The sequence below is a fragment of the Myxocyprinus asiaticus genome, chromosome 9 (genome assembly GCF_019703515.2).
Source record: "Myxocyprinus asiaticus isolate MX2 ecotype Aquarium Trade chromosome 9, UBuf_Myxa_2, whole genome shotgun sequence".
Classification (NCBI taxonomy): Eukaryota; Metazoa; Chordata; class Actinopteri; order Cypriniformes; family Catostomidae; genus Myxocyprinus; species Myxocyprinus asiaticus.
The window spans coordinates 38,971,417-39,091,091 of record NC_059352.1 but is presented as its reverse complement, the minus strand read 5'-3'; the positions used below and the strand labels follow the sequence as shown (position 1 = coordinate 39,091,091).

The following is a 119,675-nucleotide window of genomic DNA, read 5'->3' as shown; positions in this document are numbered from 1 at the left end:
CTGGCATTCCAATGCTACTGTGATGCACTAAGTCAAAAGTATCACCATTATGTGCTCATTTCTACATGTTAAACTACTGGATGAATTCCCAGTGTATTAGAAAAGCACTAACTCAAAACACATGTTAAAAAATGACAGTATTTTTGGTCATCAAATGGGATATTATATTTTGTATTTAACTTCTCTGTCACTGAAAAGCAAGTTCAAAATTGTATGTTTGTTGCCATACAGCACCACACAGCTTCATCAGAGCCCCATTTGCAAAACCCAGTCTGTATCTTTCACTCCATATATATTTAATTCTATACCTTTCATTGTGTCAAGAATAAAAGTGGCATTCTTATTGGTTTTTGAAAAGTGTACATATGTATGTGCTCAAGTGCCTGGAGGTAAGAGGGAAACCCCACTATTGCAACTCAATGCTGCAATAGGTCGCGATGAAAACAAGCACACCAGCAACAGAGGGGCATGTGAAAATAAAGCATAACAACGGAGAACAGAAATTAACAGAAGAAGTCCTCAGATGCCATGTTCGTTATTTACAGCTGCGTCGTGGGGAAATAACATTGCTGTGGAGCTGCTTACTGACCGATCCGCTTGTATGCTGTAGTAAAGAGTACGCCACTTGCATATAAACTTAAATGTCTATTTCGTGTCTTAAGCAGTTTTTTTCACAATTAATGGCTTTCTGTCCATGTAAATGAGCTGTTATAATTTGATATCCATTCGATATCTGCAGAAGTTATTACTCCACCCCCTGAGTACCGTTATTAATGGACAGCTCCACATTGTTGAACCAACATGGTTTGAATGATGAATGTGCGACATAGTTACTAGGGTTTCGGGAAACAGTTGTGACTAGCTAGTTAGTTTCTCTAACGATGCATCGTACTATGACGGTTAAGCAGTGAGTTACGTTGTTGTATGTGAAACGCACCCCAGATTGTTTCTGGGTTTAGAATATAATTCATATAGTGGATCAGGGTTTTATTCTATCATTGAAACAACTGATATGCCAACTTAATTGGTCTAATAAAGGCTTGTTTCTGACCTTTCTGAACTTCACCACAATTATAAATTCCATTGCCATTGTGAGTATGATATTAATTAATTACTTTGAGGCAATCAATTTATTCAAATTCTCTGAGTGTATTGAACTAGTTAAGGTTGCTCAATATTCAGCAGAAAGCTTCAAAGTAAAACCATATTAAATAGTACATCAACTGGCACACAGCAAAGGAGGCTCTTCATAGTTAATCTTTGGCCAACAGACATCAGGTATCAGGGCATAAATGTTGGTTCATGTTCTAATCAGAGTCAAAGAAGGTCAAATTATGACCTCTGAATTATAAAACATTATAGCAACTGCAAACTCCCTGGATAATACCCAACAACTTATAATGTTGTTGTCACTAAAAACTGGTGACAGGTGGACAATGTTTTTTGTCTGCTAAAATCAGTCTATGCTTTCTGAATGTCCGAAGTGCCTCCCCAAGTGGCCGAAGCTGGAACTACAGTCGTGCACATGCACCACAGTACAGAGACCCAATTTGTGTTCTTTTATTTAAAGGTACACTCAGTTTTAATAAATTAATTAATTGAAAATTTGAGGCATATATAATCATGATGACTCACTTGAGATGAAGACTCCAATCGTTTCAGTAACCTTATAAAAGCTGTTCTATTTTACATGGAGAGGGTCCACTCATGGAGGCTGCCATGTTAGGATCACATGACCAGCTGAATACTGCCTGACTGTGAATAGTGATTTTTTACAAGGGCATTTTTAACTGAAAACATTGCATTTTAATGATGCTGCCTTCATGCCCCTAGGTGTCAGTGTAAATCCAATACAACATGAAAAAAACTTATTTGAATGGATGTTAAGTGAAAGGCACAGCACATATGATTTTTAGAAACATGTGAGTAGTAATTGCATTAATACACTCCTAACAAAAACCTTATACCTACCTAACAATACAGACACCAAATACTGCATTATTTACCTTACTTTTGTGCAGTCATTTTCAAGGCATGCATATTTGCTACTAGTGCCGCTTGTCTGGAATTCAGCTCATTGGGTCAGATTTAAGGTTTAAAAACATACCAGTTACCTGTATATTCTTCTTGCAAAAACACAGCAGCATGACAAAGAGATAGCAGTATACCAGCTCAGGTCAGGATGGTTTTGAGTCTCTTTCCCTCTCTCTATGAAAACACTGACATAACATACAGATACAAACACACTAACTTTATAATGAATTTATATTGCACATTATTCTCTATAATATATCAAGCTGCTCTCCTGTATATAGCTGGGTTATCATATACCATCCCTGGTAACCAATATTTATCAGTTTATTTAATTTTCTGTGTCATCAGCAGTAGCGATAATACGTTTACCATGGTACCTTTCTCATTATTAACTGATCGAGTAATTCCATTTTCTAATATCTGGCTGAGGTCTTTAGCGCAAGTGGGCTTATGTCTATTTTCTGTACTGTGGCTAAAATGGTATGGGCTAATCTTGGATATGAGATTATTCTACTCTCCCTATGCATGCAGTTAGCTCCTCAGAGACACCCAGCTACATACAGAAGATATAATACATCTAGTATTTATGAAAATAACATATGGGTCAAGGCATGTATTCCATTTTTTAAATCTACATTGCAGTTAAATTATATGTAGAATAATGGGATCTATTCAAACTATTCTGATAATCTTGCTTTTTTTAATTTAATATAAATTAAATTGTTTTTTTAAAAGCTGAGCAAAGCCATGTAAAGAGGAGTTAAGATGTGTTGCTTTCTTTCCTGTGTATGACTTAATTTTATTAAAAATAAAATAATACAAATATAAAAAATATTTATAAGCTAATGTTATGATAGAAGTGTCTGTGCTAAACAGACATTTAGCGACAGTGTATTTCTATTTTTTTCTGCAACTGTAATTATCATCCTTTGACACAACATTCATGAAACTTTGAACAAAAACAACTCGCCTACACAATGGTTAGATAATGTGAAAGAGGGGGAGTCACCAATTTAGCTTTGATGATTTCACATAAACTTAATAGTAATAAAAAGAATAACTGACTTAAAGGGATAGTTCACCCAAAAATGAAAATTCTATCACCATTTACTCACCCTCACGCCATCACAGATGTTTATGACTTCTGCTTCTTCTGCTGAACACAAATGAAGATTTTTAGAAGAATATCTCAGCTCTGTAGGTCCATAAAATGCAAGTGAACAGTGGCCAGATTTTTGAAGGTCCAAAAAGCACATAAAGGCAGCATAAAAGTAATCCACACTACTCCAGTGGTAAAATCCATATCTTCAGACGTGATATGGTAGGTGTGGGTGAGAAACAGGTCAATATTTAAGTCTTTTTTTTACTATAAATCCTCCTTCCGGCCTAGTAGTTGGTGATATGCACAAAGAATGTGAATCGACAAAAACAAAAGAAGAATATTAAAGTGAAAGTGGAGATTTATTGTAAAAAAGGACATTAAAAGTGATATTTTTCTTGCCCACACCTATCATATCAATTCTTAAGATATGGATTTAACCTCTGGAGTCATATGGTTTACTTTTATGCTGCCTTTATGGGCATTTTGGACCTTCAAAGTTCTGGCCACCATTCACTTCCATTGTATGGACATACAGAGCTGAGATATTCTTCTAAAAATCTTTGTCAGAAGAAAGAAAGTCATACACAACTGGGATGGTATGAAGGTGAGTATATGAGAGAATTTTCATTTCTGAGTGAACTATACCTTTAAATAAATGTATTTAATTAAAGATAATTTACTTTTGAGCATTTTAGTAAGTTTGTTTATATTAATCATACAGTATCAGTAGTGATTTGCAATGACTCTAAAGCAAGTAAGCCACTGTTCTCTTTTTAAAGGACTTTGCACCAAATCCTGTGCATTTTGTCCCTTTCCCCTAGACAAGTGATAATATCCATGTGCATAACGTTTCTGATGCACTCGCAGTGAAGAAACTCAATGGGGATTAAAGCTTGTTCCACCCACCTGTCGCAATTATGAATAAAGTCTCAGAGCTGAGAGATATGATTATATAAGCCCTGAACACAAGCTCACTCAGCATCTTCAGGCTTCAGCTCATATGTAAGGGGCAAGTCAGGGCAGGGCAGTGTGTTACATGTGTGTTGTTTTCACTGGGGTAGAGCTTAAGGAGGTTTTGTAAGGTTATAAAACAGTCACTGAGCCATAGTGCAACTGAGAAATGTGTGTAATGAACAAATAAGACATCCATATCTATTCTAAATTATCTGGCGGAAGACTGACTGAATGGAAACACCAGTTTTCTCCAGATAAAACACCATTCCTCCATTCCTCATTGTTAACTGGGTTTTGATAGGAAAGTGCATGACAGACTGACACAATCAGAACAAGGAATGATTCATGTGGGGTCATCATTGCCTCTGCCTTCTAGAACACCATTGCCGGAGTGTTGCCATGGTAGCCAGCAGTGGCACTAACAGAACAGTGGGAAAGAGTGAGAGCTATTGGCAGCAGGGAATGAGCGGGAAGAAGAGGAATGTCTGGTACTGTTCACAACACAGGAACAGAAGAGAACATGAAATATTTTGAACACTGGGCATGAATGAGGACAATATAATGGATGCAGGACAGAGAGAAAACAGATTCTGAAGGGTAGTGGGTGGTAGGCATGATAGGTTGGTGGTAAGAGAGTGATTTGAGTTGTTTACGCTTGATTACATTTACTGATGAAGAGACTTGTGTAATGGCTGGTATAATTAGCACTGCAACATGTGCAGTGTTGGTTTTGTAAATACAGATGCTGCATTCAGCTGTTTGACCCAGGTAAATAAGTGTCAGGGAATGCAGGAAAGACCCAAACGCAGAGGTAAAAAACAGAGAATTTTTTAAAACAAACACAAACAACCCCGTAGGGGAAAAAAGGTAATCCAGGCTGGGGTGATGTAATAGGGGAATCAGTACTGACCGGACCAAACAGTGCTGATAAACAGGACCGAAATGAACGAGACAAACAATCAAGACCAACTGGAACACACAAGACTGGAAACAAGATGAACTGACACTGACAGCAAACACGAGGAGACTAAAATAGGGAGAGAAATCAAACAGGTTAAGGAGACAGGGCAGGTGTGACTAATAAAGGGCAAACAAGGAGGCTGGGTATGATGTAAGACAGAGAGACATGCAGCGATACAGAAACAAAACAAAGCCACGTGCTCTCACAAGACAACAAAACACCTGAATGGCATGAGCGCACATTGGCAAGACAATAAGGCAATATACGCCCATGCCAACCAACAAACAAGACGAGAGAATGTGTTGCAATGCCATTCAAAGCGATGCCACGCATTCTCACACTAAACAAAACCTGAGCGTACATCGCGAGGCAAATGGCATGCGATGTATGCAACAGGCAACAAAAACAAGACAGGACACCTGTGCAAGAGTTCAGCCGCACACAATCCCAAAATCTCAGACTGAAGTGACTGAATCTCAGCACAACGTGAAGACAGCTCACGACTTGGACACGGGAGGCCTCAGGGCATAGGCAGTGTCTGGTGGCCTGGGAGGAGGCCTCAGGGCAGAGGAGGGGTCTGGTGACCTGGGAGGTGGCCTCAGAGCAGAGGGGACAGAGTACTGGGCAGTGGCCGCTGGACAGGGGTCAGAAGATTTGGCGGCGGCCGCTAGACAGGGGTCAGTGAACTGGACAGTGGCCACTGGACTTGGGGCAGTGAACTGGAATGGCAGCCACTGGACAGGGTTCAGGAGGGAGTAGCTCAGGTGGCAGAGCCATGGAAGGCTTGGGTACTGGCCGGGACTAGGGGAATAACCTCCTTGGTCGTAAGCACTGGCAGGGACAGGGGAACGTCTCAGTGGCTGTGAGCACAGGCAGTGAAAGGGGAATGACCTCCGTGGTCATGGGCACTGGCAGTGACGGGGGAATGGCCTTTGTGGCTGTGAGCACTGGCAGCGACTGGGGAATGGCCTCCATGGCCAGGAGCACTGGCAGCAGCAGGGGAAGGGCCTCTGTGGCCGTGGGCACTGAGAGCAGCAGGGGAATGGCCTCCGTGGCCGTGGCACTGACAGCAGCTGAGGAGTGGGTGCCCTCCTCCTACTCTTCTGGGCAGAGGGAAGTACTGCTGCATAGACAGCCTCCGCCTCCTGGCGGTCAGCAGCAGTGGCCACGGCCGAGGTGTCCACTTCTGTGTGGAGGGTGCCCTCGTCCTGGGATGAGGAATGGAAGTCCTCCGAGGTGCAGGCTATAACAATATCCAACAACCTCCATCCTCATCCCGATCTGGGACCCAAGATCTAAAAGGTTCATTCAGACCTGCCCAAAAGAGATCTATTAGGTCTGATCGTATCCCAGACCCGAGGACAATGACAAAACTCAAGGGCATACCCCCACATGGACTTGTCCACCTGCCGTACCCTGCGCAGTCTCCTTACGCGCTCTGTGTGCTGGTGGGCAGGAGAATCAATTTGGGAAAAAAAAACTCTGCTGGGTCCATTTTGGCCAGTTCGTTCTGTCAGGAAATGTAGGCAGGACCAAAACACAGAGGTAAAAAAACAGGGAATTTATTAAAACAAAAACAAACACAAACTACCCCGTAGGGAAAAAAGGTAATCCAGGCTGGGGCAGACATAATAGGAGAACCAGGACCGACTGGACCAAACAGGAACAGGGCTGATAAATAGGACCGACATGAATGAGACCAACAAACAAGACCGACTGGAACACACAAGACTGGAAACAAGACGAACTAGCACTGGACAGTGAACACGAGGAGACTAAAATAGGGAGAGAAATCAAACGGGTTAACAAGAAGGACAGGTGTGACAAATAATCTAATAATGGGCAAACAAGGAGGTGGGGTATGACGTAACACAGAGATACACGCAGCAATACAGAAACAAAACAAACCACATGCTCTCACAAGAAAACGCCCGAATGGCATGAGCACACATCGACAAAACAATAAGGCAATATATGCCCATGCCAACCAACAAACAAGACGAGAGAATGCGTAGCAACGCAAGGTAACCACCACGCGGCGACATAAACAAGACAGGACACCTGTGTGAGAGTTTGGCCACACACAAAACCAAAATCTCAGACAAAAGTGACCGAACCTCGGCACAACGTGAAGACAGCTCGTGACCCGTGCGCACAGCGCAATGCGAGCGCGACGCGAGTGCGACGCGAGGCGCACTCGTGTTCACAAGAGACAGACATGAACTATTGACGCAAGTGCATGCTGCCAAGATGACAAAAGCGCAATGATCCCACATCAATAACAGACAGACATGGAGCACGAGTGTCCGGATCCCGTCACAGACCGAAACCGAACAAGACAGGAAGTCAGGATCCAGACACAATACTCCAGACATGAAACAAGACAGACCGAAGAGCACATGGCAGGGAATACAACCGAAACTATGCGCTCACACAAAGACAGACAATGAAACACAAGACAGACATGGGACGATGATGCCACGGTCCTGTCAGACAAAACCCAGACTGACAGAGTGACAGAACAAGTATAGGCCATGCACCAGTGCAGTGTTTCTAAAAAAATTCTGTGGCACACCACTATCCACATAGGCTAACCATTGTCAATATTTTTCCTTTTCAAGAACTAGTCCATATTTTCTGTCCGTCTTAGTAGCATGTTTACTTGTAATGTTTGAAATTTGGCTAAAACAAGTCACATAGGTAGACTACGCTGTGTGAGGTCACAGGTGGCAAGACCGCTAAGTGGGTAATGAAAAAACATTTTTTTCTAATTTGTAGATTTGTTCTTGCAATGCCACAACAAATTACAGGGATGCATACTCATGAAGTGCAAAAAAAAGTAAGACATTCACTGGTCCACGAAAAAATTTTCTGGGGATATTTTTTTTAAAGAATAAGCTAAAAGCATCAATTCCAGCTATTTTAGTGTTTCAAGTTTATTCAAGTTTAAAATTGTGCAGAATTAGCTGCAAAATAAAGAGTATTTGGTGAGGCTTGCTTCTGTTTCACAAATTTGTTAAATTTTGTTAACTGATTAGTTCAGTGACCCCTTCTGGAAATGTCACTAGGTGGCGAGAAATGAGCGTCTTATGTGCTATGAGTGAGTCAGTGAATCATTTTGAGTCGTTCATGACCGAAATCTACCAAGAGACTTTATAGTGTTTAAGCATTAAAAGAACAAAGCAGATATATAGTCTTCCTTCAGCCTGCGCATTATTTTTCATCCAAAAAGACAACAATAATAGTCTAATAATAGTGAGTTTCAATAACGTCCTTACCTTCTCCTTTATTAAAACTTGCATGGCTACAAATTAGTGATGGGTCGTTCATGAACGATCGTTCATTTTGAACGAGTAATCTCAGAGAGTGATTCGTTCATTTTGTGTTGGCCGCGCATGTGCATTGCGCAACCTCCGTTGTCTACTGAAAATTTAACATTTTAATTTAATTCTGCTCAAATGAACTAAATGAACTAAATGACTTGAATAAAGATTCGTTCATTTTACTGAACGAGACTCAAAGATTCAAGTCAGTAAAATGACCCGATCTTCCCATCACTACTACAAATCTACTGACTTCACTATAAGAATTATAAACACAAAGCAGATCTGCGGTATCATTTTCCTACAGTAGACTATTTAAACTGCTGAGCATGGCTTTATTCAGAAAATGAGTTGAGTCGAGGAGTCAACGCTCCGTTCAACGGCAGCGTCAAGCGCCGCATTGCCCTCCATATGACAAGAGTTGCAGAAAGCGTCACATAGGGGCGATTTTACGAGTTTGCCAAGTAAAAAAGCGGGAGGTGTGCACAATAAACATTGAAAACGTGTATTTGGAAGAGAGAGAAAAAAGCTTGCAGTTGCTTTGATAGCAGCAAGTAATAAAAGGACTCGTTTATGTTTAGGTCTAAGCGTTTTCTTGGTGAATTTAAATTAGTTCAATAACTGGGGTCTCTGATATTCGTAAACGATAAGGTAATATTGAATTAAAAGAAATTACGAGACATTCAATGTCTCTTCACAAATTTGGACAGTTTTTAAATAATTCTTGTTGCTTAGTACTCTCAAAGACATTATTGGTGAAGCAAAAACGTGTGTGTGAAAAACACTTTGGTATAAAGTGGCGTCACATCATAGACTTCAATGTATTCTGCAGCGCTGACGTGAGTCATGTGAAAAACCCTTAACGAGTATAAATATCATTCACTTTTGCACATTAATCATTGCTCTCCACAATCACAAAAATGACCGATTATGGTTTCAAAAGGGCAAATTTCTCCGAAAGGTGAGGAGTTTGGATCCCCGAAATTATTATTATTTTATTTTATTTTATTTTTATTTTTTTTCATGCATTTATTTATTTTGTGGAATTTGATAATTTTCCACGGCACACCTGACAATCTTTCGCGGCACACTAGTGGTTGGGAAACACTGCACCAGAGGTAATTTAGGTCACCATATTGAATGCCTGGTATATTTACTGGAAGCACTTTTAAGGGGCAATGAGAAGTCATTGATGATATGCACCCCCATGAATCTACACCTCTTACGTGCAGAGGTAGAGAATGCCTGGGTCTTTCTGAAGTCAACAACATTCTCTTTTTTTTTTATTTTATTTTTATTTTTTATTTTTTTGACATTGAGAGCGAGATTGTTGTCATAGGTGATGAGCCCCACAATAATGGTATCTTTAAAGAAATCTATGATGGCATTGCTTTGATAAGTGTTACACAGCCCTTTGTCAGTGATAAAGGGGACATCTTAAGATTTGTGACCGTGTACAGAACGACAGAACTTTTCTATGCAAAGAGCCAAGGCGCCATCGTGTGGCAACATGCGAGATGAAATTTTCTTATTTTCTTATTTCTTAAATGCAAATTTAAATACAATTTTAATCATATGGATTATGAAATTTGATTAAGTCTGCTTAGATAGCTTTAAACATATATGCTATACTGTGTGGTAAAAAAAAAAAAAAAAAAAAAAAAGGTCAGTGGTGGTTCTCAAAGCGTGGGGCTGCCCCGTTCTTAAATCTCGCTCACTTTCACAAATTAAAAAAATAGTGACAATACATGCAAGAACCAATGTGCGCAAATTGTTTTCCGTCGCGTTTTTCTCTTTAAAGTGATAGTTCACCCAAAAATGAAAATTCTCTAATCATTTACTCACCCTCATGCCATCCCAGATGTGTTTGACTTTCATTTCTTCTGCTGAACAGAAACAAAGATTTTTAGATGAATATTTCAGCTCTGTATGTCCATACAATGCAAGTGGAATGGTAGCCAGAACTTTGAAGGTCCAAACAAGCACATAAAGGCAGCATAAAAGTAATCCACTACTCCAGTGGTTAAATACACATCTTCAGAAGCGATATTTAAGTCCTTTTTTTACTATAAATCTCCTCCCTGCACAGTAAGTGGCGATATGCACGCAAATTGCCAAAAACAAAGGAAGAAGAATTTGAAAGTGAAAGACTGGAGATTTAAAGTGGAGATTTATAGTAACAAAAAAAAAAAAAAAAAAAAAAAACATGTATTTTTTATTTTTATCTGTTTCACACAACTAAAGATGAAACTCTGAAGGTCCAAAAACCATATGAAGGCTTTAGTTGTTAAATCCATTGTATACAAAATATTTTTTGTATACTATGGATACATATCCATGATACAAAAAAAAAAAAAAAAAAAAAAAAAACAGATTTATTATTATTATTATTATTATTATTATTATTATTATTATTATTATTATGTAGATTTTCATTATTCAGCAAAAAAGTGAAAACTGAAAGAACGCATTTCATTGTATTTCATATACACTTTTTCGCGACATGATGAAAAAAATGCAGTTAATATTTTTAAGCATTTATTTTTTACTAAATAATAATAATAATAATAATAATAATTACTTGAAACATTATTTTTTTCCCCAATCAATATTTTATTTGTTTTTCTTGTTTCAAAGGGGGGCGTGAACAAACTTTTGAGATCCACTGGTCTTAGTTATAAGTGCCACCAGCAGAGAGCGCTCAATGATCATCTTAAATAGGCTACTGCAACCTCATGATGTTTTAATGCTAATCAAAATACATTAGTTCGAGCTTTGTATCGGTTAGGACCTTGTGAGCTTAACACTGTTGTTTTGATGCCAATGTAATAGTCAAGTGTGTAGACTACATCAGCGATTTTACGGACCGTTTTATGATTTCATCATCAAAAACATATTTATCAGTAGCCTATCAAATGTGTATTAATTGTGAGGTGTCCATTTTCAAGAGTATTTACGTTAGTTCTCTGTATTGTTTAATCACAGCACAGTTAGTAAACTGCAAGATGATGTAATGAATGAAACAACAAAGAATATTTTAACAGCTGATGTTACATGAGAGAGGCAGACAGTCTCACGGAATGTGCGCACACGCACCCGTTTGAATAGCTCACATGATTATATATATATATTTAGTTTATCCTGCAATAACGGAGTTGAGACGCCTTCACGGATGATTATTAGTGATCTGCGTTACTTCAATATGACTCCTCACTGGATCTCTTTTGTTTTTGAACGCATCTGTGTATGTGATGTTGAACACTCAAGGTGTTAATTAGTTGATGACAACTGATCATAGTCTATATCTATTTTATATATTGCAATGAATGTGGGAGAAAGTGGCTCTTTGAATTTTTTTTTACAACTGATCATAGCCTATATCTATTTTATATATTTTATATATTGCAATGAATGTGGGAGAAAGTGGCTCTTTGAAAAAATGTTTACTATAAAAATATATAGGCTAAAACATAAATAAACATATATGTATTATATATAACAATTACTAGCTACAGGGATCCAGCTTTGTGGCCCCTGAGCTTTCCAAAGTTGAATAGCCCTGGATTACATTTTCATATTCATCAGTTGGTCCTTTCTGTGGTGTACATAAAATTGTGTGCGTATGTTAACTTAATTTGATACAAAAATAAATAAATAATCAAATGGAGAATTCTGGAAAGTTTAGGAACAGGTGAAAAGCTTATATTATGTTAGTATTAGCTTGATCTCCACGTATTTATGATTTTTTGTTTGTTTTTTGTTTTACTCTTGCTCAAGGCGATGTAAAGATGTCAGTACCATGAACAGCTCTCGATGAATTTCAACATTACTCTTTACTCAAAATCTCTAAAACTGTGATAGCCTATAAGTGAAATTACTATCTGACTAAGTGAAGAGATGTGAATTTTCTTTCTGTTTCTGACAAAATAACCAAAATGCTGTGTCAAAATGATTAAAGCACTTTTTGAGCAGCAAAACACCAGATATGGAAAACATTGCAACAGCAAACACTAACAGCCATCGTCTCATGCTTTTGTTTATTAAAATAAAATACAATCCGACAAGAACAATATTTATTCTATGCCTGACATCAAGACAATAAAAAACCTAAAAATCTAATCTAAAGATGTCTACTCTCAAAATCTCTGATTACAAAATGGTAAGTCTTTATAAGTAGTACAAAGGCTCAGATAGCCTTATGAGCTGTCGTCAATGTCAGTCACGAGTTGTTATAAAATGATAACACTCCAGTCTTTCCTGTGGACCGGCTTTGTAAATCAAAGGAATGGTGACAAGCACACTCTTTTTTCTAGAGTTTGAAAAAGTATTTATTGCCTGCTTTATCTCATGTTATATCATACTGTCACTTGATACACAGTAGCCAATAGGAGAAGAGTGGGGGCGGGCTTAGTGCTGAATTCGGCGGATTGATTGGATCTGATTGCTGTGGGCCTGGGTGCCGAACTCATTATAGTTCCTGTATTCTCCCTGACGTCTGTCTCTCTCAAAGATATACTGGTATCCACGGTAACCTGGAAACTGGTAGCCAACCCAGCTGCCGTAGGTGCAAGGATGAAAAGAAGAAGCCCATATTATTGTTGAGATAAAACTGTGTGCAGAGAGCAGTAATACACATGTAAGTAACTTATATAGAGGCAAAAGAAGGATGACTTACGCTCCAGAGTTGACTTTGATAGAAGGAACCTCCTTACTGCACCAGCCCATGGCTTGAAGAGAGGGGTAGTCATCGCACATCTCAAACTTGCGTCCCATCATGTCCTGACACTCATACAGGGTAATTTTACTGTCACTGTGGTTCTAGTGATGAAAGAGTACACAAAATCCAAGGTTACTTGTCATTGCCCAGATATTCTGTAAATAGACCTCTCTTGAGAAACTGTTTCAAAAAGAAAAAAAAAGAATCATGATAATAGAGATATACTGTATATTTCAAATTCACAATTCTGAAAGTTTCTAAAGTACTATTCAGCATCAGTATCACTTTTTCATACCTAGTCACTGCACACATTCTAACTGTGTTTGTTCTTTGAATGAAACTCAACTAAATGAGCCATTAAACTCACAGCGCATTTGATGGGTCTGAAGGAAAGCAGGTGCTCAGTGCGGTAACTGCTGTTTCCGCTCCAGGCCTGGTAGCAAGGGTAATCTCCCTTCTCCAGGATGAACTGCTGGCCCTGATACTCTGGGTACTCATAACCAACCCAGCTGCAGAGAAAATGCAAGGTGCAATGATGATATTATCTCCCAAACAAAGATGGTCATAAATATTCTCAAAATCAAGGTCCTACTACCTAGTTGTTAACCGGTAGAGCGCAACAGTTCCCGCCCACGTTTTCAAAGGTCTTGGTTCCGGAAATATTTTCACATTTATTTTTTCCATAGAGATTTCATAAAATAAAGTTGCCATGAACCAAATTACTTTGATTTGAAACAAAAATGTATTAGAAAATCAAACAAAAACACAAAGGTACAAGACTGGGTACTTACAGTAACATCTTAAATTAGGGCATTAAGCATTGAAAATGATGTAATGGAAATAAAAATGTAAATATATACAACTATAGATTTAAAGGGAAAGTTCACCCAAAAAATACAATTATCTCATCATTTACTCACTCTCATGCAAGACCAGATGTGTATGACTTTCTTTCTTCTCTAGAACACAAATGAAGATTTTTAGAAGAATATCTCAGCTCTGTGGGTCCATACAATGCAAGTAAATGGTAGCTAGAACTTTGAATATCTAAAAATCACATACGTCAGCATAAAAGTAATCCATAAGACTCCAGTGGTTAAATCCATATCTTCTGGAGTGATATGATAGGTGTGGGTGAGAAACAGATCAATATTTAAGTCATTTTTTTACTATAATCTCCACTTTCACTTTTAAATTCTTCTTCTTTTTTTTATTTCTTTTTTTTGTACTTTTTTTTTTGCAATTAACATTCTTTGTGCATATCACCACCTACTGGTAGGGGCTGGTCAAAGGTGGAGATTTAAAGGAAAAAAAGAACTTAAATATTCTTCTCTTTCTCACCCACACCTATCATATCGCTTCAGAAGACTTTGATTTAACCACTGGAGTTACTTTTATTATGCAATTATGTGATTTTTGAAGATTCAAAGTCCTGGCCACTATTCACTTGCATTGTATGGATTGTATGAGTAAATGATGAGATAATTGTTTTTTTTTTTATGGGGGGGGTAGCAAGACTCATTCACAGTGTGTTATGGGAGTGGGCGGTCGCTGCTAAGATCATTTGCCATGATTATCTTATTGGTGAATCTTTCTCTTCAGGATCATGGTTAGTGTAGTTCTGAAATAAGCTGAAATAACACAGTCTGATGGCTTCAACAGCAGTATATACCATTGATAAACAACATCGGAACTCATGTAGGTTTATAAGTTATTGTTAAAAATCAATTCATCGTGGAAAAAAATTAATGGGATTTTTACTTCCGGAACCCAACTGTGATGCTTTATAGTCGATCACTTTGAGGTACATATTTATAAAAAAAATTAAGTTATAAAAAACAACAACCTATACATAGTCACACACTTGCGTGCTTACACACATACACATGTAAGACACTGATAAAAGTAAAAAAATATAAGCTAGGAAAAAAATGAGTTCACGCACACAGACACTTACGGTCCGTTGTCCACCTTGATAGAGCGGATCTTTTGGAAATCCCTGTCCAGGATGTTCGGGCACTCCAGCATGAACTCACAGCGCTTGCCCTGGAAGTTCTCCTCTTCCCACACTGTGATTCTCCACTGCCCCTGCTGTTCCATCTGCTCTCGCTGATTCATGATGCCCGCCTGTCTGCTCTCTCCAGCTACAGGGCAACATTAAGGAAAAAGGTCAACAATACAGCACCACCTGCACTCACTTAAAGGACCTCAAGTTCTGTCATCAGCAACATTTGGCCTAACCTATGACTTCGAGCAATTACTGTTAGCACCCAGTAAGCACCATGTTTAAAGACTTTAAACATTTGCTTTCTTGTGTAATAAGTCACTTAGAATTAATGTATTTTGTTCTATTAGACCCCTTCTCTCCACAGCTACTGGAGAAAAGATACCTCACACACTGAGGCCCATTGACACTACACTAAAAGAGCCAGAGAATATCAATAGTTTGCAATCATGGATAATAGGAGCCCCATGAATCCAGTGGTGGCTGAAATGACTGCATGCACTCAATTCCAATATTGTCTTGCAAAGTCATTTAGTAAACACACTCTCCATGGTACTGTGCCAGTAATAGGTGACTTTTCAGTCCATGGAAAGTTTCACAAGGCCTCTATCTCCCGTTATTCATCATGTTCCGTGATCTGTCTCTGGCATTTTCTTAGTGTCCAGTCAACGCGATGGAGCATCAGTTTTTCCATTCTCATGGTTAAAATCCACTTTTGTCTTTCATGTTTGATGTTGAGTTTGGCAACATGACTGCAACCCATACTCACATGCTGAGGTGGGAGAGATTTGGCGTAATCAACGTTGGGGGTCAGTCCACTGTGGGGTGTTTATATAGCTGCTGTTGATGCAGCTATACTGCAGAATGTGCAGAGGGACTGCCAGCTCAGCAGCATGTGTCAAAAGAGAGCTTAAGTCCTGCTATTGACTAAAGGGAGCTTCAGCTCTCTGACTCATCGAAAAACAATGCCCATACCTTCCAACACACTCTGAATGCCCTCACTATGTCCCCTGAGCGCAGATTCATGGTCCCCTCCAGAAATAGCAAAACAGTTAGTGATAAGGTTTCCAAAAATCCTTGTAAATCGTAGATTTTCCCATATGAAATGTAGTTTACCAATTATTGCCAATTTCAGCTTAAAAGTATTTACCACAAATGTCAGCATATCATTGTACCACATCAATTCTAACATCCTGTTTTAATACTATTGTTTATTACAATGGAACATCCATCCAGAATTAGCCTCCATGTTGTGTTATCCTCTCAGAGCTTCAGGAACATGATGCACTATTGAGAGTCTAAACAACATTTAATTAGACTATTACCTAGAAAAGTTCCTACGTTTTTTTTCTTCAAACACATTCCAGTGTACTGAAACATTGTTAAATAAGTTTGCCAAGTATTTGAAAAAAGAACATTACGCTTCAACTTACCAATCACAAATGACTTCTGAGAGAATATATATTGTTTACAAGCTAGTTTAAATCTGGAAATAAACAAATGTTTCGAAGAAATGTTTTATATTCTGTAATATTTCTAGGTTACTATCACATAAGCAAATATTCATTACCTCCCTTGCAGAGGTCAGCATTTCTTGCTCACATTCAAGCACACAGGACCTTATTTGGAACATTCTCAAATCATGTTGGAATAACATGAATCAGTAGGTTTTGCACAGTGCTTGCGTGCAGAAGAGGGACTTACCAAATACTACAAAATTCTGAAATGTAAATGTTTCAATTAATCTTTACCAAAATTGTTATGCTGATAATTAAATTTGTAATGAAAAAAAAAACATCACCCAGTTAGATAAATTTTTGCATGAAGAAACATTTTCACAAGTGGACTTTTGAACCCCAGTGTATATACACACACAACACTATATACACTATTTTTATTATAATTATCATTATTAGCATTACTGGCTGTAACATTCTGGCAGGCTGAAGACAGGAACAGACAGAGATGAAGTAGCTGAAGTGTGAACTCAAGTGCAGTTTTATTTACAGTGCTAGTATCCTAACGTGAATCCAAAACAAAACAAACATAAATGATTTGACATGGAAACAGAGTTAAACAAAAATACTCGACAAGGGACTATAGCAAACAAGAGGGCTTAAATACACTGACAAGGGAAACACATGACAAAGACAACCCATGACAAGACTAAACTAATAACAAGACTACTAAAACATGAAAAGACTAGACTGATAACAAAGATAATAAACCAATGAGAACAATACACATGAACATGAGGGAAACAGGATATCGCATGACTAGACAAGGAAAACAGAACTTCAAACTAAGAGTCTTAAATTCACCTAGCGACCTCTAGTGACCGCTAGGGCATGTGTCCCAAGTGTAACAGAGCCACAGGAGGTGGAGCCACAGGGGACGGAGCTGCAGGAGATGGAGCCCCAGGGGGCTCAGGAGATGGAGCTACTGGAGGCAAGGGCTCAGAGGTTATAGCATCATGGGACTCAAAGGGTTCAGAGTGGCTGTGGACTCAGAGCAAGGCACTTGGGGACTCCGAGGGGTGGAGCCGTGGAAGGTTCGACGATAGCCTCAGGGAACTGGACTGACTTAAGGAACTGGACAGTCTCGAGGGACTGGACAGGCTCGTCGACAGCCACCGTGTTCAGGAGCACTGGCAGCGACAGGGTAATGGCCTCCGTGGCCGCTGGCAGCGACAGGGGAGAAGGAGCCCTCCTCCTCCTCATCCTCCTCCTCCTGACAGCCAGGGGCACTACTGTGGGAATGGCCTCAGTGGCCAAGGACGCTGGCACTGGGGTGGGCAAGTCTTCAGGTGCTGGCTCGTTGACCTTGGTGGCCGTGACGGGGAACTCGGGCTTGGCGGCTGTGATGGGGATCTCGGGCTTGGTGGCCGTGATGGGGAGCTCGTGCTTGGCGGCCGTAACAGGGAGCTCATGCTTGGCGGTCGTGACTGGGAACTCGGGCTTGGTGGTTACTGTTGGAGGAATGCTGATTTCCGCATTAGCCACTCCCACAGTGAAGGTTGAACCACTCAGGAGCAGGGCAAAATCAACATATGTTTGCAAAGTCCAATCTATTCCCCCTGGTGGCATCAAGAAATAGATAGGCTCATTTAGTCCTGCATGGAAAAACAGCTTCAGGGAGGCCTTTTCTAAACTCACCTGGTGGCAGAGTCCACAGAATTCCTCCACAAATTCCTCTATGGGACGATCCCTTTTCTGTAGGTGATAAAGTGCCCCACTGGGTTCATCTGTGGTCGAGTATTCTGTAACATTCTGGCATGCTGAAGACTGGAACAGACAGAGACGAAGTAGCTGAAGTATGAACCCAAGTGCAGTTTTATTTACAATACTAGTATCCAAATGTTAATCCAAAACAAAACAAATGATTTGACTAGACTAGACTAGACATGGAAACATTCAATAATACTCAACAAGGGACTATACCAAACAAGAGGGCTTAAATACACTAACAAGGGAAACACATGACAAAGACAACCAATGACAAGACTAAACTAATAACAAGACTACTAAAATATGAACCAATGAGGGGAGTCACGTGATGCCATGCAAGAAGCGGACGTGTGAACTGCGAGTTCTGCGCACTTTGCTAGTTTATAATTATTTTTGTCATAAACCGGTGAGATTCGATACACCCTGCTACATATCTGTTCTTTGAAGTCAACATGGCAAATAATTCAAAATCTTCAGGCTCTGGAGATATTAAAAGACACTTACGTGCTCAGGCTGACACCTCAGATAGGCCCGCAGACCAGGGACTCTTTTTGGATGGTGCGGCGGGAGACATTCAACAGCAACTGGCGAGCATGTCTGTGATGCTGATGAAAGTTGTTCTGACTTAGAGGATCTTGCTGTAATACGTCAATCGATTACTGCGATGGAAACGAAATTCTCTGAGTTGGTTACAAGAATCAGGGACATCGAGAGACGGATAGATTATCTGAAGTCATCGGAGAGGGAATTAGCTGCTAATCCGCTAGCAACCAAAGTAGATTTGGAACACATTTGGGAATAACTGAAGGATTTGGAGAATCGTAATCGGCGAAACAACGTCTGAATTGTTGGAATTCCTGAGCATGAAGAAGGCAGAGATATGGTGAAATTCCTAGACGAGCTTGAAATCGAGCGAGCTCACAGAGTCCTGGTTCGCAGATCGGCTGAGGGAGGCAGGCCCCGATCAATTATGGCCAAATTTCTGAGATCATCCGATAAAGATCTCGTGTTGTGCGAGGCGAGGAGCAAAGGAAAGTTTTCTTGGAAGAATCATAGCATTTTCTTGTTCCAAGACCATGCGAATTCAGCAAGAGAGAAATGTGATCGATTCAAGGAATGCAAAAAACTCTTACATCAACGGAAGATCGCTGTTGCTCTGATGTTTCCGGCCAAACTGAGAATAGATACTAAGGATGGCCATAGAGAATTTGCATGCCCACTGCAAGCACTGTCCTTCATAAAGTCAATGGAGTGAGCCATCTGATGTTTCTCATGTGGCTCCCGAGTGAGCTCGTCTCACTGAGCATACATTCTATTGACTGAGGAAGCTGGGTGCCATTTTGATTCTTTTTGTGTTGGTTCTGCCTAGCGGCTGGAGTTTGTTTTGAGGAATAACACTCCTTCAAGAAACTTTTGCATCGACGGAGGAACGCATTTGCACTGATGTTTCTGGTCAAACTGAGAATAGATACTAAGGATGGCCGCAAAAAATTTACATGCCCACAATAAGCAATGTTTTTCATAAATTCAATGGACTGAGGAAGTCATGGTGTGTTTCTAGTGTGGCCCCCAAGTAGCTTGTCTCGCTGAACATACACTTGACCATCTGAGGAAACTGGGCATCTGTTTTGTTTCTTTTTGTGCTGGTTCCGCCTAGTGGCTGGAGTTTGTTTTATGGAGTAACACTCCTTTGGGACAGTTGTGGATGAGTCTACCTGTTCTTTGTGCTTGTGCCTCCTGTTGGCTGGAGTTTGTTTTGTGGAGTATTTTTTGTATGACATTGGAAGGATTAGGTCATCTGCTGCACTCATGTACAGCCGGCTCACTGAGCATTTGTTTGACTGCCTGAAGAAACTGAACGGAATTTGTTTTGTGTGCTGGTTCCACTAGCAGCTGGAGCTTGTTTTGTGGAGAAACACACCTTCGAGATAGTTTTGTGAATTAATCTACACATTCTTTGTGTTTATTCTGCCTATTGGCTGGAGTTTGTTTTATAGATTATTTTCTGTTATGTAATTCTGTCTCGCAGAATTTGTATAGAATCACCAGACTTGTTCTGGGGGAAGTTCAGGGTTTGATTGTTGCACTAATGTTGGAATGTGGTTTTATAATTTTATGTTTGACACACAATCTATTTTTTCTAATATGTCAAAATGTCAAATGTTAAAATGAGTATATTGTCTCTCTCCACATGGAATGTGAATGGGCTGGGGCACCCTATAAAAAGAAGGAAGGTTATTTCTTTTCTTAAACGTAAGAATTGTAATATAGCGTTTCTTCAAGAAACGCATCTTCCCCCGCAGGAAGCTGAAATATTTGGGAATATATGGGGTGGACATGTTTTCTTTAGTGCTGGCTCAAGTAAGAGCAGGGGAGTCATTAAATTGTAAGTAAACATCTACAATTCAAATGTCTCGAACATATTAAAGATAAATTAGGAAGAATCATTATTGTTTTAGCAGAAATTCAGGGGCAAAGGTTGATTTTGGCTAATATTTACGCACCTAACGTTGATGATCAGGGCTTTTTTATAGATCTTGAAGGGATGCTGCAAGCCGTTGGCACACCTCATGATATAGGAGACTTTAATCTTTTGATGGACTCAGTCCTTGATCATAGTGAAGCAAAAGTGTGTAAGCCCCCTAGAGCGACATTGACGCTTCACAGTATGTGTAAAAATCTTGATCTTACAGATATTTGGAGACTTTTAAACCTATCTGGGAAGGACTATACATTTTTTTCATCAGTCTATAAGATTTATTCTAGAATAGTTTTTTTATATATCATTTTATATAAGTCCCTCATTTCATCTGTTTTTTTATTGCTCAACTGGAAACATCTTAGTCTCAGATCATGCCCTGGTGAGTTTAGAGGTGTTGCCACATACGGAGAAAAAGAAATCATATAGTTGGTGCTTTAATATATCCTTTTTGCAAAATCCTGATTTCCAACAAATGTTAAAGGCTTAAATCAAGGGCGTGGCTTGGGAGGCACTTAAGGCGGTTCTTAGGTGTCGGATCATAAAGTATGCCTCATTCTTCAAAAAATCCAAAGCACAAGAACTCGTGGAGTTGGAAGGGAATATTAAAAATGCCGAAGCAGAGCTGAAGCGCCAAATGTCATCTGATGGCCTCAGAGAATTTTGTTTATTTTGTCGCAGAAGGTGGAGCTTTGACTGTTCAGGGCAAGACAGTCATACTTTGAGTCGGGGACAAGCAGGGAAACATTTGGCTAGATATATAATGCAGAGAGAATTTGCTGGTGGTGAAATATTTATGTCAGCCATAGATATTAATAATGCTTTTAAAGAATTCTATCTTGATCTCTATAGTTCCACATCTTCGTCTACTGATGAAGATATTAGAAACTTTGTGGAACCATTAGAACTTCCTAAACTGATGGTTGAGCAAAACAATTCTCTTGATTCTGAGATAACCTTGGAGGAGCTTGGTGAGGTAATCAAGGCCTTGCCTACAGGCAAGATGGCTTTGCCGCTGAGTTTTTTAGATCTTATGGTACAGAACTGGCTCCACTTTTGTTAGATGTTTATACGGAATCATTAAAGAATGGAAAGCTTCCGTTAACCATGACACAAGCCCGGATCAGTCTGATTTTTAAAAAGGACAAAGATCCAAGTGAGCGTAAGAGTTACCATCCAATTTCCCTGATCCAGCTTGACACTGAAATTTTGTCAAAAATATTAGCTAACCGATTAAGTAAAGTTATGACATCTCTTATACATATAGATCAAGGGCCGCAGCTCTTCTGATAATATCAGGCATCTAATTAATATCATGTGATCAGTGGCGAATGAGCAGACTCCGGTCGCTGCCATCTCACTTGATGCTGAAAAGGCGTTTGATATGGTAGAATGGGATTATCTTTTTAAGATTTTGTAAATATATGGGTTCGGGAAGACTTTTATTGGATGGATTAAGTTACTTTATGGACACCCGGTAGTGGTGGTACAAACAAGTGTATTCATTTCAGATTATTTTACTCTGAACAGGGGCACACGGCAGGGTTGCCCTCTTTCCCCATTATTGATCTGTCTTGCCCTGAAACCATTAGCAGCCGTGATAAGAAGGGAAAATGATTTTCCATGGGTGATGGTGGGAGGAATGGCACATCATAAGCTTTTGCTTTATGCAAATGATATTTTATTATTTGTCTCCGACCCCACTAGATCTAAGCCTTGCCTCCACAGAATTATTAATTCCTTTTCTAAATTCTCAGGATACAGAGTCAGTTGGTCTAAATCCGAAGCATTGTACAGCGTACTGCCCAGTAACAGCTTTTCAGCTGGGCGCTTTCCAGTGGCCCAAACAGGGCATTAAATATTTGGGCACTTTATTCCCAGCAAATTTGTGTGATTTAGTTAAGAGTTAATTTTGTCCCCTTAATAAAAAGGTTTTTGAGCAATGTGGGCAGGTGGGCTTCATTAAATGTATCTATGATTGGGAAGGTTAATGTTATTAAAATGAATTTTATTCCAAAATTCAACTACCTGCTACAATCTCTCCATGTAGATGTCCCCCTGTCTTATTTCAAGCAATTTGATAGTATAGCGAAGTCCTTCATTTGGAATGGTAAGCATCCTAGATTACATTTCAATAAGTTACATAGGCCTGTTGAAAAAGATGGGCTAGGCCTACCCAAGATTTTGTTTTATTATTATGCATTCGGTCTCAGACATTTGGGCTCATTGGTCACTTCCACCTGAGAGAGTCCCTCCCTGGTTTGGTATTGAACAGGAAGTTCTTGCCCCTATTTTGCCGTTGCAAAACCTTTCTATTAAACTAACCGAAGTTAAGTCAAACCCTGTTATCTCGCATTTGCACGTGTTATGGACAAAAGTGTCCAGAGTGTTTAATTCTGACATTTATTGAAATGTTGCCTCGAGCAAATGGCTAAACCCAAAATTACGTATTAATAAATCCCTTTTCTGCTGGTGAGAGTGGATTGTGAGGGAGGTTAATACACTCGGTGACCTACATGAGAGTGGAGTGTTGAGATCGTTTGAAAATATGGTCCAACTTTTCAGGATTCCCAGATCTCGGTTCTTAAGGTATTTACAGCTGCACCACCTGCTCTGTACTATTTTTGGGAGTAGCATACACCCCCCTAAAGGGGCAGATACTCTAGAAGTGGTGATTACTGCTTTTGGAAAAGGTCATGAGGCATCAGTGTATTACTCCCTGTTAATTCAGTGTCTGGGGGACAGAGCTTCAACTTCTCTCAAGAGGTTATGGGAGAGAGATTTAATCTTGCTATTGGAGGAGTGAGTGTGGGCTTGGATTCTAAAAAACATCAAGTCTACATCTAGAGATTCAAGGGCACGTCTGATGCAATTTAAGATTTTGCATCGATTATATTGGACACCCTCCAGATTGTATAGACTTGGCCATAAAGACACCTGCTGGTGATGCAATTCAGAAGACGGGGGCACAACCCATGTTTTTTGGGGATGTGTTAAGATACAAGAATTTTGGTTGAGGGTTCAGAGATTTATGTGTGACATATTGAACACACAATTTTCATTTTGCCTCAGACTCTGCATCTTAGGTGATGGGGCGGTCATTAATTTTGGGGATAGCCACTTAAAAATTTGGGTCCTAGCCAGAGTTATGGTTGGCAGAAGAATTATTCTTAGGTGGTGGAAGACAGCTGGGGCACCCTTGTTTCGGGAGTGGTGCGGAGAGATGGGCGGGGTGGCAGCATTTGAAGAGGCGATTTTTAGAAGGTTGGGTAAATGGGATTTGTTTAATAGGAAGTGGGGTGGATATTTGGCTTTTTTGGAGGGTTCTCGGGGAGGGGCAGTGGAGAGGGGTTTTTCATTTTTTAGCTTGATGTGTATGTGTTTTTTTTTTTTTTTTTTTTTTTTTTGTCCCAAGTGTAACACTGGCACTGTTATAGGCCTAATTATTTTTCTTTCCTGTATTGTCACTGTTTTATGTGTGGGTGTTGATGCTTTGATGACATTGTATGTAAAATAATTATGCTAATAAATTACTTTAAAATGTAATTGAAGTTGATATATTCAACCTAAAGTAAGTAAATAACACAACAAAAATTTAATAATGTATGTATTGTCATCGATTTCTCTTATGTGTTGATGAACCGATTGCATTACTGTGCAGCATAATGGCATTAGTTTTCGTCTATTTTTTATACACCTAGCTATTTTCATACATTATTATTTTTACATGTAGTGTTTTGTTTTTATAGGCATTTTGTAATGCATGTTTATAATGATATGTAATTTATATATCTATGGACTTTGATTCATTAAAACAAAGAGAAATGTATTTAATAATTGGAAAATGGCGAAACATCAGAACTTCAATTATAATATGTTGTGATTAAGCGTGTATTTTTTTAAAAAAATAAATAAGAGGTTTTTCAATGCTCTAATGGGTGTCAGTCTCCTTTAAAGCTGTGAGACAGAAGAGTGAAGGCTGCAGGCTGATCACATCTCTCTCTGCATCACTACAGCCTTCATTTCACAGTAAAATTAGTCCATTTACATCACAGGCCGGCCTACTATCTCGCACACACAGATAACCATTCAAAGTAGTTCAGTGAGTCAGTCATGCACTTGTGAACCAGGTTAAGACAAGAGAGTTACTGCTCAGGTACAATATTTGGTAGGATTTTTCAACCCTGAAAAACTCATTCACTCCACCCACTCCTGGAGAGAATCCAGGGCTGACACAACCTGAATATACTATATGGAGCACAGTGTTCCAACAAGACCATCACCTGCTTCTCACTTCCCTGGTCATTCAGGCATTACACAGAACAAACAGGTACTGTTTACACATCTGCCCCCACTTCTGCTGCCTGTGTGCTACACCCTATACCTGTGTGTGTGATGAATGTTTATTAGTGTGTGTGTCATTCCATGTGTGCAAATGACGGGGTCAGTTAGTATGCAAGCGTGTGTGTGTGTGTCAAACACAAATCCATCTGTTCCATGGTAACACTCTCCATCCCCTTTTCTTTCTGTGTCTCTGTGAGATGGCATTAGCATCCCCATGTTGTCAGGTAGGCTCTGAAAAACAAGAGCTTTCTGAATGACGCATATCTCCAGGGCTGTTAACCAGTCACCTGTCCTTGGATCTATATTCGTCTCTGTGTCCAAGGGTGGTGAAGTCTACACACATCTTGAACATAATATCTACCATACAGACACACAGCACAACAGTTACACCAATTTCACTGCCAAATTTCTAATTTGCATTTATTTTAAAGATTCCATCTCTTATGTAAATGCAAAGGACAAAGAGGTTGCAGTGTAGACATTTTTATTGGAAAAATGGAACAGAGAAAAACCTAGGCTATACAAGAAAATCACAAAAAAACAAACTAGCTATTTTCATAGGGTTTATCAAGATAAAAACACATTTCTTGGTGATTGTCTTTTATGCATTAGTAGATGCTTTCTTTTAAAGTTTTAATAGTATTTTTATTCAGTGTTTTACTCAGTGTCTTTGGGATTTTCTCATTGACAGTGACAAAACTGGTGCCTTTTCTGGTTGTAGTGCAAAGCTGAGGGCCAAAACCACCTGCCACATATTCACTGCCACCATGGAAACTAATCCTACACTGTATGTATCAGCTCAAACTCAGACATCTGCATCACCAACAAATATGTTGTGACTCCTCTGGAACTCTCTGTGTGTGTTGTTTGCATTTTGTGTGGGTTTTTATTTTTTATTTTTATTATTTTTATTCAGAAAAGCACAGTCCCTGGGACATTAAATTGCCTGAATTAAATATATATATATATATATATATATATATATATATATATATATATATATATATATATATATATTTATTATTATTATTATTATTATTATTATTATTATACAAAAATAACCCATTAATATATTTTTAGTATGACTTAAGTGTTTAAATGCTGTATAAGGGGCCACTGTAAATATAAAAGGACTTTTCGAGTCCAAAATATTATTTAAAATTATGAACATTTTTACTTTGACACTTTTTAATTTGTGTGTGCATTGATGTGTTGTGTAGGTGTGTATTGTTTGTCACTTTGAGTCAATAAATAGTCAAAAAAAAAAAAAAAGGGTCCTCTTAATTGCTTAGGGCATATTGAATGTTGACTTCAATATCGCTAAGGGACTAATTGGTGATGTTGAAGATACATCTATGACCAATCACAGGCTGTGAGACAGCCTCAAGGCACTTGCATATTTCATTAGTAATATTGTAAAGATCTTTGGCTAAAACACATGGCCTCTGGAGCCTCTTTAGTAGCAATAACCTTCACCATCATCAGAGCAGAACATACAATTCTGATCTAATAACAGCCATCTGATTTAACATCTGCTGCAAACGATTACATTTCCCTTTCAGTTAAACTGCTTCTGTAATATTTGTGATAGTCTCGGTATAGTCTGTCAGCTTTGTAATGCTAGGCCTACAATCAACGCTTATGAAAAAAAAAAAAGGTATTCGTTGCGGTCAGTCGCCCAGGTTTAAAGCATTTATATGGTGTTTCACACCATAACAGTTAATAGGCTACATCTGTATGATAAGAGAATGTTTAGATTTATTACATAAACCTGACACATGCAAATACATCAGGGGGTTGTGCTACAAAGGTGTGCTGCTGACCTGAGAAACGTTACAGATGTTGAATGACTTTTTGTGTTTGTGTTCCAGCAAAATGGAGAAAAGAGTGCCATCTCCAGAAGAGATGGCATTTTATTTGAATGAATTTCACTTGAGAGAGATATGGAGTTTAGGGTGACTCGCTGTGGATTGGTGTGAAACAGCCAGGAGCAGATGGTCATGCTGATGGAGAGGGAAGGGAGAGCCAGGCTCATCTAGTTAATGTTTTACCTGTTACCTATTAGAGATTACCCATTACCCCCTCTGCATCAAACACTCCATTGACTCCTAAATTCCCATAGCAACCATATGCCTATGCAGTTGCTGTGCTAGCTTAAATGTGATAACTCAAACAATGAGAAGAATAATTTTATTTTGTTTTGATATTACATTCAATGAAATCATTATTGTAAATTATTGCAACAGACAACAAGAAGTGTTGAAGTGATTCAAAACCAGCTCAGAAGAGAGGAAGTGGATCACCTTTTATCTGATAAACATTGTGTGGGACAACAGGTGACATTGTAAATCATCATGATTATTTCAGAAGGCTGATCAGTTGCTAACAGCTACTCATTGGTCTGCAAATGTATGAGCTCCATGTGGTTTGGGCTCTTATTTCTCATTCAAAACCCCAAATTAGCAGTTCTCACAGTGTTTATCACAATGATCAACACACATTTTTAATGATTTCTTTCAAAAGCAATATATACTACATGCTTTCTCTTCCAAGTGTTATAAAGTATGGGTTGGCACTTTTATTTTCCATTCAAAAACAATTCCAGCTGTGCTCAGGATACTTCAAATTCCAAAAATGTTCCAGAACTTCGGCGCTGAAGAAGTTCTGCACTTGCTTAACGCGAGCCGAACGAACAAAACTGAATCCACATGTATTGTGCGTGTGGCTCAACGTTGAGCAAGTGCAGTTTTATCCATCCAAGTTCTGCAGGGTGCATGGTGGTAAACTCCAAAAATGCTGTAGTAAAACTTAAATCCGATAGCCTTTCATTCCCCTCATTTTTCAGATGTGTTCCCTGTCCCTTCACACCCAAGCCTGCGAGTAAGAAAGGTTTAAAATACATTTTTATAATTTATATACTTTATTCTGCACAATGTCAATAGTACTCGTTAAACAAAAGTAAAATTACATTTCCCCCTTAATGCATTGCTGTATAGTCTGAGAAAACCCCTTAAGACTCTTTGGTTAGTTTATTTTACCTGTCTGGCTCACCGTTGCAGTCTCAAAGCCACGATGGAGGGGGCCCCAGTAAACATGCGCCTTTCCGTACCTGGGGGTCCTGTGAATCAGTCCGGCGGGAGTCGGGCTTTTATAGTCGACAAAAAGCATGCCCCCTCTCCTTTTCTTGCTGCTGTAAAGGTGCTGGTCTCTCTCCACGCACCTATCGTCTAATATTGACCGGGGCGTGGTATGATGATTTGTCATGATGTTGTTTGGGCCTCCAAGGCTTTAGATGGACATTTATATTTACTTCTGAGATCTTATAAATAGTTATTTTAAAAGGATCATCCACGGCCGTAAGTGGTAAACGTTTTGGAATCTACCAGGCATTATAAACGAGATTACAAGGAAGGGGTTTTTGCTGTTTCACGCAGGGCGGGTTTAATTTGCACAAAATTTACATGTCTCTTGCAAATATCTTTTCTTTCCTGAATCAGATCAGGCGCCGAAAAGAAAAGATGGTCGGCGACTTTATCTTAACTTCGTGTTGCTATCTGTAGATAAAAAGCTATATGTAATCAGTGATCTATTTCAGTTCTGGTGTAGGTTAATACACCAATAGCCTATAGTTACAGTCTATTACATATATAAGCTAAATCACAAAAAATAAAATAAAAATCAGTTTTCCTCATGTTAAATATTGTAATGTAGTCTCAATAAGATATACATGCATGTGATATTTAAATCTTAAAACGCAAAATGTGTTTTTGGATCAATTTCTGATCGGTGTTGTGGCAGGACTATGGCGCCATCATGTGGAGAATTATGGAAATGACTTGGATTTGTGTGTCATTGACAATACAAAATTACTTAAAGGAATAGTTCACCCCAAAATTAAAACACTCTCATCATTTACTCACCCTCATGCCATCCCAGATGTGTATGACTTTGTTTCTTCTGCTGAACACAAACAAATATTTTCAAAAAATGTAGCTCCAAATCCAAATGAATAGTGGCCAGAACGAAAAGCATATAAAGGCAGCATAAACTTAATCCACATGACTCCAGTGGTTAAATCCATACCTTCAGAGGCAATATGATATATATCAATATAGAAATATATCAATATTGTGTTAGTTTTTTTTCTAAAAAATCTCCACTTTCACATTCTTATTCTTTTGTTTTGGGTGATTCACACACTTTGTGCATATCGCCACCTACTGGGTAGGGAGGAGAATTTATAGTAAGAAAAGACTTAAATATTTAGCTTTTTGTCACCCACACCTATCATATCGCTTCTGAAGATATGGATTTTTATGCTGCCTTTATATGCTTTTTGGAGCTTTACAATTTTGGTACCCATTCACTTGCATTGTGAGGACCTACAGAGCTGAAATATTCTTCTAAAAATCTTTGTTTTTGTTCAGCAGAAGAAAGAAAGTCATACACATCTGGGATGGCATGAGAGTGAGTAAATTATTAAAGAATATTTACATTTTTGGGTGAACTATCCCTTTAACACACATAAACCATAGACAGATCTGAAAGAATGTTGGTTAAATTTTTTTTTTTTTCTACAAAAACAGTGACTCTAAAAATGTCAATATCTTTTACATACTCTAAAATTTGAAAATGCTAATATTATTATATCACATAAAAGGTATTAACAAGTATTAAGTATATTAAGTATTAACAAGTATTTTTACAAAGATCGTGAATTTTTTGAGTCATGACTATAAAGTTTGGTTACTTAATTTGACCTGAACAAAATGTGCCTTTTCATGAAAATGTCAAAATATCTGATATTTTGTTAAAAACTTCACACACAGTTATGTGGGTCCAAAGGGGTCTTCTCTGTTTTATGGGGTTTTTGTCACATGACAACAGAATGACTACCTGCATGTTGGTTCGCATATCTATGGGTTACACCAGCTGACTTTGATTTGGTAGGCAAAGGTTTTTATAAATATAACAATATTTACAAACAAAACTGTTTCACTGCTTTTTTTTTTTTTTTTTTTTTTTTAAGAAAAAAGAAAGATTATTCCAAACTACAAATGCCAAAAAAAAAAAAAAAAAAGTAAGAATTGCATCTTTTAATTACACTTTTTTTTTTTTGTCTAAATATTTGATTTAGACATTTTTACTTTATGCCCCAGAAAAAGAAAAAAAAAAATATTAAAATGACTTTGTGTCATTTAGTCCTTAAACAAATCACTGCCCCAATGAGAGTCCTGTAAATCACTTTAAATTTTGCATTGCTAGCTAAATTGTTTAATTAATTTAGACAAACTAACTTTCTTTAGTGTTGGCTTTTTGTATATTTGCATGATTTACAGTAGAGTCTGCCAAGTTGACACCTCAAATACAGGCTGTATTGGGTTTTATTTACTGCAAAACCATTCAAAATTTGTCACAATATTTTTCGATGTTTTGTTTATATCAAATGTTTTCTTGCAAAAAAATATATGTGGGAGGTCATGCATGCAAAGCCATCTGTCAACGTTTGTTCCCCTTCCCTCTGCATCTCTCAAAACTTTTTAAGTGCAATTAACTTTTCATCCACTAGGGAGCAATGGTACCATTGTACATATATTATTATTATTATTATTATTATTATTATTATTATTTATATTTATATTTATATTAATGTATTTCAAAAATACAAATCAATTCAACATGTTTTCAGACATTTGACAAACAGTACAAATACAAATTAAAACACAACAGAAAATAAAAACTAAACTAAAAGGAGTCACAAACATATATTAAATTCATTTAACAAAGACAGTTTTTCAGGCTTTTTTTATTTTTATTTTTTATTTTTTATTTTTTTATTTTTTTATTTTATAGATTCAAAATAATTTTCAAGGGCGGTTTGGTTTTAAATCACTCCACTTACTCTGATGAATATAATTTTTTCCAAATAACAAAAACAAATAAATAACATACACTTCTCATTTTAAAATGTAGGCCTAATTCAGGTTGCTCACGTCACTTCACTATTTCCACAATTTCACTAACTTTTTTTAACGACTGTCAGTGGTCTCACATATAATGGTATTACATGTAACTTATCTAGAAAATTCTTAATAAAACAACCTAAGCAGTCTACTTAGATTTTTGGGGCACTATTATGTCGTCGCTGTTGTTTTGCACTCGAATTTCTTCTCGTGGATCAACGCAGTCCACTTCACAGAAGCGAACAGTTGTTTGTTAAATGAGGTCAACAATTGGAAAGCTATATTTTTTTTTACAGAAACGGATTATGCAAATATTAAATGGATTGGTTTTTTTTTAATCTGCTTGGCCCGATATTGCCAAAATCATTTAGATTTAGTGACTCCTATTAATCGAAATGAGTCCCACGGATTTGCATTTCTGCCTAGTGTCCATCCAAATACACGATTCTCCACTAGTAGCAGTCGCGTGCCCTACATCTCTCCATGACCCCGCCTGCTCGGTCCAATACGGTCCGCCCCAGACCCAGTGAGTAGCTAACAACCGTATTTATATGAGTGTTTCGGGATCCTTATAGTTAGCGACTTGCATCCTAACTGCAATCACTGTCAAACAACACGGCATATGTCATTTTTGTGCTTTAAAAGTGGCGCGTCAGGACTTGTTCAATAGCGCAATGCAATAAGCGTCGCGTGGACTAATTGGCAGCACCAACTATCAACGAAAAGCCGGCCCGGGAGTCGTGAGATTCTTGAGCTTGTTGTCAGGACAAGCAAGTGCTTTATTCTGAATAGAGCTCATGTAAGTGGGCTGGATCGGAGCGATAGGACTGGAATGTGACTGTTTAGCCAGAGATAAAACAACCGGATGAGCGAAGCCGAAGCGCAGGACTGGGATCTGGGAGAAGCAGGATGATGAACCGCGATCAGGGTGAGCACATATGGCCACGTCTGAACTCTTTGTTCGTTATAATGATGCCATCCTGAGGGGCTGGTTTAACTATACTGGCACTGCCGTGTATGCAAAATACACGAGCATACTATGTGTACCAGTAGCATACGGGGGAATTTTTGTCTGTTTGTGTTATGAATGCGAACATATACATCTCGATATCGTGGCCTATTTTGCACACGATGGCTCTCGTCTGCACCCAAATGATGAGATTTGATTGTGCATTTACAAGATTATATGCGATGGCACTCGTATGTTTCTCTGTAACTGGTCTGTCTAAGGTATTTATGTTCATTGTTTCATTCACAAGCGACAACCCACGAGATATAGCTCTGGAAAAAATTAAGAGACCACTGCAAAATTATCAGTTTCTCTGGATTTACTATTTATAGGTATGTGTTTGAGTAAAATGAACATTTTATTTTTATTCTATAAAGTACTGACAACATTTTTCCCACATTCCAAATAAAAATAGTGTCACAAAGATGAATTTGCCCGATTCCAGCCTTGCTGAAGCACCACCAGATCATCACCGATCCTCCACTTGGTCGTCTAATGGTTAGACAGAGGAGCGGTGATGATCTGGGGGTGCTTCAGCAAGGCTGAAGTTGGGCAAATTCGTCTTTGTGAAGGACGCATGAATCAAGCCACGTATAAGGTTATCCTGGAAGAAAACTTGCTTCCTTCTGCTCTGACAATGTTCCCCAACTCTGAGGATTGGTTTTTCCAGCAGGACAATGCTCCATTCCGCACAGCCAGGTCAATCAAGGTGTGGATAGAGGACCACTGGATCAAGACCCTGTCATGGCCAGCCCAATCTCCAGACCTGAACCCCATTGAAAACCTCTGGAATGTGATCAAGAGGAAGATGGATGGCCACAAGGCATCAAAGCCGAGCTTCTTGAATTTTTGCGCCAGGAGTGGCATCAAGTCACCCAGCAGCAATGTGAAAGACTGGTAGAGGCCAAGACGCATGAAAGCTGTGTTTGAAAATCAGGGTTATTCCACTAAATATTGGTTTCTGAACTCTTTGTAAGTTAAAACATTAGTATTGTGTTGTTTAAAAATGAATATGAACTTGTTTTCTTTGCATTATTCGAGGTCTGAAAACACTGCATCTTTTTTGTTATTTTGATCAATTGTCATTTTCTGCAAATAAATGCTTTAAATGACAATATTTTTATTTGGAATTTGGGAGAAATATTGTCAGTACTTTATAGAATAAAACAAAAATATTAATTTTACTCAAACACATACCTATAAATAGTAAATCCAGAGAAACTGATAATTTTGCTGCGGTCTCTTAATTTTTTCCAGAGCTGTATGTATGCGTGTATGTTTAAAACTGTTGCTGGTGAAAGTGATCATGACCATTCTGTTTACATGCAACAGTAGGACTTGGACGTGCCAGGCTAGACATGACTTGCAACATATACACAAACCGACACATAAAAACAAACTTGTTTGCTAATGCTCATGTACATGCTTTGTGTGTTGGTATGTATTGTATGCGAGTGTTATAGTTGTATTATAAGATAGAATTCATGTGGTTATATTAGCATATGACAGTAACAAGTTCTTTATACCATCCATATATATTTTTGCTCCAAAGAATGTGTAGTGTACTTTGTATGGGAATGGGAGATGTATGTCATGTTCTCAAAGACCCACAGTCTGATTCAGATATAAATCAGGGCTTCAGTTGACCATAACCTTCTTTTGCTAACAAAAGATGAATCAGACATCATTATCAGTGTCCTGATACATCACACTCTAAGTTTGTCTGCATTAACTTACCACTATGTCCTCTCCAGAGTCTCTTTGTTTGGTGTTATCCCATTATTGTGCACACTCACTGTGTGCATATGCAATGAAAACGTGCCAAAACATATGTCAGGAAGTCTTCCAATGACAATAATACACACCAGATTTTTTATTTATTTATTTTTTTACCTTTTGTTTCATCACACTCAATGTGGTGATGATAATGTGATCCTATACACTTAAAAAAATTATTTTGCTGTTTGTTCAATTTATTCAATTAAAGATCCCATTTCTAGAGCACTTTGTCACAACTTGATTTCTCTGTGTTCTATCCATTTAAATTTGTAAAATAGAAGTTTACTTAATCCATTTGTGTTGGGACTACATTAATTCATTTTGTGGTGTTAATTTAGCATTGATGAAACTGGGCATGGGATTTCCATTTCCCAGCATGTTTGCATGGGACTCAGGAAGAGTAAATGTTAAAATTAAGTGTTTTTGTGCAAGATGAATATAAAGGTGGAAACTTGTTAGTGTTTAATGTTTTTTTTTTTTTTTTTTTATGTTAAGATTTATAAGAGTTTCTGTTATGTTGGAGTTTTGGGGTTACCATTATGGTGAAGTTTGGATGGTTGAGCTAACAATGAGGACAGGTAGATGTCACACATCAAATTGATTGCTCGCATTGTTGTGCAATTGCTGTGCTTCCAACCAGTGTGTATTTAGCCTGCTAACATTCACTTTCACTAGTTAGTGCATAAAGAAATAAGAGATTATTTGAGTTACATTTATGCATCTATTGTTGTTGGGTTTACCCAATTCAACTAGTTTTTTTCTACACAAAGCATTTTAAGAACTAATTTCAAACACGTGGAACCAGTGTTAACGATTGAATCAAGTTCAGCCAGAGAGTGTTGCTAAACTCTGTACTCTTTGCATTGGCATGGCTTGGTGTTTAATAATTTACTCACCCTCAGGCCATCCAAGATGTATCTAAGTTTCTTTCTTCATCAAAACAGAATTTAAGACTTAGGATTTCTTTTCAGGCCTCCTCCTCTAAACAATGCAAGTGAATGTCCTCCATTTTTTGACAGTCCAAAATGCATATTTAGGGTGAATCAAAATAATTTTTGACAAATAAAGTTCTTCTGAACGCAAACGATTGATTATTTTTAGAAACAAAACAATACTTATATACTTTTTAACTACAAATGTTCACTTCCATACATCTCTGTGACATGCGCTCATGAGAGGGATGACATAAGCTCATTGGTAAGGTCACGCATCACGTGGAGGAGGAGTCAGGAAGCGCGTCATTGTTTACAAGAGAAACTTGTGCCGTTCACAAACCAAAACAATTTCAAAACAATATAAAATAAATAAAAAAACATTTCCAAATAATAATAAACGATGTAAACAAAACCGTCTTAAATTCTGTTTTGATGAAGAAAGAAACTCAGATACATCTTGGATGGCCTGAGGGTGAGTAAATTATCAGCAAATTTTAATTTTTGGGTGAACTATTCCTTTTAAAGGAGCTGGTGACCAGCAGTGCGCTACTCGTGACTCGTGTCCTGCATGGATGGTCCCCAAGAACACTTGGTATTGGCACACATCACCCATCAATTGTAATGGTACACTAGAACAGCAATGGCAATGCACAAATGATGCCCCAAGGGCATTCCCCATCATTTGTCCTGGATGTCAGCACACACATCGAATCAGAGTTAAATCATCATGGCTGGAAACCTATTCCTGTTGAGACTGCATAGCATTTAGCAGAGCAATTATGAGCTCATGGATTTCTGGAATCAGACCAGTAAGAGCTGTGAGCTCTTGGATTTGAGCATTTAATGACTGAATAGGAGCCTATGATTGGGCCCCTGTCTGGTACAGTATATTACTGATTATGCTATGGCTTGCTGTCAGGTGTTAACATACAGTTGAAGTCAGAAGTTTACATACACCTTATATGCCAAGTACATTTAAACCCAGTTTTTTTTCACAATTCCTGATATTTAATCGTAGAAAACATTCCCTGTCTTAGGTCAGTTAGGATCACTATTAGAAGAATGTGAAATGTCAGAATAATAGTAGAGAGAATTATTTCTTTCAGCTTTTCTTTCTTTCATGACATTCCCAGTGGGTCAAAAGTTTACATACACTTTGTTAGTATTTGGTAGCATTGCCTTTAAATTGTTTAACTTTTGTCAAACATTTTGGGTAGCCTTTCACAAGCTTCTCACAATAAGTTGCTGGAATTTTGGCCCATTCCTCCAGACAGAACTGGTATAACTGTGTCAGGTTAGTAGGCCTCCTTGCTTGCACACTTTTTTCAGTTCTGCCCATAAATCAGATTGAGGTCAAGGCTTTGTGATAGCCACTCCAATACCTTGACTTTGTTGTCCTTAAGCCATTTTGCCACAACTTTGGAGGTATGCTTGGGGTAATTGTACATTTGGAAGACCCATTTGCGACGAAGCTTTAACTTCCTGGCTGATGTCTTGAGAAGTTGCTTCAATATATCCACATAAGTTTCCTTTCTCATGATGTCATCTATTTTGTGAAGTGCACCAGTCCCTCCTGCAGCAAAGCACCCCCACAACATGATGCTGCCACCCCATGCTTCACGGTTGGAATGGTGTTCTTCGGCTTGCAAGCCTCACCCTTTTTCCTTCAAACATAACGATGGTCATTATGGTCAAACAGTTCAATTTTTGTTTCATTAGACCAGAGGACATTTCTCCAAAAAGTAAGATCTTTGTCCCCATGTTCACTTGCAAACTGTAGTCTGGCTTTTTTATGGCGGTTTTGGAGCAGTGGCTTCTTCCTTGCTGAGCAGCCTTTCAGGTTATGTTGATATAGGACTCGTTTTACTGTGGATATAGATACTTGTCTACCTGTTTCCTCCAGCATCTTCATAAGGTCCTTTGCTGTTGTTCTGGGATTGATCTGCACTTTTCGCATCAAACTAAGTTAATCTCTGGGAGACAGAATGCATCTCCTTCCTGAGGGGTGTAATGGCTGCGTGGTCCCATGGTGTTTATACTTGCGTACTATTGTTTTTACAGATGAACATGGTACCTTTAGGCATTTGGAAATTGCTCACAAGGATAAGCTAGACTTGTGGAGGTCCACAAATTTTTTTTCTGAGGTCTTAGCTGATTTCTTTTGATTTTCCCATGACGTCAAGCAAAGAGGCACTGAGTTTGCAGGTAGGCCTTAAAATATATCCACAGGTACAGCTCCAATTCAGTACACCTCCTATTAGAAGCTAACTGGCTAATTGTCTACAGGCTTGACATAATTTTCTGGAATTTTGCAAACTGCTTAAAGGCACATTTAAGTTAGTGTAGTTAAACATTTGACCCACTGGAACTGTGATATAGTCAATTAAGTGAAATAATCTGTCTGTAAAAATTGTTTTGGAAAAATTACTTATGTCATGCACAAAGTAGATGTCCTAAATGACTTGCCAAAACTATAGTTTGCTAATATTAAATCTGTGGAGTGGTTAAAAATGAGTTTTAATGACTTCAACTTAAGTGTATGTAAACTTCTGACTTCAACTGTAAATAATGTTGATAAATGGTTAATTCTTATTGCTTCAGCTTGTCAGTATGGCCACTGAATTAGGGGTCACACTCAAGTGAGGTAGTATCAATACATGTACCATTTCAGCCTGTGCAACGGTGTTTTCATCTTGAAAACCAACTGTTATTATTTAAAATCAGATGCATTTGATGAACCATGTTGTCTTTATACAGTTCCAGTGGTTTGTACCTTCATAATTTTAATGCATGTTGTTGGCCTAAACTACAGATACGGATGTTGTGTTTACACTGGCTCAACATCCATGAACACAGAAAAAAGCTATTTATTTCCCCAAGATGCATTTTATGATGACAGTCCATTAGGTCTAATTCTCTTCTCCTCACTTGTGTGCATGGAATCCTTTTGTTTCATCTCCAAATTGCCGCAAGGCAGAATTACTAGATTTCCTTTGATGTACCAACTCTGACAAATACTATGCCTCGTAGACTTATGAAGAAAACAACTGATTTCAGGATAAATATGAGTTACGTAGTAAGTCAGATCGCAATCTCAGTTCAGCAGAAAAACTGACAAACAACTTATTTGTACTATATGCTTTGGACCTGCTCAGACATGAACACAGACTTTCATATACGTTCACGCACTCAAACTGCAGAATGGCTTTGTTTTGAGAAGTCACAAACAATGTTGAATTCAACAACTCTTCAAGTTATGTAACAGTTGTATTGATTGCAGAACTGATATAATGTAGGAATTTTTGCATGTGTTTGTGTAATATGTGATGGTAAGTGGTGTGTGTGTATAGTGCAGTAACAGGTAGTTAGGTGGAGGCACAAAGCATTGGGCACAATAGAAGAAGAAAGATCAGGAAAGGTGTTGAGTCTCTGAAATGGAAAAGACAAAGGCATACAATAAGGGTGGAGGGGGATGATGTCATAATACTGCTAATCCACTCAACACAAGCCACATGCACTGCAGAATCTCATTAAATACAAACATGCACACAAACACTTGTTGAACTGGTATCGGACTTGTAGTGTCACTGTTTCTAACATTTGTACAAAAACAATTACCTTTATTGAATGAGGCATCTCTGGAACTAATGTCCATAGTATGTTCATTCTAAACATTTACTCAGGAAATATTAGTCAGAGTAGACACCATATTTCATTTGAAGAGAATACAAGGCTTTAGGGATTTACTGAACATTATGTATCTTGGTGTAGATCGTTCATTCAACAGATAAAACATTCAAAATTCACCTTAACATAATATTTCCAGTGGACAAAAACTATGTAAAATATCAGCTGTGCAAATTGTATTCTTATGCGTATATCCTCGCTATTTTTTCATTGTTTTCTATGTGAACATGCACTTGACAGACGTCTTTGACTGTTGTGCTATGTCTCGCTGTTTTTTCATCGTCTCGCATGAGTGCCATGTTTTTACATGCCGATTTAAAAATAAAGGCAACTTTTAAAAGTGCTTCTCGAGGTCGCGTGGCACCATGCGGGGGTCGGACGTATGAACTGCGAGCTCTGCGTATTTTACTAGTTTTTAATTATTTTTGTGTCTTAAGCCGGTGAGGTGCGATACACCCTGTTACATAATTGTTCTATGAAGTCAACATGTCAAAGAATTCAAAATCCTTGGGCTATGGAGATATTAAAAGACACTTACGTGCTCAAGCTGATACCCCAGACAGGGCCACAGGGACTCAGTTTGGACGGTGCGGTGGGAGAGATTCAACGGCAACTGTCCAGTATGTCTGTAATGCTGGCGAAGGTCGTGGCTGACTTGGAGGATCTTGCTGTAATACGTTGATAGATTACGGCGATGGAGATGAAATTCACTGAGTTGGTTACAAGAATCGGGGACTTTGAGAAATGGATCGATTATCTGGAGTCATCAGAGAGGGAATTAGCTGCTAACCCACTAGTGACCAAAGTAGATTTGGAACATGTTTGGGAAAAGCTGGAAGACCTTGAAAATGGTAATCGGCAAAACAACGTCCGAATTGTTGGAATTCCTGAGCATGAGGAAGGCCTTGATATGGTGAAATTCCTAGACGAGCTCTTCCCGAGTCTGCTCGACATAATAGGCCATAAGCTGGAAATCAAGCGAGCTCACAGGGTCCCGACTCGGAGATCCGCTGAGAAAGACAGACCCCAAATTTCTGAGATCTTCCGATAAAGATCTTGTGTTACACAAGGTGAGGAGTAAAGGAAAGCTTTCTTGGAAGAACCACAACATTTTATTTTTCCTGGACTTTGCGAATTCGACGAGAGAAATGTGATTGATTCAAGGAATGCAAGAAGCTCTTACATCAACGGAAGGTCGCTTTTGCACTGATGTTCCCAGCCAAATTGTGAATAGATACTAAGGACGACCACAAAATATTTACCTGCCCACAGCAAACATTTCCTTCATAGAGACAGTGGGGTGAGTAAGCCATTTGGTGATTTTCATGTTGCTCCCAAGTGAGCTTGACTCGCTGAACATACACTTGACTGTCTGAGGAAGCTGGGCACCTTTTTGTTTCTTTTTGTGTTGGTTCCGCCTAGCGGCTGGAGTTTGTTTTGTGGAATAACACTCCTTCAAGAAACTTTTGCATCAATGGAATTCAAGAAACTCTTACATCAATGGAAGGTTGCTTTTGCAATGATGTTCCCGGCCAAATTGCGAATAGATACTAAGGATGGCCGCAAAATATTTACATGCCCACAACAAGTTTCTTTTTTTGCTGGTTCCGGGTAGTGACTGGAGTTTGTTTTGTGGAATAACACTCCTTCGGGACAGCTGTGGATGAATCTGCATGTTCCTTGTGTTTATGCCTCCTATTGGCTGGAGTTTGTTTTGTAGAATATTTTTTTGCAGGACATTGGAAGGATTAGGTCATCTGTTGCACTCATGAACAGTCGGCTCACTGAACACTCATTTGAATGTCCAAGGAAACTGAACGGATTTTGTGTGTGTGTGTGTGTGTGTGTGTGTGCGTGCTGGTTCCGCTAGCGGCTGGAGTTTGTTTTGTGGAGGAACACACCTTCGAGACAGTTTTGTAAATGAACCTACACGTTCTTTGTGTTTATTCTGCCTATTGGCTGGAGTTTGTTTTATAGATTATTTTCTGTTATATAATTTTGTCTCACAAAATTTGTATAGAAACACCAGACTCGAGCAATCTGATGGCAAAGTTGTCCCAGGGGCTCTCGTAGGCGTACATGGACTGTTTGAGTTTAGAGGGATGGACGCCGGTTGGCGCAGTCATGCGCGGGGTTAATGCACACGTTTTTCTTTTTTCTGTTTGGGGTTTGACTGTTGCACTAATGCTGGAATGTGGTCTTTATAATTTTATGTTTGACACACAATCTGTTTTTTCTAATATGTCAAAATGTCAAATGTTAATATGAGTGTATTGTCTCTCTCCACATGGAATGTGAATGGGTTGGGGGACCCCATAAAAAGAAGGAAGGTTATTTATTTTCTTAAATAATGTTTCTTCAAGAAACATAACTTTCCCCGCAGGAAGCTAAAAAATTTGGGAAGATAGGGGGTGGACATGTTTTCTTTAGTGCTGGCTCAAGTAAGAGCATGGGAGTCATTACATTGATAAGTAAAAATCTACAATTCAAATGTCTCAAACAGATTAAAGACAAATTAGGAAGAGTCATTATTGTTTTAGCAGAAATTCAGGGGCAAAGGTAAATATTAGAATTTAGCTAATATTTACGCACCTAACGCTGACGATCAGGGCTTTTTTATAGATCTTGAAGGGATGCTGCAAGCCGCTGGCACCCCTCATGATATAAAATTGGGAGGACACTTTAATCTATTGATGGATTCAGTCCTTGATCATAGTGCAGCAAAAGTGTGTAATCTCCCTAGAGCAACATTGATGCTTCACAGGATGTGTAAAAATCTTGGTCTTAAAGATATTTGGTGACTTTTAAACCCATCTGGGAGGGACTATAAATTTTTTTCATCAGTCCATAAGATTTATTCTAGAATAGATTTTTTTAAATATATATATATATATCTTAAGTCCCTCATTTCATCTGTTGTTGATTGTTCAATTGGAAACATCTTAGTCTCAGATCACACCCTGATGAATTTGGAGGTGTTGCCACATATGGAGAAAAAGAAATCATATTGCTGGCACTTTAATGTATCCCTTTACAAAATCCTGATTTCCAACAAATGTTAAAGGCTGAAATCAATGTTTATATGGAGGCCAACTGGTCCTCAGTATCCTCTATGGGTGTGGCTTGGGAGGCACTTAAGGCGGTTCTTAGGGGTCGGATCATACAGTATGCCTCATTCATCAAAAAATCCAAAGCATGAGAACTCGTGGAGTTGAAAGGGATTATTAAAAGTGCTGAGGCACAGCTTAAGCGTCGAATGTTGTCTGATGGCCTCAGAGAATTTACCTGATTGAAATACAGATATAATACTATTTTGTCACGGAAGGTGGAATGTTGGTTATTCAGGACAAGACATATTTTGAGTCTGGGGACAAGGCAGGGAAGCTTTTGGCTAGATATATAAAGCAGAGAGAGTCTTTCTACCATTCCCTCAGTGAAATCTGCTGGTTGTGGAATTTTTACCTCGGCCATTGATATTAATAATGCTTTTAAATCTTGATCTCTATAGTTGTAGTATTAGTATAGTAGTATGTCTTCGTCTACTGATGAAGCTATTAGAAATGTTGTGGAACCATTAGAACTCCCTAAACTGACGACTGAGCAAAAAAATTATCTTGAATCTGAGATAACCTTGGAGGAGCTTCGTGAGGAAATTAAGACCTTGCCTACAGGCAAAGCTCCTGGGCCAGACGTATTTGCCACTGAATTTTTTAGATCTTATGCTACAGAATTGGCTCCACTTTTATTAGAAGTTTATACGTAATCATTAAAAAATGGAAAGCTTCCGCCAACCATGACACAAGCCTGGATCAGTCTGATTCTTAAAAAGAACAAAGATCCAAGCGAATGTAAGAGTTACCATCCAATTTCCCTGATCTAGCTAGACATTAAAATATTGTCAAAAATGTGGGCTAACCGATGAAGTTATGACATCTCTTATATACAGTGGTGTGAAAAAGTGTTTGCCCCCTTCCTGATTTCTTATTTTTTTGCATGTTTGTCACACTTAAATGTTTCAGATCATCAAACAAGTTTAAATATTAGTCAAAGATAACACAAGTAAACACAAAATGCAGTTTTTAAATGAAGGTTGTTATTATTAAGGGAAAACAAAATCCAAACCTACATGGCCCTGTGTGAAAAAGTGTTTGCCCCACCTGTTAAAACATAACTTAACTGTGGTTTATCACACCTGAGTTCAATTTTCTCTAGCCACACCCAGGCCTGATTACTGCCACACCTGTTCTCAATCAAGAAATCACTTAAATAGGACCTGCCTGACAAAGTGAAGTAGACCAAAAGATCTTCAAAAGCTAGACATCATGCCGAGATCCAAAGAAATTCAGGAACAAATGAGAAAGAAAGTAATTGAGATCTATCAGTCTGGAAAAGGTTATAAAGCCATTTCTAAAGCTTTGGGACTCCATAGAACCACAGTGAGAGCCATTATCCACAAATGGCGAAAACATGGAACAGTGGTGAACCTTCCCAGGAGTGGCCGGCCGACCAAAATTACCCCAAGAGCGCAGCGACGACTCATCGAAGAGGTCACAAAAGACCCCACAACAACATCCAAAGAACTGCAGGCCTCATTTGCCTCAGTTAAGGTCAGTGTTCATGACTCCACCATAAGAAAGAGACTGGGCAAAAAAGCCTGCATGGCAGAGTTCCAAGACGAAAACCACTGCTGAGTAAAAAGAACATTACGGCTCGTCTCATTTTTGCCAGAAAACATCTTGATGATCCCCAAGACTTTTGGGAAAATACTCTGTGGACTGACGAGACAAAAGTTGAACTTTTTGGAAGGTGTGTGTCCCATTACATCTGGCGTAAAAGTAACACCGCATTTCAGAAAAAGAACATCATACCAACAGTAAAATATGGTGGCGGTAGTGTGATGGTCTGGGGCTGTTTTGCTGCTTCAGGACCTGGAAGACTTGCTGTGATAAATGGAATCATGAATTCTGCTGTCTACCAAAAAATCCTAAAGGAGAATGTCTGGCCATCTGTTCGTGACCTCAAGCTGAAGCAAACTTGGGTTCTGCAGCAGGACGATGATCCAAAACACACCAGCAAGTCCACCTCTGAATGGCTGAAGAAAAACAAAATGAAGACTTTGGAGTGGCCTAGTCAAAGTCCTGACCTGAATCCTACTGAGATGCTGTGGCATGACCTTAAAAAGGCAGTTCATGCTCGAAAACCCTCCAATGTGGCTGAATTACAACAATTCTGCAAAGATGAGTGGGCCAAAATTCCTCCACAGCGCTGTAAAAGACTCATTGCAAGTTATCGCAAACGCTTGATTGCAGTTGTTGCTGCTAAGGGTGGCCCAACCAGTTATTAGGTTTAGGGGGCAATCACTTTTTCACACAGGGCCATGTAGGTTTGGATTTTGTTTTCCCTTAATAATAACAACTTTCATTTAAAAACTGCATTTTGTGTTTACTTGTGTTATCTTTGACTAATATTTAAACTTGTTTGATGATCTGAAACATTTAAGTGTGACAAACATGCAAAAAAATAAGAAATCAGGAAGGGGGCAAACACTTTTTCACACCACTGTATATAGATCAGGTGGGGTTTATTTGGGGCCGTAGCTCTTCTGATAACATTAGGCATTTCATCATCATCATGAGGTCAGTGGCGAATGATCAGACTCCGATCGCTGCCATCTCACTTGACTCCGAAAAGGCGTTTGATATGGTAGAATGGGATTATCTTTTTAACATTTTGGAAATGTATGGGTTTGGGAGTATGTTTATTGGATGGATTAAGTTACTTTGTAGACACCCGGTAGCGGCGGTACAAACAAATGGATTAATTTCTGATTATTTTACTCTGGACAGGGGCACCCTACAGGGTTGCCCTCTTTCCCCATTATTGTTCTGTTTTGCCCTGGAACTATTAGCAGCTATTAGGAACTATTAGCTTCCTATAAGATAGGAAGATGATTTTCCAGGAGTGGTGGTGGGAGGTATGGCACATAAGCTTTTTTGTAACATGGTTCAAATGGGCAAGGAGGAGGCGGGAATCGGCTGAACAGTGAAAATAATATTTAATAAAACAAAGACACCAAACACAAATGCACAAACGGCAGCTGCGTGAGGCTCTCTCTCTCTCGAACTGCTGCATCCGGATCGGCCTTATCCCTCTCCTCGGCTGATTAACCCGATTGGGAGCTGGCCGTGCTGACTCATGGCCTGGCCCCGCCCTCTTCGTCACACTCCTCCCTCCTTTGACACAGGCCAGGGAACCCCCGGCATGACGTTTTTGAGAGTAGTATACACCCCCCTAAAGTGGCAGATACTCTGGAAGTGGTGATTACTGCCTTTTGGAAAAGGTCATGAGGCATCCAGTGTATTATTCCCTGTTAATTCAGAATCTGGGGGATGGAGCTTCAACTTCACTCGAGATTATGGGAGAAAGATTTAAACTTGGTATTTGAGGAGGGAGTGTGGGCTAGGATTCTACAAAACATCAAGTCTACATTTAGAGATGCAAGGGTGCATCTGTTACAATTTAAGATTTTGCATCGTTTCTATTGGACCTCCTCTAGATTGTATAGACTTGGTCTCAAAGACATACCTACCTGCTGGCGAGTACTCATGTTTTTTGGTGGTGTGTTAAGATTCAAGATTTTTGGTTGATGGTTCAGAATTTTATCTGTGATGTGTTGGGTGCTCGGAGTTGGGCAGAGTGGCGGCTTTTGAGAGGATGATTTATAGAAGACTGGGCAGCATGGGTTTATTTAATAAAAAAATGGGGTAGATATTTAGATTTTTTTTTTTTTTTTTTTTTGGAGGGCTCTCGGGGGGAGACAGTGGATGGAGACAGGCAATGTTAAATGTCTATATGCATTCTTATTGTTTTTTTTTTGTTTTTTTGCTTGTTTGGGTGTTTTTTGTTTCTAAATATTTTCTGCTGACTTATTGTTTATTTATGTGTCATTATTAATTTACTACCAGACCACTAAGGTGTGTGTTTTTGTCGGGTGGGGGGTGGGATTGTTCAGAGGGAAGGGTTTAAGTTAATTTAAATTGGTTCCTTATTTCCTGTCATGTTTCTTTAATCTATCATTGGAATCAATAAAAATAGTTAATAACAAAAAAAGTGCTTCTCGAGACATCGCATTCTTTTATATTAATTGCGCTGCGTCATGTTTTTTTTTTTTTTTTACTGTTATACTAGTAGCCTCCCCATCTAAGGCCTGTCATCACTGATCAAGTCTGTTTACTTTAAAAATCTTCCCAAGCTGGTTGTGATATTCAGTGGTCTGAGAAATGCCAAAACTCTTTTGTGTTCAACAGTAGTAGTAAGCTACAAAAGCTTTTGTTTAGCTCTTGATCTGAGCCAAGCATTGTAGTGAAATCTGGTGTGGTAATCTGAGGAAAGCCTCTTTGTTTTTTGTTTTTTTGTTTAGTTTTTTTTCCTTGTTTCTGGTAGATTTCTTCAGCGTCCCATCTGTAACCTCACCCGTACCGTTGGCCTGGAATGATCTGAATTCTTTTAGGATTGTCTCTGGACAATTTCAGGGGCAGATATAAAATTAAACCTCATAGTTTTCTGTTTCTTTTAAAAAATTAAGTACCTACTATGGATGGATGATATGACCAAAATCTTATATCACGATATGATTAATTTTATATCACAATAACGATATATATCACAATATAGTTAAAAGAATTCTTCTGAAAAATCAATAAAATTGTATTCGATATTAAGCCGTAATGAGATATTATGTGTAATTTTAAGTATTCCAGTCAGTGAATTAAATACTTTATAAATGAAAACTACTTAATCTTATATAATTTTCTCTTTATTTGCAAGTTGACAAACATAAAGTAAAAAAAAAAAATCTGATGTGCACTAATCCTCTTTCTTTTTCTTTTTATTATTATACTTATTATTATTAACTTCCCTCAAGAATCTTAACATCTTCTCAAAGCAATGCAACATATAAAATAAAAATTTATCCATAAATAAAAACTTAATTAGGCTCTAAGTGTTTTTAGTAATCTATATAAAGAAAATATAAAATATCTGAAGGAAAATATGGTATGGATGGTTTGTTTCCTGATTTCAAACATAATTCAAACTGAATTTTAAAAAGGGTTTTAATGTGTATTGTAAAACCCATATGACATTGTGAGAAACCAGAATGAGTAGTGGGTGTGATCTGCACTTTTTCTGTCACTGGAGCACAAATGACAGGACTGGGATGCCTTCAATACTCGCGTGCACTTGCGTGTTTCAGATTGCGCGTCCATGCAACACTCGCACAAAACACAGCTGCGCGTGTTTGGATGGGAGGCATGTTTGGAGCATGGGATGAATCTTACTGAATTTGCCTTGGTGGTCGCTCAAGCAAAACTTCGGGTCTCAGAGGCGGTTTCAGTGACATTTTCTTGCGTACTAGACATGCTTTTCATCTAATATCACGTGCAGCTGTCAGTGAAAAACCATGTGTTTCATAATTTCTCTCAGTCTCACATGAAGCCCTGACCACTGATAGACCACTGATACAATATTACATATTGTATGTCGACATATACAATGTACAAACCTTGCAAATTGCTGTTTTCTGCTTGGTATCGCGTTTTCTAGAGCCAAACCAATTCCACACAATGGAAGACTCACTGTTCCCTTCATAATCTTCTCATCTTCTCATTCAGATGAATTTGAGGAATGAGCAGTCGCTCTGCCTTCCTCCATTTATCTGACAGACTGTGTAATGCGTACGCATTATGTGCTGTACACATTTCTCTTGTGGCAATTTTGTGTTACCACAATAGAGAAGATGATTTTCCAGGAGTGGTGGTGGGAGGTATGGCGCATAAACTTTTTGTAACACATTCAAATGGGCAAGGAGGAGATGGGAACCGGCTGAACAGTCAAAGTAATATTTAATAAAACAAATAGACACATGTATAGCGGTTGGCAAATTTCTACCGGTATATCGCCCACCCCTAATACCTACCAAACTGAATATGCCTGAAGCTGAACATGTCAAACTGTTTATGGGTGACCACACATCAGCTGTAAAAACACAGATATGTTCATTGTGCCATTGCTTATTACTATTATCATCATACCTGGCAATCCCTATTAATAGTAAAAAAAAAATGTTTTGCATGCAAGTCTTTGTTGTTTTATATTGACCTGATCTCACTAGCTATGTTTCCATCCAAGTTGCGAATTTTATATATGCATAAAAAACATTATCGCTAAGAAAATGTGCAAATAAAGCCGCAAGAATGAAATCATCACTTCCGGAGACATTGTAGCCACTGTGCGTGTTTTATTAATAAAATATTGGCGGTTTAGAGCACGCAGACAAAACATTGTAAAGAACTTGTCTCATGTTTGGGAGCACAGTGTGTCACACACTTCTGGGGGCACTGTATATGTGCATTCATCCATTCCTATAACTGTACGGATCTATAAGATATTTTTCAAAAGTGTTAATAAACCTGCTCTTCCGTACAGTTCAAGTTTGTTTTCAACTTATTTGCTCTGCAAACTCTTTTTTTGGACTTTCTAGACACTGTAATATCAGGATGACCAGAGCAATATTTTAGATGTGATGATTAATGGCCCGCTGGTTATTCCAGTTTTGAATGAATTATTCAGTCACATTACCTTTTTGATGCGTATCCTTTATTTCTATAAATTCAATAGGAGTTTATTACATGTGTTTCCATCATTGTTTATTTGCATTTCTTCTTATCAAGCAAGTGTATACATTTTATATGCACATTTTGGAGATTTTATTTGCATTTTGTGTTTCCGTCTGCAGTTTTTATGTGATATCCCAAAATGTGCATAAAAAAACTTCAATGGAAACATTGCTACTGTGGTTGGACTCACATGACCACCATTCTGTGCACAATTACAGTGCTGACACAAAATGAGCCTGAATCCAACCAAATTTCAATAGAAACAGATGTTTTTTTTTTTGTTTTGTTTTTTTTTACTTTACTGATGGCAGTTTGGTGGCATGATTGGAGTCATAGGTCTCCAGCCTCTAGGTAGACTAGTTTCTTTCTGCAAGTCGTCTGCAGAGTCGAAACAGAATCATCAGTAGCACTTATAATAAGGTTACATTTTTTTAACATACAATGAACAATATATTTTTTACAGTATTCATCTTTGTTAATGCTAGTTAATAAAAATAAAATTATTCATTGTTAGTTCATGTTAGTTCATAGTGCATTAACTAATGTTAACATATACTACTTTCGATTTAAATAAAAGTTTGGTATATGTTGAAATTAAAGTGCACTCAGTATTTTTTCATCATTAAAAAAGATTTACTACCTAAGAAATAAATTGTTATTTTGAAACAGATGTATAAAAATCATGAGCACTCACATGAGATGAAGACTCCAGTCATATCAGCCTTATAAAAGCAGTTTTAATCTACATGGAGAAAGTCACCTCATGGGGGCAGCCATGTTATTATCACATGACTGGCCAAATACTGCTCTCTTAATCTCAGTAACTGCCCTATTATTTGGCACTTTCACACATGGATTAACGTAATCATGGATGACAGTGTATAGTGAATTTCTACAATGGCATCAGTAACTGTTGCGTTTTAATGATGCATCATCCATGCCACTAGGTGGCAATGTAAGTCCAAGACAAACACCAAAATTACTGAGTGCATCTTTAACATTAACCAAGATTAATTAATGCAGTAAAAGTATTGTTCATTGTTAGTTCATGTTAACTAATGTTAACAAATGTAACCTTATTTTAATGTGTTATCGAATCGTCATTGCACACTTTACGTTTTTTCTTTTCTTTCAGATTTCATGTAGCAGAAATGCTTATTTGTTATGTGAAGTCACAATGGCTTGTTAAAAAAATTTATTCTCGGGGAAAACTGTTTCTGTGAGAGATTCTGGCAACTTTTTCCAGCTTTTGCTTTAATGTTATTTTTGTTGTTTTATGCAGTGTGTTTCCTGTACACTGATTCCTGCCTTGTCTCCTTGGGAGGCCCAGAGTTAGAATAGAAGAGATTTTTATTTATTTTTATTTTTTTTATTTAGAGGGAATAAGATTTTGTGGTCCAGATTTAGCATTTTAGTCAATTTTGTTTAACTTGAAGTATTATGAAAAGTGTAAACTTGCTCCATTTCTAATTCTCTGCACTTCCAGCCTGTAGGTTCTTTTCACCCTATGTCAGCAGTTACTGCACAGGATGCATGAACAGAATGAGAGGAGCATGACTGACCCATTACGAAGAAGTTATGCAAGAAAAGGTCCCATCTCTGTCCCACACGCACACTCATTCTGTTCACCCTCCCTCATATCAATCCTTCTCAATCCCATACACCCACTCTCAGTATACCTTAGTCCTCCCCTCTCTCTTGTTTTGCTCATTGCATTTCATCACTCTCATTTTTTTTTTCTCTCTGTAAGTATTCCTCCCTCTCTATTCTCTGCCCAGCGTTCTTCCGCTGGCTGTGTTTCAGGTTCACCCACGCACACGTTCACACTCGCACTGATCTTTTCCGGAGTGGAATTCTATAACACCATACTGGGTGTTCGGCATAGTCCAAACCGCAATGGGATGAGGGAAAAACAACCCAGGCATGATTTAGCCAAGATTGCAGGCTATTTTGGCCTGTGCACCTTCCGATTCATAAAAATCTGCTTGTGGAGAATTATCATTATGATAATATTTGCATGATCAGTGCAAAAGAGAATGTACAGTATGTGTGTTTTGAATGGATTGAGACAGAGAGAATGTGTGTTTGTTTGTGTGGAGAGAGATAAAGTGTGGTGTGGTGTATTTTTGGGCATTTGTTTTATGATGTGATAGAAGTTTGCACATGCTTTCCAACATCTCACGACACACTAAAACAGCACATACTGGGACAAAACAGGGAGAGAGCATTAGTCAGGGAAGTATAAATTTCATGGACAGAACTGGAAAAATATTTGGCAACGAAGAGAAACAACTCTGTGAGTTGGATAAGACAAATGGAAAACATTGAGACAGAGGCTGAAATCTGGACCAGCGACAGAAACAGAATTATGCACACTGATCTTGTTGAGCAGTGAAGCATCAGGCTGGAAACTTGAGATCAGATGATGTACATGTTGATTTGCACAATGCAGAAAACATGAAATGGAATCACGGAATCCAGTCATAAAAATGGAATTAACCATTAAATACGGAATGTCACGGAATTTGACATATTTAGGATCAGTTCAATGCATTAATGCTCAATTAATCAAATTAAAATCGTGATATGTCCTAGTATGGTGATTAAACCATAAAAAGGCTGAGATGTAATTAAATAAATGTACAGTCTGAATGTGCTGCACTCTTCACAGGGAATGTGTGAAGCCGGCTGCCTGTACACTGATAACAACTTGTCATATGCACTCTGTTTATAATAGATTAAGCTTGGAAGTGCACAGCACATGCAGACTATATATTTCTATAATTAAATTGCACCCTTTTGCGGATTAATAAGTGCATTTAAGCCATATAGTGAACTGCTTATCTGGAGGTGTGAAGCTGTCATCACAAATATACAAATGTAAATGAATTATTTTGGTTCTCCGCCAAAATAAAAGCTCAATTTAACTAGACGCGTGAAATTGAAGACATTGTGACCGAGGCCCTTTCCCAAATTTGATGTGGACTTACGGTCTCATGGCCTACATTTGCGCTGCCTCACGAAGTCCATGAGACCGTAAGGTGTCCCATTTGGCATTTTAGCACTCAGAATCACTCCTTCTATGCAGCCTTGGTACGCCCTTCGGCTGAGCCTGCATCGGTGCAAACTCCCAGCAGTCTACTACCCAACAGTCCCTGATACTGATCCTCATGAACAGTCATAGCGCACTGGAGTTTCCGTGCTGGAGAAGAAATCATGACAAACGAGGTAAAAGTCCAGACTCGGCGCAGGGTCGCAAGGGCTTAGGGTGCTATTTGGCACAGGACAAGAAATGTACTACTAGTGTGAAGTAAAATGTCATATTCAATGTAGTAATTAATATGAATAATTAAATAATTACATTATATTTAAGCAATATCTCACAAGTAAGAATGCTGTTGTACTGAATAAAAGTTTTCATCAATGCTTTCATTAAGACTGTGATGCTCTCCTCTGCAGCATTGTATTTGACAAAAAAACAAAAAAAACAAATTTAATATTGCATTTTGGGCTTAGCTGTGACGATCTGTATAGAAGCACTTCATTTGATAGAGATAATGTAATGGTATGTTAAATTATTTTGTTTTTATTTGATTAAAATTCTATGAATTCATTAAAACATTTAATTTAACTTTAAATCAAGGAATTCATCAAATTAAAATGGAAAACACAGAATTTGGGGGAAAAAATAACAGAATTTTGAAAAAAATAAAACAAATTTTATAGGGCCCTAATGTTGTTCAACCCATCAGCCAAAGGATTCAGGAACTGACTGCTTTCCAAACACGACTGCTTAAATCACACACACATACACACAATATAATCTCTAGCCAACGCACTCTGGCGGTAATGTAGGTGGTTTACTTCATTGATGTTATGAAGTGTTGGGTGTGGGTGACTAAGGGAGTCGTGAGAGATCATAGCCCACAGACAGGGCCCTGCTGCTGGGTAAGATGGGACAGATTGTAGGGGGTGTAGCAGGTGGTGCTGGATTTGTTTCTGCAATCAAATACCATTCACATAGTCCCACTCATTCAGTACATCATCAAACACGTACAAACAAATGACTGTTCCTCCAGTTATTCATCCATGAATGTCTGGAATTTGGTGGAAATCAGTTCTTTTGATTTTAAAGTAGCCATATTCTACATTTTTGTAGCATTTTATTTTTCCCACTTATAAGAGTCCATTTATAATGTTAGTCAAGGTTTCTTGTACCAAAACATAAGTAGTCATAATTTAGTTTTACAAGATGATTTTCCACCCTCTATCTCAGTCTTAGTATTAAAGTTGAAGTCGACCAATAGTGTATTTTGCTGATTAATCGGCCGATAGTTTAAGAAAAGAAATAGTCTATTCTTAATATGACAGGTACAAACATAGAGGCTGCAAGAGTCCAAAATGAATAAAATCCCAGATGCAGTAGGATTTGGTGCAAAACACTGGACTTTTAACTATAAACATGTCCAAAACACACCGTAGACTTTTATTTTGAAATGACAGGGACTTACAATGGCTGTTACAATGTTCTATATTTAAGTATTTACCAAATTAAGACTTTTATAGCATATATATATTCACCAGATGAGGCTTAATGAGAAATAAGGTTTATTGTTATTCACAAGATATGGAGTTGAAGACACAATGTAGTGCTGATGGGGCCTTATTTCTTTGCTTGCCCTCGCTTCAATTTTGAGCACTTGATTAATTAAAATAACAAAATATGCATTTAAGTAAGGATAAAAATATGGATGAATATTGTCAATGATGAAAGATTTAGATAAAGCAAATCCTTATTTTTATTTCACCTTTATAGGCTGATGTTATACTGTAGAACTAAGCCATTCTAACTGTGGAAACCTCCAGTGCCGGCCACTGAGGAACACGGAAGTAAAAAAACTCTCGGCATAGATTTTTGCAGATAACCGTTGGTGCCAAAAAGCAACTATCGGCACTGATTCATCTGTAAAACTGAGACATGATAAAAAAAATCCTGACATGATGTGTCTCCTTTAAAGGCAAAGTTCACCCAAACATTTTTAATTCTGTCATAATTTACTCACTCTCATGTCGTTCCAAACCCATCTAACTTATATGACATTCTTTTGCAGAACACAAAAAGAAATGTTTTAATGAATACATAGATCCATCTTTTAAGTACAATGACTCACTTTTAAAATTTAAAAAAGGACCCAAAAGTATTGTAAAAATTATTAATGTGATTCGTATGTAATATTTGACGTTTTCTAAAGGTAAACAAGGGTTTTGTTGAGAAACCACCTGAAATTTAAGTCATTTTTCAGTGAAAGTCTTGATGTCTTGACATTCGTGAGTGCATGAGAGAAGCTCGTTCTCAGTGGCACACATTCTCATGCTTCTATTGTTTTTGCCTCAAAACAACACAAGTTCTTGGATGAACATGCAAGCCACTGTGAACAAGCTTCTAATATAGTGCTCAAGAACACGCAAACATATCTTTGTTGGTTTAAATGGCTAGATCAGCTTACAATGGGAGTCGAACCAGAGATTTTCTTATTTAATGAGATGGCAACCTCTAGCTCTGTATCACTGAGATGATGGTCTTAACTAAGATTATATGCGCATTGAAGGCCAATCATATAACTGCCCAGATGTCATTGAAATGCTTTCAGAGATTTACAACAGCCAGTCACTTTTCGTGGAAACCATAAAAAGTTGTCTCTTTTAAAAAGCTCTTTTTTCCCCTCCTGTATTCTCCAAATATAGCTTATTGCAAAATGAATATGTCATGGCAAACATGTTTTAGATCAGTGAACAGACAATTAGTTTACTAAATTTACAACACTGTGTCCAACTAATCGTGTCGACAATCCATAGGTTTTTTTAAGTAGAGCATTTGTTTGTTTGTTTTCTCCTTCGGACTGTGAAGATAACTGTCTTGACCAATGAGCTTTTTGTCATTTCTCCAGAGTCGCTGCTGCTGCTGCACAATCCAGTGCGTTGGTGGTGCTAATCAACTGGCAGACACTGGCATTGGACGTGCAGATGCTGCTGATTAGTTTATCAGGAATATCAAAACTAAATACTTGCAGTTCATGAACCCTTTGTACTACTAACATAAACCCAGTGTGTTTTTGAAAATCTGTTTATAATACAGTAGGTATGTGCATGTATTACAAAGTTGCATTAACATGAAGACACCAGAGTGTATTCTTGTGCTCTTTTACTCGTCTTGCACACAAAAACACTGAATTCAATGCAAATTAAATATGCTGTAAATAAATAATATAGAAGCTGTACAGTAAACATTCTTTTTGTGTAATGTGTTAAAACCTCAAATTTTATAATATACCTGGTGTTTGTCTTAATGTTCATTATTTACTTTGTATATCACTGTGCCTTTTATAATTAGAAATAGAAAAAAATAGCATTAAAAATACCAGTTAGGTTCAGCAACTCCTTTGCAGCTCATAGTAAAGTATTGCATAAAAAGACTCTTTATGTGTATTTATATCACTAGATAATCACAAAAAAAGAGAGAAGTTGAGTTCGGGAGTTCGTTTGGATACTTGTAGCAAAATGCATGTGCAAATACAAAGACACAGGATGTATGCTTATGCAACAGAGCTCTTTACACATTTCACTTGTACAGAAAACATAGATTCTATATTCCCCAAATTTTCGCAAAACATGGAAATAGCACAATGAAACAGTTGTGCCAAATTTAATGCCTTAACAGCATTAAATATTTTAATCTCATGCATTGACACTTGAATGCTGAAAGGTCCATGCCGTAAACCAGAATAAATATTTTTGTAGTTCAGAGCCTCCTACTGTACATGGTTGATTTTCATTTTATTGGTTTCGTTCTTTGTGTGAATAGATCCTACAATGGCAGTTTGTCTGGCAGATTCATCATGGATTTGGTGTGAACAGGCCTTAAGGCATCTCCTCCATTCAAACAGAACAGACTCTGGTCTCCCTGCAGGGCGTTGTGCTTTTTTGGGCTAACCTTGTAGGCTGCCCCTGAGGTGCCCTGTCTGAACAGTAAAGCCTGGACTGTGTTTCAGTCAGAATCAGAATGATTATAGTGATGCGAGGAAGAGTGAAAGATGGGGGAATTAATTTGTGAAGCTATGGAAAGAGATGACGAGAACGAATAAGATCTTGATGTACTTGGTGAGATGAGCCACACACATGCAGCACAGCCTTTTTAAACAGCATATGAAAAAGTTTTGTGCTCTTCCACTGGTTATTTATTCAGAATATACACTTTTTTTGTAATTTAAAGATGGTAAGACACCAGTAGTGTCACCAAATGGAATTGGGAAAATATTGACTTTTCAGACAGGTTTCCAAACACAACCTTATGCAACATTGGTTGGATAAACAGATAGCACCGCCCTAAACTAACACTATTGGTTGAGCTAATGTTTCTTTGTCTGTTTGGTTGGGATGCTCAAAGCAAGCCCTTTAGCACTGACTATGACTTATGGGCCGTTCAAACCTATCGCATTCTTGTGGTAAAAACAGACGCAGTGCAACAAATAAAACAGAATGTAGGTTTTAAAGGCTGAATTTCCTTTTCAATTGACACAGCGTCTGAAAAATTCATCACTCCTGCACAAGATGCTGAAAAAAAGCAAGACACGGCGCAACAGTCAAAGACATCTGTAGCGGAGTCACGTGATGCAAGTGGAGAGGTTAGACATGCGTTTGTGTGCTCCTCTGGCAAATTATAACACTTGCCTGTAATCCTACATCAACCTTTGCTAACCTTAAAACTTTTGGCCAAGAAACACTCCTTAAAGTTATGATTTATGGCCGATTATAATTTGCATTGAAAAGGACAGAAAACCCGATCAACCCTTCCCAAAGCTAGCATGGTGAGCTCATCAGCTAACCTGGCTGATAACCCTGACAGTGAAATGACTTTGCAACACTTTGGAATGAGATTAAAGCCAGTAAAAATGAGATTAGCAAGCAAATTGACAAGATGACCAACGGCATTCAGTCTAAATTATTTCGTATCTCTAACACTCTCTGAGCAAATGGTGGAGGTCAAGACGTGGGTTAGCGCCACCGAGGATGATCTGAGGGAAGCCCGCTCGGTAATCACCAGTATGGAAAAAGAAGTATCCTACCTCAAAGATAAAGTACAAGATCTGGAGAACAGAGGCAGGAGATCGAACATGCGTATCGTTAACCTTCCAGAGAAATCCGAAGACAGTGACATGGATGTCTTCCTGGAGCGAGCCATCCCTGAAATCCTCAGCCCGGAGCATTTCCCATCTCCTCCAATTATTGAAAGAGCACACAGAACTGGCAGCGTCTCTCATGATTGACCAGGCCCCTGGATAGTTGTGGCGAAACTCCTTAACTTCATAGAGAAAGAAGATCCTACGGCTGGCAAGAGAATGCAAAGAGGTATACTTTGATAACTGGCGCATCCACGTCTTTCCAGACTTCAGTGCAGAGCTGCAGAAATCCTGCACCGCTTACAACAATGTGAAACAGATGCTGCAGGATTAAGATATCGAGTACTCCTCCGTATACCCCTCCAAACTTTGGATCATCCAGATCAAAAATGTTTTCCACCCCATCCAAATTCAAAAGCTTTATTGAAGACTATAACACGGAGAGAGACGCACCAGTCCCCTGAATTGATGCAGGATACCAAGCTTTCTTACCAGCTATGTCTCAACCTTTACTTTCAGGAATAATGACATGTTTGATCCTTGGATATTTTAGACTTAAAAAACACAAGCCACGAATTTGCCGAATTACAGCCTGTTACTGTTCAATTGCTGTTATCTTAAGTTTGGAATTGATTAGGGGCTTTTGCCTCCCCCTATTTGTTATTTTTATTTTTATGTTGATCTTGCACTGACATCTTAAAAATTGCAATGATTACCAACTCATTGTTAGTTTGTGAAACATGTTTAGGGCGGGTGTCCAACTGGCTAGTTAAAAGTTTAGAAGTCTGCTTACTAGCGGAGTGCTGGTTTTTGAGTTGCTTTCCTATTTATTTATTTTTTTTATATTTTTTATTTATTTTCTTAGTTATTATTATCATTATTTTTTCTTTATTTTTATGTGTCATACATATGATGCATTACCTTCAACTATCTCCCCAGCCAAGCATCTAGGTATCCCAATGCTCTGCTGGTATCCTCTCTATTAGTGAAACTTTTGGGGAAAGAATAACATGATAAACTGTGTTTCATGGAATGGTCGAGGGATAAATAGCCCAATTAAAAAAAAAAAAAAAAAGGTACTCTCACATTTAAAAAGGTTGAATACAGACATAGCATTTATTCAGGAGTCTCATCTTACAGACCAGGAACATAAAAAAACTCAAAAGGGAATGAGTAGGTCATGTCTTCAACTCATCATTCTCTTCTAATGCCAAGGGTGTAGCATTATTGATCCACAAAAAAACACAATTTAATCTAATCAAACTAAACTCTGATAAAACTGGTAGATATGTACTTGTGGAATGTGAATTGAATGGAGAGCATGTTATTCTGCTAAATAATTATGGACCAAATTATGAAGACCCTGTGTTTTTTTTTTTTTTTTTTTTTTTTTAGTGAGTTAATATTGTTACTAGCTAAAATCGATGGCAAAAGTCAGGGCCTGATGGACCTGGGGCTCTGTAACATATGGTGGACCCTTCACCCTATGGAAAAAGATTATTCCTTTTATTCAAATGTACATAAAACTTATTCAACAATAGACCTCTCCTTATCACAATCCCAATTTACACGGTACTCCCCACACTAGGAATTGGCATTTTAAAACACATATGCTCAAAGACCCTGATTTTATTAAATCGATGAACACACATAAAAGGGTTTATCTAGATGCTAATGCTGGTTCAGCCTCGCATTCAAACATTTGGGAGGCATTAAAGGTGTTTATGAGAGGTCATATTTTATCATACGGGGGCTTATAAACAGAAGCAGAAGAGAGCCACTTTGACAGAATTAGAAAAGGAAATAAGAGCACTTGAAATAGAACATGTTGCGAATAATAGGGATGAATGTTTAAAGCCAACTGACTAAAAAAATAATTTTATATAATAATTTTTGCACCCAAAAAGCTGAACCTATTATGGCAAAAACAAAATACCACCATTACGAATTTGGAGACAAAACCAGCAGGTTACTGTCATGGCAAATTAAGAAAGAAGAATCTGATCAATATATTCACTCCATTCTAACAAATAATGACAGATCTTATTTATTTAGAATTTATTATGAATCTCTATTTAAAACCAACCATTATCAAGAAAACACAGGAGCCGTAGCCTTTTTAAGCAAGTTGCATCTTCCTAAAATTGATCAAGAAGATGGCAAAATATTGAACCCTGACCTAACCAAGAATGAGGTTCTTCAAGCCATTAGCGCATTACAAAACAGTAAAGCCCCAGGTCAGGGCGGCTTTCCTATCGATTATTATAAAGCCTTCTCTAATATACTGTTACCCCCACTCACAAACATGATCAAGCAATCCCTAGAGAAAAGTTCACTCCCGCAAACCCTTAAATTAGCCACTATAATACTCCTACCTAAGCCAGGGAAAGACAGATAAGAATGTGGATCTTACAGGCCTTTAAGTCTTCTCAATGCAGATTATAAAGTCCTGTCGAAACTACTTTCCTTAAGACTAGAAACAATTATACAGTATCAAAAGCAGTACATCCAGACCAGACAGGGTTTGTTAGAACTAGACAAGGATCTGATAACATTAGAAGACCCATGTTTAAAAACAGAATACACCAATGTTTATCATATCAATGGATGGCAAAATGTGTTTGACAGAATTGAGCCTAGTTTTCTCTTTGCAACCCTAGAAGAAATTAACTTTGGTTAAAAATTCATTGGCTATTTGAAAACTTTTGAATTCTCCCCAAGCACAAATACTCACCAAAGGAGTTATGTCAGGTTCTTTCTTGCTGTCTAGAGGCTGCCGACAAGGCTGCCCGATATCTCCACTTTTATTTGTCCTTGCCATCGAGCCCCTCGCTATTGCAATAAGAACCCGCCCTTCAATTACTGGTATTAAATTTGATACTATAGAACATAAACTATTCCTCTATGCTTATGAGTTGTTAAATTACTTAACAAAACCCACAACTTTCTATTTCACCACTATTTTGTGTCTTCAAGGAATACAGTGAAATCTCAGGATATAAACTAAATTATGAAAAGAGCGAAGATCTCCCCCTTAATATCCGTGATGATTTAAAAAGCATGTCTAAGCCTTTAAAACTGTGCCCCAGTGGATTAAAGTATCTTGGTCTACACATTGCTCTGGCATACAAATACATGTTTCAAAATAATTACTTCACATTGCTTGACAAACTAAAAGCAGATTTTCATAATTGGAGAGATCTACCACTGTCACTAATTGGAAGAGGTAGTCATAAAAATGACTACATAAAAAAATAAAAAATAAAAAAACACATTTTACCTAAATCTCATCCCCTAGAGATATTACCTCTGCAATTTTTATAGTATGTACCTTAAAACAGAAATGGGAAAAATATCTTGACTGTATATTTGATCTTGTTGAGTGGAATAATCTAATGGAGACAATGCAAACGGTTTTAATATCCAGTAATTATAGGCAAATTATGTTTAATGTCTTGCATAGAACTTATTACACCCCTCAAAAAACACACATGCTGAATACTGATATTTGCTCGGAATGTCAAAGGTGCAAGACATCTGATGGAGATCTGCTTCATATGTTATGGTCCTGCCCCAGATTGAATGATATAATTGAACTATATAATTAATGTCTCATCGAAGGTCACAGATATATACATAAGTACTGATCCCTGAATCTAGATATTGGGCTACATCAACCTACTTGATACTTCATACTACAAAAAGTATTTCATCCTGCTTGCTGGAACTGCTGGGAAAGAATGCATATTAGTCAACTGGAAATCCATGCATGCACCATCTAAAAACACAGATCAACTAAATTACCTCACATAGTACCCCTGAGAAAATCCTTTACAGCGTTGGGAAATCCCCAAAGATTTTTGAGAAAATCTGGGGCTCTTTCCTTAACAGTATACCATCACTCTCTGCAATTTGAAGATAACGCTGTTTATCTTTTAAATTACTGCATTTTGATGACTTGCACAGTAGGGTATTGAAAGTGTGTATATGTTATATGGCGCATCGTTTTTTTTTTTTTTTTTTTTTTTTTTTTTTTTTTTTGGTTTCTTGTTATATTGTTAAAAAAAGAAAAGAGGACATTATTGTAATGTCATGTACATTATTATGTTTACAATGTCCTTAGGATAAATAAAGCATTTAAAAAAACAGATGTCTATAGCGCATGCTTGCATAGAAAAAGATGGATGTGTTCAGAGTGAATGGCCCCTTAGATGGAGGTCTTTGGCGATTGTGTCTTGACTGTGCCTATAATTTTAATTGTTTTTATATTTCAGTGAAAAATTTGAATTTTGTTTCTCAGCCCTGTTGACAACCCCAAAGCAATGTTTTGACAGCACCATAGAGCCACATTGTTAAGGCCGAAAAAAATTTCTACACAAGTACATGAACACAGGCACTTCTAGCTACACAAGCTCGACTTTGTGTGTAGTTGCATACCAAAATGTGTTAGACGGTCAGACCACAATTCAAAACGCAACGCAAGGATGTGTTGCATTCTCAATGTTGCAACAAGGGGTGCTATAGCAAGATCAGTGTGAACTGTCTGCCTCTACAGTGAGTTTTCTCTTTTAAAGCTACACTATGTAACTTTTGGCCCTCTATCTGTTGAAGCATAAAACTCCAGGTTACTTGTGGAGGAACATTGTTTTGGAAATGACGTGAGTTGGGCTTCGCCTCCGCTCTTCTGCACGGATTAATGTGATGGTTTGAATTGTAACCATGGTTACAGGTGATCATCTTATCAGAGCGAATGTCACTAATGACAACAAAACTCGCCCATCCCCTCAAAAAATACATAAATAACGAAAGGAAGAGAAAGATGGATATCCGAAAATGTCTTATGAGCAGGTAAGTAGCATATCTTCCACTGTTGTTTTGACTTAATGAAAACTGTTATTTTGACTTAGTGAAAACAGTTGTTTTAAAATAAATAGCATTACAAATGTTAGGCAATGATGGCATTAGACATAACAATTGCTGTCATGGGAGTGGACTTACACAGGACACCTTCATGTGCCTGTTTGGATTTAAATGTTTTTCTACATAAACGTGCAATAGACGAACGGCTTTGAGAGTTATCGTACATCTCACGCCACTTTTAAAAGACGCGATGTTAAGTTATAACTCTAAAAAGGATCCCCCATTTTGTCTTGCTATTGTGCTATTTTGAAGGCATCCTGGTCCATTTTTGCACCCATCTGTGCTATTTTTAATTGTTGGTCTTTTGTAACATGCACTTGATGGCATCTTTGATCGTTTTGATGTGTTTCCGGCAATGTGCACTGCATTTTAAAAGCAGCACTGACTGGGAGAAACACACGGAGTCCTGTGTGTAAACCAGAAAAATGTGAGATGCGAAGACCAGCATCTCTGCTGTGGCCTGTTGAAGCCAGTTGTAGCACCCAATATCACCGTGCATTGAATTACATTTGTGTATTCAGAAGATTTCAGTGTAAATTGTTTGTGAATCAGTCACAATATGATTCAAGCTTTGCAAAGGAACTGTTATTGAAAGATAGGGCAGTTAAAATTGAACTATTGGACGAAAAACTGTAACCAAATTGAATGAATATGAATATTTCAAATGTCATAACTGTTTGATAAGATTATGCTGTGTTTGAGTTAACAGTTTAATATTTTCAGATGAAATGTGTTGGGTGAATGTTATGTGTTATCCCTAAAATGCAGTTTTAATGTTGTATGGAGTTGGTTCATTTTCTTCGGATTGCATTTCAAATATGCCTGTATTGGAAGGGCTGCATGATGTTAGCCAATCATAACAGTGGGTGTTTACATTTGAAGCCTTCAAGAGCCAGGCAGCTTAAAACTGACAGTTTCAGACAGAGGGCCAGAGACAGGGTGAAGAATTATTATATATGAATAAATTATGACTGTTTGGTGCAAAAAAAACTTGACTAAATTTCTAAGTGGACCACAGGGAAGATAATAAAATTCAAAAAAAAACAAAAACAAAAAACAAAAAAAAGAGTATGCCATGACCCCTTTAAGATCTCGGAGTTGTCGCCACCTCTGAAAAGCCAATACGATGTTGTTTTGTGTTTTATTATGGGCTCTGTTGCGTTTCCTTTTTGCTTGCAGACTCTTTTCTGTTCTCGGTTTCATTATTTTGAAAATGGGTGATTTCCCAGAAGGTTGTCTTTTTTTTTTTTTTTTTTTTTAATGATCCATGGTATATGTCGCTCATTTGTTGTGGCTACAAGCTTTCAGCTTCAAACTATTACCACACCTACTGTATCACCACACATATAGCCCTTTCCACCGACATGGCTTGGGTGCGGGTCCCTGGGCTGGTGCGAATTCTCAAACTGTTCCACGCATTTCCACCACAGAAAAGCCCGTTCTAGGGCCGAAAACCTGGTTCTGCACCGGCCCCAAAAGCTTGCTGGTCTCTACGCAGGAACCGATTACATCAGGGGACAGAGGGCGGGATACTGTTTCGTCACCATGGTAAAGTTTTCCCAAACAACAACAGTAGCTACCGTCTGCAGCAAGGAGTATATCTTCGCTCTATAACAACAATAAAAACCCACAAAATGATCAGACATCAAAACTAGAGAGATCACAAAGGAAAGAAATTCTCTACAAGAATGAAGATACAGCACGAAATGATTGTACGCCACCTTCAATCGGACAATTGACCAAATCATAAACTAATTGAAAAATACTTAAGGAAGTACAGGGACCATAAGAAGGATATAAGCAAAAGCGACAGTGGACACGCAACGATGTTTTGGACTCTGACACCAACCAGCCTGCTAACTAACCGGGGCATTGAATTCAGCCAGTAACGCTCGTGATAAACAGCGAATCAACGTGTCCTCTGCAGCTGATCTCAGTAAGTTGTTATATTTGCCAGCTTTACTAGCTTTTCTTACACTGTTGTCATCTTATTTTGTGCATTGTTTTGTTCTGTAAGGGAATTTTTGACCAGCTACTCACTAAGTTTGGAAGATCGCGGCTGTCTGTTAAGTAAAACGGTAGGATTCTCAATCAATAATATTATGTGCTATGGCAAAAATCCAAATACAACCATCTGCTACTCCAATGTTAATTATGATTCCACTGTATCAGTTTACAGAACTTAGCAAGTTAAGCCATAGTTCATGCAATATAATGTAATTATAATGTAAGACCTGTCGTCTTTAGTGTAGATATCTCTGACAATCTTGTTGAGCAATGTAATAACGATGGATTGCATTAATCCGTATGTTTAAATATGTCCTCAAAAACAAGATTAAAAGCTGTACTGTGATGCACCATGTTTGTTTATGTTTGAGGTAGTCACGTGAAACTAACATGTAGACTGTAACCCATTACATCACCATTAGGCACGTGACGTCAGTGGAAAAGCACGGGCAGTAACCGATAGGCTCCAGGTTGCCCTGTCCGTGAACCAGCGGAGCACAGGGTCGGTAAGAGAACAATTACAATTTCGGTGGAAAATGGTTAATATAGGCATATATGCGGTGTAGTAATCAGATCTTCTTTTCTTTACGGACATGGCGTAAACACGCATGGACGAATGACGGAAGTATGCAATTTCCCACCAAATCTGTCCCGACAGCTCTAAAATATAAATTATTATAGGCTTAACGTAGTGAATCAGGGTAAGGAAAAAAATATGATTTGGAAGATGGATTGTTGGTGTACTTGCTCATTAATGAAATTTTGTTCATTTCTAATAAAAAATCTTACAAATTGTAGCTTTATGCCAACTACTGTCATGGCAGAGCAACAGTTTGAAGAGAATAGTGCTGAGCAAGGAAGGTCAAAGACAATATATGTATAGCAACTTACCTGAATAATATTTAATGGCACAGATGTTACATTAAAGGTAACTATCGCACCCTTGAGCACTGAGGTTTGTTCCAGCCATGGTAACGCAAGAACACACCTTCATATGCATATTTAGTTGGACTGCGCATTTGCAATGCAGTGGCCAAGAGCTCACATCTGTGTTCACTTACTTGTATGTTTTGGCTTTTACACTTTTAGGGATACTCAAACTACAAATGGCTTACTTACATTTGTCTAGAATATTAAGTTGGAAAAGGAGTGTTTTAACAAAAAATACCCATTTCACCTTGAAATGAACATGAATGTAAATATAATATAATATTTCAAAGTTACCATTAAAACATGTACAAAATAAAAAGCCAAAGGGGAGAGCAAAAGAGCAAGAGATGAAAGATGACACTTATACAACATAGTAGTACATAGATTTATTGATTCTGAGGGGTGGGGATTTTTGAAAAAGTTGATACAAAGCAAAATCTGATGGCAACTTATTTAATCTCATTGAGTGCTGAGCTTTCACCCATATTAATGTATGTTTCTCCATATGTTAGTGAAGGGTTGTGTGTGTGTTTTAAGGTGAATTGGATAGGTGTTTGTACAACATGTGACCTTGTGCATGTTCACATCTGTTTCTTATGTGCATGGGCAGGGATGGGAGGGTTAATGTTGGACCAGCAGCCGATGAATCATATATTGTTTGTCAGTAATCTGATTATGTTGTTGCTTTAGAGGACAAATAAACACAACAGTGTACGATGAGGTGGCAGTTCGCAGTGCATTTAGGTGAGAAACAGAGGTACAGGAGTATATCTATGCTGTGAAGCATTTTAAATTGACAAATCTATTAAAATTCCTCCAGAGACTGAAGATGTAAAGTTAAGCTTCTTCAAATAGAAAGAAGTGCATATTAAGGTAAAAGGCTGCCCAGATGGAGATAATGAATGAGAGAGAGAGAGATTTACAAAAGAACAGGAAGGGAGGAAGAACATAATACAGTGGGAGAAACAATGGAATAAATTGAAGCCAGACAACCCTAACAGCTGTGTCAGATTAGGTTTCTGTGTTTAGAAGCGTCCACCTCATGGTCAAGAACAGGCGAGGCATGACACTCCAGAGGTCAGGACATATTAACATGACCGGTAGAGAGAGGGTGTGGTTTATTTAAATGTGGTCAACCTCTGTAAAATGACAATTCCTAATAAGATGACAAATCACAGTGGTTTAAATCGCATACCACTGTCAACCACAGTTCAACGGAAGAATGGCGATGATGCTTCAGTGTTTTTTGTTTACCCCTATATAATTGCATTGTTTTTAATAATTTGTTTCTTATATTTTTAAGTGTGTGTGTGTAATTTGTCAGCAATGTTTATTTTCTGAGTGAGTTGTTGTTAGGGATGGGACAATAAATGTATATCGAATTTAGAAATATTGTAAACTAAACCACATCGACGAAAAACTCTATAATTTGAATTTGCAACATTAGGCTCGTTTAAGATGAAGATCAGGTTCTACACAGAACCGATCACTGGTGATCACAGGCCTGTGCAAGCTGCTTAGAAATCTGTCCGACTTGCTGTGATGTCATGGCTACGTATGTCAAAAATACAGTCGTGAGAGTGAGGCGGCCACAGTCTTTGGAGGCATGTGGTGCAGTTGCTTTTCTCCCAGCTGTGCAAACTACAAGCATGATGGGAAACAACTTTCTGATGACAGCTTAATGCTCATTGGCTTAAAGTACTGTGATGTTTTGTTCTCTTCTAAAATGTTATATTTTTATAACTGTGATATCATGTTTTTATGTAAATTATGTGTGAATATTCCCAACACTTTGACAGTGTGATCTCTGTATGGGACATGTGATTATCATATATCTAAATTAAATGTCTTTATTAAACTAAAATTGATGAAAAAGACACGGTGAGGCATTTGACTTCTCAAACGAACTTGTTTTCATAAATGGTATGACCCATTTCTACACCGTTTACAGGGTTTGCACAAGGTCCTTGAAATGCTTAAGGTGCTTGAATTAAGCGTTTTAGAAATGTAAGTACTGTAATACCTGGAAAATCGCTTTGTTTTGTTGAAAAGCACTTAAGATTAAAACTAGATGGAACAGTTCTTCCGTGTAATGTGTGTCCATCAAAGATGATTCACGCACTCCATTTCCACTGAATAATGTGTCTTTTAACATTTTTATTAAATCTTACTGTAACAATGAAATGCAAAACGTGTGTATATACTGTATATATGTGTGTGTGTGTGTGTGTATATATATATATATATATATATATATATATATATATATATATATATATATATATATATATAATATATATCAAATCAACATTTAACACACACCTCCTCATAAGCTGCCACCCTCCCCACCTCCGTGCACCACTCCGGATATGGGTGGCGCACCAGCCGACCTCCAACCCCTCAAAATAACCTGCCTGGCGATCATAACACAGGTCAGAACCCAGTTCTCTATATGGCCATCCCCCACAACGATGACCGCCCCATCGCCCAGAACACAAAGTCTGGGGCAAAACGAAACCCGAGTGCCCACCACGTCGCACACAAAATTCTGAACCTTCGACCAGAATTTCTGGATCTCGACACACCACCAAAAAACATGGGCCATGTCTCCATCCTCCGATTGGCATCTCCAGCAGGTGGGTGTATCTTTAAGATCAAACCTATACAGTCTAGAGGGGGTCCAATAAAATATATGCAAAAATTTGAATCTCTAGATGCAGACTTAATGTTTTTAAGAATCTTAGCCCACACTTCTTCCTCCAATGCGAATTTCACCGGATTATATCATGAAAATAATTACAAAAATTAGCAAAGTGCGCAGAGCTGTCTCTCACACATCTGCCCTTCGCATGGCGTCGCGTGGGACCTCCAATAATGTGTCTTTTAATATCCTCTCTGTTCTTTACAGTCAGTTGATCAAAAAGTAAAAAGAAACATTCATTTTAATTACACATAGCACTGAGAAACTCCTCTCTCCTTATGTTTGCTGAACCAGAACACTGCAACACTCGTTGAACTCTTAAAGAGACAGTACCATTTAGCGCAGTTCATACAAATGAATGTAAACTCAAACTCAACATTGGGCAAGTGATCATCCCTATGCCCTACTCACTCCGAAGGACAAAGCTCTTGATGTGGGCACTGTGAAGGGAGCATGGCATTACTGTATGAATGTACCCTTCACTAACATTGTTGTGGAAGTGTCCTTCGTGAAAAAAAATATTTTCTTCTGTTTCGAACAACCCTTCGAGTGGTGTCGCCTTCCCGCAGCAATAAAGCTTTTGAAAATGGCAATTTTTTTTTTTTTGTATAATTATTATTTTGTAATATATTATAAAGTGTATAATTTTTAGAATGTGTAAGATTTCTGTGTGGAATGCTTTGCAAAATGTTAATAAAGCATTATTGTGGGGGCCTGGGTAGCTCAGCAAGAAAAGACGCTGACTACCACCCCTGGAGTCGCGAGTTCGAATCCAGGGCGTGCTGAGTGACTCCAGCCAGGTCTCCTAAGCAACCAAATTGGCCCGGTTGCTAGGGAGGGTAGATTCACATGGGGGTAACCTCCTTGTGGTCACTATAATGTGGTTCGCTCTCGGTGGGGTGGGTGGTGAGTTATGCGTGGATGCCGCGGAGAATAGCGTGAAGCCTCCACACATGCTATGTCTCTGCGGTAACGTGCTCAACAAGCCACATGATAAAATGCACAGATTGATGGTCTCAAACACGGAGGCAGCTGAGATTCGTCCTCTGCCACCCGGATTGAGGCGAGTCACTACGCCACCACGAGGACTTAGAGCGCATTGGGAATTGGGCATTCCAAATTGGGGAGAAAATGGGAGAAAAAAAATTTACAAAATAAAATAAAGCATTATTGTGGTGATGCCATGCGAGGATCGGACGTGTGAATGACGAGCTCTGCGCACTTTGCTAGTTTTAACACTTTTAATGACATTAACCAGAGAGATTCGATATACTCTGTTCCATAACTGTTCTAGGAGGACAATATGTCAAAGAATTAAAAATCCTCGGGCTCTGGAGACATTAAAAGACACTTACGTGCTCAAGCTGATGCCCCCGAGCAGGCCGCGAGCCTGGGAGTCGATTTAATCAGGGAGGTGCGGGAAATCTGGTGAGAGATGCTGAACATGTCGGCAATGCTGACAAAGGTCGTTGCTGACTTGGAGGATCTTGCTGTGATATGTCGATCGATCACTGCCATGGAGGCGAAGTTCAATGATGTGGTTACAAGAGGGGATGTCGAGAAACAGATAGATTACCTGGAGTCATCGGAGAGGGAATTCTCTGCTTATCCGCTAGCGACATAGGTGGATTTGGAGCATGTGTGGGAGAAGTTGGAGGACACGGAGAACCGTAGCCAGCGGAATAACGTCCATATCGTCAGAATTCCTGAGCATGAAGAGGGACAGGATATGGTGAAATTCCTGGATGGGCTCCTTCCGACTCTGCTCGACATAGCAGGCCATAAGCTGGAAATCGAGCAAGCTCACAGGGTTCCTGTTCGTCGACCCGTGGAGGGAGATAGGCCCCGATCAATTCTGGCCAAATTTATGAGATCATCCAATAAAGATCTTGTGTTACACGAGGCAAAGAGTAAAGGAAGGCTTTCTTGGAAGAACCACAGCATTTTCTTGTTCCCAGACTTTTTGAATTCGACGAGAGAAACGTGATCGATTCAAGGAATGAAAAGAAACTTTTACATCAATGGAAAGTCACTATTGCACTGATATTCCTGGCCAAATTGAGAATAGATGCTAAGGATGGCTGTAAAACATTCACATGCCCACAGCAAGCGATGTCCTTCATAAAGTCAGTGGAGGGAGTAAGTCATCTTGTTGTACTCACATTGCAGCCGAGTGGACCGGCTCACTGAACATTCACTTGACTGTTCAAGGAAACTGTGCACTTTTTGTGTGTGTGTGTGTGTGTGCTGATTCCGCCTAGCGGCTGGAGTTTATTTTGTAGAGTAACACACCTTCAGGACAGTTTTATGGATGAATCTACATGCTTTTTGTGCTTTTTCCACCTATTGGCTGGAGTTTGTTTTGTGGAGTATTTTTTGCTGTGTAATTTGTAATAAAAAATATAGATTATTTTCTGTTATATAATTTTGTCTCACAACTCACAACGGACTTGAGCAATCCGACGGCAAGGCTGACACGGGGGTTCTCGTAGGCATGCGTGGACTCTTTGAGTTTGGAGGGATGGACACCAGTTGGTGCTGTCGTGCAAATGGTGAATGCGTACGTTTTTTTATTTTTATTTTTTTTTTTTTTCTGGGGATGTTCGAGTTTTGATGGGTGCACTAATGTTGGAATCTGGTCTTTATAATCTTGCTTTTGAAACACAATCTATTTTTCTTAAATATCAAAATGTCAAATGTTAATATGAGTGGATTGTCTCTCTCCACGTGGAATGTGAATGGGTTGGGGCACCTCATAAAAAGAAGGAAGGTTATTTCTCTTCTTAAGCATAAGAAATATAAAAATAGTGTTTCTTCAAGAAACGCACCTTTCTCCGCAGAAAGCTGAAAATTTTTGGAAGATATGGGGTGGGCATTTTTTTATAGTGCTGGTTTGTAAGAGCAGTGGAGTCATTACACTGATAAGTAAACATCTACAATTCAAATGTCTCAAACAGAGTAGAGATAAGTTAGGAAGAGTCATTATTGTTTTAGCTGAAATTCAGGGACAAAGTCTTATTTTGGCTAATATTGGGCTTTTTTTATAGATCTTGAAGGGATGTTGCAAGCCGCTGGCACCCCTCATGATATAATATTGGGAGGAGACTTTAATCTATTGATGGACTCAGTCCTTAATCATATTGAACCATAAGTGTGCAAGCCTCCTAGAGCAACATTGACGCTTCACAGGATGAGTAAATATCTTGGTCTTACAGATATTTGGAGATTTTTGAACTCATCTGGTAGGGACTATACATTTTTTTTAATCAGTCCATAAGATTTATTCTAGAATAGATTTTTTTTTTTTATATATCCAAGTCCCTCATTTCATCTGTTGTTGATTGCTCAATTGGAAAAAATTTAGTCTCAGATCATGCCCTGGTATGTTTAGAGGTGATGCCACATACGAAGAAAAAGAAATCATATAGTTGGCACTTTAATGTAACCCTTTTGCAAAATTCTGAATTCCAACAAATGCTAAAGGCTGAAATCAAGGTCTATATGGAGACCAAATGGTTCACAGTATCCTCTGTGGGCATGGCTTGGGAGGCAGTTAAGGCGGTTCTTAGGGGCCGGATCATACAGTATGCCTCATTCACCAAAAAATCCAAAGCACAAAAACTCATGGAATTGGAAGGGAATATTAGAAGTGCTTAGGCAGAGCTGAAGTGCCGAATGTCGTCTAATGGCCTCAGGGAAGTGGCCCAGATATAATACTATTTTGTCACGGAAGGTGGAGTTTTGGCCATTCAGGGCAAGACAGTCATACTTGGAGTCGGGGGACAAGGCAGGGAAAATCTGGCTAGATATATAAAACAGAAAGAGTCTTTTTCTACCATTCCCTCAGTGAAATCTGCTGATGGTGAAATATTTACTTCGGCCATTGATATTAATAATGCTTTTAAAGAATTCTATCTTAATCGCTATAGTTCTACATCTTCGTCTACTGATGAAGATATTAGAAACTTTGTGGAACCATTCGAACTTCCTAAACTGACGACTGAGCAAAAAAATTGATTCTGAGATAAACTTGGAGGAGCTTAGCAATGTAATTAAGGCCTAGCCTACAGGCAAGGCTCCGGGTCCAAATGGCTTTGCCGCAGCATTTTTTAGATCTTATGCTACAGAACTGGCTTACAGAAGTTTATACGAAATCATTAAAGAATGGAAAGCTTCCACCAACCAGCACACAAGCCCGGATCAGTCTGACTCTTAAAAAGGATAAAGATCCAAGCAAGTGTAAGAGTTACCATCCAATTTCCCTGATCCAGCTGGACATTAAAATATTGTAATAAATTTGGACTAACCGATTAAGTAAAGTTATGACATTTCTTATACATATAGATCAGGTGGGGTTTATTTGGGGCCATAGCTCTTCTGATAACATTAGGCATTTCATCAGTATCATGTGGTTAGTGGCGAATGATCAGACTCCGGTCACTGCCATCTCACTTGACGCTGAAAACGCGTTTGATTTGGTAGAATGGGATTATCTTTTTAAGATTTTGGAAATGTACGGGTTTGGGAATACTTTTATTGGATGGATTGAATGGTACCTGGTAGCAAGCATTTGCTTTACGCAGATGATATTTATTATATGTCTCCGACCCTACTAGATCTATTCCTTGCCTCCACAGAATTATTACAGGTGCATCTCAATAAATTAGAATGTTGTGGAAAAGTTCATTTATTTCAGTAATTCAACTCAAATTGTGAAACTCGTGTATTAAATAAATTCAGTGCACACAGACTGAAGTAGTTTAAGTCTTTGGTTCTTTTAATTGTGATGATTTTGGCTCACATTTAACAAAAACCCACCAATTCACTATCTCAAAAAATTAGAATATGGTGACATGCCAATCAGCTAATCAACTCAAAACACCTGCAAAGGTTTCCTGAGCCATCAAAATGGTCTCTCAGTTTCGTTCACTAGGCTACACAATCATGGGGAAGACTGCTGATCTGACAGTTGTCCAGAAGACAATCACTGACACCCTTCACAAGGAGGGTAAGCCACAAACATTCATTGCCAAAAAAGCTGGCTGTTCACAGAGTGCTGTATCCAAGCATGTTAACAGAAAGTTGAGTGGAAGGAAAAAGTGTGGAAGAAAAAGATGCACAACCAACCAAGAGAACCGCAGCCTTATGATTGTCAAGCAAAATCGATTCAAGAATTTGGGTGAACTTCACAAGGAATGGACTGAGGCTGGGGTCAAGGCATCAAGAGTCACCACACACAGACATGTCAAGGAATTTGGCTACAGTTGTCGTATTCCTCTTGTTAAGCCACTCCTGAACCACAGACAATGTCAGAGGCGTCTTACCTGGGCTAAGGAGAAGAAGAACTGGACTGTTGCCCAGTGTTCCAAAGTCCTCTTTTCAGATGAGAGCAAGTTTTGTATTTCATTTGGAAACCAAGGTCCTAGAGTCTGGAGGAAGGGTGGAGAAGCTCATAGCCCAAGTTGCTTGAAGTCCAGTGTTAAGTTTCCACAGTCTGTGATGATTTGGGGTGCAGTGTCATCTGCTGGTGTTGGTCCATTGTGTTTTTTGAAAACCAAAGTCACTGCACCCGTTTACCAAGAAATTTTGGAGCACTTCATGCTTCCTTCTGCTGAGCAGCTTTTTAAAGATGCTGATTTCATTTTCCAGCAGGATTTGGCACCTGCCCACACTGCCAAAAGCACCAAAAGTTGGTTAAATGACCATGGTGGTGGTGTGCTTGACTGGCCAGCAAACTCACCAGACCTGAAGGAAGAGGAAAATGAGAAACAAGAGACCAAAAAATGCAGATGAGCTGAAGGCCACTGTCAAAGAAACCTGGGCTTCCATACCACCTCAGCAGTGCCACAAACTGATCACCTCCATGCCACGCCGAATTGAGGCAGTAATTAAAGCAAAAGGAGCCCCTACCAAGTATTGAGTACATATACAGTAAATGAACATACTTTCCAGAAGGCCAACAATTCACTAAAAATGTTTTTTTTTTATTGGTCTTATGATGTATTCTAATTTTTTGAGAGAGTGAATTGGTGGGTTTTTGTTAAATGTGAGCCAAAATCATCACAATTAAAAGAACCAAAGACTTAAACTACTTCAGTCTGTGTGCATTGAATTTATTTAATACACGAGTTTCACAATTTGAGTTGAATTACTGAAATAAATGAACTTTTCCACGACATTCTAATTTATTGAGATGCACCTGTAATTCTCAGGATGCAGAGTTAATTGGACTAAATCCAAAGCTTTGGCTCTGACAGCGTACTGCCCAGTAATGGCTTTTCAGCCGGGCTCCTTTCAGTGGCCCAAACAGGGCATTAAGTATATGGGTATTTTATTCCCAGCAAATTTGTGTGATTTTAATTAGTTAATTTTGACCCTCTAATAAAAAGGTTTTTGAGCGATGTGGGCAGGTGGGTTTCATTACATTTATCTATGATTGGGAAGGTTAACGTTATTAAAATGAATTGTATTCCAGAATTCAACTACCTGCTACAATCTCTCCCTATAGATGTATCCCTCTCTTATTTCAAGTAATTTGATAGCATAGTGAAGTCCTTCATTTGGAATGGTAAACGTCCCAGATGCATTTTAGTACGTTGCATAGACTGACTTACAATGGTGGGTTAGGCCTACCCAAGATTTTATTATTATGCATTTGGTCTCAGACATTTGGCTCATTGGTCACTTCCACCTGAGAGAGCCCCTCCCTGGTTTGTTATTGAACAGGAAGTTCTTGCCCCTATTTCGCCATTGCAAAGCCTTTCTATCAAACTAACCAGAGAAGTTACACCCCGTTATCTCGTATTTGCACGTGGTATGGACAAAAGTGTCCAGAGTGTTTAATTCGGACATTTATTTAAATATTCCTTCAAGCATATGGCTGAACCCAAAGTTATGTATTAATAAGTCCCCTTTCTGCTGGACAGAGTGGATTGTGAGGGAGCACAAATACGCTCGTGACCTATATGAGAGTGGAATGTTGAGATCTTTTGAAAATATGGTTCAACATTTTGGGATTCCCAGGTCTCAATTCTTTAGGGATTTACAGCTGTGCCACCTGCTTTGTGCTATTTTTGGGAGTAGCATACACCCCCCTAAAGCGGCAGATACTCTGGGAGTGGTGATTACTGCTTTTGGAAAAGGTCATGAGGCATCAGTGTTTTACTCCCTGCTAATTCAGAGTCTGGGGGATGGTGCTTCAACTTCTCTCAAGAGATTATGTGAGAAAGATTTAAACTTGGTATTTGAGGAGGGAGTGTGGTCTAGGATTCTAAAAAACATCAAGTCTACATCTAGAGATGCAAGGGGGTGTGCCTTATGCAATTTAAGATTTTACATCGATTATACTGGACCCCCTCTAGATTGTATAGGCTTGGTCTTAAAGACACACCCACCTCCTGGTGATGCCAAATCAAATCACTTTTATTCATAGATGAAGATGGGGACACAACATATGTTCCCCTGCTGCTGCCACTGCTTCCAGCCATGGAGGCCGTTCCCCTGCCACTGCCAGCGCTCCCTACCATGGAGGCTGTTCCCCTGCCACTGCAAGTGTTTCTGGCCATGGAGGCCTTTCCGCTGCCAGTGCTCCCGGTCATGGAGACCGTTCCCCTGCCGCTGCCAGTGTTCCTGATCACGGAGGCCATTCCCCTGCCACTGCCAGTGCTCCCGACCATGGAGACCATTGCCCAGTCTGACCCCTCACCAGTGGCCACCGTTCAGTCAGACTCTCATCCAGAGGCCGCCACCCAGCCTAACCCTTTGCCAGTGGCTGTTACCTCGTCAGACCTGTGTCCAGCAGCTGGTGCCCAACCTGTCCAGGTCTCTGTGCCTGCTACTGGCCTTACCCTTGGCCCAGGGGTCTCAGCCATCCAGTCTGACCCTGTCTTGTCCCCTATGGTCACCCAGTCTGACACTTACTTATCGGCCACAGCCCTGCCTGACCCAAGCTCAGTGGCTGCCACCCAGCCTGATCCCACCCCAGCGGCCGCTGCTCTGCCTGTCCAGTCCCCAGTGGCCACCGCTCAGCCTGTACAATTCACTGTGGTCACCAATGACCAGTTTTCCCAACTCTCTGCAGCCACCAACGGCCAGTCAGTCCAGCCCTCTGGGACCCCTGCCAGTCTGTTCAGCCCTTCATGGCCCCTGCCCGGTCTGACCTGTCCTTTGCCTCTCTGCCCTTTCCCTGGTCTTCAGATCCTCAGCCCGTACTGCCCTGGACTTCTGCTCCATTCCTGGAGCTTCCTCCCTGGCCGCCTGACCCTGCTCCCTTCCTTAAACCTCCGCCCTTAAACCTCCTCCCTTGTCCCTTCCACCAGTTCCACCTTGGTCTGCCTGCCAGTTCCCCATCTGTCCTGTTCCCTGGCCATCAACCCTGGTTCTCTGGCCATTGGCCTGACCTCATCCCATCTCTTCGGTCACCTGGTCTAAACCCTGTCCTGGATCCTCCTCCCAGGTTGCCGGACCCTGCCCCCTACCTGCACCCTCCTCCTGTGCCGCAGGACTCTGCCCTTCCCCCTGGTTTCCCCCACCCTCCCTCCCTTGGTCTGTCCTGCCGGCTCTGCTCTGGTCTGTCCTGCCTTGGTCTCTGCCTCCGGTTCCACCCTGGTTTTCTTCCCTCCACTCCCTAATTCCTGCTTTGCCCCTGTCTGTGTTTGTGTCTATTGTGTTGGTCTTGTATTGTGAACACTTTACAAAAAGTTTCCATTTGTTAACATTATTTAACAACATTACTGTACTTAACATTAACTAATGAGCTTAATGCTAGTTACAACATATACTATTACATTTTTACAAAAGTTGTATTTGTTTACATTAGTTAATGCACTATGAACTAACAATGAACAATTGTAATTTTATTAACTAACATTACAATTAATAAAGGCTGTAAAAATATATTGTTCATTGTTTGTTCATGATACCTAACACATTAACTAATGTTAAAGAATGGAACCTTTTATAAAGTGTTGGGCACATTGTTTAGGAGCGGGTTTGGTTATTAGCAATAATAATAATTATCAAAGATAATTATTCATTATTAAAATCAATAGAACATTGATTAGAATCAGCATTAGCTTATTAATCCTTTAAATCAACAATCATCAAAGATAATTATGATAACATTGACATTCAAAAGGTAAACAATGAAGACTTGAATCTGAGCACTGACATCCCCTGCCAGCCCTTGACACAGGTGCTTGCAGAACAATACCAAAACACTTCTCTTTAAATTATAACAAAGTTTATTGATGCAGTAATATCAATTAATAATCAATACAATGCAGTCGATAAACGTCTGACTTCCAACTACAAACTAAACAGTAACATGATTAGATTTGGTAGCAAATAAGCCTATAATTCATGAGGAGAGTATGTGTGTGTGTGTGTGTGTGTGTGTGTGTGTGTGTGTGTGTGTGTGTGTGTGTGTAAGGAGAGAAGGAGGGTACAAAATGGCGGACGTGGCTCTCGTGGAGAGTATGTCATGAAAGTTTCCGGCCAGAGAATGTGGGCGGAGAGACTGGTTAATGGCGTCTGCCCGCTTAACACGTGTCTCCGCTGGTACGATAACTTAGGGACAAGGCTGAGCTCTATCGCCAAGTTTCTGTTTGCCAGATGTGTGTGCGGGTATGTTTGTGAGGGTTGTGTGTGTATGCGTTTAGTACGAGAGAGAGGGAACAGAGTAACGGCACCGAAGCCGGTTTTAGCAATCGTGGGAGAGAAGGCAACCATTAGTTTTATCACTCGGAGATGCGGTGAACAGCTTGTAATCCGTCCGCCATGGTCGTTGGTTCTTTAATGGATAAACTCAGTGTGCCGGTCTCACCCACGATGGCGGAAATGCACAAACAGCCCAACGTGGTTGGACGACAACACAGCAAATCTCATTTGTGGTAACAGTAAGTTACAATAATACCTTGAGTATTATTAGCACCAATGAGCGGACTCGGCGGTCCTTAAACTGTACAAGCAATAGCCTTGATACACAAGAATAACACACTATAATAATCTATCTCTGCCCAGATGTAAACCCCTTACTTGAGTCACGTGAGGATGCGAGTAGAATGTGTGTTCGTCCGTCGTTTGACTCCGACTCGGTTCCTTGAAACTCAGGTGATGACGGGAGGCCATTTCCTCACTCTATCGGCAGGTGGTACGGCGGCTGATTCTCTGCGAGTTGGCGGAGATATCAGCAAAGTCGACTTGGTTGAAGAAGGAAGAGATATCTTCTTTCTTCTCTTCTGCAGGCAAATGGGTGAGACGCAGATTGTTCAGCGGTCTCCTTCAGATCCGTTAGCATGCTCGGTGGAACATGGAGAAATCTCAGCTCGTCCAGCGTATGGCCAAAGTTCAGGTACGTATGTTACTTCCTTGGGCAACGAGGCTACACCTGGGAGCAGCAGGGCTGCAACTAGACACGGCTCATACTGTCTCTGGAAGCAAAGTATAGAAGGAATTTGTGGGTTTTATACTCTCGATGACGTCATGGTTGAGAGACGCGTTCTGTCATACGTTTCATCCAGTAGGAGTTAAGAGTTCGATCCTTCAGAATTTCACACATAGGTGTAAAGTGAGCAAGGCTTGATGGGATCTATTGTCTGTTTTGGACTCCCTTTGTTTGATTTTGGCACCATTTTGTGTTATCAGGCTTTGAGTGTTCCTACAGGCCGCAGTCAGGATTTATGACTGTGTGTAGGCCTGCCTTTTATCTCTTATCTGAGTACACGATGCCCAACAAAAGTTACCAAAATTACATTAAAATTACTTGGTAAATTACTAACATTTATTTGTTTTGAAACAGTTATGAATAGTTCTGATTATTTGCAAAATAACGACATAAATGACACACATACCTCACATAGAGTTTACCATAATAACCAGGTCCATACAAACACATGCTGTTGTACAGTGTCAAAAAAAAAAAAAAAAACAACTGTTTATGTCAGATTGTCAAAGGTTTCATTGCTTGAGGACTTTTGTCTTTAAGACATCCATTTTCATTTTCATCTATGTTATGTTCATAAAAGGCACATTTAGTATATCCATTCCAACATGGCCTCTTATATTTATTTGACATTGCTTTGTTTCTAATCGATTGTTTTTCAAGGGATTCTGAACCCTGCCAGGTGAATGGTTGGTTGTATTTATTAGTTTGTTTGTTTGTTTTAAATGCAGAGTCATGTTTTCTTTTCAGTTTCCCATCAGTTAAAAGTGCTGCACAATATATAAAAAGACAACAATCAAAACATGTAATAACAATAAACAATAAACTTGCAAAGATAAAAAGAAAAAAGGTCAAGGAATATTAAAAGCCAAGGAAAATAGATACGTTTTAAGTTTAGTTTTAAAAGCTGAGATAGTTGAGGCAGTTCTAATATGTGCTGGAAGACTGATCCATAGCTTGGGTCCAACAACATCAAAGGCACGATCACCACTATTCTTAAGTTTAGACCTGGGAACACAAAGCAATTCAGATTCACCAGATCTAAGAGATCTCGATGAAGTGTACGGGTGCAGCAAGTCGGCTAAGTACTGTGGCGCTTGGTTATGGAGAGACCAAGTTTTGGTCAATTTTAAAATCAATTCTAAATTTAACAGGAAGCCAGTGTAATGAAATCAAGACCGGTGTGATGTGCTCAAATATGCATTTCCCCTTAAGGAGCCTAGCCACAGCATTTTGAAAAAGCTGAAGGTGTGAAATAGAAGAATGAGGGGCACCAATGTAAAGCGAGTTACAGTAATCCAGGCGAGCAGTAACAAAAGCATGGATCACTGTTTCAAACTTGCTTAATGATAAGAATGGCTTAACCTTAGTTAACAAACGAAGATGATAAAAACATGATTTTACCACAGTGCTTATCAAATTTAAGGTTGCTGTCAAACAGAACACCCAAGTTCCTAGCGCACATGTTCCTATATGGTGAGAGAGAGTCTAGGTCAAAATCACATAAACTGTTGTTATTCGAGCCAAACAGGATGATTTCTGTTTTACTCTCGTTCAGCTTTAAAAAGTTATTCATAAGCCATAATTTGAGCTCATCTAAACAGTCTAATATGGGCTGTAAGGCATGTTTGTTGTCATGCTTTAAAGGGTGATAAATTTGGGTGTCGTCAGCATAGAGATGAAAGGACACCCGTATTTGTTAAAAATGGAGCCCAAAGGAAGCATATACAGAGAAAACAGTACAGGGCCAAGAATTGAGCCCTGTGGAATGCCACAATTTAGATGAAAATCAGAGGAAGAATGATGTCCAAGATGGACAGCAAACTTCCTATTCGTTAGGTATGAACGAAACCACTGCAACACTGTGCCCCGAAGGCCCACACATGACTCCAGTAGAGATAGAAGAATATTGTGATCAACCAAAACAAAGGCGGAGCTAAGATCTAACAGGACCAGAGCCATAGATTTCCCAGAATCAGTGGTTAGTAAGATTTCATTCGAAACTCGTAAGAGAGCAGATTCGGTACTGTGACGAGCTTTAAAACCAGATTGGAATGTTTCATGAATAGAGTTATCGGACAAAAAAGACTGTATTTGAATTAATACCACTTTCTCTAAGATTTTAGAAACAAAAGGCAAGTTGGAGATAGGGTGAAAGTTGGTCAGGGAAGTGGGGTCCAGATTTGTTTTTTTAAGATAAGGTGACACCTTAGCATGTTTAAGGCAATCGGGTACAGTTCCAGTGTGAAGACATTTGTTGATGACACACAAAAGTCCAGGGCCGACAACATCAATGATTTGTTTATGGAAGCGTGGGGGAATAACATCCTGAGGGCACATAGTAGGCTTTAAATGTTCAACAATTTCATTAAGAGTATGCAGATTAATGGGCTCAAAGTCAGACCATGTAGTGGAGCATAGAGAGACTTCAGACAAGGTGTACACAGAAGGAAGCATCTGAGATCTTATACTAGTGATCTTATCAAAAAACCTTGCAAAGCCCTCACAAAGAGAGACAGACGTCTCAGGGAAGAGATTTACAGTGGGGTTGAGAACAGCGTCTATGGTGGAGAAAATAATTTTAGGTCTGTGACTATTTTTTGTAATTAGCTCTGAAAGATATTTACACTTCTCACACCCTCTGAAAAGAAAAAAGAGAATCTCTCAGGATTTCGTATGAGACCTGTAATATGTCCTTTTTCCATTTACATTCCGCTCTTCTACAGGCCTGTCTGAGGGAACGAGTAATGTCATTATGCCAAGGTACTAGATAAGGTTTTTTTGCCATTAATGGAGCAATAGAGTTCAAAATATTGGTGCAAGTAGAGTTGAAAAAGCTTAGATGTTCATCAGCATCTAAGTGGTGCAATGAAGATTCCATGTCATGTGAAGTGCATACTTCTAAATAAGCTGTAGAATACTCTTCACTTGAACGGGAAGAGAAGGTGCGGGTCCAACGAGTCAGAAAAGAACTGAGTTTTTGAACTCAGGAGCTCAGGTTAGCAGTTTGAATCAGATTCACTTTCTCAGCGAATCAGCTGTAAATGAGCTCACAACTGGGAGCACAGTTATTTCAAAATAAGAGTCTCATGTGTATTTCAGGCTTCTTTATAATTAAAAGTCCTTAAATAAAGAAAAAATAAAAAAAACTGTTAATTGATTGGTATTGGAGTAGCACAATAAACTGCATCTGGGATTTCATCCAATTTGTACTCTTGTAGTCTCTGTGTCTGGAGATATCCGGTAACAGTAAAGAAAGAATAAGGCAATATATTAAAACAATTATTATTATATATATATATATAAAATCAAGCTTTTGACACTTTTGAGGGACTTGTACAAAACTATTACACAAGGTGCAAAAATTCACTACTATATGCATACTATACTTTATGTACATATCTGTAACATAGATTCTGAATAGCAGTACTAAATAAAATAAAAAATCTTTTATCTCTTATATTTGTACAAATTACGAAAGGGGTGTGAACATGTATGTGACAAAAGGGAATGCAAACTTATCTTCTCAACTATATATACTGTTTATTAAACCTTCGATGAATGGGTAATCAGCTGACTTCCATTTCTTTGGCTTTCTGTCTTGTTTCTGAACAGCAACCTAAATCGATAAAATCTGTGATTTGGCTACTAAAAACAGCCATTTGACTTCTTAATGTTTCAGTTTAGGAGCCAATGGCTCCTAAGTCATTTTTTTAGTCTGGAGCCCTGCTCTTCGTGCTCACAGTGCAGCGAGTCAGAATTACTACCGTAATGACTCTAGAAAATGGCCAACTTTATATTTATACACATGTAATTCTTACACATTTTTAAAAACAAACCTGCATATTCATCTGAATAAAAGCATGTATGAAAGTTTAAATTCGTGAATTTTTAGAATTACCAACAATTCACCATCCAGAGGCCACACTGTTATGCATCAAGGGCTGAGAAAGCGCTCATTCATTAGAGTAGCAGTGTATGTGTTATTCCCTGCGTGCTGCAAAAAAGATCAGCCCTGATTCTAGGCATGATCAGCCGATCGCCAATCACAGACTTAAGACGAGGATCGTACGATTTAGATTGGTGGCCGATTGATCGGTGCACCCCTAGTTAAAATAAAATAAATAGTTTTATAATGTATCTTTGTGCAAGATGAATGTCTAGGGGGATACTTGTTGGTTTTTAATGTTTTGTGTTATCTAGAAGAGTTTCTGTAATGTCAAACTTTTTGGAGGTTACCATTTTGGTGAATAGTGGAGCTTGAGTGTAGGTTGAGTACAGGTACACTAAGATTGTTCTGCAGTATATTGCTTCACTTGTTGAGCAATTATTATGCTTATCAAAGCATATTGTTTCCAATTAACATGTATTTAGGATGCTAGCATTCATTGTATTAGCTAGTACTAGCTATATGGGTTTCTTCTAAGTATTTAGGTTGAGCTTGTGTGATGACATGAGGTTCATCAATAGTGGCCCTTCCAGGAGCAATGACCAATAAACATGTAGAGACAGTGCTCAGTGTCACTTACACAAACATTTAACACCATCAGGTTAACAAATATGAAATTAAAATTATGCAATAAACATTAATCTACATCAAATATAACACAGAACACCCCAGTTCTGTGTACATAACTGATATTAAAAATAAGAAGAAACATAACTATGCCCATAAAATATAATAAAATATAATGGTCATAGTAAAAACTACATGAAATCTCTTCTACATTTTTACCATTAATTATACTTTTTACATCTAAAAAATTTAATTTTTACAACGTTTTACCATAAAACTAAATATATTGTCTTTTTAAATATAAAAAATAAAATGTAACCTATATTTTACGGTAGCTACTTGTTAACCAATTTACGTTTTTTTTACTGTAGCATTGTTACAGTCTTTTACCATTAAAATTACGGACATTTTTTACAGTGTGTAATTTTACTTATCCCAGCCTATAATGTGCAGAGATAACTAAAAGTAAACCATTTATAGGTTAATTTCCCTGAAGAGTGTAAAAACTGTCCGCGAAGGGTGTAACCAAAGCCTGAAACATATGCTATGCGAGTATGTGAATGGAGGTGCTTCTTGCTACATAAGCTGGATTTCATGCATAGTTTCATTCCAAAATGTTTCAAACCGCATGATTTCACGATTATGTTGATTAATTGTCAAACAAATTGTCATATTTCTTAAGGTGTATGTATGTATGTATGTATTAGGGAAACAAGCTTTTCGGTATGCTGCCCCCTGTGATTGGAACAATATACAAAATTATTTAAAGATAAAAAGGCTGGTGTCAATGTGTACTTTTAAATATCTTATTAAACGTTAAAGACATTCTTTCTTCAGCAGAACACAAAGGAAGATTTTTAGAACAATAGGTCTGTACAATGCAAGTGAATGGTGATCAGGCCATTGAAGCTCCAAAAAGCATTTAAAGTCAGCATAAACGTAATCCATAAGACTCCAGCGGTTAAATCTATATCTTCTGAAGTGATCCAATCGGTTTGGGGTGAGAACAGACCAAAATAAATCTTATTTTTCTCTTAAAGTCTTGACAGCAGTCTCCTTGGCGATCATGATCTCAAGCTTGATTACACTACCTATAACGCCATCTAGTGCTCTGCGCATGTCAAGCCCTAGGAAGTGCAATCAAACTTGAAATCATGATTGTGCCTAGAGACTGCAGTGGCACAATGATAAAGGAGTTACATTTTGGTTTGTTCTCACAGAAAACCAACTGGATCACATCAGAAGACATTGATTCAACTACTGGAGTCGTATGGATTACTTTTTATGCTGACTTAATCTCCTTTTTGGAGCTTAAAAAGCCTGGCCACCATTCACTTGCATTGTATGGACCTACAGAGCTGAGATATTAAAAACTTTGTTTGTGTTCTGCAGAAGAAAAAGTCATACACATCTGGAATGGCATGAGGGTAAGTAAATGATAATATAATTTTCATTTATGGGTGAACTATCCCTTTAGGAAGTCATTTATTCATATTTAACGTGGAATCATATAATAAAATATATGATTTCCTTTAAGGTTTTAACATTTTATGAAAGACATGAAAAATTATATTTTAAATCTACATTTTTCCATATACTTAAAATATGGCTTTTGCTCAGTTTTACATATACTTTGATTTTGAAACCCACCCAACCTAATAAGCTTTAATATTATATTATATTATATTATATTATATTATATTTCTGTCTTAAATTCTTCACATTCTCAGGTTATTTTAAGGCTCTCCGATTAAACCCATGAGTCCATATTTCTCATGAAGCCTTGAGATTCTGTGTATTTGAAAATATGTTTCTTCATTCTATCATCTCCACAGAAATAGAGTGTCTCCTCTTTGTCATTGCGTGTCATATGCACTGCTTGTATGAATTTGTAATGACCAAGAATATTTGCCATTACACGATCGTTAAATGAAAGTTAAACCAGTGAACTGTGCATTAACTATTAAGCATTTCAGAAGCAGTTAATCTTCTCACACTCTTCAGGAGCTGGCCTCAGTGCATTCCACAGTGTGGGTCAGTGAGACGCTCTGAGTACAACTGAAGTACTCAGATAAAGCAATAACATCTGAAAATGAGATACACAAATGCTCTGTTCATGGCATTATATATTCACTTAAAATTATTTTATTTGGACATGCACAATAATCAGATGATAATTTAATAATCACCACATACCTACGAGCAAGTAAGTTAAAGTCAATCTTAAAGGGACTTTACTATACTCTAAACATGTTTTGGAACACCTAGTACTCTAGGGCTGTCAACATGACTCGGAAACTAAATTAGAACTTTCCACTTTAATATTACCAAATTTGAATTCTAAATTCTAATTAAAATATTCTGATGCATATTTTCTCATTTAAAATTTAGAATAAAAAAATCTAATTCTAATTCCAAATTCTAATAAAAATGTAGGTTTAATATTTTAAATTCTAAAATTCTAATTGTAATTCCAAAATATAATTTTATTTTTAAATTATACATTTGTTTTCATTATTTCTAGGGATGCACCAAAAATTAGGCTGCCAAAACTTTTCTGCCAAAAATGTTATAAATTGCTGTTTTCTGTTTTCAGTCAAAAGAGAAAAGAAGGCTGAAAATCTTGTCAGAACATTTGAACAGAAACTGTTACTCTCACATGGAGAAAAACCATTGCTTATGTTGCATATTAAGGTCCACAGAGTGAAGTGATCACTCTTTTGGTTATTGGCGTATTAATGAAGAGCGTTTTCCAGTGCTCCCATATTGTTTGTTATTGTGTGTCATGGTCTTTTCTGTCAAGCTCCAATATGACATTAAAGAAGCATACATGCACCATTAAAGTTGTCCAAATGACTGCATTATATTCAAAGTCTCCTGAAGCCAGACAATAGTTTTGTGAATCGCAAAGGATGCGTTTAAGTAAATAAATCATCTGCATGCACACCATGCTTCAGTGAATGAGCACTGATCTGTTGTTGACACACACATAGTATGTGCACAAACTGCTCGTGAAGCTGTTTTTAGTGCAGCTCAATTTTCTTTCTGGAAAGTTCTGCCAAAATAAAAGCCAGATGGTTTTAAAGTTGAAAAATTTTGACTGAAATTATTATTGTAAAATATAACTTTATTATTATTAAATTACAATTATATTTAAAATTGACTTAGTAATGTGATATCCTATCACAACTTGAACACAAAAGAGATCCACTAAAGAATCCATTCCACATTCCAGGTCCACATATAATGTGGGGAAAAAATGTGCCAATAGAACTGTCTTCATGTTCACTTAAAGGAGACCTATTATTGCTCTTTTTACAAGATGTAATATAAGTCTCAGGTGTCCCCAGAATGTGTCTGTGAAGTTTCAGCTCAAAATACCCCAAGGATCATTTATTATACCATGTTGTAAATGCCTCTTTTTTTTTTTTTTTTTTTTTTTTGGTGGAATCAATAACACGGTGTTTTCATGTGTGTCTCTTTAAATGCAAATGAGTTGCTGCTCACTGCCCCCTTTCCGTAAAAATAACGACATAGCTCTGGTCTCCATAAATACAATCAGAGACAATGGTAACTGACAGTAAGTGTTTTCGGGTTAAAAATTTAAAATAACGACATTGCTCTGTTCCCCCGTGAATACAATCAGAGACAATGGTAACTTTAGCTGCATTAGCCGTGGAATCAGCTAACAAGCACATTCGGAAAGGCAATTTGCAAACATTCACAAAATATAAAGGCGATACTTACATCTTCAGGATATAAAGCTAGAACATGAACATTTGGTACTGATCCATGCTTGAGAATCACATTTTTGGAAAATCCTGCTTTATATTGACCCTCATTCACAAAGCAGTCCGGTGTAAAATGATTTGCACAAACATACACGAATTTTGGTATGCACATTTGCTTCAAAAACAAAACTTGTCCACTGCGTCTTCAGTGGCTCTGATGCTGGGAGTACATGAAGACTCTTATGTTCACTTTTACAGCCAACAACAGAACACTTATGACGCTTACGAAGCTGAGACATTATTCTTCTCACCGTTACTGCACCAGCGCGGAAAAAATTGGCGGACTGTGTGTAGATCACTCAGGGGAGGATCTATGATAATAGGGTGGAGTCCGTCACCAGTCGTGGGCGAGGCCTGCTCTAATGTGACATCACGTTAGAGCAGAAACGAAAACCAGTCACTTTGAGACACTGTTTTATATTAATAGAAATATAAGAAAGAGGAGTGGGTGGACTTTTAACATTGTAGGGTGGTTGTGTATACACACTGCCAACTCACATTTATATTCAAACACCATATAAAAGTGAATTTTGCATAATAGGTCGCCTTTAAGATTTTCACTGGAATCACTGTTGATTTTGCTGCTGCATTATCCAGTAGAGTAATTAACAATAAATGTTTTCTTAAAAGGCTACACATTTTTAGGTAGTTCTTCCCTGTCTACTCTATTTTATAATGAAATGTGTAGTTACAGGAAAAAGTGGTTTCTGTGTACCTCTAATAACATTTAGAATTTAGGGGCCATTTAAACGACAGCGTTTTCGACTAAAAACGGAAAACTTTTTATGTGTTTTGGCTGTTCGTTTACACGACAATGGCGTTTTGGGGCCTGAAAACGCAAACATTTGAAAACAGGTTTCAAAGTGCAAGTTTTTGCAAACGATGCCTTTATCGGCACCGTGTAAACATACAAAAACACGAATTTGTGAAAACGATGACGTCATGCGCACGCGTATTACGTGTTCAGTCTGTAGGCATGCGCGCAAGTACTTCAACCCGTGAGACATTCAGAACTACAATGGCGGAATACAGGACTGTGTTTGTGCTGCTCAAGATTGAGTTTATTGACGCTTCAGCAAAGTGTAGATTTACTGCATCACTACTACGACCAGCGATCGCCATCTTCATTGTTTGTATTCATCGCTCTGTGGAAGAATGCTTATGTGCGCAGGCGCGTAGTGTTTCTTTACAAAGTGACATCGCCAACTACTGGCCTGGCATGCATAATACAGTGTTTTTAGTCGTTTTCATGGATCCATGTTCCATGTCGTTGGATCCGATCGTTTTGACAATGTTGTCGTCTGTACGCTAAACTTTTCAAAAACGCAAAGGAAAAACTGTTCCGTTTTTAGTACATCGTTGTCGTGTAAATGTACCCTTAGAATTAATGAAAAAAACTATTTAAATAAAACATTTTTGGTTTAGGTTTTCGGCCCAGTGTGTCCAGAATTTTGTTTCGGCCAAGAATTGTAATTTTGTTGCATCACTAATAATTTTGTTAGGTAAAACAAGCTACAAGACATCAGTGATCATCCGATTTTAAATCGACATTGAAATATTCAATCAAATATTTCCAAACAGCACCATGTTGTATTTTTTTATTGCAAAGCACATACCAAACCATAACAAAACTGCATTCCATTTTCCAAACTAGAGAATTCGACAAAAAATGTTAAACTAGCAAAAGTAAAATTATAAAATCAAAAGATAAGTCTTAAGTAAAATAAGTAAAATATTTTCTTGCATAAAGTACGTGTGTTTCTGGCTTAACGTCTGCTCTGTGATGTTTTCAAAGCATTGCTCTGTTTGAGCGACCCGACATGGCAACATTGTCCAAACAATGGTAGACGGGAGAGTGTTTGGGAAACTCGTTTGGAAAAATATTTTTTGCAATTCCGTTTGGCGTTCTTTGTGGCAAAGGAATTACAGCAGCTTTTGTGACCAATGTTTAATAGTTACATCTAATGTAACACAATTTAATTTGCTCTGTCTTACAGGTAGATTCATGTGGACAGGATGCGTGCCCTGATTTCCCAGCCCCTCCCACTTCCCTCAACCACTTTCTCCCCGTAACCTTTCCGCTCCATCCAGCACACTCACCATGACGTCTACCCTGCAGACTCTAGCCTTTAAGCTGGCCCCACCTTCCAGAGAATCTAGACCAGAGCAATTTGATTCCTGCAACAATGGAGGGGAGCGTCGTTATGAGGTGGTCCCTTCAGTGGTCTGTTCTATGTGTTGTCTCTTTGGAATCATCTATTGCTTCTTTGGTGAGTCTTGTCTCCATGTTTAGTTACTTGTATTTTACCAAGATACAATGTCAATGTTTTGTTGTAACAACAGATGTAAAAGTCTGTAAAGGATAAAGAAATGCATAATAGAATTATTCGTCAAAGGGTTATGATGGTTGTTTGAGATTTCTCTTTCTCTCACTTGCTGTAATGCACTCATGTTCTTAGTCTGACTTTTTTTTTTCTTGCTCACTTCTCAATATTGATGAGGTTCTAAATAAGGTCATAGCTTGTATAACTGTGCCCGCTTGAGACTGGGTTCAGAGTTAAAGGGGAATCTTTTGTAGCATTTTCTTTTTTCCCCATAAGTCCACTTATTGTTTGTCAAGTTTTCTGGCACCAAACAATCAGAATATAGTTTTACATGACCATTGTCCACCCTCTCTCTGAATTAAACAAGCTGTCTTTGTACCTTTTAAGACTTCTGTATGTAAATGATCTCTATAATTATTGGCTGACCTCTTTGCATGTGAAATGAGTACATAGGAACATACTGTATTTCATGATATCTCCCATTTAATCTAAGTCTTCTCATCACCCAGTAAAGAAAGCCTTATGATGTTGAGTGGAAGTATAATGCATAAAAGGTGTAATCCTAAAAGTGATTCACAGTCACAATAAATATTTTTTTTTTTTGTTTGCTGACATACTATATGGAAAGTGTTAAATTGCTGGTGAAATGTGCAGAATTGAGATATCACACTACTGTGCTGTTCTTGAGCTGTGACATTATACACTCCGAGTTACAGAAACATTGGAAATACATCCACACTATTTTTTCACCTCTTTCTCTTCTCCCTCTACTCATTCCATCATCATTGTACTCGTTTTGTTCTCACCTCCACCTATGTCTCTCTCTTTGGCAGGTTACCGTTGTTTTAAGGCTGTACTCTTCCTCACGGGTCTGATGTTTGGTTCCGTTATCATCTTCCTGCTCTGTTACAAGGAGCGTGTATTAGACACACAGCTGAGCGTAGAGGCCAGTGTGGGCATCGGCCTGGGCATCGGGACCCTCTGTGGCTTGGTGACTATGTTGGTACGCAGCGTGGGGCTCTTCATGGTGGGGCTGCTTCTGGGCCTGCTGGTGGGCATTGGGACCCTGATAGGCATGGAGGAGCTGTTGTCCAACCCCCCGCGTTCGGTGTGGCTGCCCCTGGGCGTGCTGCTAGGGCTGGGCATGCTGTTTGCCGTCCTCACCCTGCAGTGGCAGAGATGCTTCACCACACTCTCCACGGCCGTGTTTGGGGCCGCCGTGATTGTCGTGGCCACAGATTATTTCGTGGAGCTCTTCGCGCTGATGAGGTACATTTACGAGCGAGTTAAAACGGGCCCCCGGGAGCATGTGTGCTGGACTACGTGGGTGGTCTTGGGAGCCTGGCCTGCTCTTGCCCTGCTGGGTGTGCTGGTGCAGTGGAGAGTAACGGCAGAGGGATACTCCCACACGAAGGGTGAGTCAGGGACAGAGAGAGTGTTGGGTGGGTAAAAAGACAAAATGTTCTTGTGGATTTTGAGTAAAAGAGAGGGAGAGCAGTTTCTACGTATGTGTGTGCAGCATGGCAGATGGTTCCTGTCTGTCAGCATGCTTTCAGGCCATTGTGACTAATGGTCATAGAAATAGTCATACAGAGCATTGGGCCACTGTGTGACTCAGGTTCTGTATGTCTTTTCAAGTCAGTCTTTTGTAAAGTATGTGTGTTCGTTAAGTAGTTTACACAGTGCTGAACTGCTTAAAAGTGAAAACTTTTTTGTTTTGTGTCATCTTGAACTTACACTGACACCTAACGATGTTGATGCAGCATCATTCAGAATCAATAGTTTTCAGTTTTTAGATGTCATTAGACAAATTCACTATTCACAGACAGCCATGATCAATTTAATACAAGAATGAAAGTGTCCAATAACAGGACGGTTGCTGAGATTAAGCAAGTAGTATTCGGCTGGTCATGTGATCCTAACATGGCCCCCATGAAGAGACCCTCTCCATATATATATATATATATATATATATATATATATATATATATATATATATATATATATATATATAAAAATTAAAAAAAACACTTTTGTAAGGTTACTGACATGACTGGAGAATTAATCTCATGTGAGAGGTTAGGATTTTATACAGATGTTTTAAAATGACTATTCATTATTTTAGGAGTAAAACGTTTTTAATGAGGAAAACATGACTGAGTGTATCTTTAAAGGAATAGTTCACCCCCAAACATTTTTGGTGCTTGACAGCATCCATCCCCATTCACTTTTATTGTATGGAAAAGATCACACAGGACATTCTGCTAAACTTTTAATGTTCCATGGAAGACAGGGACAGGTTTGAAATGACATGAGTGTGAGTAATTGATGAAACTTTTCCTTTAAGAATGTGATGTTCAGGGGGCCTGGGTAGCTCAGCGAGAATTGACGCTGACTACCACCCCTGGAGTCGAGAGTTCGAATCCAGGGTGTGCTGAATGACTCCAGCCAGGTCTCCTAAGAAACCAAATTGGCCCGGTTGCTTGGGAGGGTAGAGTCACATGGAGTAACCTCCTCGTGGTCACGATTAGTGGTTCTCCCTCTCAATGGGGCGCATGGTAAGTTGTATGTGGATCGCGGAGAGTAGCATGTGCCTCCACATGCGGAGTCTCCGTGGTGTCATGCACAACAAGCCACGTGATAAGATGTGCGGATTGACTGTCTCAGAAGCTGAGGCAACTGAGACTTGTCCTCTGCCACCCGGATTGAGGTAACCACGAGGACCTGCTAAGTAGTGGGAATTCCAAATTGGGGAGAAAAGGGGATACAAATTTTAAGGAACATACAGTATGGTTGCTACAGTACATACTCTCTCTTCCTTTCAGTGATGATAAGTCGTCAGCAGCGACGAGTGCAGCTCATGCGCATTCATCAGAAGGAGGAGAGGAGAGAGTGCAGCAGGAAGAAAAAGCGAAAGCAGCCACAGCACTCACACACGCACTCTGCCAAACCCCTGCATCCAGAACCCGCCTACCGCAGGAAACCCAACCCTATACGCCGCTTTGATGGAGATGTGCTTTCTCCTGTGAGTCCATTAAAAACCATCCCACACACGCATACTCGCACAAACTTGTACACACTTGCTTGAGAGGACCACTCTGCTGTGCAAATGCAAAACACAGTAACTACACATTAAAGTTATGATGCTTAGATTATGATCTGTTCGGTGAAAGACGGGTATGGCTCAACTAAACTCGGATTCAGAAAAAAACAGAGTGTGAAAATAGTAGTAACTACAAAATACACTAAAACCGAGTAACCTTTGAAGCATTTTATGTTAGTTTCAGTGTTGGTGGGTCAGCATGGAATTCGATTGTTCTTAAAGGTGCTGTAAGCAGTTTTTTTTATGGAAATGTATGCAAAAAATTTTCCTACTCCCTGAAAGATATTAATGAAATAAGTGTCCTGAGATATCTCTGTGACACCTCTAGACTCTGTAAACAGCAAACAAAAATGTGTCCACGGGCAGCGGTCTTTGACCTGTCAATAATTTTGCACCTTCTCATAGTATTGTTGTCGCAGCGAATTATTGAGGCTTATATACCATTTTTATGCCATGTTGCTAATTACAGTTGTCAGCTGAGGGCGCTATTTTGCTTCTGTTGTTTTTAACAACCGTTTCTGCACAATGTCGGTCTCAATAAAGCTAATTTGGTATCTGTGGGTATCTGAACAGCTTAAATCGCTTAAAGCGCCTTTAATGAAGCTAATTGTGTGGTTCTCATGAAACCTCCCAAGAAAATGTCTTGGTCCGATTTTACTCCAAAATCAAAAGAAACAAATCAGAAATTATATTCTGCATATAGAATATAAAACCTATTTTTAGGGACATTACGATTTTTTGGTAACACTTTACATTGTTTCATTTATTAACGTTAGTTAAATAATTTGTTAACATGAATAACAATGAACAATATTTTTACAGCATTTGTTAATCTTGTTAAAATTTGTTTTAATATTTCCTAGTTAATCACAATTAATTGTAGATTTTGAAAGTGCTGAAATTTGACTCTATTTATACTTCTTTTCCTGTCAAAGTGCTTTTTTTTTTTTTTTTTTTTTTTTTTAGGAAAGAAAACAAAATAATATGCAACAATACAATGCTTTATTAACATTTTCCAAACAAAGCCTTCCACATTTTAAAGATAGAAATTCACTAAAATGGCACTAATTTAAGTAACATTAAATGCTTCCCAAAGTCTAAGTAGGAGGTTGACTAATTAAAAGAACTCCCCAAAGGTTGAGTATTCATTGCAATGGGCATTAAATCTCTTAAACTCTCATCCTCCACAATATAAATCAGATTGTGGTTATCTGCTTTGCTACAGCAATTGTGAAACCGTGTTCATGATTCGCCTCAGATTGTCAAAACCAGCATCAAGCGCTGTTTTGAACTCCACATTAAAAGCGCTTTTAGACAAAAATGTCTCTTTCTGCATTATTGTGATAGTTAAGACTTGACGTTCTTCTGTGGTAATTAAATGGCACCTTACTTAGGCTGAAAAATACCTGCTTTTTGTCACAAGTCCCATCTGGGCTTGTTTTGTACAACAAATAGCATTAAGAGCTCCTTTACCCACCAGTTGCTCACTGACACTGAATCACAGTTGTGCGTGTGTTTGTGGTGTGTCCGTCAGTGTAGTGACAAATTGCAAAGGTTCCACCTTCCAACCAATGTTTATGCTTTTTAGTTATGCTTTATTAAAGGTAAATGCGTTAATCACAATTAAGAAAAATGTATGTGTTAAACTTTAATTTATTGCATGCATTAATGCGTTAATTTTGACAGCTCTAGTTTTTATCAACAAAGACAAATTAATTCATGCTAGCCTGGTCTGTTTGTCTCTGAAGTGTATTTATCTCTATATCTCTCTCTTCCAGAGCTACATCCAGAGTTTTCGGGAAAGGCATGTGGATGGGCGTGCTTATCCAGTGGGTGGGCTAATGATGGGTCACACAAGTGTGGATATGGACTATGACTGTGGGTCTACTGTGCCCCTCACATCTGGGGCCGGACCGCATGTTCGGGTCTGACCACACGTGCATACTTGCACACAAACAGATACACAAACACACACACACATCTTACTACTCTGGTGCTGACCTGACCCTGACTGACTCAGTCCTACGCATATAGAGGTTTGGGTCTCTGACTTTGAGCAGCTCCTCACAAAAACAAAACAGAACTGAATAAAAATGTAAAGCACTTCACAGAGAATGGATGCAACTATAACACTGGGTGCATCACTCCAGGACTATGGTTGTATTAAAGAGCTGCTTTCTCTCCACTTCTTTCTCACACACAATAACACAAACACAATCAAATCTGAACATGTGCCTGAGCTGTGGCATTGTGTTCACCTCATATTGAAAATATTATGAGGTCAGTTGTGAAAAATTAATCTGGGCTCCAATATTTAAAATTATTTTCTAATGTCTGTGTGGTGAAATAGTGTTAACTTTTCATCAATGTTTCGCAATATTGCGTATCGAATTCATCAGTTGGTGCTGAATCTTGTCTGAATCTTGTATATGGTTGACTGTCATTTTAAAGTCAGCCGTACCCCCTCCCATTGTAAAATCTGTGGCTAATACCACTCAGTGTATGTACTTTTGAGATCCCACATTCCAGCCCAGGACTGTACCAAATACCAGTGAGCAGCGGTGCCTTGCTTCGAGACACCAGTAAAAAATTCTCTCAGAAGAATAAAACTCCTTAGCCTTGTTTCAGAAAGGCTGTAGGGTAAAGAGCCATATTACTGCTGATCAGAGCCACCTGGTCCACTCTGGGATGCGGATCTGAACGTCTGGTTATGAAACGGAGCTGGAGAAAAGGAGCGAAGATGATACTCAGGGAGAACACAAATGTTTTGGAGGGTAAACATAAGAAATAAAATGACACCAAATGATGGTGTAAAACCAGAGATTTATCCACTTTTGTGACAATCTTACCTACGGGGACTTCACCACATTTGTTCAGTTACTGCTGTGTATTATACTAGTTTGCAGTGCCATGCAAGTGAACATTTGTGGAGGACACGATGGATGAGGCAGTTTCTCAAAGGAGCTAACTTCCTTTTACAAAGACCCCCGTAATCCTTTGGGGGAAAACTGCATGACATAACGGTCTCCAGTTTCTTTTCCACAGTGCGTTCTCACGTCTGTCTTCAAACAAACAAAAGAAAAGAACAGAGTCTGCCATGCTGTCTCACTTTTTTTCTTCTTCTTTATTCCACTCTTCTAGTTGTACATTTCTGCAAAGCAGAAACATCTATGTTATGTTCATAAAAGGCACATTTAGTATATCCATTCCAACATGGCCTCTTATATTTATTTGACATTGCTTTGTTTCTAATCGATTGTTTTTCAAGGGATTCTGAACGCTGGCAGGTGAATGGTTGGTTGTATTTATTAGTTTGTTTGTTTTAAATGCAGAGTCATGTTTTCTTTTCAGTTTCCCATCTGTTAAAAGTGTGGTCTTAAAGACAAAAGTCCTCAAGCAATGAAACCTCTGACAATCTGACATTAACAGTTTTTTTTTTTTGACACTGTACAACAGCATGTGTTTGTATGGGCCCGGTTATTATGGTAAACTCTGTTAATTCACTGCGTCTCTTGTGATCTATGAGTCATCTTTCTATTTTTGTCTTTGCATTTTCATATTCATGTTCAGGTGAGCAGACACACAAGGAAAACAGACATTAATAGAATGCGTCAGTTTAGGTGTCTTGAGTTTATTCTTTCTTATGCTTGACACAGTTAATCATTTCATTTTAGCCTATTTTGTTTTTTGACTCTGGTCTTTCTTCCCTTCCAAACCTCATTTTTTCTTCCATCCATCTTCTTTTGCTTATCTAAAATTTTAAGAAAGGATAAACTACCTTACATGATACCACAATGAAGTAAACAAATGCGCTAACTAAAAATACAGATTTGAAAAGAAAGTGGCACCTTTCTCCTCTCACTCATGCAGATGTGCTCGTATTACCATTAAGATATGTGAAAATGGAAAAGTACAGAATATGATGAACTGTCTTAAAGCTGTTTTTTTTGTCCTGGTTTGATTCTTTAGTTTGCTGCTCCTTGTCTGAGGTTTACATGATGTCCTGCTGGTGCTGTGTAGATTCGCTCACCACCTGTAGGGGGCAGTAATGTGATTTAAAAACGGTTGAGACTGAAACGTCACTCATGCAATAGAGCTGTTCAGCTTTTATGTCAATTTGTTGGTGAATCCGGAAGACTAATTCGCCATGGGTTCCCTCAGAATTTTCCTATGGGTTTTTATAATGGGGTTTTTTTCAACTTATGAGTAAAACTCATCATTACTTGATGATACGTGGATGTTTTGTTCTAGAACATAAATTACACACTTTCATACCACAAACCTGAATTTTGAAGCCACCTTGTGTACTTTTAAAAAAAAAAAAGTATGCAATTCAATATGGTTTCAAAATTTAAGTTTGAGGTATGTAAGTGCGTCATTTGTGTTGTTGAACAAAATGTCCAAGTATCGTCAAGTAATGTTTACCACAGACCTTATTTTACTCATAAATTGAAAAACCCTTTTATAGGAAATTCAGAGGGAACCCATAGTGAATTCTTTTCTGGGTTTTTGGACTACAACCTGAACAGCTAAAAACTGGTTTATATATAAAGGTGCAGTTAAGGATTTTACCATTTTGGTAACTTTCACCAGATTTAGCCACTGAATTAGAACACACCCTCTCACCAAAACCCTGAGCACCAAAGACATGACAGTAAACCCTATCATGCAAATTCAGATAACTTTTCTGATTGGCTAGTTTTCCGATGGGCAAAAAAAACTTGGGCCACTCCACTTTCTCAAATAATTTTCTACTTTTGGGTCCTTTTTAGGCTTTAAAGTGAGGCACTATCAACTGATATTCTTTTGAAAAGATGGACTGAGATTATTATAGATAATGGTGCATTGATCTCGCAACGGAATAAAAAAATAAATAAAAGGTAATTCTGACTATCTTGCAATTGAGAGTTATAAAGTCACAATTGTGAGATACCTCTTTTATTTTTTTCTGTGTTGGGATCCAGCTTCCATAATAGATGGACGGGTAAGTGTGAGTAAATTGATGGAATTTTCATTTTTGGGTGAATTATTCCTTTAAACATTATGATGATGTTCATAAATCATCCTAAAGAGGAGGTTGATAATTTATATGAGGGGGAATAAATGAGGAACATGTGTGTGTGTTGGGGGGGGGGGGGTGTCCTCATAATTCAAATCGCTTAAAAAACATACAAAACAATGGTTTTTTTTTGAAAATTTAGAAATACAGAAAGTTTTTTGTGATGGTAAGGTTTAGGGGGTGGGGTTAGGTTCAGGGGATAGAATATATAATTTGTACAGCATAAATAAAAATCATTGTCTATGGAGAGTCCTCATAAGGATAGCCGCACCAACATGTGTGTGTGTCAGTCACACCTCTCCATCACATGTCTCAATGGTCTTGATCAGGACGGTTTTCTTTGAGTGCATTTCAGAGGCTCTCTGGTGGTGCTCTGGACTCGTCTCTGTTGGAAAGAATAAGACATACACAATCCTTAACATACAGTAAATTCACTGTTTATGTAATTCATAGAAAAGTCTTACGAAATTGAACAAATTTTCAGCTAAAAATAATCAGATCACTGCTAAACTTTGCCAAACGCCTCCCTGTGGCCACTCCTTATATACACATCTACACCACTTCAAGTTATTCAGGTTTTACCTCTAAAGCTTATAGCGGAGTAGGCTTGCATGGGCATCACGATCCTTTAAGATGAGAGAGGAAGTAAAACATGAAGTAACAATAATCCATCCGAAAAAACACAGGAAAGGTTTAATCACATAGTCTTGAAATGGCTGTAAATGTAAAACATAATAAAAGCAGATCTGTCAAAACTTGTACCTGCTCTCCTCTCCTTCTAGTAGCTTCCTGTAGGTGGCGATCTCCACATCCAGGGCCATCTTAACATTGAGAAGGTCCTGATATTCTCTCAGGTGACGAGCCATCTCATCCTTCATGTTAGCGATCTCAGCCTCCAGTCTGGCGATAGTATCCTGGAAAGCACCAGCCTCTCGGCCGTTACGATCCTCCATATCTCTCATCTGCCTCAAGAGAGACTCGTTCTTCAGAGGGAGAGAGGGAAAAAAGATGAAAACAAACAGAAGGAAAAAGAACAGATGTATGCAAACCAGAGAGATACAATGGATAAACGCACAGTGCCCTTGAGGGAGTCGATCTCACAGGTGTAGGACTGGATCTGGTGTCTGTACTCCATGGTCTCCAGCTTGGCTTGCTTCAGGGCCTCGTTATTCTTGCTCACTGATTGGTTCAGGTCTGACACCTGGTAATGAAAGTACAGAGGCCAAAGATCAGCAGGTTCTCTTCATTTTGAGGGGGGGTCCACAACTTTTGCCACACTGGTCAATGATGGATGAATTGAGAAAATGTACTGTCCATAAATATTTCTTATCGGCCAAGAAACTGTATTTTGCATTATTTATATTACAATATTTTTGTCCTAATGGTAATGAAATTATTTAGCCATTTTGTCCTTGCATATTTGTGACAAACAGCACGGGTCATTTTGACACTCGCATCATCAAATAGGGGAGGCCAGGCCTAGTTATCACAATATTTATTTCTCATTTTTAAAAGTCAAAGTCTTGGCTACAAAAAAAGCTTTGGACATTTCTACTCTTCTTGTCCAGGAAAAAAGATACAGTTCATTGACACACATTGACCACTATATGGGGTAAGCTGTCACAATGCAACCTTCAGTTAACCAGTGGGGTAGGTTCATTTAAACTAGGGTTGGGCGATCTTCTCCGTAGTCAGATCGTCCTATCGTCAGCCTGCTCCTTGTTTGGTGCGGTGTTCACGTTCAAACCGACGAACACAGGTATTACCGCTGGTTGGACGCTAGGTGGTACTATGGGGTCATTTTCGTTAAGCAGGGTTAGGGTTAAGCCTAGACAATAAAGCAAGAAACCTTGATTTCAAACTTTGAACTTTATTTTAAATTTATTTTAACTAAAAAAGTGCAGTTAAAATGTGTGTTGTTCAACTTTTTGAAAGATGGCTTTACAACAGTAAAGTTTGGCAAAGAACCTACTTCATCTGTGCATTCTCTACCGGTCGGGTAATTCATTGTCCGAGAAAATACATCATGTGTGTGAATAAATTTGTTTTGTTCCTTCCATCAGGATATATATATATATATATATATATATATATATAGCAATATCCAATTACATCGGCAAACCCCCGGGCTGAGGGATCAGTGAATATTCTTGCTTTAGTGATTATGCACTGAAAAATTAATTAATTTATTTAAAAAAAGAAAAACTTATCAAATACATTTCTAAATTCAAATTGCACTCCAAACGTGCAGTGTAATGTGTATGGATGGGTCCTGCAAAATGCTGTCGCGGTGTGTGACGTGCAACGCTAAGACCGGAGAGGCTGTACCAGGGCCATCTGGAGCAGTCACGTGACGAGTCCCTCAAGCACGCCTTTGACCAAGTGAAAGTAATTGATGGTCAACAGCTCCAGCCTAATGTGACACTCACATACCCGTACTTTTCTATTATTAAAGAGCGGTTGTATCGAGTGATGCAGGACACTCAGACCAAAGAGAATACAACTCAGCTATTAGTACCAAAGAGCCGCCGGGAAACACTCTTTCAGGCGGCTCACTATAACCCAATGGCTGGTCACTTAGGTCACGGAAAAACTTTGAACCGTATAATGGCCCGGGCATTCATGGCGACGTACGCAAATGCTGTGCGGCATGCCGTGAATGCCAGTTGGTGAAACCACCGGCCACCCTAAAAGCGCCATTGCGCCCTCTGCCGCTGATCAAGGTCCCCTTCGAGAAAATTGGCATGGACCTCGTCGAGACATTAGAGCGGATTGTATGCGGCCATCACTTTGTATTAGATCTGGTGGACTACGCAACGCGATATATGGAAGCAGTGCCTCTACGCAACATCTCAGCACGTAGTGTTGCGAGGCACTCTTCAAAATTATCTCCCAAGTGGGGATTCCAAAGGAAATCCTCACTGACCAACACACAAACAGCTTCAGGAACAGGCTCTGGTCTCTCTCTCCCTCCGACGCTCAGGTGTGCCTTTTTAGGTCTCCCTCCGCCATCACTATAATTAGAGACAGGTGACGAGCCTTACCGCTCTCTCTCCCGCAGACTGATGCATGACCACGCCCCCCCATGCCACAGTATGCAAGTATAAACACCATTGGACCACGCAGCCATCGTACTGCTCAGGAAGGAGATGCATTCTGTCTCCTAGAGATGAACATAGTTTGGTATGAAAAGTGTAAATCAATCCCAAAACAACAGCATTGGACCTTGTGAAGACGCTGGAGGAAACAGGTAGACAAGTATCTATATCCACAGTAAAACGAGTCCTATATCGACATAACCTGAAAGGCTGCTCAGCAAGGAAGAAGCCACTGCTCCAAAACCATAAATAAAAAAGCCAGACTACAGTTTGCAAGTGCACATGAGGACAAAGATCTTACTTTCTGGAGAAATGTCCTCTGGTCTGATGAAACAAAAATTGAACTGTTTGGCCATAATTACCATCGTTATGTTTGGAGGAAAAGGGTGAGGCTTGCAAGCCGAAGAACACCATCCCAACCGTGAAGCAAGGGGATGGCAGCATCATGTTGTGGGGGTGCTTTGCTGCAGGTGGGACTAGTGCACTTCACAAAATAGATGGCATCGTGAGGAAGGAAATTTATGTGGATATATTGAAGCAATATCTCAAGACATCAGCCAGGAAGTTAAAGCTCATCGCAAATGGGTCTTCCAAACGGACAATGACCCCAAGCATACCTCCAAAGTTGTGGCAAAATGGCTTAAGGACAACAAAGTCAAGGTATTGGAGTGGCTATCACAAAGCCCTGACCTCAATCTGATTTATGGGCAGAACTGAAAAAAGTGTGCAAGCAAGGAGGCCTACAAACCTGACACAGTTACACCAGTTCTGTCTGGAGGAATGGGCCAAAATTCCAGCAACTTATTGTGAGAAGCTTGTGAAAGGCTCCCCAAAACATTTGACGCAAGTTAAACAATTTAAAGGCAATGCTACCAAATACTAACAAATGTATGTAAACTTCTGACCCACAGGAAATTTGATGAAAGAAATAAAAGCAGAAATAAATAATTCTCTCTACTATTATTCTGACATTTCACATTCTTTTTTCCCCTTTTTCTCCCCAATTTGGAATGCCTAATTCCCAATGTGCCGAAAGGTTTAAATATGTATTTAGGACAAAGGTATTTTTCATTAAAGTCAGGTCAGGGCATGTTGTCACATGTGTTTTAAAGGTAAGAAATTTATACAATTACATTTCTTACCTTTAAAACACTTGTGACAACATATTTAAAGGTTTACATATTTAAACCTTTCGGCAAAAATCTACCTTCATAATATAGTTGACCCTTGCCTGAATGTATATAAGTATGGTTTTACTATGTATGTTTGCATTTTAACCCAAGAGCTAAAATAAAATATGACGATAGGGCAAAATTATTTTGGAGGGTAAAATACACAAAAATTATTCTAATTAAGGAGGTTTTGAACTTAGTGTTTGAAACCAACATACAAAACCTCTAGATGAGCAAGCATCCTTCACTCGAGTCAGGTAGCTCTAACAAAAGAATCGAGACCCATTTTGACTTTGTTCCTCATATTTTGGTAAGGGTAGCTTAATGCAAGGAATATTCCTCATGTTGCCACACTGACTTCTGGAGAAAAAAACTTTAGGTATCTCTCAATATGTCTTCAAATCAATTTTGTTAATATTGAAGCATTAGGTAACAATAACGTATAATTTCTCTACATGGGATTCTAGAGAAAAAAACACGCTTGATAAACCTACAATGGTAAATTTAAAGTAAAAGTTGGAGACACGCAAGTCAAGATAGATGTTTTATTAGTGAACTGTTCGGTTTGAATTTTGCATGTCACTTACATCAGCGTGTGTCAGAGTATTGCTCTTAAAATTCAATTAAACCATGTAATATTTCGCACTTCCTTATAAGGTTACCAAGTGTTAATTTTGGACCTTGGACACCCCTCTCTCTCACCTTTGACTTGTACCACTCCTCGGCCTCTGCAATATTCTTTGCAGCAATACCCTCATATTGGGCACGGATGTCTCTCAGGGCAGCAGTCAGGTCTGGTTTAGACATGTCCATCTGGATCTGGACTTGGGTCTCTTGCATCTGGGTCTGTAACTCACGGATTTCCTATGCACAGAGAAAGCAAAAGCTTTTGTGTATGTATTTGTGCTTGTTTTAACAAAAAAGCATGGCTGATAATGGGACTACCGGCAGGACTAATCTCAAACATCCACACACACAACTGGCCCTGTAACAAAAGCCTGTCATGCTGTATTTTAGAGTAGCTGTGTAATCTCCAGGAACAGATGCAGCTCTATAATTGAGCTCTGAGATTCACTCTCTTAGCACAGCAAATGCAAGAAACAAGCTAATCATGGTATGTCAGCTTCTGTATAGTTTGTGTGTGTTGCCACTTAACACAGAGAAAATACAAAGACGAAATAAAGGAATATTATTGTGGGAGGATGGGCTGACCTCCTCGTGGATCTTCTTGAGGAAGGCGATCTCCTCCTGTAGGGTCTCAATACGTCTTTCCAGATCCAGACGGGCCAAAGTCGCAGCATCTACATCCTGTGAGAGGATGCGATACCAATTGAAACTATGCCTTGTTTTAATTGCTTCTAAGAACATCAAACAAGTCAAGAGAGACCTAAAAGGATGGGTTTGCTCTGGTTTGTATGTTCTTATAGGTTTAGATGTAGGGGACTCACAGCTCTGAATGAGGCCAGACTGTTCTCTGCCTCCTCTCTCTGTGCGATCTCCTCTTGAAGTCTGGAGAAAGTGAAAAAGAGAAAGAAAAGACACTTGATATGCAAGTCATGTTTATTAAATCCAACCTCTTTCCTTTCCTTTTATAGACAGAGGGTGTGCAACAAACTCAGACACTCACACACGAACACACACTTTTCTCATCGGACAGTGGAGGGCGGCCAAAGCTTTTAGGCTGACTAACTCCTGATTAAGAAGCAAAGCTAGGCTATTGTAAACAATGTGTTTTGGAATACAAAAGCATCCACTATAAAAGAGACAGGCCTCTTTTAAAGCCTTTAATAACAACTCCATGTCTGATTTAGAATTTTGTAATTTTTTTGTTCATTATAGAGAAAATTAGGTGGTAGACAGGATGGAGTCATGTTTAAATTTAGCCTTAGATTAGTCAATGCAGATAGAGGAAATTTGAAACTTTTTTCAGCATCCTATAAAGAACACATCAAACCTCTCCAGTGACCTTATCAAAGTATCCAGATAGTACATGTAGTGTTGGGTAAGTTACTTTCAAAAAAGTAATCCGCTACTGATTACTTATCTTTAAAAAAAATAATCTGATTACTTTAATGATTACTTCGTTGGGAAAGTAATTAGATTACTAATTACTTTACTTTGAAAATACTTTCTAAAACCAATCAAACCTGTGAAAAACAAACGTGACACCAATAGCCTTTTTAGTAGCAGTATGACAAAGACAGCAACTTGGCTAAAGAGATCCAATGCATTTCTAAATATGCAACTTAACTTTCTTATCTCAAATATGCTGTAGTATCTTCAGGTGTGTGTGTGTGTCCACGCTATCTACAAACTTCTTAGCTGTGTGTGGCATGTATGTGAACAGTATGCTTGTTTACCTGTGTCTGTGTTAGAATACTGACGAACTGAAAACATTTCTGAAAACATTTGCAAACAGCTTTGATATTAAATCCATTGTGTATTTTATCGCTCGTTGATTCTTTTCAGTGTGAATATACAGGTTTGCTTGTGTGTTCCATCATGCATGTGTATGTGTGGATGTACAGTATGTCTGTTTTTGTGTGTACATGTGCAGCATGTGTGTGTATACACAACTTTACAGAGAGTGGATTATTTCTACCTCCCTGCTTGTGCTCCGACGAACTGAGTATCCTTTATCACTTGCACATCTGTAACGCTATTGCATTGTGTCTGTGTTTAACTGTGTACAGTACATAAAGAACATAAAAGACCCGTTTGCTTACGCAAATTTTTCCACCTTGTGAGCGATATATCCCTCTGTCAGACGGGAACGTGCGCCGTTTCCATTTACACCCGAAGCCGATCCCCTTTCCTCCCGCGGCAGCTGCAGAGGGACACACGAGGGAGGCGCGTGAGGATGGGGCAGAGCGCGGAGATTTCAGGAGGATTTGTTGTTGGCCCAGCCTTGTCTGCCTCTCTCCTCCAGCCAGGGCTGGGAGCACGCTGACACAGATCATGCTGAGATTGACTGTGAGCGCATGAAATCTTGAAACGCTTTACTTTCGTTTTCAATTTTAATAAACAACTACACTCCGCTGCGTCCATAGTAACACAGCTCACTCATCTGCCATCGCCTCCATAGTGTCCTCGACCTCAATGCCATGGTGGTTTGTTAGAGCGCTTGCTCATTAGCTGACACAGCAACACACATAGGAACGAAATACATTTTAAAATGCATTCTACTTAATTAATATTATTGTTTAACAATAAATGTGTAATCCAAGTAACGTAATTTTATTCATATCTGTAACTGTAATCAGATTACTTAATTTTTAGAGTTCCCGAAGTGTAATCGTATTGCAGTAGCGCGTTACTTTGTGCGTTACTTTGTAACGCGTTACACCCAACACTGAGCACAGGTACATCTTCCAGATGTCTGTTTTAGATCTTTTTATCTGGAAAGCATCACAATCTAATTAACATCTGCTAAACAACTTTTAAAAATCAGATTTACAAACATTCTAAATAATAAACGTCTCAAAGACATCTGCTGAACGTCTTATTGACATCCGAGACATACTTATTGACAAAAGTATTACAGACCTATTGCAGATGAGCAAGCAAGGTTAAAAATATGTCTTCCAGATGTAAACACACACATCAAATAAACGTCAGGGCAATTACATTCATATTCTCATCCTTTAAAACTGTTTTTCTTAATGTGTATATAGAGAAGCCTGTCATTTTTACTTGAAAACATTGTTTTACATGATTACACATAATATTCTATTAGGGAGCAAAGTAATTCACTAGTCCACATATGTTAAAATACACACTGCTTCAAAAGTATAGCCACAAGATGTAAATATTATACATGTTAACATGTTTTTAGTGTGATAAAATCAGGGATTTATACAGTGTTTACCGGTGTTACGTTGTAATGACAACGAAGTTGTAATATTGGATATAACTACACAGATAGGTTAGTAAGCAATGTTGTTACACTATAATCATGTTAACACATACTATACATCTTGTGGCTATACTTTTGAAAACAGTGTGTATTTTAAGGACTGGCCCTTTCCCTTTCATTGTAAGTGCCTCACTATAACCATGATTTGTGCTTTTTATTTTTTTTTAATAAACAAGGGTTGAGTCTATTTAAAAATAAAATAAAATAAATAATACATTATGCCACAAATGCCGTCAATTTAGGTTAATTTGTATTGGACCCAGAATATTTCTTGAACTCTTGAATCTTTTAAACTTTCATCAACTGAGGAAATAACTTGAAGACGTAAATACACTGACATTCTAAATCCATGAAACATGCATGAACATACACATGCTTCTTAAACTATGGCAAACTAAAAATAATCTTTACATAGTCCCAGTGGTGTTATGGGTCAACTGGATTTTTGTGTTATTTTCAGATTGTGTTATCTCTGCTGTTCTGAGGAGCCGAGTGTTTGTGAGATAATTGTGACAGTGAGAGATCATGTTTGTTACCCTGTTGGCTCTGAAAGACTCTGGATGGTATGTAAAGTACTGTGTGTTTCAAAACCACACATGATAAGAGTGGGTTGTCAGCTTTAACAACAAAGTAAAAAAGGCCATTTAGCCACCTCTCTTATCCTTCCATTCATCTCTCATTTTTTATTATCCTGATCTTACCTGAGTTTCAGTTTCTGCAGGTCATCGGCCAGGTTGTCCCGATCCACCTCCGCACGCGATCTCTGGTTGGTCACCACTTCAATCTCTCTCCTCAGCTCCCTCATCTCATCCTCATACAGGTCAGCGATGCGTGTGGGCTCCCGCCCCCTTAACCGCTCCACCTCGACCACCAGTGTCTGGTTCTGCTGCTCCAGCATACGAACCTTCTCGATGTAGTTGGCAAAGCGATCATTCAGGTGTTGCAGCTCAACTTTCTCATTGGTACGTGTATGCAGAAACTCCTGGTTGAGTGCGTCAGCCAGGCTAAAGTCCAAAGTCTCCCCCATCCCGCCGTATGGGCGGGTAAAGCCTGCACACAAGTTGGGCATACTGGAGGAGGATGCTCTGTAACTGGAGAATCCTGGCGAGGAAGCGGCAGATTTGGTGACCTCGTAGACTCTGGAGCTGACCCGAGAACTGCCAGACCCCCCGGTGGAGGCTCGGCCAAACATGGCATGGGACATGGGTGACGTCATGTAACCGGGACCACCAAACGTTCGGCGGTATGAAGAGGCTGAAGATGAGGCGAGAGAGTGGCTCATGGTGGAACACAAGAAAGACAGACCAAACCAAACAAATGCACACAACCTCTGTAGAGGACACAGACAGAAGTGAGCACAGGGCATGCTCATCTGTGGCTATTTGTAGCTTGTTCCCTTCTGCCCCCTCCCTCTCCAACTACCCCAAACTCTACTTCAGCCCCACTCTCACTATCACACATTTGACACCCACCACCAAAAAAATTATGTGTCCCATTCCCTCTCTTTTACTCACTGCCGAGCTGTCTCAATTCTTGGCACAAAAAAACAGAGCTGATTGAATTGAAAATGAGAGAAAAAGAAAGATCAGGGCCATGCTCACATGCTCATGACACATAAAGAACAGTCATGCTCACAGGGATGCAGGTTCGAATCAAGCTTAAGCCCTGTTCCCATCCTCTCTCTCCCTAATTTTCCTTTTTGTCCTTCACTATCCTATACAATAAAAAACCAAAAATAAATGTGAAAAAGAAATTGAGAGAAAGACAAATGGATGACAGCTCTGAAACAGCTTTCCCCTTTACCCTTACAGTCCTACAGCAGATTAGCACAGATTGAGGGGAAGGTTTGTGACTTTAAAAGGAAAGGCATGAGAAGGAGAGGAGGAGATGTATGAATGTGTACCGTCTCTGGAAACAGAAGGAAACTTGATCCTCTGGTCTTGCATTGGTAAATGCATGGCATCATTATTGATGATGTCATTTGCCATGTTGCAAATATGTCACTGTTTGATAGAGCACAGCTATGAGATATAATTTCAACACTGTGAGTAAGTGAATGAATACAGGTAAAAAAAGTTACACAGGGAACAATGCAGTGTCAAGAGAACTTCAATTTATTGCAGAGGTTTAAATCACTATCACTAACATTATACAATTTAAACTTTTGTAATCTGAGTGATTACATAAGGCACATACATTGTTAAATGCCTTGTCTCTGGTGGCTGTTGATGTTTCCTTTTAAACCTATTTATAGCCAGTGTAAGAGCAATGGAATTCCATCATCACAAAAGCTTCTCTGGAAGCCTTCAGAGAAACTTCAGGTGACAGATGATATAAACTCCCCATCTCTTCTTCTACTCTCCCACTCTCATCTTAGATAGTTATAATATATCTTATCCCACCCTCTTCTCTTCACTCAGCTCTATATAAGGTGTGCAAGCCCATGAACTCTGCAAAAAATCAATAGATATTCATCAATAGATAAAAGAGGTCTTTTCTCTTATTCTTTAAGTAATAAATTTGCTGTTGCAAAGTTTATGAAAATAATGTGAATATTCAGTACTTCTTTTTGGTAACACTATACATTAAGGTTCCCTTTGTTAAGCATTTATAAAGGGGATATTTAATGACTAACTGTTCATTTACAAATGCATTATATATAATTGATATGCATTTCTAACAACATGGATAAAAAAGGTGACTTTTATGCAATACATGCCAAACAGTGAGCAGTTCCAGGGGTGTCAAACTCGGTTCCTGGAGGGCCACAGTCCAGCAGAGTTTCGCTCCAACACTAATTAAACACACATGAAGCAGCTAATCAAGGTCTTCAGGAGTGCTTGAAGATTACAAGGAGGCATTTTGGAGCAGGGCTGGAACTAAACTCTGCAGGGCTGCGGCCCTCCAGGAACTGAGTTTGACACATAAAATGCCTAAATGTATGCTTTGTCACAATAAAGTAGATTAAATATAGATTATTATAGTGAGATTAAAAAGAGAAATTATGTCATTTTGTAACAATCTGCAATCTGAATTTTTATGTGCCAATTTTCTAGAGCATTTATGGTAATTCTCATTTGGTATCCTAAGTGTGTATTAGAGGTTTTTGTTAAATCATGTTGGCTCTGCTTCTTCTATGATAATCTGTATAAATCAAGGTATTCTGAGATATTTTTCTTCTCCTTCTTAAAAGATATAGATAGTGATTTAAAGAGCATTACGGAAGATGATATTGTTATTTCAGAGCTAGATATTAGTTGGTTATAAGTACTTAATTCCTCAATCAAGTTTAATTTTTATTTTATTTATTTTTTTGCATTTTCAAGGCATTTGATACCCTTGAACATGCTTTTTTGTTTAGGTCTTTAGTAATTTTGGTTTTGGTTTCATGGTGCTCCCATGTTTTATAATGATATTTATAGTATTATACCCCTTAGTCAAGGCTCATCAGGAATTTGTCAAGGTTGTCCTATTACACCAATACTATTTCACTTGGCAGCTGAACTCATTTCCTTATTTTTTAAAAACCTTGATGACAAATATAGCAATTGAAATGTTAGGCAGGACTTTTACTATGAGTCAATTTGCAGGTGACTGTATTTCTTAAAAATAGTAAGATGATTCCAACAGTTATTGACAAAATCTCTATATTTTCAGAAGGCTTCAGGGCTGACCCTAAGTTTGAAAAAATTGGAATTAATGGCAATCCGTAATTGTCTTTATTGGGCTGTATTCTCCTGACTAAAACAGTTGGAATATCAAATCTCATTTATGTTATGCTTTGGTAGTAGTCAAATCTGTGAATCTCATGGAAAAATAAAGCACACATTTACGTAAATCTCATATGTTCAAAGAATATGAACATGAGGTTTGAAAGCCATTGATTTTTAATCTCTTCTTGGTACATTTAAGTTTAAAATGCTGAAAGAGTGTTTAACAAAGTCACATTCAGTATGGTAGGTTACTATTTTCCAAATCCTATTTTTACAGCTATTAGTGGTCTTGAGTTTGTGATCTTTTTGTGAGATCATGATCTTTTTAGAATTCCTCTGAAGCTGTAAAATTTTCATTAACATGTACTGCTTTTTTTTGGAAAATTATATTAACCCACAACTCTTCCACTCACAGTTCCTCTCTTTGGAATAATAGGGCTATAGTTATTAATAAAAAGTCTATTTTTAAAAGGGATTGGTATGTCAAGGGAATAATTTTTTTGTTTAAGATTTATTGGATGATGATGGGCATTTCTTATCTTACAATGATTTAATGATAAATGTAGTGTAAGAATTACACTTAAAGGGTATGAAAAGGGCTGTGCCCACTGGTTTGCAGTTTTTCTAATTCTTTATCCAGGCCTGTTGCTTCTCTGCCTCCTTTGAACATGTAATGTGGACCTAATTGATAATTGCAATTGCAAACTTATTTACAAGGAGTTTATGTGTATCAGTGTTGGGTTTCTTGAGTGTTATGACCTTGGAGATGTTAAAGTTTCAGCAAGGAATTTATTCTTTACCTTCCTATTTAGCATTTACAAAAAAAGATTTCAGTTTAAGATGGATCATTATGGCTTCTGCTCTTTCTTTTCTGAAACACTTTTTTTTCTTCTTTTTTTCAATGTAAACACCTTTTTTTCAGCGTAATTTTACTTCTAAATTTTGGGTGGATGTGCATAACTGGCTGTTAGTAAAAATCTACAATATTCCTCCAATTTTCCTACAAGATATGTTTTTTTATTTGAATCCCCAAATTTCTGCCATTGTAAACATGGAACTTCTGTTGGTTAAATATCACATTAACACATGTAAATGGAAAAATTATAAACCCACTTTTAATTTATTATTTGTGAATTGTGGAAACATATAAAAGATTTAAGTACTAATAACAAAATAGAAAAATTGAATCTTTATGTTCCCCTAGGGCAGTCTTGTGTAGTGTTTTCATTCATATCTCATGCCATTTTAAATCTTGCTCCTTGTCCTTGCTCTTTTTTTTATTCTTTTTTTTTTATTTTTTTTTTATTTTTTTTTATTAAGTCAGAATTAATATGGCACTGTAGTACTATATACTATATAGTACCTACTATATACTATATACCAAGTTAAATTTTGTAAACTATAAACGGGGGTGCTTGAACATTCAAAGAACATTAGAGTGCCCTCAATTGAATATGTAAGCCTAAAAATACTGTTATATTGGTAAAGCAGACTGCCTTCCCGGTGAACACACACAACATTCCATTATTATAACTAATAAACGTATGATCACTTTGGAAGTATTTTAATGACAAATGTTTTTGAAATAATAAGTATGCTGAATTGCACAAACTGAAAAATAAAAGCATTATCTTTAAGTCAACTTTATTGTAATTCAACCAAGTGCATACACAGGGGGAATTACACTTCATCTCTCTTACAGGTCCTAGTGCTAAACTAACATTAAACATTACATTTGATTTAATACAGAGAAACATTACATACGAGACATTGTTTACGTAGCACGTAACATATACACAGTATACGTAGTCTGGACCCGGAGTAGCCGCTGCTTCTACACACGTCGCCATTTTCAGCACTGCATTACAATAACAGTGCTTGTATTTTTGGGGGATGCAGTTTCATATGGTTGTACATTTAAGCTGTGAATATTTCAATTAAAAACATTTCACACAAAATTTCATCATTAAAATTCAAGAATAAATATTCACCTTACAATATTCAGTTCCAAAAAATTCTGTTTATATATACAGCTGTGCTCAAAAGTTTGCATACCCTTGGAGAATTGGTAATATATGTACCATTTTTAAAGAAAACATGAGTGAGCAGGCAAAACACATTTCTTTTATTTCTTATGGGATTCATATTCAACTGTAGGTTATAACAGAATGGCACAATCATAAAACAAAACATGGCAACAAAGAAAAAAATGAAATGACCCCTGTTCAAAAGTCTGCATACCCTTAGTTCTTAATACTGTGTATTGCCCACTTTAGCATCAATGACAGCGTGCAGTCTTTTGTAATAGTTGTCTATGAGGCACCAAAAGGTGGTATAGTTGCCCATTCATCTTGGCAAAATGCCTCCAGGTCATGCAAAGTCTTTGGTCATCTTGCATGAACCTCACGTTTGAGATCTCCCCAGAGTGGCTCGATGATATTAAGGTCAGGAGACTGTGATGGCCACTCCAGAACCTTCACCTTTTTCTGCTGTAACCACTGGAGGGTCAACTTGGCCTTGTGCTTAGGGTCGTTGTCATGCTGGAATGTCCAGGAGCCTCCCATGCGCAGCTTTCCTGCAGAAGAATGCAAATTGTCTGCCAGTATTTTCTGATAACATGCTGCATTCATCTTGCCATCAATTTTCACAAGATTCCCCATGCCTTTAGAGTTCACACACCCCCCCCCCCAAAACATCAGTGAGCCACCACCATGCTTCACAGTGGGGATGGTATTCTTTTCACTATAGGCCTTGTTGACTCCTCTCCAAACATCTATTTTGGTCTCGTCACTCCAAATTACAGTGTGCCAGAAGCTGTGAGGCGTGTCAAGGTGTTGTCGGGCATATTGTAACCAGGCTTTTTTGTGGCAGTAAAGGCTTCTTTCTGGCAACTCAACCATGCAGCTCATTTTTGTTCAAGTATCGTCGTATTGTGCTCCTTGAAACAGCCAGACCATCTTTTTCCAGAGCAGCCTGTATTTCTGCTGAGGTTACCTGTGGGTTTTTCTTTGTATCCCGAACAATTCTTCTGGCAGTTGTGGCTGAAATCTTTCTTGGTCTACCTGACCTTGGCTTGGTATCAAGAGATCCCCGAATTTTCCACTTCTTAATAAGTGATTGAACAGTACTGACTGGCATTTTCAAGGCTTTGGATATCTTTTTATATCCTTTTCCATCTTTATAAAGTTCCATTACCTTGTTACGCAGGTCTTTTGACAGTTCTTTTCTGCTCCCCATTGCTCAGTATCAAGCCTGCTCAGTGCATCCACATGAGAGCTATCAAACTCATTGACTATTTATACACAGACACTAATTGCAATTTAAAAAGCCACAGGTGTGGGAAATTAACCTTTAATTGCCATTTAAACCTGTGTGTGTCACCTTGTGTGTCTGTAACAAGGCGAAACATTCAAAAGTATGTAAACTTTTGATCAGGGCTATTTGGGTGATTTCTGTTATCATTATGATTTAAAAAGGAGCCAAACAACTATGTGATAATAAATGGCTTCATATGAAGGGAGAGCGGTAAGGCTCGTCACCTAGGTTGTGATTACTCTAACACCTGTCTCTCATTAGTGATGGCGGAGGGAGACCTGATAAGGCACGCCAGAGCGTCAGTGTGGGGGTAGAGCGACCGAAAGCATGACAGCAACGATATGAGAGAGACAGGTGTTAATCACAACCAAGGTGATGTATGGTGAGTGTTTTGTGCCACGATTACCTACCGAATGATACGTCGCCGCAATAGATGTGTGACTCCAACGTCGTGGGTAAGTACATCGCCTCAATAGATATGTGACTCCAACGCCGTGGATAAGTACGTCGCCTCAATAGACATGTGACTCCAACGTCGTGGATAAGTACGTCGCCGCTATAGAAAGTCGTTGATCAACCTAATGCAAAGCTAGTGTCAGAGCTTTCTACCAAAGGGTTTAGGTTAGTCTGTTAAAAGAGTGACAAAACTCAGAAAGTGTAAATTTATTGACAGCTGAATGGGTCATGGACTCTTATTTCATTCAGGAGGCTGGACTTCCTGTCTTATTTGTAGCCAGAACTTATTGACATTTTTGTTTTCGGTTTTCAGTCGAAATTTGGTTAGTTTTAGATACTAGACCCTTTCACAATTTCAACCATGTGTTAGAAAGTCTTTCTGCTAGAAAGTCCTGAAGGCAAACTGATGTGCTATTGTCACATCTGGTATATACATAGTCACAGGTGACATTGCGAATTATACATCTTCAGCAGAGCTGTAATTTTACTAAGTAATATACAGTAATTAAAATGAGCCCACCATTACTAGCAACAACTTTAAAGATGATAATTGTGATAATTTGAAGATAATTATAATCCAGTAATATATAATATTCTGGAATGTGCCATTCTGAACTTTTACTCGATGTTTTAAGTATATGATGCTAATACTTTTGTACTTAAAGGAATAGTTCACCCAAACAAGAAGATTCTGTCCTCATTTACTCCATGTCGTTCCAAACCTGTATTACTTTCTTTCTTCTGTGGAACATATATTTTGAGACTTATTATACAAGACTTTTCCATGTCTCTCAAAGATATGATTTTTGGCTTCCTTATGATAAACACAATAGCCAGTTTCATAGATTTTTAGGTAACTATCATTACCATTAATATTTATAATACATATTCTACCATGTCAAATTTATTTGTTTATCTATTTTATTGTGTCTTTTTTTCCCCAATTCCAATTTATTCTTATTGACTCAGTATTTTGCTGTTTTTAAATGTCATCACTGTTTGTACTCTTCTTGCTCAATTTCAGTAATAAAGTTAAGAATGAATGTGGTGAGTGATTCTTTTTGCTATTTTAACTGTAAAAAGTGGTATATAAACTGCTGCTGCTGTACTTCCACATTCTGGATCCTTTGAGGGTTTATTCAATTAATAATGCATTCAGTGAACATGTATGAGTAGGTTTAGCATGCATTTAGGGAAAAGAGTTTTACAAAATCTTTCCACTTTACTCTGTAAAAGACTGCCTTCAGATTTCAAAATCCAAAAGTAATTCTCCTTATTACATGAAGAAAAAAAGTACAAATAAAAAGCATCTTGCCTTTAAGTGAAAGGATTTTAAAATACTCATATAGGCTTTCTCTAAGTGCAACTTGAAATTGTTGAACATGTTGGCTGTGTTTACAGTATATTTGTTTCAAGTATGACCATGTTGCCATGTCCTTTTAATACTGGTCTTTTTTTGAACAACTGATGCATTGTTAGCTGCTTTTTTCCAGTTTAAAGGAGGCAGATTGTAAAAGGGACTGCTAAGTTTGTTTCTTCAACTATTTCAAGTTGCACTTGGAGAAAGCCAGAAGTCAATGAGAATACACTTCAAAAGTCACTGCAATAAATATTGGTGGCCCCAACTTACTAGAGACATTTCCAATTTCAATTTCGTGCTATAGCCAAGGTACCATGTCATCTCCCAGCCAGCAAGCTTGAACCTCACCCCATTACAGAACGACCATGGTCCCACCTTGGAGTGGATTTCATAACTGACCTCCCTCCTTCTCAAGGATACACCTGCATTCTAGTGGCAGTTGATCGATTCTCCAAGGCTTATCGGCTTGTCCCCCTCAAGGATCTCCCCACGGCCATGGAGACTGCCGAAATACTCTTCCATCATGTTTTCAGAAATTTTGGGCTACCTGAAGACATTGTTTCCAACAGAGGGCCCCAATTCATCTCTAGGGTATGGAAGTCCTTTTTTAGCCTCCTGGGTGTCTCTGTCAGTCTCTCCTCAGGTTACCATCCTCAGTCTAATGGCCAGACTGAGAGGAAGATCCAGGAGATCGGTCGCTGCCTTCGCATCTATTGCCACAACATCCAGCAGGAGTGGAGCCACTACCTCTTTTGGACTGAATATGCACAGAATTCCCTCTGTCATCCTTCTACTGGCTTCACATCCTTTCAGTGTGTGCTTGGTTTCCAATCCCCTCTGTTTCCCTGGTCTGGAGAACCCTTGGGAGTCCCTTCGGTCGAGTACTGGTTCTAGAACAGCTAGCGTACTTGGAATGCTGCCCACACTCACCTACAGCTTGCTCTCTGACATCAGAACATCCAGGCCAACACCAGATGTTCTGCCACTCCCCAGTTCCATCCCGGGCAGAAGGTTTGGCTCTCCGTCTGGGACATTCATCTCTGTCCTTCGTGCAAAAAGCTAAGTCCCATATACATCGGGCCATTTCCCATCATTAGACAGATCAACCCAGTCATATACCATTTAGCACTACCAGCCCACTACCGTATTTCTCCCTCCTTTCATGTTTCTCTACTCAAACCTCACCTGCCTTCTCTTCCTCCACAGAGCCTGATTAGGGTCTGCCTCCACCTCCACCACTGCTCCTGGAAGATGGTCCCGCGTACACTGTCCAGGCTGTCTTGGACTCCCGGCATCGGCAGGGGCATCACGAGTACCTCGTCAACTGGGAGGGATATGGTCCTGCTCCCCGTGTGTGAAGCCACACATGGCATCGGGTGCTCCACGCCCTGAGAGCAGCCCGTGGGGGGGTCACTGTCATGCCCTCGTCAGGCTCCACTCCCTCGTTTTCCTTATAAAACAGACAGAGCATAATACAAGAAGGACATGATTGCCAGATCAGTATTTATAGCCTCAGTCTAACCAGAAACAATTATCTAGTATATATGACCTAGTATAAATAACACAGATTTTAATAAATATATTAATTTACCTTAACTGAACACAAAATCTATGCGTCTCTCCTTGAGAATGAACATCTCTGTCACATTGTTGTAAAAGTTGCACGCTTGTTGAAGTTTCGATAGCCTGTCTTTCTCGATTCCATTGAAATCAACTGCAAAATCCCCGCAGGTCACTGATGCTTACACTATATCCATTTTAGCGCATTAAACAAAAATCTAGTTTAGCAGACAGCGTGACAGAAGGAAAGAGCATTCTGATTGGCTTACTCATTTTGGTAAGCATGCTTACCTTGGCCATTTGTAGTAGCGGGCATTATTCAGTTTCAATGAACGTACAGTGCTGAATGAAAGGGTGGTAAACAATGCTTTGAATATATCGGAGAAAGCATAACATGAAGTGCTTATACCTGAGGTGGCGCCAAAGCGAATAAATGAATAACTGTCTGTGCTGCTCAACCGAGAAGAAAGATGATGAATTTGAGTGAAAACAGTAGTTTATATTAACAATTTTATTTAAATATTTCATAGTGTCATTTTTCTTTTCCCCCTACTGTTCTGCACAGCTTACCATGGACGGCATGTCCCTGCATTCAAATACATTTTATTCAAGAGCAAAACTGATTTTCGTTTGCTCAGAAATTAATCTTTGCAAGAAGATACACTGCTTTAAAAAACTGAGTTCACGTGCGTACAAAATACCTTTTTGTGCGCTCAAAACATCATCTTGCATGTGCAGAATTGTGGCACAAATATAACTCCATAGAGCACCACTAGTTTATCCGGAATGAACATATCTGAAAAATGAGTGGAAGTTACAAATTATTAAGGTTTAGCTTCCTTTAAGCAGGAGTTTATGGTATATTTTCATTTAATCATTTAGTATGTAAATATATGAAGTGATTATAGTGTGTTTTGTGCATATAAATTGAAATAGTTATGCTTTTGCTGGATGCCCCCCAGGGATGTATGCTCTCCCCACTACTCTTCTCCCTCTACACAAATGACTGCACTGTCAAGCTCCTGAAGTTTGCAGATGACACCATTGTCTTCGGCCTCATCCGAGATGACGATGAGTCTGCATACAGAAGAGAATTTAAACAGTTGTCTGTCTGGTGCAGTCAAAACAACTTGGAGCTGAACACGCTCAAAACGGTGGAGATGATTGTGGACTTTAGGAGGAACACCCCAACACTGTCCGCCCTCACCATTCTAAACAGTACTGTGGCAGCAGTGGAGTCATTCAGGTTCCTCGGCACTACCATCTCACAGGACTTGAAGTGGGAGACCCACATTGACTCCGTTGTGAAAAAGGCCCAGCAGAGGTTGTACTTCCTTCAGCAGTTGAGGATGTTCAACCTGTCACAGGCGCTGCTGCTACGGTTCTACTCAGCAGTCATTGAGTCTGTCCACTGCACTTCAATAACTGTCTGGTTTGGTTCAGCTACAAAATCGGATATTGGAAGAAAACAAAGGACAGTTTGGACTGCTGAGAAGATTACTGGTTGCCTCCTGCCCTCCCTTCGAGAACTGTACACTTCCAGAGTGAGGAGAAAGGCTGGAAAAATCACTCTGGACCCCACTCACCCTGCCCACTACCTTTTTTAACTGTTGCCTTCTGGCCGACGCTTCAGAGCTCTGAGCACCAGAACCGTCAGGCACAGGAACAGTTTTTTCCCTCAGGCTATCCATCTCATGAACAGTTAAAACTGCCTCATTGTGAAATAATTATGTGTAATTTCACAGTCTAGTCTTTTTATATTTATCCAACACTTCCAACTTCTTCTGTGAGTGAGATGCTTTTAGTGCCCTGAATATAAAGAGACCTAAAACACCCCGCGCTCTGTAAGGAAAGTGAACTGGAGGGGTTACACCCCATACTCTGAGAGGATGGCGCGCAAATGATAGCCTGCAGACTTTGAATGGGAAAACTCGTCTCTCTTGGTGTCTCCACTCAGACAGGGGCGCCCCGAATTTAGAAAGGATAGATAGCAGATTCTTTTAGTTTAGATATTTATTTGTATTTTATTTTCTTGTTTTATATACACCGTGTAGGCATTGGTTGATCATGGGTACACTAAGATCTGCCTTTGAGACTAAAATTAAAGGAAAAAATAAATTTAAGAATGGTTTGGATCATTTCATGATCTCTGCTTTTTTAATTAGTTGAAGTCGTGCTCCTAATACCTGTTCTGCTGATTTTTATGTGTGGCATCCTTGCCAATATTGTGATGCTTTTTCCTTGGGTTTGATTTGTGACCAATCATGCCAGATAAAATGGAAAATAATGTCCCAACCTCCAATAAAGAGGCAGAACTAAGCAAACGTTGTGAACAGTTTTGCTCAGATGCTCTGATATCTAATAAAATAGAAGTTTTCTTCTTTTGGAAGTGCAAAAAATGGAAAATGTTCGTGCTAGAAGTTCTGATTTGAAGATTTAAGAAATATCTTTGACGTATTTGATTGTAAAAATGATTGAAAATGCTAGGGGAAAAATTGGTCATTGGTAGTAAGTGAAAACCATGGAGAAACGTTAAGATTAAATTGAACATCGTAACTTCCTCAACTATGAATGTTAATAATTTCATATTCATGTGTCTATTCTGTGTGTGTGTCTACGATACTATGTTTTAACCTTTCTTTTGTCATCATTGTGTGGCTGTTGTTCACTAACTCATTATGGAACCAGTCTCTCACCATTGCAGATGGCTGGGCCAGATAATTTATTGAAGCTGCTAATACTGCAGGAGGAAGTCTGGAGAAAAAGAAGACTGAAAATGATGTGGGCTTTTATCTGATTGGTCCTCCCGCTCTCATGACTGCTGGTAATCCTTACTGATTTGCCATTTCTAATGTGTATTCAAATTTCTCTGGATAAGTTGATTTCAGTCTTATACCACCAATTGGGTTTATGATTTTCCAGACTGCCATCCATGGGTTCAGTACCCATGTCTAAATTGTTCTGAGGGTCTAAATTTAAATCCAGCATCTAACCCCTGATTTATTGATTTGAAGAGTAAATATTACAAACTTGATGGCAAAGCTAGTTACCTATTGGATTGGTTACTCCCCCAAATTTTCCAGAGAGTACCCTAACTTTAAATAAAGGTTAGTGGGTGCTACAGACAAGAATTTAGTGTATTTTTCTTGTACTACTGTTTCTATTTTGAGATTAATCTATGAAAGTATCATTTTAGTGGCATACAGTTTCTGCACTGTGATGGTTGGCTCTGCTATTTAACTGAATAATTTCTCAGGAAAGGCTGATAGGTATAAGAGTATAATAACTGGAAAAAATCGTATTGTTTAATCATTCTGAAACATTAGGATATAAAAAAGAGACGAGAAATTAAAAGCACGTAGTGTATTTTACTGATCAGTTATTTCAAAACACAAGAAAAGAGATTTGTTTGAATTTCCATTGTGCCTCTTTACTACTTTATTCTGTTTAAAAATTTACTTACTTTTCTGTTAGTTTAAAAAGGTGATTTATGTTGTTTCATTAGATAGAATGGAAGTTCCTTCTCCTGAAAAAGAGTAAGGAAAGGGAGAAGGAAATCATAAGAGAATTATTCGACTTTAAAAGTAAAAAAAGAGGGGATTATACTAGTAATAAGATGACAGGACTACAAGATAGGTGTTGTAAATACGAAGCTCTGCTCAAACAGAAGGCTAAAGTTGTATAGAATGTAAAAAGAATGTGGGGAAATAAGAAAGGCAAAGTTTGTGTTTTTATTAAAGATTTGAAGGTTCTACAGTTTTTGGTGTATGTTGTTGGAATGGACAAAAGAAAGTAGGGGATGATAGAAGTGGGTTGAAAGTTCTGGAAGAGGTTTTCTTGAAGATGGTTTAAGATGGGAAAATTTTAGATGCTTTGTGAGAAGCTGTTCATATAATGAATTATTATAATTATCACTATTTTCACTGTTGAAGAATAACTAGAATGTACTATTGTGAGATTCTAAAATTAAAAGGAACAACTGTAACAAGATTAGAAACAGCGTGGGGGAGTGGAATGTCCCCTTCTGAATTTCTCCCCCGACCTACTCTCTCTCTCACTCTCTCAGTCTCTAAGTTTGATAAGCGTCTGCTTGAAACACAAGAGCAGTGAAGGTAAAGAAAAAACTGAAGTGTGCTAAAGGCACATCTCTAATTTGTTTTATTTTCTTTTGATTTGATTTTCTTTTATATGGAAAATGATGTGACTTGACAATAATGTTAGATACAGTGATATGAAGGAGAGGTTCAAACAGCTTTCCTTATCATGATTAAAGATGTTATATATTCAGAGGGCAATTTGAAGATAAGTGTTTATACTAAAGATAAGAGATTCAGTTGAATGTTCATCTGAAAGAATAAATGTAGGTTCAAAACAATCTAGAGACTATTATTGAATTAAGGTGATGTTTTTAAATTAAGCTTCTTAGGAGCTTGACACAGACTACCCTTTATTTGTTTTGTACTGATGTTAGTCCCCACTGTGATACATGATCTTTTGTGATGTTTGCTAAAGTAGCAGAAATACAACCTGAAAGGAAATTAATGATCTGTAAATGAGTTCAATTTTAGCATTGTTATTTCAGTTTTAATTTGGACAATTTTAATAGGTTGTTGAATTTTGAATAATGCTTTGTGAATTTAACCATGTTTTGAACTGTCTCCATATTTAAGCAGTTGTAGACGGTTCCATTGGCTGTGATGGTTCTCAGGTGATACTCAGGTGGTTCTCAGGTGTAATATCTGTTTACTGATACCAAATTATTAAGGATTGGCTAATAGGACTGAGTGGTATTGAGACCAGTGGCAAGAGGTGATGACCCAATGATGGGTAAGACTCTCCAATAGCAAAAAAGGGGGGCAACCTAAGGCAGGGTATAACCACCCTGGAAGCCTGCCCAAGAAGGGAGGGTTATATGGGTTG

General features: G+C 38.6%; 3 protein-coding genes and 1 long non-coding RNA gene across 4 annotated transcripts; 1 reads left to right on the top strand and 3 right to left on the bottom strand.

The window, feature by feature from the left end:
• Positions 1-12,394: 12,394 nt before the first annotated feature.
• Positions 12,395-15,979, bottom strand: cryba2a (crystallin, beta A2a). The gene is made up of 5 exons (XM_051707715.1): positions 15,866-15,979; positions 15,049-15,235; positions 13,459-13,600; positions 13,050-13,192; positions 12,395-12,929 (listed from the first exon to the last, which is right to left on the bottom strand). The coding sequence occupies exons 2-5, from the start codon at positions 15,207-15,209 to the stop codon at positions 12,782-12,784; spliced, it is 594 nt and encodes a 197-aa protein (XP_051563675.1). The 5' UTR covers positions 15,210-15,235; positions 15,866-15,979; the 3' UTR covers positions 12,395-12,781.
• An 11,343-nt stretch (positions 15,980-27,322) lies between these two features.
• LOC127446634 (uncharacterized) lies at positions 27,323-28,514 on the bottom strand. Its single transcript, XR_007898231.1, has 2 exons — positions 28,185-28,514; positions 27,323-28,020 (listed from the first exon to the last, which is right to left on the bottom strand). It is a non-coding gene; the product is annotated as an uncharacterized LOC127446634 (long non-coding RNA).
• Positions 28,515-31,631: 3,117 nt separating this feature from the next.
• Positions 31,632-94,308, top strand: tmem198b (transmembrane protein 198b). Its single transcript, XM_051707703.1, has 5 exons — positions 31,632-32,037; positions 87,677-87,949; positions 88,837-89,418; positions 90,829-91,028; positions 92,885-94,308. The coding sequence occupies exons 2-5, from the start codon at positions 87,781-87,783 to the stop codon at positions 93,035-93,037; spliced, it is 1,104 nt and encodes a 367-aa protein (XP_051563663.1). The 5' UTR covers positions 31,632-32,037; positions 87,677-87,780; the 3' UTR covers positions 93,038-94,308.
• A 409-nt stretch (positions 94,309-94,717) lies between these two features.
• Positions 94,718-105,722, bottom strand: desmb (desmin b). The gene is made up of 9 exons (XM_051707691.1): positions 105,053-105,722; positions 101,884-101,944; positions 101,648-101,743; positions 101,138-101,299; positions 97,241-97,366; positions 96,928-97,148; positions 96,748-96,791; positions 96,462-96,550; positions 94,718-95,139 (listed from the first exon to the last, which is right to left on the bottom strand). Exons 1-9 carry the CDS (start codon positions 105,715-105,717, stop codon positions 95,098-95,100), a joined length of 1,506 nt encoding a protein of 501 aa, XP_051563651.1. The 5' UTR covers positions 105,718-105,722; the 3' UTR covers positions 94,718-95,097.
• Between the last annotated feature and the right edge of the window lie 13,953 nt (positions 105,723-119,675).

What these genes read in the sequence shown, in the direction of transcription:
- cryba2a (XM_051707715.1), bottom strand. Translation starts at nt 15,209, where the DNA reads ATGAATCAGCGAGAGCAGATGGAACAGCAGGGGCAGTGGAGAATCACA. An exon ending in ATCAAGGTGGACAACGGACC is followed by an intron (nt 13,601 to 15,048) that starts GTAAGTGTCTGT and finishes TTTTCTCTGCAG; the next exon opens with CTGGGTTGGTTATGAGTACC. An exon ending in ATCAAAGTCAACTCTGGAGC is followed by an intron (nt 12,930 to 13,049) that starts GTAAGTCATCCT and finishes CACCTACGGCAG; the next exon opens with CTGGGTTGGCTACCAGTTTC.
- tmem198b (XM_051707703.1), top strand. Translation starts at nt 87,781, where the DNA reads ATGACGTCTACCCTGCAGACTCTAGCCTTTAAGCTGGCCCCACCTTCC. An exon ending in GGGATACTCCCACACGAAGG is followed by an intron (nt 89,419 to 90,828) that starts GTGAGTCAGGGA and finishes TCTTCCTTTCAG; the next exon opens with TGATGATAAGTCGTCAGCAG. An exon ending in ATGGAGATGTGCTTTCTCCT is followed by an intron (nt 91,029 to 92,884) that starts GTGAGTCCATTA and finishes TCTCTCTTCCAG; the next exon opens with AGCTACATCCAGAGTTTTCG.
- desmb (XM_051707691.1), bottom strand. Translation starts at nt 105,717, where the DNA reads ATGCCCTGTGCTCACTTCTGTCTGTGTCCTCTACAGAGGTTGTGTGCA. An exon ending in TCGACTCCCTCAAGGGCACT is followed by an intron (nt 97,149 to 97,240) that starts GTGCGTTTATCC and finishes CTCCCTCTGAAG; the next exon opens with AACGAGTCTCTCTTGAGGCA. An exon ending in TTGAGACATGTGATGGAGAG is followed by an intron (nt 95,140 to 96,461) that starts GTGTGACTGACA and finishes TGCCCCCTACAG; the next exon opens with GTGGTGAGCGAATCTACACA.